This window comes from Natrix helvetica, assembly GCF_964273705.1.
Source record: "Natrix helvetica genome assembly, chromosome: 1".
In the NCBI taxonomy this organism is placed as follows: Eukaryota; Metazoa; Chordata; class Lepidosauria; order Squamata; family Natricidae; genus Natrix; species Natrix helvetica.
The window spans coordinates 211,315,959-211,460,137 of NC_138548.1; the positions used below are offsets into that span (position 1 = coordinate 211,315,959).

The window sequence follows — 144,179 nt, forward strand, 5'->3', positions numbered from 1 at the left end:
GCCGTTTTGCCACTTTTATCGCCACTAAGTAGGATTTAATATGAATTCTTACTAGTGTTCGATCAGATTCGGACCGGCTGGCCCTCTAGCCACTCTCTAGGCATCTTTTCCGGCATTTCATCTCCCGGAGCTCCTCGGTAAACCAGGGAGCCACCCGGGATCGACACCGGTTCAGAGGCCGCAAAGGTACAATGCGATCAAAGGCCCCAGTGGCCACCCTACCCCAGGCTTCCACTAGGGCTTCGGTCGAGTTGTGAGCAAGGGATTCAGGAAAAGTCCCAAGCTCCATCAGGAACCTTTCGGGGTCCATCAGGCGCCTGGGGCGGAACCATCTAGTCAGTTCCACCTCCCTGCGGCGAGGGGTAGCAGTATGGAAGTCAAGCCTGATGAGGAAATGATCAGACCATGACACGGGTTGAATAGAAATATCCCCTAAATCTAGATAATTCATCCACTGCCCAGAGACAAAAATCAGGTTGAGCGTGTGTCCCCCATTATGGGTGGGGTCTTGAATTAACTGAGTTAGGTCCATAGCCGTCATAGAAGCCATGAACTCCCGAGCTGACTCGGATGTCTCGCCAATGGAAGGCAGATTGAAATCCCCCAGGACCATAAACCTGGGGAAATCAACCGCCAATGCAGCTAATACATCTAGCAGCTCCGGCAGGGCCGATGAAACGTAGCAGGGAGACAGGTACGTAACAAAAAGGCCCACCTGAGCTCCAAGGCCCCACTTCACAAAAAGGGACTCACACCCACCTATCTGAGGCACAGTGACCTCCTGAGATCTGAGACTTTCCCTAATAACCACTGCCACCCCCCCGCCCCTGCCCTGGGCTCTTGGCTGGTGAAACGCCCGGAAGCCTGGTGGGCATAGTTCGCTAAGGGGAACACCCCCCTCATGGCCCAACCAGGTCTCCATAATGCACGCCAGGTCCGCTTTACCCTCTTGTATGAGGTCGTAAATGAGGGGAGCCTTATGTACCACGGACCTGGCGTTAAGCGACACCAGCCGGAGACCAGGGTCCTGTAATCCCGAGCACCTGGGGGTGCGAGAAGGGCGATGAGGGTTGGAATGCACGATCGCTCTTAAACAGCAAACCCGCGTCCTCCGAACAAAATTTGGCCCTCGGCCCCCACCATATCTGCCTCTCCCACAAACAGTAGAGATGGTGAACCCCCCAATGGAATGGCTTAATGTCTCCCCTGGAATCCCAACCCTTCCCAGCACTCCCAACCCGCGCCCATTAGTTAGCTCTGGCCTGTGCCCTGGCAGACTCCCCCCCCCCAGCCTCTCTGAGCCATCCGAATCAACCCCCCCCTTAAAATTTGGTTTAAAAACCCCTGTAAAAAAACCCTAAGAAATCTCTTCTTCGCATGCCATCTCTCGAGATCCCAAGATCCATTATTAAGGAAGAGTCTTGATAGGCCAGAAGGCCATCCCTGGGAAAGGGAGAGTTCCCGGAGGGAATAAAGTTCTGTCGCAGTATAACATAGAGGAGAGTGTGGCATCAACCAAACGGGATGACATCATGGGGAGATGGAACGAGGAGATGACATGTCCGGGGGGGGGGGCAGCCAGCAGTGTTCAAGGGGGTAGCAGGAAGCTTATGTCCATCATAAAAATAGTCGGTGTTGAGGTCAATATGTAAGAGTAACGGCCAGCTGTCAAAATCGCAGCAGATGCTAACTTGCGAGGTGGTGAAGCAGCCAGTGATGGTGGCAACGAGGACAGCGGCGGCATCGGCGGCTGCTTCAACTCCGACTCCGACAGCTAAGCTCCACTCATATCCATCGCCAGGGCCGCACTCCGTTGACCCAATCCATAATATCACAAGAGGAGGGGCCAAATGGCCAAATGGCACAGTACGGTGGCCCACGCAACGGTGGTGATACCGGGGGGGCACAACAAAGCCCTCCACTCCAACCGCGCCCACGCCAACTACCGAAGCCATCTTCCGCTGGCGTTAATATCCATGCCAGCTGCCTCAGCCACTCCCCGCTGATCCAATTTATCATGTCCATAAGCAAGGTGGAGGGGGGGGAGCAACCGGGATAATACCACGGCGTAGGGAACGGCAGCTGCAGAGACCCCAGGCCGGGCGTCCCGCCGCCACCGCCGACCACACCCACGTCGGCTGCAGAGACCCCAGGCCGGGCGTCCCGCCGCAGCTGCTGACCACACCCACGCCGGCAGCCGCCGACGCTCTCCATTCTCCTTTCATCGCCAACCGCCCCATTTCACTCACGATGTTCCGGCTACAAGGCAGGACATCGCAGCTCAATGGTATCCCCGAGGTCCCAGGAAGTTCTCATAGCTGGACCTGGAACCAACAATGGGATAGGGTACCCCTGCAAGCCCCAAGAAGGACAATCATCTCCCCGAAGCTCTCCTCAAACGTGACAGGACACCATCTTGGGCACGCGTCTCCATAACTTGTAAGTGATTTGCTAATCCAGAGATTAGCAAGTGTCCTTGTAAGTGACTTGCTAATCCAGAGATAATGTGGTTGGCCTTCATTTGTTACAACATAACACATCATACCTACCTCACAAAGCAGAAAGTGGGAGGGGCCTGAAGTGGTGCTGATCAGGAGCATGATATTTAAAACCATCTTTTGATGTATGAGTAATGTGGCAGCACCTCTTCATCAAGCAGTGTCTCTCCTAGGGACCGATGAGAGGTAAGGTTAGCTTTGGGTAGGGGAATCTACTTCCTGGTCCTTGCCCCACTCCTCCAGCAGAATGCCATTCCGGAAGTTATTCCCCATGAAGAGAAGGGGACGCTTCCATTTCAACTCCAGTGCTCATCACAATAAGATTGTGGCCAGGGGAGAACTGACAATTGACCCTTGGAGTGGTAGGAAATGTTTTACGTTGATTATTATATGGTTTCCTTGGTGATACAACTTCATATCATAAAAGTTTTATTTCTCCACTTTGTTATGAGCACATAAGTATTACATCACCATCGCTAAAGCTGACATTGTGCAGGCACCTCAGAGCTCTTTAGTTAGCCCACCAGCTGGATCTATCAGAAGTAGGACTGTAATGTGTGCCATGTTGTCTCTTTACGAACGAAGCAAACTTGTTAACTAGAGCTGGCGAAGTGGAGCAGGTCTGGCCCTCCATTCTTTACTAAGCAAAACGTAGAAGAAAACATTGCGGGAAAAGGCTCTTACCCTAATCACTGATGTTCTCCCTGGGAATACTCAGAAGCTCCTTGGAAGGCTGATGCTGGATTTAGTATCTGGAGTTGCCTGTTCCAAAGGAGAATCTTTGCCACTGAACAGAATAATAGAATAGAATAGTGAATAGAGTGGAGTGGAATGGAATGGAATGGAATAGAATAGAATGAGTTGGAATGGACCTTGGAGGTCTTCTAATTCAAACCCCTGCTTAGGCAGAAAACCCTATACCAGGGATGTCAAACTCAATTTCACTGAGTGCCACATCAGGGTTGTGTTTGACTTGGGGGGGGGGCAGGGTGGATGTAGCCAGCTCAACATCCCTCGTGTTGGAGGCGCCTGTGGTGGCCCGAGCACTCTGCCAGTGAAAACAAGCTCCCGAGCTCTGTTTTCAGCTACAACCACCTCCTGCAACCCTCTGCCAGCGAAAAAGGAGCTCGGGAGCCCATTTTTGCTGGCAGAGTGCTCAGTCCCCCACAGGTGCTCCGACACAAGTGATGTCAAGCTGGCCACGCCCACTCTGGCCACGCCCACCCCAGCCCCCCAAGGTCAAATGCATGTGGCCCTCCCGAGCTCTGCTTTTGCTGGCAGAGGCACCGTGGGCCGGTCCTTTGCTGTTTCCAGTGTGACCAGATCTAAGCACCCCGCAGACCAGATCTACCCCCCGGGCCTTGAGTTTGGCACCCCTGCCCTATACCATTTCAGGCAAATGATTGTCCAATCTCTTCTTTAAAACTTACAGTGTTGGAGCACCCACAATTTCTGGTAAAATTTTCTTAGTAGTCCTGAGTTGAAACCCCAATTTAGAGGTAGATAGATCATCTTCCTCTACCCTCTTCCTTATTGGATTCAGCTATGGCTGTCTGACCAAGGGACCATCTGAGATTCCTCTTTGGACTTTTGAAAGAGCATGAGCAATTTTGGGGCGGGGCAAGAAAGGCAAGGCTCGATTCGTCAATCCTGAGTGCCTGAGTGGACTTTGCTGCTGCTGAAGAGGATACAGGGCAGTACGCGCAAAAGACACTCCCTGAAGGAGAAGACTCCATTTCCTTTTAGCTTACCAGGCTGTAGAACTGCTTGTGCCGCCCTATTGCTGGGCAGGAATTGGCCCCAGGTGCAGTAGCCTTCCTTCTGGATGACCTCAGCTTGAAGATGGCATGAAGGTGGGAAGGAATGTTCCATTGCTAGATAATGGGAGAGGGGAGCAGACTGTGATGTCTCTTTCCTTGGAAATAAAGGAGATGGAGTACTGATAGTCGCATTAGACTAGGATTGAAGGAGACCACTGTTTAAGCCTGCCTTTAGCCACTGAAAGTTACTGGATGATTGTGAATCAGACATTCTTTCTCAGCCAATAATCTCACAGAAATGAAGAGAGATCTTCAATTTGTTCTTCAATGTTCGGCAAATGAATGATTTTAGACTCCCGGGCACTGAGTGGAATCCATATTTTGAGCCTCCCAGAAGGAAAGACAAATGTGTTAGTTGCTACAATATAATCTGGATTTGGTAATCCAGAGCAAGCATGTTGCTAAGGAAGAGAGCTTCAATTGGATACAACTGAATTTGCTACAGTGCCGCACCAGTCCAAGCCTAATTTCTGGACACCATAACAAAGACAATTCTTGAAAAGTTTCAGGCCTATTCTCACTTGCTCCACAGCAGGTAAGATTAGAATTAATGGGACGAAACTACAATGATGTGTAGATGCAGGCAAGACATTCGGAAGAAGCGTCCTTGAAAATAAGAGTCAATTGGTGGAATAGATTAATGTATGGGGTGAATTTTCCCTTTCTCTGGAGGTTTTTAAACAGTCTAAATCAGGGGTCCCCAAACTTGGCAACTTTGAGACTTGTGGACTCCAATTCCCAGAATTCTCCAGCCAGCATAGCTCAATTCTGGGAGTCCACAAGTCTTAAAGTTGCCAAGTCTGGTCTAGATATTCATCTTTTGGGGAATGACAGTAAATCCCACAATATGCAGGAGGTTGGACTTGACCTTATAGATCCCTTCCAAATCTCTGATTCTATTGTCTCCCAGAATGCATTACTGAAGGGCCAGCTTAACTTTTTTAGGAAAGCTGTTCCAGAGGAAGGAAGCATATTTTCTGGTTCTCACGCTCTTGGCTTTATGTAAATAAGAAGTAAATCTATAAAACCACTCCTTATTTACATAGTAGAGTGGATTTTTTTGGTCGGGAATTGTTTTATATATATACTGTTTATTACTTTTCCTTTTGTTGACTTTCCTTTCCCCAAGTCCAGGTACTGGGCTCCGCCACATCTCTTACAAGGAAGTATTCATTTTAATTTTTTTTGTTTGGTTTACAGTATGAGTAATTTGCCATTTCATCAGATATGAAGCAAAGATCCTAAAAAAATCAATATGACGTTTGGGTGGCAAGATTGCTAAACTTTAACCCCTTAACCAAATTTTGGAGGACATGTTCAAAAGACAAAGTCCATATGGGCCCTTTAAGTCACCGTCTTTCCTGAATTTGGCTGAGGATGTCCCAATTAAATCCATCCCCCATAATCAACCAAAGGGACTATCACTAAACTTTGAAATCTCTGACTTGGCAAAGTGGAACCTTAAAACAATGAACTAATAATTACCATATTTTTCAGAGTATAAGACGCACCTTTTTCCCTCAAAAGAGATGAAAATCTGGGTGCATCTTATACACTGAATACAGCATTTTTGGCCTCCCGAAACCCTGCCCCCTTTGCAAAAATGGCCGTGCATAGCCTTTAGGAGGCTTCCAGAGTGCTTCTGGGAGCTGGGCAGGGCAAAAATGAGATAAAAATGGGCCGGTTTTGCTCACCCCCCCCCCCAGCACTGTATAACTTTTTTTGACAAAAAAATGGGCTTGTTTTCGCGAAAAACAGGCTATTTTGGGGAGGTCTGCAGAGTGCAAAAACTTTTTTTTTTAAACTGCCTCTTCAAAATCTTGGTGCATCTTATACTCCGTTGCGTCTTATACTCTGAAAAATACAGTAGTTATATATTAGTTATATTGTAACTGATTTTTCCCTTGCATGAAGAGCATCATGTGATGCATTTGATTGCTAAGGAACCACTCTCTGCAACTCTCTCTCAACTTTAGCCTGAAAGAAAGCTAATTTATGGAACATTTTTCCATAATCACACCACCTGTGCCTGTGTGTGCGTGCGCGCACACCCACACACCCAGGTCCTTCATGTAAGTCAGCCTGCCAGAAGCTATCCTAACCCCTGGTTGTCATGCCTGGCTAACAGATTGGTCAAAGGGCAAATATTTTGATGGCACTAAATAGCTGGTGAACAGCTATTTCTCATTTACTGTCCTAAAATACAAGAATCACTTAGCAGAATTTACCAATCTGGGTGAAGATTAGTCTAGATGGGTCTAGAAAACAGATCCTCCTGCAGGTCAAGACTGTTTAAAGCTTGGGGGGATATTCCCTGAACATGAAGAGCTGCAAAGCAGGATCCAAGGGCTCACTGTTATGACAGCCCTGGATCGAAGAAAGGGAATAAGGAAGGCGAAAAGGCATAGAGATTTGATTTGTGGGGTGATGCAAATGGTAAAACCGATGAAGACTATTGGATGAGTCATTGGTTCATAAAATAATCATAATGTTGGGTTTGGAGGGAAGGAAGCTCTCCCCAACTCTCGATGTCCCGAAGGTGCTATTTTCAAGAGGCAACTGGATTTCCTTGTTTTTTTTCTTTGAAGTTTTGCTTCTCATCCAAGAAGCTTCTTCAGCTCTTCAAATGTCTTCCAAGAAAAACCAAGAAAGTCCAGTTGCCTCTTGGAAAAAAAAGCACCTCAGGGACAACTGTGACCTGGATGACCGAGAATCTCCATAGACTCTTAAGAATTCTCAAATTCGTGACTGACTGGAGATGAAGTGGGATGGATTCCTCTTTGCACCTCGCTTGGGGAGCTGGTTATTTTATGAACCAGCGACTAATTCAATATTCTTCACCGGTTTTACCATTTGCATCACCCCACAAAACAAATCTATGCCTTTTCACACTCCTTATTCCCTTCCTTTGAGCCTTGCTAGGTGGCTCAGTGGCTAAGGCTGAGCTTGTCAATCAGAAAGGTCAGCGGTTCAAATCCCTAGTATTGGTCTCCTGGGTTGGACTAGATGACCTCCAAGGTCCCTTCCAACTCTGTTACTGTTAAGATCCAGGCCTGTCATAACAGCAAGCCCTTGGATCGTGCTTTGCTCTTTGCCTCAACTCTTAAAGACCTTGGCAGCTCTTCACGTTCAGGGACTATCTCCCCCCTCAAAAAAAAAAAAAGCTTTAAACAGCCTTAACCTGCAGTAGGATCTGTTTTGGGGAGCCCAAAGCGTGGATCGGGGATCCCTCTCGCTCCCTCGGCCCTTCTACCGCCTCCCACCGTCCAGCACAGAAGCAGGCGGAAAACAAACACACCTCCGCTTTCCTCAACCTCTCCCTCCACGTGCTTTCCCCGCCCTAAAGCCTTGCCTTTAGCCTTCTGGTCAGGGAGCCAATCATGGCAGGTCTTGCGGGATTCCAGCCAATGGGCGCACCCGAGGGGAGAGCGTATGCCTTGGAGCCGTTTGTATTGGGCATCCAGGCGCGGCAGCCGGCTAAGCGGCGGCCAGCTTCGCAGGTGAGTGCGTTGGTGGGAGGCGGTGGGGAGGAATTGTCTGCCTCTCCTTCACATATGACCCTGGAGTCGTAGTTGCCTCTTGCCTTTTACCTTCTTGCGGTGAGCGGCGGCGACGTCCCGAAGCAGCGGAGAGAACAGATTTAAGGGAGTTGGAAGGGACCTTGTAAGCTCATCTAGCACACCCCGCCGCCCAAGCAGGAGACCGTGCACCATTTCTGATAGATGGCAGTCCCGTCCCTTTTTGAAAGCTTCCAGTGATGAAACTTCCACAACTTCCGAAGGCAACTTCTGTTCCATTGGTTGATTGCTCTCACAGTCAGGTAATTTATCCTTGAAAATCTCCTTGATCACTTTCCATCCATTATTGCATGACTGACCTTCGGGTGCTTTGGAAAATAGCTTGACCCCTTCTCTCCGTGGCAGCCCCGCCTCAAATAGATCTTTTCTTCTGTCTGCTAATGTGCTTCTTTCAGGTATCTATTTCTGTCTTTTGGCTCCTGCTGTTTCCCCCTTCTCCCTACATTTTCTTCCTCTGTTTTCTCTGTCTTCCCCTTTAAAATGTTTTATTTTTTAATTCAGAAGAGCAAAAAGTGCTTTTCTTTCCTGTTTCACTATTCCTGATATAAATGATGGAGGGAGGGAACTTATCGCAGTACAGGTAGTGCCCAATTTACAACAGTTCATTTAGTGACCAAAGTGATCAGGATCCAGTGCCCAGCTGTGCATGTTTACATCATAATTTTGCCATGGCCAGCTGAGAAGACTTTTAACTATTCTCAGTGATCTTGTAGGAAATGTCTCTTGTGCCCTGAAGATCCATCTGGGTGGATTTACGGTAGGCAGAAAACAGAAATAATGGAATTGGAAGTCTTCTAGTCCAATCCCCTGCTCAGGCAGGAAACCCTATATCACTTCAGACTAGTGGCTGTCCAGTCTCTTCTTAAACAATGATGAAACACCCACAACTTCTGAAGGCAAGCTGTTCCACTGGTTAATTGTTCTCACTGTTAGGAAGTTTCTCCCTAGTTCCAGGTTGCTTCTTCCCTTGATTAGTTTCCACCCATTGCTTCTTGTCCTGCCCTCAGGTGCTTCGGAGAATAGCTTGACTCCCTCTTCTTTGTGGCAGCCCCTGAGATCTTGGAACACTGCTATCATGTCTCCCCTGGTCCTTCTTTTCTCTAGAGTAGCCAAACTCAGTTCCTGCAACCATTCTTCATATGTTTTAGTCTCCAGGGCCTTAATCATCTTCGTTGCTCTTCTCTGCACTTTTTCCAAAGTCTCAACATGTTTTTCATAATGTGATGACCAAAACTGAATGCAGTATCCCAGATGTGGTCTTACTAAGATTTTATAAAGCAGTACTAATACTTCACATGATCTAGACTCTATCCCTCTGTTTATGCAACCAAGGATTGTATTAGCTTTTTTGGCAGCTGCTACATACTGCTGGGTCATATTTAAATGATTGTCCACTAGGACTTCAAGATCCCTCTCACAATTACTACTTTCAATCAGTACTTGTACATTTGGTTTTTCCTGCCTAGGGGTAAAACCTTACTTTTCTCTACAGTAAATTTCATTTTGTTAGATAGGGCCCAGTGTTCAAGTCTGTCAAGATCCATTTGGATCCTGAGCCTGTCATCTGGGATGTTGGCTATTCCTGCCAGTTTAATGTCATCTGCAAATTTGATGAGTTTACCTTCTATTTCCTCATCTAAGTTATGAAGATATTGAAGAGTACTGGACCTAAGATGGCTGAGTACTCTTCAATATCTTAATATTAATCAATATTTAGAATATTGTTTAGAATATTTAATTTAAAATTTTTAAATAATGTTAATAAGAACTTACTATTAAGAATATTAAATTCTTAATATTAATCCATATTAAGAAGTTAATAACTATCAGTTCGCGGAGATACAAATGGATGTGTACGTTCCAAAGTAGTTCTAAGTTGCTTGTCCTGCGCAGGGGAAATGGTGATAATACAGATAGAAAAATACTTAGAACAAATTCCTGAACAGATTGTACATGCAGCTTAGTTTAAAAGAGGAGGGGAAATCATGCACATACGTTCAAATTTTGCCAAGTAAAATACAATTGTGCAAACTTTGCAAAGAAAACATATGTGTGTCTATTTAACCTAACCTGGCTTAGTGGGCATGGTATGGCTTGGTGGGCGTGGCAGGGGAAGGATACTGTAAAATCCAGATCAGCTGAGACTCGGGAGGCAGAGAAGAAAACAGTGCATATACTGCTCCCTCTTCCTATTTCCCCCCACTATAACAACCCTGTGAAGTCATTTATCAGAGAGAGAACACAGCTGGTCCAAAGTTCGCCCTGAGATTTCCTAGTCCAACTTCTCAACCATTAGACCATACAATTAATCCACTGCCTGTTCCAATTAGGATCTTATATCCTGATCTTCCAGCCTAGTTTCAGATGATGCCCTTTGTTCTTTATTTATGTATACTTTGTTCTTTCTTTATTATTCACATGCATGTAGTTGCCCATCTCACATGTATGACTGCGGAGCGGGGTTTACACATAATTAAAGACAACATAAAAACAACAATGACAAACAATACAAAAAGAATAATTTAAAGAACAGGAAAAACAAAAGGAAGGAAACAACAAGGTAGAAAACATATAAATATAATATTAAAACCACCATAAAGGTTAATAAGATTCACAGTTGACATAATCACATTTAACAGTTAACATTCTACTGCTGTGCTGACTATGCCATATTCCCTGGTGTCCTTGACTTTGGCCAAAAACATGCTTTCAGAGTCTTTTGAAAGGCCAGAGTTTATCCGGGGTGGGTTTTCTTCATAGGACTTGCTGAAGACTGGCCCCTTGTTCTAACTAAGACAAAGGACTATTGTCTTGGAGATTCTCCCCCCACCCCCTGAAAATAAGGGTTCCAATGGCGTAAGAACTTTGAGAAAGATTCCCTCGTATCAGAATATGTAGAAGGGTTAGTGTCTCCCTTGAAACAGTTGTTTTGGTAAAACAGACCCAATTGACGAGGGTATAGCTCTCTGCCTCCAGGGCCATCAGCTTTCTGGCAATGAAAACCAGCTCATTCGCTAGGCCGGTGATGGCTAGCGTTTTTTTGTTGTTGTTGTGTGCTGAAAGTGCGCGCAAGTGTGTGACAACACAAAGGTGTGCCCACAGCCATAATGCAATTTATGACACACACACCGCGTGCCCCACCCCACTGTGCATGCATTCAAGACCCTCCTCCCCAGTGCATGTGCACACACCCACCCACACACCACATTTTTGGCCTAGCAGGCCTCCCTGCAGCCCCAAAACAGGTATGCCCCCCATGCCCCCTCTTTCCCACACATCTCCTGCATGCGCCCCGCCCCCACGCATTCCCAGCACAGAAACAAAAATCAGCTGGACGGTGGGAGGCGCACATGCATGCGCGGTGGAACTGAGCTGGGGCGATGGCTTGTGTGCCTGCAGAGAGGACTCTGGATGCCACCTGTGGCACATGTGCCATGGGTTTGCCATTACGGCTCTAGACTAAGAAAGGGCATCAACAGGGGGTTGAGAGGGACTTCAGTCATGGGGGTGAGCAGGCACGGTTTTTGGGCCCAGGAGGAAATGTTAGAACCAACTGTTTGTCCATCCCCTGGATAATATTTTGGGAATCAGCCTTTGATCCCACTTCCAGCCCACATAACTACCTTCCTTTGATATTTGAGATGTAGTTTAGGGGGGCTTCAGAGTAACCAAAATCTCAGATGTAGCTTGTCTGAGCAAACAGTGGGCTGGGCATTTCTGACTGTCTTTGAAAGAGATCAATACAATGCAATACAATTGCAGAGTTGGAAGGGACCTTGATTACATAGTTTCCACCCATTGCTTCTTGTTCTACCCTTGGGTGCTTTGGAAGTAGCTTAACTCTCTTTTCTTTGTGGCAACCCCTGAGATATTGGAACACTGCTATGATGTCCCCCCCCCCCTAGTCCTTCTTTTCATTAAACTAGACATACCCAGTTCCTGCAACCGTTCCTCATATGTTTTAGTCTCCAGTCGCCTAATCATCTTTGTTGCTCTTCTCTGCACAAAGATCAACTTAAGGCTGCCACTTTCCAAAGCAGGAGAAGTAGCAGTTCCTTTCTTGTAAAACCAGGAAGGGTGCTGAACCAAAAGGAAGTGAAGCCGTCACCTCCTCTGGTGTTCGCCCTTGTCGTCTTCCTAAGGCTGAGAGTGATTGGTTCAAGGTTAACCACCTGCCTTAGCATCCAAGGCAGGACTAAACTCATGACCTCCCGGTTTCCAGCCAGTTTCTAGTATGATGGATAGCACTAGTTAGGACTTGCCTTTAATTTGTCCCCACAGTCCTACTTGTGTCGACGCATTAAGAATTAGGCAGTTAACTCTGCAAATCTTCAGCACCAGAGGGATTAAAGAGCAAATATTTTAATCCAATTAGGAAGAAATGGAATTGGATTTTAATTACTACATCTGCCTTCCACCCTGCTAACTATAAAATAGTTTGATGCCATGAGATCTCTCACCCAACCTATTCTCCCTATTACAGGCTTGATTGGTAGAGCAGCAAATAGCACATATATAGTCAGTGATCGATATTGATGCAGAAATAGACAATAGAGATAGAAATAGCAGCCACAGTCACTTCACTGTCAGATTTTTCTATCTAGATTTAAAAAAAAACCAGTTATGCTAAGGCAATTTAAAGGAAATGAAACTTTTTTCAAGCAAAAAGTTTCAGACAATGGTGTGGAAGTGATTGCTGTAGACTTTTTATCCAGCAGACCAAACCAGGTAAGATATCTCTTCTTTGAAAGAGAAAACACATTGATCTGTGTCTTCTTAGATTAGGAAATTGCATCCTCAGACGTATTATTTATGGTTAGCTAGCTGGAGTTGTAATCTCAACACATCCGAAGCGCACCAGGTTGAGGAAAGTTGGGGGATTAAACTGCAGTCTTCTACAGTCTGTAGAACTATAGTCTCTGGTCCAAGATAGATATTTTTTGTTGGCATTTGTTTCTTTCTAAGAGTTTGCCACTGGGGTCCAAGAAGAACCTGGGGATATTCCCAGCCTGTAGAGGTGTTAAAACTGAACAAATGTGATGACCTAATCATAACTTGAAGCTTTCAAGAAGAGACTGGACTGTCATCTGTCAGAAATGGTGTAAGGTCTCCTGCTTGGGCAGGGGGGTGGACTAGATGACCTACAAAGTCCCTTCCAAATCTGTTATTTGTTAAATTTATCATATGGATTTTGGAACAGTCCATACATCTCCACATTAGATGTGTGTGCACTTCCCACTCAATTTGCTTGATGCCATTGGTGATTGGAATAAAATGAAGATAGGATTCCACAGCTGACCTTGGGATGTAACAATAATGTTGGCAGTCAGCAGAGGCTTCTTCAACTTAATTTTGCTTTTTCCCCTCTGCAGGCTATGTGACGCATCCTCACTTGCGGTTTTCATCCCTGGCATGGGTGTATTAGGCTCCAAGACTTCCTTTTTGGCTTTCCTCCTAGGCCTCATTTTTGGCTTTTTTAGCATCTTCTACTTTTTGCAAAGCCTGTCATGGGAGGGATCCCTGCGTCTTGGCCTCCAGATGCCGCATGGCTCCAAGGATCTAGAAAGCGTGTTGGCTAAATCGGGTCTTGTCAATTCTGCACACTTACGCAAAGCAGGTAAGAACAGAAGAGGTCCAGCAGAATCTTTTCCTCATCCTGCTGTCTTCAGCACTGCCATAGCAGTCATAAGGGCTAGGAAATAGAGGTTGAATAGAATAGATAAACAATATAAATAAACAATTCTTTATTGGCCAAGTGTGATTGGACACACAAGGGATTTCTCTCTGGTGCATATGCTCCCAGTGTACATAAAAGAAATGATACATTTGTCACAAATCATAAGGTACAACATGAATGATAGTCGTAGGCTACAAATAAGTAATCAAATCATACTAGGAAACAATCAATATAAATTGTAAGGATACAAGCAACAAAGTTACAGTCCTACAATCATAAGTGGGAGAAGATAGGTGATAGGAACAATGAGAAGATTAATAGTAATAGTAATGCAGATTTAGTAAGTAGTTTGGCGTTGAGGGTTAGGTTGAGGGTTGACAATGTTGTATTTCAGATATGAGGAGGACATCAGGTTGGGAAAGGAAAGTGCATTAAAAAGGAATAAGTATGGATATGTGCCTTTTCACTTAGGCCAATATTAAACTTTTGACTAAATAAATAGTTGAAAATACTTCTAAAGGATCCGATGTGTTTTTGTAGGCTTGATACCTATATTGTAGTGTGCTGTCTGGTGCATTTATTGATGGACAGTTTCAGATTAGTTAGTTGGGGAAGCTTTTTTGTCCTATCACACCAAATTAAATATAGAGTGTGAGTCCCTAGTTTCATCTTATGTGCAACTTTCAATGCTTGATATGGTCCAGTCAAAAGGGGCTACAGTCAAGCAGATTTTGCTGGCTGATGATCTTGATCATGTTAATGATTCATGTCTGGGAACATCATGGAATGCATTATATTTTGCTACTCAGATGCACAGTGTGGTCCCTTGGCTGGAAGGAACAGTTTCACCTTGCAGCCCATGAATGTGATATCTGCAGTAAATGATATAATTGTGTGGACAGTATTGTCGTTGCGACATTTGTGGTCATGGAATCTGACAATTCTGAAGTGGGATTTTGTGGCCTGGGAGCATCTTCAGGAGCATCTGCTGATGTACCCGTTGAACATCTGCAGTCTAAGAATACGTTAAACTTGTACTCAATACAGATAGTCCTCGCCTTGCAACCACAATTGAGCCCAAAATTTTGGTTGCTAAGAGAGACATTCGTTAAGGGATTTTTCCCCATTTTTAGAACCTTTCTTGCCACTTTTCTTGTTAAGTGAATCACTGCAGTCATTAAGTTAGGGACATGGTTGTTATGTGAAGCTGGCTTCCGCATTGTCTTTGCTTGTCAGAAGTTCACAAAAGATGATCATATGACCCAGTGGTGACGTTCAATTTTTTTACTACCGATTCTGTGGGCGTGGCTTGGTGGGCGTGGCTTGGTGGGCGTGGCAGGGGAAGGATACTGCAAAATCTCCATTCCCACCCCACTCTGGGGCCAGCCAGAGGTGGCATTTGCCAGTTCTCCGAACTACCCAAAATTTCCATTACCGGTTCTCCAGAACCTGTCAGAACCTGCTGAATTTCACCTCTGACATGATCCCAGCAATACCGCAACCGTCATAAATATGAACCAGCTGTCAAGCATCTGAATTTTGATTCACATATCCATGGGGATGTTGCAACAAGTGTGGGGAAAAAACCCGTCATGAGTTACTTTTTCTACTGCTGTTGTACCTTTGAACGGTCACTAAATGAGTTGTTGTAAGTCGAGGACTACCTGTACCTAGTATATATAACTCTTAGGTTCTTAAGATGACCAGTGGTTGAAAAAAATGGTAACTCTTTGGTTCCCTCTAACTCAGGTGTGCATAACAGGGTAGCAGATGAGCTCTATGACAAGGTGCGGATTCTGTGCTGGGTGATGACAGGGCCCCAAAACCTGGAGAAGAAAGCCCGCCACGTCAAGGCCTCTTGGGCCCGTCATTGCAACGTGGTCATTTTCATGAGTTCAGAGGAAGACAAAGACTTTCCCGCTGTAGGACTGGGTACCAAGGAAGGCAGGGACCAGCTCTATTGGAAAACCATCAAGGCCTTCCATTATGTGCACACACATCATTTTGAACAGGCCGACTGGTTCCTCAAAGCAGACGACGATACCTTTGTGGTGCTTGAAAACCTCCGGTGGCTGCTCTCCAACTACTCCTCCGACAGGCCCATCTATTTCGGGAAGCGCTTCCGGCCCTTTGCCAAGCAAGGCTATATGAGTGGGGGCGGGGGCTACGTCCTGAGCAAGGAGGCCCTGCGTCGTTTTGTTGCCGGCTTTGCCACCAAGGTCTGCAGCCACACGTCGTCAGTGGAGGACCTGGCCCTGGGCCAGTGCATGGAGAAGATGGGCGTGGAAGCTGGTGACTCCCGGGACACGAGAAAGAGGGAGACCTTCCATCCTTTTGTGCCCGAGCAGCACTTGACAGCGAAGGTCTCAAAAAGCTCTTGGTACTGGGCTTATTCCTATTATCCTGTTGTGGAGGTAGGTGGCACACTAAGATTTCTCCTGCAAGGGTGAAGCAGTTTCCTTTGGGGTTTTCTGTCAAGAAGTTTCTTTAGTGCTGCTCAAGAGGCAGAATGGGACAACTTGCCATGGCCAACCTGCCATGGCCAATTGACCATGTCCAATTCTCCATAGGACAACTCACCATGGGACAGGTCACACTAATACTGAAGAAATAGTGGAATAGAATCATTAAAGAAAGGATGCCCAAGGAGGGACAAAATGAAATATGAATGACAAAAATTAAAAGATTTTGTTAACTATTTTAAATAATTAAATTGTTGAATTGTCCTGTGGCGAGTTGACCGTGTTGAGTTGACTATGGTGGGTTGCCCATGGTGAGTTGGCCATGGTGAGTTGATTATGGTGAGTTGGCCATGGAGGGTAGACCATGATGAATTGACCATGTTGAGTTGGCTATGGCGGGTTGACCATGGTGAGTTGGCTGTGGTGAGTTGACTGGCGAACTAACTATGACAAGTTGTCATAGAACCTGGTCACAGATGCCTGAGGTTGAATCTGGAATCTCTTGGATGTGGATGGCTATGGCAGACCCTTTTGCCTTTCCTCTAGAACTTAGAGGGACCCTAGACGCCTAGAACTCTTATAAGTTGCTGGCCGTAGCTGTACAATACAGACTAGAAACCATGGACATGGAATTGCTACAATCCCCATTTTTCTAACCATAGACTATGCTGCTGAGGCCAATGGGGTTAAATATATAAATATGAATACCATGGGTTCTTCAGCAGCTTCACTGCTTTACCTCTGAGTCAACAATTTCTATGCTTCCGGCTTGGTCATAAGGTTTTCTTGATAACAATAGAAATGCCTCTCCAACTGTTGGGAGTCTATTGTGGATGGGACACGTTTCTGTCTTTGTGTAGAGTTGCCAAATGAAAGAGAAGGTGAGGCTTATGTACTTTTGTACTTGTATAGAAAAATATTTTTTCAGCAGGTACCCTTACCCTACCTACCTTTCCTCCCACAAAGGAGTAGTGCTCTTTTTGTCTTGCATTTGCTCCATTCCCAGCTATTTGCTCCTATTTTTCAAGCCCGAAAATCAGCGGGCCGGCAGTAAGTGCACATGGTGGAGCTAAGCTGGGCAATAGTTTGCGTGCCCGCAGAGAGGGCTCCGTGTGCCAGCTGTGGCATGCATGCCATAGGTTCGCCACCACAGATTTAGGAAATAGAGATTTGGGATAACTACAACCCCAATGCATTGGGTCCCAAAGGTGCTTTTTCAAAAGGCAAATGGAAGCTTCACACAGTCCTCAACCCAGCTTATAGTGGCTATGGATAGGCCTGTAGTCTAGAGACTACTCAGCAGTTAACCTCCTTTTTTTTTTTTTTTGCCTTCCTCAGGGACCTCAGTGCTGCTCTGACCTGGCTGTCTCTTTCCACTATGTGAACCCAGAGTGGATGTACACCCTGGAATACCTCACCTACCATCTGCGTGCCCATGGCTACCGCTATCGCTACCAGCCACTTTTGCCTGAGTATGCCTCTCACCTTCAGCCCCATCCCGCCTTTGGGAAAGACCCTAAGAGGAGCAGCAACGCTACTGAGCAGGACAAGTTGTAAGAACTGAGTGCAAGTTCAGAGCAAACTCATCCAGGCTACAGGTGGTGAGGCCTGTCAATGCCTCAATCCTGCTGGCCCGTGTGGTTTTTACCGTGTTTTAAACTTAAGTGCCTTCTTCCTGGAAAACAGTGAAATGAATATGCCCTGAGCTCAGGTAATTTTCTCATCCCCCTCAAACCTCTATATGCCCACTAGCCAAAAGGAAGGATGTTATCGAAGAAGCCTTTTGTGGTGGTGGTGGTGGTGGTTGTTGTTCCTGAAAGGGCCTGAGAAGTAGGTAGAATTTGGCCAAATATGGTGCTGCTCTTATCCATTCCTTTTTTGCACTTGTTTCCGATGCAAACCAATCAGTCCCATCACCCTGTACATGATGTGCCCTGGGTTTAAAAGCCGAGGGTGTGGCCCAGGGGTGAAATTCAGCAGGTTCTGACAGGTTCTGGAGAACCGGTAGTGGAAATTTTGAGTAGTTCGGAGAACCGGTAAATACCACCTCTGACTGGCCCCGCCCCCATCTATTTTCTGCTCCCCGAGTCCCAGTTGATCGGGAGGAAAAGGGGATTTTGCAGTAACCTTCCCCTCCACGCCCACCAAGCCACGCCAACAGAACCGGTAGTAAAAAAAAAATTGAATTTCACTATTGGTTTGGCCTTTAAAAATGTGCTTTTTAAGCAGTGGGGCGGAATTTTCTGTCCTTGAGTGACAGAAGAAGAAGAAGAAGAAGAAGAAGAAGAAGAAGAAGAAGAAGAAGAAGAAGAAGAAGAAGAAGAAGAAGAAGAAGAAGAAGAAGAAGAAGAAGAAGAAGAAGAAGAAGAAGAAGAAGAAGAAGAAGAAGAAGAAGAAGAAGAAGAAGAAGAAGAAGAAGAAGAAGAAGAAGAAGAAGAAGAAGAAGAAGAAGAAGAAGAAGAAGAAGAAGAAGAAGAAGAAGAAGAAGAAGAAGAAGAAGAAGATGATGCATGGAAGGAACGTCTTGGAAAGTGGGATAGTTTGATGTCTTCCCTCTCCAAACAGGACTGTACTGTGAGCAAAGATTGTACAATAGCCAGTGTTTGGCTATCGGGAACAAGTAAGAATCCTGTCTGGACACTGAGAGACAAGATAGAAATAGGGTATTAAGTCTACCAGGTCACACGAACGCAACAACAGCAGTTTCAGTCCACTGAACGATTCAGCCTATAATTAGACAGTCCGACGACGGGTTTCTTCATGATCCAGGGTGTATTGCAGTGACAAGTGACTGCAGGGGGCATTATTTGTCAAGAATCAAAATTGACTTGAAGGGACAATTTTTTCCTACCTCACTGCTGACTGCCCAACAGCTGACTAGCATGCAGGCAGCAGCCAATCCTGCAGTTAGGTGTGTCTTCAGCCTCCTTATTGCCTGTACTCCCATGCCTGCTATTGAAGATTAACTCCATCCTAACTCTATATGAATTCCCGTCCATGTGAAGTTTCTGCAGTAGAGTTAATCACATGCTATGAGAGTCTGTTTATGCCAGGGGGCGTCAACCTTAAACACTCAAAGAGCCATTTGAACCCATTTCCCACAGAAAAGAAAACTCCGGGAGCCACAAAACCTTCCCGGTGCCTGACTATTTCCTGAGCATCCACAGAACTAGCATATGTAGTTGAATTAAAGGCTCTGTTTTCTTCTGAAACTTTTCTTTTCTTGGATTTATCCATGGTTGGCCTACCAGGGGGAATCGAAAAGCTCAATAAATCATGTGCTGGCGAGTGTCGCACATTGGCGCTGGTGACACATATTTTGCGTGTCAGGGAGCTCAGCAGAGTGATGAAAGAGCCACATGCGGCTCCAGAGCCATGGGTTGCTGACCCAATAACATGAGATAACTGGAGACAGGAGGACCAGCAGACGCCTGGCCTTGTGAGAGTATTACTTATCCCTGATACTGGGCTCAATCTGCAAAAATAACCAAGTGCTTTTCAGTTTTCTAACTGGGAAATATCTGATGCTTCCAAACATCCCCAGTGGCAATTACTGATCTATAATAGTCTGAATTCTATTTTTGATAAATTGATCCGTGTTGTGAAAAATGAGTACATATTTTCAGACGTTCAAAAAGAAGGGAAAGTACATACACTTCCACCTATATCCAAAACAAGGATGTAGCCAAAAAGAATCTTCTGGGAGATGTAACAACTATTGCTTCTCATCCTACTTCCTTCTAGAAAGCAGAGATGACTAAAAGCATTGATCAGCCCTTCCTGTAATGTACTGAAAAGATCCATATGGAGTTATGGAGATTTAGAGATATCCAGCATCCGAGTCGCTTTGTGAAGTCTGAAGTTAGAGCAGGCAGCTGATGAAACTCCCATCCCCCCCACCCCATGAATTCATTCTGATAAATGGAGGTAGTGGACTGTTAATATTTAATAACTGTGAACGTTTCTCAGGGCTTAAGAGATGTTGATAGATTGTCCTACTCCCTTTTTTACGATGTGCTGGATAATGATATATTATTCTATTGTTTTGTATAAGGCTCTGGGGGAGGGGGGGTTGTACTGTATCTGTTACTAATTACAGGTTGGAATTAAAATTAGCCCTTTTTGGATATTGAAATAAATGGAGACGTTGGTCATATGGAACTAAAATTCTGTTTGTTTCAATGGGTCAACACAAGGTTTGACTCTAACCTTTTGAGTGCATTTCCCTAACCTTTTCAAAGCTGGAGAGTGACATATTGAGTTTTAGCAGGTAGGTAAATATAGAAGGAAGCGGTGGCTCAGTGGCTAAGACGCTGAGCTTATCGATCAGAAAGGTCAGCAGTTTGAATCCCCAGTGGCACGTAACAGAGTGAGCTCCCATTACTTGTCCCAGCTTCTGCCAACCTAGCAGTTCAAAAGCATGTAAAAATGCAAGTAGAAAAATAGGGACCCCCTTTGGTGGGAAGGTAACAGCGTTCAATGTGCCTTCGGTATTTAATCGGCCACATGACCACGGAAACGTTTTTTGGATAGAGCTGTCTCTTCGGCTTTGAAACAGAGATGAGCACTGCCCCCCAGAGTCGGGAACGACTAGCACATATGTGCGAGGGGAACCTTTACCTTTAAATATTCATGGTGCCAATTGCATTTCAATGCTAGAAAATTCAACAAACACCTATTTTCTTCTAGTCATATAACAGTGCTCTGTCCGCTTTCACAATCCTTAGTATACATATATTATTCATGTAGAAATGGTGAGTGTATGATTCATCTTATTTTGTTTTTCTTAACAGGGAATTCAGAATTTTATGATTTTTGGGGGGGACGGGGAGGCCAATTAAAGATTATATACAGTAATTGGAAAAAAAGCTTAGTTTATGCTTACAGTTGGCTAGAACTGGTAGCATCACTTTACAAACTAACATCAGCAATGCTTTTAAGAAAATGTTGGTGCTCAACTAAATCTTACCAAACAAGGGAGCTGACAATAGGAGAAAAACTTAGCATTGTCACTTATCGGTGCGAGTGGAAAGGCAGTATTCTTTCTTCCAAAACGCACATCTCCTCTCTGGTATATAAGCAAAGGTGGTATTGTACTAGTTCAGATTGGTTCACCTGAATGGTAGCAGAAATCATGGGTGGCCCTGCCCACTCGCCCTAGCTCTACGGCATTCCATTTAGGCCCCTTTTTTTGCCAAAAGCCCATGTGTGGACGGCGTGCGCGTTCACATATGCGAACCGGTAGAGTAAATACCTTTTATATAAGGCTTAATAATGAGTGTTTTGTTACTTTTGTTTTCTAGTGCAAGTTAGCATGAATACTGGAGATATTTAAGCAGTAACCCTACAGCTAATTTGATTTTACAAAAGGAAGATATAAAGTTGAGGCACCGGTCGATCCAATTCAGACTCATAGACAAAACCAAGAATAATCAGATCAACTTGTTACTTTCCAACGAAGGTTTTTATATCAATTGATGTTAAAAAATACAGACTTGTTTTAACAATAATAGCACCATCTTTAGTATCGTACACAGTAATCTTGCTTTGATACGCACTCGGAATGGAGTGGGGAGAAGATTTGGCTACAACCAGGATTGGGGACATCAGCAACTTGGAGGGAAGGACCCTTCATATATGCTTGTGAGCTTCCTATCACCACCTGACCCAAGAAAAGGCCCTCTAGGAAGACAATAAATAAATAATACCATTATTAGTTGTTCCTTCCTTCCTTCCTTTCTTATGCTGGCTTTGTGATCTACTCAAGCAATGATGGCCACAGAAAATGATAAAGAGTCCAAAAATGTAAGCAAAAAGGTATTGGGGGGGGGGGGGAAGGGAGGAGTTTGGTTCAGCCATTCAGTGCAGAAGTCCTAAAAGTGATTGGGAAGTACTTGGATCGGTAAAAAAATATTGATTTTAGGGTTGTTTCTCCTTTTACAAAAAGCATACGGGGCCAATGTCAACACCAAATTCCTGATCGGCGCCACCAATGTCCATAGGCGCAATGTCAATGATGGGCAGGCGCGAAGTCTTCTGAGATCGGTACTCGATGATTGTCTTTCCCCACTTGCCGGTATGTTTCTGGAATGGTGAAAACAGACACACACACACACACATTACTTGGATGCATTACTTCAAGATCTTTGTACTCCAGTTTCAATGAGGTGCTTGGAAAATAATGCAATACACCTGGAGAGGCATGGTATGCTTAGACTGGCCGTATCTACTTTCAAAATCAGTGGAATTTTATGGCAGCATCAATATTTCAAAAATCCGAGTGGGGAATTATGATGTCCTGTTTTTCTTGCAATGTAGCAGAAAAGAATAGAACAACAGAGTTGGAAGGGACCTTGGAGGTCTTATAGTCCAACCCCCTGCCTAGACAGGAAACCCTACACCACTTCAGACAAATGGTTATCCAACATCTTCTTAAAAACTTCCAGTGTTGGAGCATTCCAACTTCTGGAGGCAGGTTGTTCCACTGATTGATTGTTCTAACTCTCAGGAAATTTCTCTTTAATTCTAAGTTGCTAGTTTTGAAGGGTGATGTCATGCAACCTGCTCATGGATCTGGTGTGGGATTCTAGAAGACTATGGGATTCTAGAAGATCAGAATCTAATGTTCTCTTGAATACTTATATTTTCAGACAGGGTGGGTTGATGGAACACCTATACTCTGTCTGCTCTGATGAATAAAATTATGTTGTGGCAGATTTCAAATACTAGAACAAATCTCTCTGGCTTTATGTACTTTTGACTCTTTTTGGTAATTTAGGCAAGACAAAATATGGTCAACAGAAGACCTCCCTACAGAACTGGATTCCCAAATTGTGTCTTTTCTTCCTTTCAATCTGATATCCTCTAGTACAACTTGCCCAATACAGGTAATCCTCAGCTTACGACCGTAATGGGAGCCTGGTTTCCATTGTAAATCATGACAGGCATAAGTCAAGGCACCCACGTAACTTACTCAATTTTACAACCTTTTTGTGGCAGTCGTTAAGCGAATAACACTGCGGTCATTAACCAAATCAGGGCTTTCCTATGGTTGTTTTTTGCCAGATACCTGCTGAGAAGTCCAGTTTCTGGCAAAAGCCATCATAAATTATGTCACATGACCACAGACCTTTGCAACTGGCTGCAAAGGCAAGGCAGTTGCCAAGCAACCAAGCTGTGATCAAGTGACTGTTGAGGGTGTGCACAGTAATTGGAACCCTCAGGTTGCAACTACCTTTTGGGGTGGTTTCTGTCAAAAACGGTAAGTAGCTAGTCATTAAGCAAGGGCTGTTACCTTATGACTAGCTACTTACTGTTTTTATTTCAAACTAGCTGATAACCTGATGTTGCCCGGGTATTTATTTATAGGGGGAAAATGTCCGGCCCAAATGTAATTTCTAATGTTGGATTTTCCCCGTTACCAGAGGGAGCCCCCTTGTGGAGTACTGTGAAGCCGTTACCATGGCAACTCCACTGTGCTGCACAGTAGAAGCCATTTTAAGGCAGTACAGTAGAAGCCATTTTAAGGCACAACAGGCTTATTCTTAACAGAACACCCCCCAGAGGCGCGTTAGGGGTGTCTCCCCCCCCCAGTATTTTTCTCCAGAGAGTAAGTCATCTGTGTACCAAGTTTGGTTGAAATTGCTCGAGGCATTCCAGAGTTATGCTGGATCACACACCCATTTTTATATATATAGATATTAATCCGTCAGTATAGCCCATAGGAGCAGACCACGCATGCAGTTTCGCCTCTTTGAGATGGAACTTTTTATGTTGGAAGTGTGAACTCAGGGGCACTGATACCTCAGCATACCTGACCACGAGCATGCCATAGATCGTAGACCTAGATTTAAGATTTACACTGTCATTTCCATATGTCTGACACTCTTTATCTAAGAAACGTCTAATCTGAGATCTTCTGACTGCAAGCCTTCTAACTTTCCCCCCTGTACATGTATACAGAGCACACATGTTCTTTCAACTACTCCTGGTGGGCTTGCTAGATGTGAGGCTTTCCCTATCCCTAGGATGAATTTCCTAGGAGGATTAAAACCGTCATTCTGTTTTGGCTATAGAGCTTGCATCACAAAAAAATAAAATAAAAATCCCTACTCAGATACGCTCTCATATATACTCAGAATGATCCAGTTGCAGAAAAATATAACAACTGGCTGGCTACTTGGCTGAATTGGAAATCTCTGCTACTCTCTTTGATCGGCAAGCTAAGCCTGGTACTATCACTATGCTTTATTCCCCTTGAATCAAACAACTGTGCGGTATTTGTATTCACTTTCTTGGTAGTAATTAGCCCAATGTTAAGTAAATAAAATAACGTAATATCATCAAGATCACAGCTCAACAATATTTTAGAACTGTGTAAAACTGGACATTTGCTTTATGTGGCCGATACTGCTGCAATTTCTTCCCACTTTATGCTCTCCCGAATGAGGGTGTTATGCCACCCAATTAGGCAGATGAACCCCAATAAATAATTTAGAATAATGGGGATAAGGAGGGGACCTTGAAGATCTTCTAGTCCAAACCCCTGCTCTGGCAGGAAGCCCTGTACCATTTCAGACACGGCTGCTTTCTTTCTCCTTACGGTACTTCTAACAATACCCCCAATACATCATGAGTGATTCCTTTCTACTTACGGTACATCCATCCTGCAAGGCAGTGTAGGTAAACCTGCTATTGCCCTCGGCTCTCATCTCCACGTCGTTGGATCCCTGAATCAGGAGAGCTTTCTTAAGATTGCCGGATGCGTCATCCATGTAGGCAATGCTGTTCTTGCAGTGGTAGGTAAGATTCTGTGAGCCTTCAGAAGACAAGAGCCGCAGGAAAGTCATCTGGATGTTGGCAGTGTTAGGAGCCAGGCTGTCATCTCCGTAGCTAAACTGGAAAAGGAGAAGGCAAAGCCATTAGGACATAGAAACACATGATGGCCAAAAGAAAAGCATAGTGTCAGCGTTTAACAATAGCACATACTTATATACCGCTTCACAGGGTTTTACAGCCCTCTCTAAGCAGTTTACAGAGTCAGCATCCTTGCCCCCAACAATCGGGGTTCTCATTTTACCGATCTTGGAAGGATGGAAGGCTGAGTCAACCTTGAGCCATTCAGAATTGAACTGCTGGCAGTCGGCAGTCAACCGAATTAGCCTGCAGTACTGTGTTCTAACCACTGCGCCACCACGGATCATGAACATCAGTGTGACAATTGAAGGCAAATTGAAAAGGAAGTTGCTGAAGGTGGGGAGAGAAACCAACACTTGGAGGCAGGCCAATTCTTCCGATGTTCCCCCCTCAGGTGTATCCATTGTCAGTCCTTCACTTCAGGAGCCCCCATCTTAATATACATAGTACCGGGACTATTGTGGTAAAGGTAGAATCTTCTTCAGTCAGGATTGAACTCCAAGCTGTGGGCAAAGTTAGCCTGCAATACTGCATTGTAACTATCGTTAGAATTCCTCATTTTTGGGTGGCAGGAATAAAAAGTGACAAAGAAGCCATTTGGATGGCAGGAACCAAAAATATCCAAACCATCTTTGAGCCTGGCGAGATTCAATCTGCCAAACTGTTAGCAGCCGGTGATCAGAAGAAGTAGCCTGCAATAATGCACTCTAACGACTGCGCCATCGTGGCTCACTCAATTTCAAGTAATTCACTCATAGAAATTAGAACAAACAGGCAGGCAGATTTCTCAAAGGACAGTTTTATTGGATAGATCATATTGGCACAACTGGTGAAAGCCGACTCTAAAACTTCCCATGGCTTTCACCTAATTAAAAGTAAATGTTTCCCCTACCCCAACCCCCAAGTCACTGATCATGCTGTCCAATCCAGGAGCTGGCCGGTTGCTTGGTTACTTCACCCCTCCTCTGGCCAGCCACCTGTGGGAATGTCCTTGGCTTCCCACAGGAAAGTTTTATTGTTTTGGCTACAAACCCCATCTAACTATCCCCCACTTGCCTCAATTGTGTGGCAGCCCTGAAGCGTCCAAGTTTGGCTCAGCCATGATCACTTCAGGGTTGACACATGGAATCAAGGCTATGGGATTCAGGACTCTTCCTTCACACAGTGTTACAGAAAAACTGCAATTACTAAATGAAGTTGTGTTTGCTAACCCAGAAAAGCTGAGAAAGGGAACTGGGATGCTCACAGATCATTGGCCCTCTCTCCAAATCTGTCTAATCAGTGCAAAGGCAGTTATTGATGATGGCTACTCACGTGAAAACCTCCATTGATGCTTTCTCCAAACCAGATGTGCTTTTTCTCCTTGTTCTTGCTTGTCCACCAATTCTTCCTGGGAATACTCTTTGGCTTCGGGTAGACACAGGACTCGCCAGTCTCCATGTTGCAGAAAACTTTTATGGCATCCAAAGTGCAGCCCTGGTTGGGATCAATCCAATAATCACCTGTAAAAGGGAAACAAAGTCACTTACCAGTGTATCGGGGATGAAATCCAGTAGGTTCTGACAGGTCCTGGAGAACCGATAGCGGAAGTTTTGAGTAGTTCGGAGAACCAGTAGCAGAAATTTTGAATAGTTCGGAGAACCAGCTAATGCCACCTCTGGCTGGACCCAAAGTGGGTTGGGAATGGAGATTTTGCAGTATCCTTCCCCTTCCATGCTTACCAAGCCATGCCCACCAAGCCACACCACACCCACCAAACCACGCCCACAGAACTGGTAGTAAAAAAAAATGAATTTCACCACTGAAGTGTATGTTATGTCTCTCTCTGTTTTTACATGCATAGGAATTGCAATAGCACTTAGAGTTATATACCGCTTCACAGTCATAAAAAAATTTCCTGCACTGGTCATTTTCCTATCCAGGGGGTAGCCTCGGGTATCTAACTAATGTAGCAGGTGTCTAATTAATCAGAATGGAATTATAATTATATTATAATGGCAGTAGAATGAAATTTATTAGTAATCAGGACTGTAGAATGTAAAAAGTGAAACAATAAAAGATGAAATATCAACTACTCTAGAAATTATGAAGGCGGCTAAATCTTAAAAGGTTTTTGAAAGGTTTAGCTTGTAAACATATCTCTAAAGTTTACTGACTACATAAGGGAGAAAATAGTATGAGCATCACCACTACCGTATTCAATGATTAAAGATTACATGTTAATATTTTGGACTGTAGTCTCTCATTTTCAGGTTGTGTTACTTGATTTACTCTGATAACAGAATGTGCATCTGACCTTAGGGAAAAAGAACTACATTTTATCATTCAGTACAGTGTGGTTTCCAGTGACATTCTGGGACAAGAATATGCCCAGATTTACAAGCCACAGTTTCTCTAACATCTTCAATGATCCACTGGTCAAATAGCAATAGCACCTAGACTTATATACCACTTTATAGTGCTCTACAGCCCTCTCTAAGCAGTTTACAGAGTCAGCCTATTGCCCCCAACAATCTGGGTCCTCATTTTACCCACCTCAGAAGGATGGAAGGCTGAGTCAACCTTGAGCCAGTTAGGATTGAACTCCAGGGTATGGGCAGAGTAGCCTGCAATACTGCATTCTAACTATCATTAGAATTCCCCATTTTTGTGTGGAAGGAATAAAAAATGCTGAAGAAGCCATTTGGGTGGCAGGAATCAAAAATATCCAAACCACTCTTGCTGTGAGGGACATTTATATATGCATTGAGTGGGAATCATTTGGTTCTCTCTGGGTATAGGTTTTACATCACTGAGCTGACAGAACTCAGGTCCATCCCAAATCAGACAGGGGCATTGCGTCTGGAGACTCACCACTCTTCCAGTCAGGGTGGCATAGTTTCAGGTCACGACAGGTTCGAGCTGGGTTCTTCTTGCTGCCCTCAGGGTTTCGGATGCTTTCAATCTGGTTGTTGAGAGTCTTCAAGGTGGCATCGACCTCAACGTCATGCTGACGCAAATTACTGAACGCCTGATCAGATCGCATGTAGCGCATTGGATCAGGGCCTTTCTCAGTCTGGCCGAGGCCAGCAAAGGCTGACATATCAATCCCAGCTCCAGGTGGGCCAGGAGGGCCAGGGGGGCCAGGGTTGCCAGGAGGACCCTGTCAGAGAAGAGGAAAGGAGGCCATTTTAACAGATTTGCCTTATATACATCTCTATGTCTCATCATCATCATCTCTCTATCAGAATAGAGCTGGAATGGACCTTGGAGGTCTTCTAGTCCAACCGTCTGTTCAAGCAGGAGAGATTTTGGGCTCAATTATGGTCATTAAGTTGAGGACTACCTGTATTTATAGCTTTTTTAAAAAGTTACTTACAGCTGGACCAGTTTCTCCACCACGACCACGAGGGCCAGGAGGGCCAATTGGCCCAGGCATTCCATTAGAGCCATCCTTGCCAGAGGGACCAACAGGGCCTGGGGGACCCTAGGAAAAAGCAAAAATTAAAAAATAAATTTTTTTGTGAATAATGGGCCGTTTTTTGCTCGTTTTTGCCCCCCCTTCCCCAGGAACACTCTACAAGCCTCCTAAGTGCTATTCATGCCCGTTTTTGAAAAAAAAATGGCCCCATTTTCGCAAGGTTTGCAGAGTCCAAAACCTTTTTTTTTCAAATTTGACTCTTCAATGCGTCTTATACTCCGGTGCGTCTTATATTCCGAAAAATACAGTATTTCCTGAGAGCCCACAAAACTAACATATGTAGTTGAATTAAATGTTCTGTTTACTTCTGAAACTTTTCTTGGATTTATCCATGGTTGGCCTACCGGGGGTCGAAAAGCTCAATAAATCATGTGATGATGGGTGTCACATATTGGCGGTTGTGATGCATATTTTAAGTGTCAGGGAGCTGCAGCAGAGGGATGAAAGAGCCACATGCGGCTCCAGAGCCACGGTTGCCATCCCCTGCCCTAAACTAATCAACATTAAGAATTCAGAGACTGAAATTTTATGTTTCGATCAAATTTTGTCACTCTTGGGGAAAAAATATGAAATTCTGCAAATCATAGCATCATCATGCCTGATGAATCAAGAGTCTGTGCAGCAGATTGAATACCCATCAAACGATGGGTGACTTAAGCGTTCATGAAATTAGCTCTTCTGAAGTACCCTGTTGATTGTACTTACCCTGGGACCGGAGGGACCACCGGGACCAGATGCACCTTGATCTCCAGAAGGACCCTAAGGAATAAAGGAAAACAGCTGCATGGTTAAATCTGAATTTTGTGCATTATAGTTTCTCTGTAGAAGAGCCCAAGTGGTCTCTACAACATGGAGCCTTCCTCCTTATGATCTTTTATTCATTGACCTCTGTGCATGAACTAAGATGCCAATGATTCTCTGTGCATCTACCTGTCGAAGGAGAGTCTGAAATGTATTGCAAAGTACAAACTCATCCTATAGTATGGATACCTTGCAACTGTATCTTTTGGAGGAGGCCATTAGTAGGAGACAAAATTGTCAGATAATAACTATCTCCTGGACTGAAGATCCTTTGATCAGTTTTCAAAGATCTTCTGTGTTGTCTGGGAGATAATTTAAATCCCCAGGCCTTAATAAGGGTATACTTAATAATATACAGAATTTCAGTTCACAAGTCTTATTAAGAGTTACTGTATTTATGAAATCTTTGTAGAGAGGAATGCATACAGCATTGATTCGTATGCACTGATTCTTATCCTTGTTACAGCAGAGGGACAGATCAGATCAATCAGAATAGAGCTGGAAGGAACCTTCTAGCCCAACTTCCTGCTCAAGCAGGAGACCGTCTACCATTTCAGACAGGTGGCTATCCAGTCTATTCTTAAACACCTCCAGTGATGAAGCACCCACAACTTCTGTTCCTCTGGTTAATTGTTCTCACTGATAGGTTGCTTCTCTCCTTGATCAGTTTCCATCCATTGTTTCTTATCTTGCCGTCTGGGGCTTTGGAAAGTAAGTTGATCCCCTCCTCTTTATGGCAGCCCCTCAAATACTGGAATCATCATTGCTATCATGTCACCCCTAGTCTTTCTTTTCTCTAGACTGGCTATCCCATAGACAGATGACTATTTCCAATCCATTCCCAAGCCTGGAACGGAGCCTCTGGCGCTGAATCTTATCAAGGATGTGCTGAAATCAAAACTTACAGGGGGCCCAGGGAGACCCTGCAGGCCAGTGAATCCTCGATGACCCTTCAGACCTCGTTCTCCTGCCTCTCCAGCTTCACCCTTGTCGCCACGAGGACCTTGTGCACCCTAGAAGCATAAAACACAAGCCACTTTCAGAAGGGAATCACAAAGCTAGCTTGCTTGCTACAGAATACAGGAGATGGTGGTGGTGTTACTCCCACAATGCTTTATATATTTGCCCAGCAAAAAATGTGAATAATTAACTTTCATTTTGACAGTAGCTCTACCTCAAGCTTGGGAAGTAAGTTTCATCATTCTGGTTGTTATGTTCTGATGTCACAAAGCTCCTGTGTTCCTTGCAAAGGATGTTATGACATCAATCCTTGCCCTAAGATTCCAATCATCTCTTGATAGATACAGCGCTAATTATAGTGATTAAATTTGAAAAACCTTGGAACCTTTTGGGCAGAAACATACAGGTCAGCTTGATATGTAGAAGTCGAAGACTATACTTGTTTGGTCTTTCTTTAGCAGTAAATGCTTATAGCAGAAGCAAGCAGTTAAATGCTTCTCCTGTGTCTCAATATGTCCACAGACATCTCTTTTCAATATTTTTTTTAAAAATGGAAACTAGTATGTCACAATGTAAACAACAACAAAAAGCCTCCAGCATTATTTTCATCTACAAAAAATGCCTCCAGGGCCAAAAGAGAGCCTTGTGAGCATATTTAAGGGGGGAAATGATGGCTGTAGCTATTCGCTTGAAATTGTACTCCCTTTCTGAGGAACAAATAAACAAAAATAAAGGAAAACTGGGCCGGTGGTAGTGAACAACTAGAAAGCATCTTGGGAACTAAAAAAGATGGCAAGGAACTACTCTTCCATTTGGCCATATAGGCAGGGGTGGGCTGCTGGGGGTTCGCAGGGGTTTGGGGGAACCTCTAGCTAAGGTTCTGTGAATTTCAGAGAACCCCCTCCCCCCAAATCCCACTCCTGGCTGGCCACGCCCACCCCACCCTGCTCCTCCCAGGAGCCCCCACGCGGCCCGTTTTGGATGCAGGTAAGTGCAGGGCGCACACGGAAGCTCAGGGAGAGTGGAAAACAGGCCTACTGGAAGTTCGGAGGCCGGAAACAGGCCCATTTCCGGCCTCCATGGGGCCTCTGGAGCCTGGGGAGGCCGTTTTTGCCCTCCTGGAGGCTCGAGGAAAGCCTCCGGAGCCCAGGGAGGGCAAAAACACCCCATGCCCCCCCGTGCAGGAGGCTGACTAGGCTATGCTCACCATGGCCACGCCCACCCAGCAACCGGGCAGAGAACCCCTTGCTAAAATTTTTGAAGCCCACCCCTGCATATAGGCCCTGGCAGGAATTCTATGATTAGACTAAATATGGCATGCTCTCAACTTTTTTTAGTCCATTCTAGCCACAGGCGAGAATGCTTTCTGGCATTCACTGATGGTGACCTCAAGTGATAAATGAGAAAGAAGTCCATTGACTCCCTCTTCTGGGTGAAATAATTAGTAGATCTTTAATGTGTTTTATGGCTATCTGGTAAAAAGTTATTTCAATTTTAGAAACAACGTATTCATTTGTAACATATATCATTTCAAGGAAATGAACATTCGGGGTACAGCTCTGTTTTTGGGGAGATCCCGTGTTGTTTCTCAATTTTATCCCGGAGAAGATGGGATCCACTTCAGGGCTCTGAGAATTCTTTAAATGATTGTTAGGATGACTGTCATTCCATTTAGAAAACAGAGGCAAGGAAAGACTACCCCGTCTCAGAGAAATGTGCAAAGTGCTCCTGTACAAGGAACATGCAGTTATTATACCCAAGAGGCATCTATTCAAATATCACATAAAGAAATACGTGTATATGTCTGTGCTGCACTTGGTCTCTGTTCCTGTAACATATTTTTTTTTATTCAGATGGCAGGGTTCACATTTTTAAGAGCCAGACCTACTTTACCAATTGACTTTGCAAAATATGAAGTGCTCCCCGTGGCATTGAGCCATTGTGCTAATCGCCTAAATGGAAAACGAATTCTCCTGGCTAGATGTAGCAACGGTATAGCTGCAATTTGACTTGATTGCCTTTGGCTCTAGGGGAATTCTACAATGTTCCCAGGAAGTCAGGAGAAGATGGAGCTGGACAAAAGGAAGAAGTACTTACAGGTAAGCCCCTTGCTCCTGCGAGGCCAATAGGGCCAATGGGACCTTGAGGACCCTGGAAAAAACCAAAACAAAACAATGAGATGTTGACCTAGTCTTCTATCAATGAGAAGACCGAAGACTGGAGTTCTCAGAATGGATTTGAAGAGTTGGTTTCATTCTAGCGTCTTCCTTGTTACTAAACACTTAACTGTTTCCCCTCTGTCTCCTTGTTTGCCAGTTGGACCAACAGGACCTGGAGCACCAGGTGAGCCAGGAGCACCATGACTTCCAACAGCACCAGTCTCACCACGTTCACCCTGTTTGGAGAGAGAGGGGTGGGTGGGGAAGAAACAAAGTTGAAATATTTAATACCGCATACATGAAGGATGGAGTAAGAGACAACTACCCAGGAAAAACTGCCTTTTCAGTTGTAACACATCCATATATATAAAAGCCAAATACCACTCACTCATCATGAAATCTCCAGAACCGTATAGCCTACAAACTTGAAATTTGGCACGTATGTTCCTCTTGGCTTCTAGGTGCTCGCTAAGAAATGATTTTTTGAAATGACCATCAGGTCATTAGTAATTGTTATACAGTAATTAACATGCTAAGGAGTTCTACTCCCCCTCCCCACCTGAGCAGAACTCTGTTCCAACTGCCAATTGCCTCACATTCTGTTACCTCAATTCAAATTGGCAGACGTTCCACTTAGGAGCAGTCTGGGGTTCCTTACAGTATTAAATGTCGGTATCTCACACAAATGTCTAAGCTTTCCACCTATGGAACTGCTTCCGGACTCAAGGCAGTGGGAACAATATTCTCTTACTGTATGTGTTTCAATCACTGACCACCACTGAGCCAAGGGATTGAACTGGACTGGACCGGATTTCTCCTGCATTGCCCGATCACATAGTTTCGTTGTGAAGCACTGGTATCTAGCTCGTATTATTATTACTATTCTTTTATTCATTAAACATGAAATATCATCATCATCATCATTAGCTCCAATTCAGGTCTATACCCTAGACAATGCCAGAGGTGAAGAAACCATTTGGGAAACATTTGAGAAGACTAGCCAGCTATGGTTGTTTCAAACTCGTCCCAGTATGGCAAGGACACAGTTATGAAACTCTTCCTCTTTTATGTTATTTATTTATATTTATTATTTGAAGGCCAATTACTCATAAATGACTTTGGATAGTTTATATGGATTACTGTAAAAGCAAAAATGTCACATTAAAACCATCACCTATTCTATCCATGCGACCCTCCCTGTCAGGCACAAAGGACCAAGACCACACATGTTAATTTGCAGTTCAGAAAATTTATTGCTGAAGCCTATATACAAGAATTTAGTTAACTAAAATCCAATATTAAATTGCCGCCAAATAAGGATCAACAAAATTTAAGAGGGGTTGGACTTGAACTGTTTGTGGGAATGTAATGATTCTAAGCTGACGACCTGCTTAACTCCGCCCCTCAGTTCTGTCTGCTCTTCTTCTATACACTCCATTCTAACAGCGGGAAACAGTTTGGGTTGTCTAGTACTGAACTCTATTGTGAAAACTATGCTGCCTTAGGGGACAAAATGGGACATTTAAGAGTCAGAAGATGGCTGACAATATGAATGGCAAAAGAAAGCCATATTAAAGGGGGCGGGGGCGGAATCCTGTCTAAAATTGTACGGATAAATTACTATCTCTTACAACTTCCTAGTCAAAAGCAGAGATGAAACACTAACCAAATAAAATGGGGTGAGTTAAAATAGATGCCTGGAGCTAATCAAGTCCTTCAATACACTTACCTTTGGTCCCGGGGAACCATCTCTGCCTGGAGGACCATCTGAACCAGGATTACCCTGAGAACAAGAAGAGGGTAGTTATTTCTGAGAAAACCAGGAAGCTGCTTGTGCATCAGGGGTCTGGCAATTAATAAGGAGTTGGTAGCAGCAGCTTCTACTAATGTAAAAGTACATATGTTCTGTGATGACCTGATCCTTGAATTGGCCCTTACCACCTACTCATCTTAAACAGAAGGTGTCCTCTATCTTTTGGAGGTCAAACTAGAGCAAACTCTGATTTGGTAAATCCTCAACTGAAATACATTTGTTATATTACTAAAATGCTCCTCAGGGCTTCATGCTTTAGTTACCAAGCTTTAGCCTAAACTAATCAGCAATAGCAAACAAGGCACAGAACCAGAACTCCTTCCCAAACCCAAACCCAAACCCCTCATAATCTTCTAGCTTTCTGCAATCCACTTCCCAAATACACCCTTTTAAAATTTTTGTATAAGCTCTATTCGTAACTGCAGCTTCTACCACCTTTGTCATCTTATTTATCTACTGATGGTGATGGACGAAGGAATAAATTGAAAAGTCCTGTCTATTAGTCCGAACATCTGCTTCTTTGATGCTGTTATTATACCATTTCTAAAACTATTCTATCAGAAAACAAAAATGTTTCCATTGAGGAGATTGTGGATTCTTATTATTTTTATATATAGTGTATATGTATATATACATATAGCAATAAGAGCAATTGCTTTAAATTAGTATCTGGGTGGACCATAAGAGAAGGTATGAACCAAGCCCTTCCCAAAGCCAGCTGTCAGATTGTGCCAACCTCCACAATATTTTGCCATCAGCTTCCTTGTCCTCTACAGTTGTTAATATGAGCATCTGATTCTGCCCTCTTTCAGAGGGGAGATGTAGGCTTTTAATTATTGTTTGATTCTGCATTAAACCCATTCACCAGGAGGAACTTTCAATAAAGGTCAAGACTCAAGGAATAAATATGTTTGAAAACAGGACATATACTCATCAAGAACTTGGGGATGACTATATCAGACACTCCTTGAATTCTGAAATACTGCATTTAGTGTTATGCTGTGGTCACATTATCGGCTGCCATCATGCCTAGTCATTAAATAACTCAGCATAATGGGGAAGGATAACTATTTACTTAAATATATTCTTTTGAGAGGAAGCGTCCATCACAAATTCAGTATGAGAAACCAGAAATGCATCTTTTGTATTCCAGACAAGAAACATACCTGGATTAATTAGACTCACCTCACGGCCAGGTTCACCAGAGGGACCAGTTAAACCAGGTGGACCAACTGGGCCAGGTGGGCCTCTATCTCCTGGACCTCCAGAAGATCCTTGTTTACCAGGTTCACCCTGGGGGAAGAAAACCAATTTTAAGTAGGCAGAAGACTAGTTTTTGACAGTAAACTAGACAAGGCAAAGTGAAAAACCTCAGTCGATTTCCCCTCAAAACTAAGTAGTTGAGCTAAAAATTGTTTGCCCAATTTTACTCCATAATCATGATGATGAGAAACCTAGTTAGTGCAAGGCCGATTTGTGAGTTTTAAAACTTAGATGAACTGGAAATTCCCAGAAAAATCTGGCAGAATTGTGAGAGCAACTGATAATGCTTTTTATTTGAGCAATCTCCAATATCCCAATAAAATACTATTTCCTCACCATTTATTTCATGCAACAAATCACTCCCTCATATAGCCAGTTATTTCTTTTTGTCTTTTCTACACAGTGGGTTAGAACAGTTCACTCTAAGAGATTGAATAGGCAGTGACTTGTGCTGTTTAACAAACCTGAAAAAAATAAAGCCCCTTCTTGATTCTGCTGACAGAATCAAACCAATTAATGGGGAAAAAATCTGATTCCAATCTTCTTTAGGACAGTAATTTTCAGACATGGGATGAGAGATACAGTAATTCATCTCACAGATAAGAATTAGACCTTGCACTTTGTCCTGACATGACAAAACATGGGTTTTGTTTTCATATTCGGTAAACTAAGAAAGTCAGAAGATAGATTTATTACACTTGTATAATTTCTCATTCATAGAATTTCTCTTTTCTTATTCAACATTTTAAAATTCTTCATTCCCAAGAGGTCAAATGCAGAGAATGCAATCGATATAGTTCTCACAGATGCTGTGGTGCCATGTTGAAGGAATACACGCCAGATTATGGAAAATCAACAGAACACTTGATAAATAGCAGCTTAACTACCACTCCATTCATGTTGGAAGCACTACCAAGGTGCTTCTGGAGTGAAAGGATTATAACCAATGACATCACAATTGCCCAGGGGATGGCTGAGGGGGCTCTTTTCGTGTCCTCAGTATCTTCCCACCGAAGTGGTACCTGTTACCATTGCATGCTTTTGAGCTGTTGGAGGGACAAAGTAACGGGAACTTATTCTGTCACGCGGCTTGTTCTCGGGTTTTGAACCACAAAGCTGCCGACTTCTCAATGGTCTTTTGACTCAACATCCATCCATATGAATCACCACGGCCCCTTTAGCTTAACACTCAAAACATTAAAAATTATTATTGATATTTAACCTACTATCGATTTTGTAAAAAGAAAAAAGTGACAAAAAAAGTTGGACATCTTCCAAATTCAGAAGCTGGGCATTTGGCTGAGCATACATTGTACACTTTTTGATGTATATTTTTCAAGGTCGTTAGTATCCAAGGTACTTACAGAAGGCCCAGGCAGACCAGGAAAGCCTCTTTCACCTCGCTGACCAGGAAGACCAACTATTCCTCTCTGTCCTGCCAAACCCTGAGGTCCAGGTGGGCCATCTGCACCCTGACAAAAGGAAAGAAAGACAGAAGGGAATGAATTTGCATCAGAAAGAGCCACGGGCCAAGTCAGTAATTTGCACAAGACCACCAGCTGAATACCTACAGGAGGGCCATCTTCTCCAGATTCTCCCTTCTCGCCTCCAGGTCCAGGAGGTCCTTGCAAACCTGGATCACCAGTACGTCCAACTGGCCCTGCGTCACCACGGGCACCCTTGGGACCATCTTTTCCAGAAGCACCAGGTGGGCCTGGGGAACCAGGGTTACCCTAGAAAGAAAGAAAAAAGCAAATACAATCCTGGGTTGTATAAACAGAGGCAAAGAATCAAGATCACCTGAAGTATTAGTATCGCTAATAGTAAGACCACATGTGCTATACTGCAACCAATTTTGGTCACCACATTACAAAAACGATGTTTAGACTTTGGAAAAAGTGCAGAGAAGAGCAACTAAGATGATCAAAGGCCTGGAGGCCTAAAACATATGGAGAATGGCTGCAGGATTTAGGTTTGGCTAGTCTAAGTTCTAAAATGACCTAGGGGGTGACATGAAAACAGTATTCCACTATTTGAGGGACTGCCACAAAGAAGAGGTTAACTTATTCTTCAAAGCACCAGAAGGCAAGGCAAGAAATAATGAATGGAAACTAATCAAGGAGAGAAGCAATCTGGAATTAAGGAGAAACTTACTAACACTGAGGACAATCAACAGTGGAACAGCTTGCCTCCAGAAATTGTGGCCGCTCCATCACTGGATGTTTTTAAGAAGAAACTAGACAGACACTTATCTGAAATAGTATTGGTTCTCCTGCTTGAGAAGAGGCTGGACTAGAAGACCTCCAAGGTCCCTTCCAGCTCATTCATTCTAAATCATAAGTCATCTTAATTAAAAAATGTACATGAATTGGGGTGGTTTGAGGAATCAAGCAACCACCGCAAAGACTGATATCTTATATAAAAATGAGTGCCTTTCAGAGAAAACACAAATCTATCTTGCGTAGAAAAGGATGAGCAGCTGTTTGTTTATGGGTTATGATGATTTGAGGTAGCTTATATAGACAGTTGGGATTTTTCAAAAGGAAGGAAGGAACAATACTCTCTTCAAATTGTGGAGGATTTCTCTATTTGTCCAAAATCCATTAGAACCCAGCAATAAGGATGGATTCCTGGAAATGCCATTTTCTTGCTGGAAACTCATAGGCATGGCTTTTCTTAGAATCACAAAAGCTATCCAGCTTATAGTTTCTCTTTTATAACTTGACCTTGCATGCTTCTTCCATCCTCCTAATTCAGCAAGTGTTACTTCGGTAAAGAGGGATTGATTTTTTCTTCTCTATGATGGGCTCATCTGAAAGTCAGTGAAAATTGTTTCTGAATTGTATTCTGTAGCTTTCATTGTTGCCATGCAACCAGAACTCGGATGGCTGGAAAGTCTGAGAGAGCCCAACTAGCAGACACATCTTTTGTTAACAGGGGTCAGGAGAGGCAATGGCATTTGGCACTCCTTTTCAGTGCTACAGCTCCCTCTACTGATGTAAAGGCCACAATGTTTTTGTCTCTGAAGAAAAGCCAGGGAAGAAAAACTCATCAGAGTCAATTGGAACTTTGCAGCCAATATATTTAAATATATGAATATATCATTTCTCCTCCTTCAATATTTTGTTTTATTGTATTAATCTGAACCAACCTACGCAATGTGGCAAGCTTTTTTTTTAATGGTTTTCTAATTTTTTCCTTATAGGTAAAGGTTCCCCTTGCACATATGTGCTAGCCCAAGGGTCAGCAACCTGAGGAAAGGGGCGGGTTTTCTGATCAGCTCCACAATTGATAAGGCATTCGGTTAGGACAGGTAGAGGAAAAAGGATGCCACGCTAGGAGGAGACTCTATGGTGGGGAAACTGGACTTCCAGTCGGCTCTAGAATTGAACAGGGGGCTTCTGGTTAGGACCTTTGGGGCTCTTTGAGTGTTTAAGGTTGCTGGCCCCTGTGTTAGTTGATCCTGACTCTAGGGGGTGGTGCTCATCTCTGTTTCAAAGCCAAAGAGCCAGTACTGTGTCCGAAGACATCTCCATGGTCATGTGGCTGGCATGACTAAACACCAAAGGCGCACGGAATGCTGTTATCTTCCCACCAAAGATAGTTCCTATTTTTCTACTTGCATTTTTACCTGCTTTCAAACTCCTAGGTTGGGAGAAGCTGGGACAAGTAATGGGAGCTCACTCCGCTATGCAGTGCTAGGGATTCGAAACACTGAACTGCCAACCTTCTGATTGATGAACTTAGTGCCTTAGCCACTGAGCCACCGCATCCCTTTTATCCTCATAAGCAAGTTAAATTATGTTTTATTTTGTTTCCTGTTGGAACCTTTGAAACCTTGAACTACCATTTCAGTACTTTAAGATGGTTGAAGCTGAGACCTTATACATATCATTCTTCCTACCAGTGGTGGGTTCCTCCCGGATCGCACCGGATCGCGCGCGCTCCCTTTCAGCGCTCCACCTGGCTTGCGCGCTCCCTTTCAGCGCTCCACCTGGCTCTCGCGCTCCCTTCCGGCGCTGAAACCGGAAGTACAGTTTTGCCCGGCCCTGGCGAAGCAACGACGCCTGCCTGCGCTCCACCAGCTCGGCTGGGAACGGAGATGTTTCCTCAGCGGAGCGGAGCGCCTGAAAAGTCTTTTCAGGTGCTCCGCTCCGCTGAGGAAACATCTCCGTTCCCAGCCGAGCTGGTGGAGCGCAGGCAGGCGTCGTTGCTTCGCCAGGGCCGGGCAAAACTGTACTTCCGGTTTCAGCGCCGGAAGGGAGCGCGAGAGCCAGGTGGAGCGCTGAAAGGGAGCGCGCAAGCCAGGTGGAGCGCTGAAAGGGAGCGCGCGCGATCCGGTGCGATCCAGCAGGAACCCACCACTGCTTCCTACCCTGCTGATATTAAAATGGAAAAAAAAACAATGGCAGACAACAAAGAACTCACATTGGGACCAGGTGGTCCAACTCGTCCTGCTGCACCAGGGAATCCGGTGGCGCCCTAGAAAAGAAAGAAGGTATCATAAGCGGAACACCTCAACGGCAGCATTTAATACACTGACGAGCAAGAGGTGAAGAACCTTCCTCTTGATTTTCTCCCCATTTCTCGAGAAATAAGGTTTTAATTTCAGTAATATGCCTCAGAAACTTGGTGGAAAGGGTATCTTGTTGGGATAGAGATGGGAAGATCTCCACACAGTCACAGAGTTCACTGGGTGACTCTGAGCCAATCATATTATCTCAGTCTAACCTATCCCACATGGTTGCTGTTATGAGGACAAAATGAGGGATCATCCTAAACAAGGTTGTCTTAAGTCCTTGGAGGAGTGGCAGGATGCAAGACATTCATATATAAAGGTAAAGGTTCCCCTCGCACACATTTGCTAGGGGGCGGTGCTCATCTCCATTTCAAAGCTGAAGAGCCAGCGCTGTCTGAAGACGTCTCCGTGGTCATGTGGCCGGAATGACTAAATGCCGAAGGGGCACAGAATGGTTATCTTCCCACCAAAGGTGGTTCCTATTTTTCTATTTGCATTTTTACATGCTTTCGAACTGCTAAGTTGGCAGAAGCTGGGACAAGTAACGGGAGCTCACTCTGTTATGCAACACTAGGGATTCAAACCGCTGAACTGCCGACCTCCTAATCAACAAGCTCAGCCTCTTAGCCACTGAGCCACCAAGTCCAATACATTCTTTTTTTTTCTTTTTGAAAGGAAAAATCCCTCTGGATTCTGAAGGTCAGACAGAGGGCAGATATTCTAAGGAAGACCTATATGGAGTTAAAGCCCCACTGGCATTTACTATAAGGAAGAAGGGATGTGCTTCCTTCCAATTTTGGATGAAGGGGACCAGCACTTTCAGGAGGCATAAAGGACAAATTGCTTGTTTGTGTTAATTCCATTAACAGACTAAACGCATTTCCAAGTAGATTTAGGAACCATAATCCCAAAACCCCAACCAATATTTTTCTAATTCGGAAGCAGGTAGATTTTGTTGGCTTGCTGGACATCCTGGGAAGATCATAGGTGGTTTCACACAAAGTTTGCTCTGCTAGGTGGGACTAGTTACAAAATAAGTTTTAATGAGAAGGAAAACTATCCGCATCGACCTTCTACGTTTCTCCTGGAGGGAGAGACATGGCATGGTGTATAGTCTTCTTTGTCCCAAAGGAATGGGAAATGGATGTACTTCCAAAGAAGCACTAGGCTTTGGCTACTAGACATTTTTATTTCCTAACAATGCTAATGGGAATGTATATTTCCAAATACTCTTCGAAATAAATATCATGTTGACAGTTTGCTTTGCAGCATGACTGCTTCCCATTTCACTTCATTTTTAATTAAAAAAAAAAGAACATTTGGAAGTCAGATGAGGCAGAGAACCTTAGGCAATATATGTTGGCACTGCACTGCACATGGGTATTAAATTGAATATTGTTTTGCTCCAATTTGCAGCCCATCAGAACATCCACATTTTCTACAAGGTAAAGGTATAATTTGCTGCTTCCCGAGAAAGAGTGGTTAATAAAAGTATCTCCTATTGATTTCATTTGCATCTTCTAAGGCAGTGGTGGGGAACAGAGCCCTCTCTGTGGGTGCGCGCGCTATTGCTCCAGCTTTTTTTTCCGGTCTCTACTGCGCATGTGCACGCACTTCTCTTTGGCCAGCTGGTCTTTGAGTCCCTGCCGCGCATGCACAGCATGGGGGTGCATGCACCCATGCCTTGCAGTTTGGGGGTGTGCACGCACTTTGGGCACTCAGTGCCTAAAAGGTTCACCAGCACTGTTCTAAGATCAGCCTGGAGATCAGCCAGGACAGTGACTTTATTCTCTTAAGAAAAGTATAATGAAGACATGCACTATGAAATGCTGAGCATGATGCCACTAAAAAAAGCTTTCCCCAATACAGCTCTCTCCAGGGAAAAAAACAAATAATGATTACTCTCATTCTAGCCATCAGAACTATGATGGAATTTATGATTCAACCTGCTGGGAATACAAAGATTTGGTGTGGGGTGGCTGATTTACATTAACTTGTAGTAACCTAAAATTCAAAGGTAGGATTTAAGTTAGACCTTTCATTTGATGGTATATCAGGGTATGATAGTGTTTTGTTTTTTTAATCGCTACATAGGTAGTTTGTGATTGTCTTCTTCTGGGGTGGTTTTTAACAGGCCTATAGCCTCCAAGTATATAATCAAGTCCAACCACGCTCAGTTTTTTTTTAAGATCAGTACAGATTGAGCAGTACTGCCATCTAGCGGGCAACTGTGACATGACATAGGTAAAGCATCTGTTTGAGCTACCATCATTATTGTGTGTGTGTGCACAATAAGGTAAAGAGTCTACAATAGGATGTGGAATCCTTTTTGTCTTGAAGCTGCATTTTCATTCATCTTCAGACATATGTTTTGACATCGGTTAGAATAAAAGTGGGAAGGGTATCCCCCTGAGGTTATTCTTCAGATACCAGCTACAAAGCGAAGCGGAATTAACTATTGACTTGAATTCTCCAATATGCACTTGTTCATCTATATAGCTGATAATTCCCTTTATCCTTACCCACATCATTTTAAACAATGGTGTCACAGCACATCTCATTCACGCTAGTAGTAGGGATGCCATAAAGGAAAGCTGTGAACAATAAACATTAACGCTACGCTTTTGGCCTGCATGGGGAAAAAAGCAATTGATTGACTAAATACTCACTGGGGGTCCTTGTGCACCACGAGCTCCTTTTGGACCTGTCACGCCAGTTGGACCCTAAGGAAAAGCAAAATGAAAACAGGAAATTGGGATGTTTTTCATGCACCTTTCATCACTGGTCTATGTATCATCGTTTTGTTCAGCAGCAGCAGCAGCTACCTTAGCTCTTCCACCCCCTCTGATCAACCTCCCAGCATTCAGAAGCCATGCCTGTGGCACTGTTGAACATACCCTGCTTCCCCAAAGATAAGACTGCCCCAGATAATAAGCCCAATCGGGCTTTGAGATCATGCGCTAAAATAAGCCCTCTCCCAAAATATCTATAAACGAATGAGCAGCCTGTCCCCGCCATTTCCTGGGGGGGCAAGGGGGGAACACTCCCCACCTGTCCCACATGCACCTGCCATCCATGCGGAACAGCCTGGCAGAGGCCGCTCCTGCAAATCCCTAGCTACCATGCCCGTTTCAGTGGCTGCAGCAAAAAGAGAGGCAGGCCCAGTGACGCTAGGGCTGGCAAGTGTGGATCAGCTGATCTGCGGGCTGTGGGCCGAGGTTAAGGGGCCTCCGGCACCTCAAAAATAATAAGACCTCCCCGAAAATAAGGGCAAGCACTTATTCTGGGGGTCAAAAGAAAATAAGATCCTGTCTTATTTTCGGGGAAACGGCAGTACTAATTTCATGGACGATGTGCTACTTTTGGGTTAGCAGCTGGAAAATCCCTGCTTTATAAACTCCGTGTGTGTGTGTGTGTGTGTGTGTGTATGTGTATGTGTGCGCGCATACGCACACGCGCGCACACACACACACACTTTCAATTCAGAAAGTGGTTTCACTGACCTGTGGACCAGGAGCACCAGATGGCCCTTGTGGACCAGGGGACCCAGCATCGCCTTTCTGGCCAGATCCACCTTGCTCGCCTTTAGCACCAGGCTGGCCATCAGCACCCTGCGTTGGGGAGAAAAGTGGGAGAGGCACAATGATTAGACATCGGGGACCATTTCAAAAGACAGAAGTGTGACAGCTTGGAACTGTCGTGCGATACTCACAGGGGGGCCAGCAAACCCAGCGGGGCCGGGGGGTCCGGTTTCTCCACGCTCACCCTGAAACAGAAAGAGCAGTCAAGGTCACACACCTCAAACCGGCCACAATTGGCCAATTTCTGTAGCCGCAGGGACAGGATCTCTCCAGCTGTTCCACCGACATCAGGATCTGTAATAAGGCTGTTGTGACCCAACCGATACGCTTCCTACGGCTCAGACAATGCACAGCAATTGTTTAGGAACACACTGTTTCCTAAGATATTCTCAGGGATCTTGCAAATTATCTTTTCAGAACAGCCTACAGGGTAGCTCTGCAGCACTGTGTGTTCCTTTTTTTTAGACGCTGTTGCTATTCTGCGTTAATACAAGAGTGAGCGGCTTTTCCTTTCTACAACTTGGAGAAATTCATAAGTTATCAGCTAGTCTCTAATGGGCTTTTCTACCGGTAGATGCTAATCAAAACAGCCAGAGCCTTCCAGGTTGATCTCTAAGTAGTACAATAGGGGGGAAAGGGAGCCAATTTTCTCTTCACATGGAAACAATTCCATAAAAGTACATCTACATTTGTTCCTAGGCTACCCGTAGGAGTTCCAAAACTTGCCTACTAGGATTTCTATAAGGATGTGGGCCGTCCTGAATCTCTCCCCCCCCCCATTTACCCCAACAAACTTCACTGGCAGGTTTCACAACGACAGCAAACTTACAGGGGCACCCCGAGTACCAGCAGCTCCACTTGGGCCAGGGGGACCTGATTCACCCTGCAGGGACAGAAAAGAGGTGAAAGTAAGTCCATGGAGTGTTTTTGTTTGCTGAAACAGAATCTCTTCCACCATTGCCAAAGGCAGTAGCTCAGAACACAATATGGGATTAAATGGCTAGTAAGATGAATGGTCCTGAGTTTTCTTAATATGACGAGACGGCGCATAGCAGGTAGTCCTCGACTTACAACAGCTTGTTTAGTGGCCATTGGAGGTTACAACAGCAGTGAGAAAAACTGACTGATGGCTGTTTTTCACTCTTACGACCGTTGCAGCATCCCCATGGTTACGTGATTTACATTTAGATGCTTGACAGCTGGTTCATATTTATGATGGTCGCAATGTCCCGGGGTCACGTGATCCCCTTTTGCGACCTTCTGACAAGCAAAGTCAGTGGGGAAGCTACTTAACAATCGCGGGACTATTTTAACAACTTCAGGGATTCATGAAAGGAATGTGGCAAGGAAAAGAGGTAAAATGGGGCAAAACTCACTTAACGAATTTCTCACTTAACAACATACATTCTGGGCTGAATTGCAGTTGTAAGTTGAGGATGGACCTGTACTGGATAATTACACTTTTTAATATTTTGGTAGTTAGTTTATTTAATGGAGCAACTAAACCATTGGGCATCACAAGGTATTAAGAACAAGAAGATAATCCTTGCTCATGTCATGATTGTATTGAAAACGGTGCAGGTATAGTAGGAGGAAACTGGCTGAGATTTGCATACACTGTGGAGCAGAGGTTGGTTGCTGCCGATTCGGCCCGGATCCGCCGAACCGGTAGTAGTAGTGGCAGAGGCTCCATCCACCTGCCCGGACACTTCTCTGCATGCACAGAAGCATCGCGCGCGTGGGGGAGCAAGCACGGGAGCGTGCCCCAACCGGTGGTAAAAGAATTAGTAACCCACCTCTGCTGTGGAGACCAGCCAAACTAATTAAGGATAGAAGATAAATGGATTCCACTGAGCAGGACAAAAAAAGAGCCAAAGTAAATAGATCATTATCAACGTGTTCTTCTTACTGAAGAGTTTTCATTGCTAGAACTTCTGATTCTCTGGTTTCTTCCTAAACCTCAGGAAGCGAGGAGATTCAGATGTACAAAAAGTCAATAAGTCCATCAATGTAAACATGATGGTGTTATCAGTACAGCTCTAAATTTATGAAATCAAATTGATACTTCATCCCCCATGTTTTTCTCATCTCTCTGGATCTAGGTCATAGCTAATGTGATTTCCAATGTTTACTGTTCCCTGTGTTTACTCTTTACTGTTCCCTGTATACTTCTTGTCATAAAGAATAGCTTTCAAGGCTCCTCAAAGGCAAAGAAATAGCTATTAAGGCACTCTCAAAAGACTTGTGGGTGGTGCAGTAGATAGAATGCAGTATTGCCGGCTAATTGTGCCGACTGTCAGCAGTTCGATTCTCACCGGCCCAGGGTTGACTCCGCCTTCCATCCTTACGAGACCAGTAAAACGAGAACCCAGATTGTTGGGGGCAATAGGCTGACTCTGTAACTGCTTAGAGTGGGCTGTAAAACACTGTGAAGCTGTATGTCAGTCTAAGTGTTATTGCTACTCCACAGTTACACCCCAAATTCTCAGTGCCAGATGAAGGAAACATTACTGTCGAAGCAGAACTATTTAGAGAACTTACATGTGGCCTCTAGCTGTCTACCTGACACAGGACCTAACAAGAGACAGGACCTCTTACCTTCTCTCCACTAGGGCCAGCAGGACCGGTAGGACCAATAGGACCACTCAAGCCCTGACAATGGAGAAAATAAAGAGTTAGATGTGCTGACAGAAAGCAAGATCAAAGGTATCCCAACCTTGTGTTCATATCCTCACCTATTAAATTAAAATAGGTCCAAATCAAACTAGTGACTTCCTTCATCCATTTCCCCCTTTCCCCTTGAATCTGTCCATTTACTTTACAATTCAAAGCCATTCCACACACGCAAGTTGCACAAAACACAATGTTTGAATTAAGTTATACTGAATTTTCTATAGCGCTGTCAGTCTTCTTCTGCCTGATCTAATGGCGCACTAGAAAATAGAATGGTAAGCATTCTTCTTAGCTAGTTATTCCCAGCCTTTTTCTAATTTAATACTGTTAGCATATCAACCGCAGCATGTGGGTTTGGATCTCGGTCTCGGTCCACCATGGTTGCTTCCTGCCTCTGTGTTCTTCCATATTGCGTCATCTAATATGGTTAAGGAATGAACAGAGGCAGTGCAGCTGCAACACCAGCATGGCAGTAAAATACTGAACAAAATTTGGGAACTAAATCCTGTTCATGGCCAACTTTGATTCTCTATCTAGTTCAGCATATCGGAAAACATGAAAATAAAAGGCTTTAATTGGGAGTCCAGGATGTTGTCCATAAAAGCTCCCACCTCCTGCTGCCATTCCTCCATAAAGGAGAAGATGAGATGCTAACTTCACAGATTATATCCTCCTGGAGCAGGGGTTGGCAACCTTAAACACTCAAAGAGCCATTTGGACCAATTTCCCACAGAAAAGAAAACACCGGGAGCCACAAAACCTTCCCGGTGCCTGACTATTTCCTGAGCGGCCACAAAACCAACATATGTACTTGAATTAAATGTTTTGTTTACTTCTGAAACTTTTCTTTTCTTAGATTTATCCATGGTTGGCCTACCAGGGATCGAAAAGCTCAATAAATTGTGTGCTGGTGGGTGTCACACATTGGCGGATGTGATGCATATTTTCAGTGTCAGGGAGCTGCAGCAGAGGGATGAAAGAGCCACATGCGGTTGCCAACCCCTGTCCTGGAGTATTGTCCCAGTTCAATACTTGGGTCAACTGTCGATATTCCTTCATTTGAATTGAACACAGTGGGCAACGGATCCCTTATCCGTTTATCCCACAATACACTTGGGGTTACAGTTTAGCGAGCTAAGCACTTATGACTTAGTTCTAAAGCTTTAAACTTTAACTAAGCCTTTCTTTTTATTGATCCTTTATTGGGGATTTGGGTCTTCCCTCTATTGGAGAAAACAAAGTGCTATCGTCACAGATTGTAACCTCTTGCATAGAGGAAACACAGGACAACTCCGGAGTAAATTATCTAAAGCTGGATGGATGGTAAGGAGGGTTGACTCTGAAAAGAAGACTTGCTCAGTAAGAATATCTCACTCAGTAAGAGAAGCTTCATCACACACACCAACATAAACACCAACACACAGAAACACACATGCACACAAACACCAGTTTTAACAGTATTAGAATATCCTGCAGTTTAATCTATTTTAATTAAGCTCAGTTAGATTAATAGGCATTGTAAAGGTTCTCTGGAGCCTGACACTAATATGCCAATAAGCTACATATTCCCCCGCCCCACCAGCCATCCACTTATTTCATTAAATAAAAATTTTGCTGCCTTAAGAGAAGAGAAATTGATTTTGGCTGTGGACATACTCGGCTGCCATCTTTGCCAGGAGCACCTTCTGGGCCTTTCTCACCAGCATCACCCTGTTAGGAAAATACCAAAGAAACAATGATTGTAAGTAGCCCCTATCAACTTGGAACTCTGATCCCTTAGACTGTGATTTTCTGCTGTTGTCTATTGTTTAATATTATGAAACTTTAAGAAAAATAACATTTATTTAAAAAAACATAGTATTATTTAAAAAACATACAAATTAAAGAGCAATATAACTAACAATAGCAATACTTAAGTATAATGCCACTGTAAATAAAAATCCATAATTAAAAAACCTAACCTTTAAAAAAAATGAAATAGATTAAAAAAAAACATTTCACTAAACTATAGAGGGAATAAAAAAAACTAAAGAGAAAAAAATACAGGAAACTGGGGGGAAATTTTAAAAATAACATTATAAGCAACTAAACAAAACCCAGCAACTCCAACTCTTGAAAATATGTTGCTATGAAATTTTATGAAGGATGGCGACTACTTACCCTGTCTCCCTTTGGTCCAGGAATACCTCCAGCTCCTCTCTCACCAGGCATTCCCTGCAGACCTGGGGGGCCTTGGGCTCCAGGAGGCCCAGCAGGGCCAGCTGCACCCTAGGCAAGAAAAACAATATAGGTCACAACATGGAACTGCACTAGATAATGGTCAGAGGACAGCCTGCTTGTTGCAATGGTTAAAGCAACAAGCTAGAACCTGGGAGTTGTAGTCCTGCCTTAGGCATAAAGCCAGCTAGGTTATTCTGGGCCAGTCTATCTGTCAGGCCTGGAAGCCATCTTTTGCACTGGCCCTTCAGGCCTGCCACATTTAGTGCGGTGGAAAATTGGGAGAGGGGATTGTAGGAAGCTGGGGAGATATATAGTCATAACAACATTCCTTTCTCTGAGAGTCAAGGCCATTCAGCCCTGCACCTGGAGTGGTGTGACTGGGAGGCATCTCCAGTTGGGACGGTGCTTTGATTGGACCATGTGATGGACATGTGGGTGCGAGGACAGGGGCTTGGACTTTCTTTTGGGTGGGAAAAACCTGGAAGCTTTCAGATTCGGGTTTTCCCAGATGTGCCAATATGACATCTCTAATAAAATGGAACTTTGAGGAAGTTCAAGCCTCAGATTCTTATTTCGTTGGGGGTGTTACTTGGAACCCTGACATTATCTTTCTCAGCCTTAGAAGGGAAGCAATGGCAAACTTGCCAAAAAATTGCAAAGAACTGAAGCAGTCTTCTCCAACCTGGTGCTTTCCAGATGTGATGGATTTCAACATCCAATCCACACCGACCAAAGCATTGTGGAACTTGATTAAGCACTTCTAGTGGGTACCAAGCTGGGAAAGGCTCTTCCAGAAGACTCCAATGCCACTTTTTTTTCTTTTGGTTGGCAGCCACTAGGTGGCAAAACTTATCAGCTTCATTACAGAGGAAGAAAATAAGGCAAAGAAGTAGCCTACCTTGGGTCCATCAGTACCAGGGGTTCCGGGAAGCCCTCTAGCACCACCCAAACCTTGGGCACCTGCAGGTCCGCGTTCTCCTGGGAAGCCACGTTCACCCTACAAAGGAGAGATTTTCCTTAGTGCCATTGGGAATCTATACGGATAAGTAGTGAGCCCAGCTGCTGTTTCAGCAGCTCTATTTATGAGTAAGTTCAGGGGCTCAAATTGAACTGTAGGTGACTTACTCTGGGACCAACAAGACCAGGAGCACCAGCTTCTCCAGGAACACCCTGAAACCAAAACAAAAGAGTTAAAAACAGGAGGAGAGGGAAAGAAGCTTTTAACGTACCTTCCTAAAACTTGCACGACTCCCTACTAGCCATTTAGAAATATGGCAAGCTAAAAAAAACCACCCCAAATCCATAGATCCAGGTGAAGAATAATTCAACTCACACATTCACTTTTAATTTGGATGAACATATTTTCAGCTTTTTCATTTTTAAATATTACTTTTAAGGTCATATTGAGGGGGGGGGGAGAAACCTTTACAAGGCAAAGTCATAATGAGAATTATATTCTGGAGAAATTGGGTGCGTTTCTGATCACCCGTGGCCATGGTTGAAAAGTATGATCAATATGATGAGTCTGTCTATTGTTACAAAGAGTTAAGTGGTTCTATGAACACCTGAAAGACAAATATCAGCATTTTGGAGTGATATATTGCTTCCTGCACTGTATACCTACTGAATATCTCAGCAGTGATTCATAATTTCTGTTTAGCAGTAGCGGAGGGTTCCCTTGGCTGCCTTGAAACATCTAATTTATTTTTCATACTGAAAATCTGCTGGTTGAATATAAGCAGCTTTTCAGGGGGTATTTTTATCCCCTGATAAAGTATCAACATTCTGCTTATTTCTTCTGCTGGTGATGTCATTATGAGGATGATGTTTATTTCTCTATTATTTTTACTCTTCCTCCATCACCACACACCACACTAAGCATTATATATCAGTAATGTATCCATAAATCTTAATTTCTGATATAACAATCACAAGCTTTTTCTGATTGCTGCCCGATAAACCCCACAGTGCCTCTACATTCAAACTCAGTTAACATCTTCAAACATAAGTTGGATGGTTATTTAGCAGAGATTTTCTAGTAGACCCTGCATTGAGCAGGTGATTGAACGAAATGCTTTCTACAGTCCATTCCAACATCTATGATATTATCCCTTACAGACACTAATTTATCAGCCTGGGGATATTCAGCATGCAAACACAGAATGCCCAGTGCAAACTAATATACTTCCTGAAGTATATTTTTTTCATCAGAAAAAATGATTTCATAAGAAACTCCTCTCCGTGTCCCTGCACAATTCTGCTATTCTATAGTTTTGCTTAACTGCTAATGAATAATTTATAATCCATCAGGATCAGGAGGGGCCAAGTTGCCATCCCACCCACCAAAAAGTAGTTTTTTCAGAAGAATTCTTTTGTTGCACCCAACCACTATCCTTTCAATGATTAGTGACTATTTAACTAGTGCGTTCTGAAAGATGTACAGTACGTGTATTATCCTCAAGCTCAATGTAAAATTCAATCTACTTCCGCATCTAGAAGCTATTTTGAATCTATAGAAAAGACGTAGTAAAGACTGCATGCCGGACTGGTAAGTATCTATGTTGTGTGTACTAAATGGGGATTCATATTTATTACTTACTTGGTCACCTGGTTTTCCACCTTCACCTGGAGGGCCTGAGGGTCCTGGAAGTCCCTGAAAGCAAGAGGTTATTTTAGTATTAGGAAGTTTCACTTCGTTCTCTTCAAGAAGTAACATCCTGCCTCAGCTAAGTGGATTCAGTGCAGAAAAAGGATTTTTAGATCCAAAGGAACAATAATTAATTTACCATCAAACGTGAAATAAGTCTAGCACTAGATTGGACAATAGTAACCCTCTACCTAGATGATGGGACAACTATAGATACATTCCTATTGTGGCTCTCAAACATCTGCAACAAAACTACATCTGCCTAACTGAGCACCTCTGATTAATACATAACCCCAATTCAGCCCCATTCATTAATTCTCTCTCTTCCAGAGTTTTTTTCCTGTGCAAACCGTGAGGCATATATAAGCCTCTGGGATGTGCCAGGAATCCAACTGGGTCCAGGAAAAGAGGTGCTAGACCGACTAAATAAAAATAGTACTTTCCTTGTTGCTTCCCTAGTACCTGATAAAATTATGTGGCAGGAAGTTATCAACAAATGCAACCCTGAAAACATGTATACATCCTTGAACCAGATAAAATTCAATACGATAGACAGATTTCGTGTGCTTTCAGCAGGAATTAGGTAGTCTTTTCTTTCTGCCTGTATCTATTTTTACTCCCCTGCACAAGCAGATTTACTTGTTAGGAGTGCGGGGTGGTGGTGGGGGGGTGGGGGCAGAGACAGGGACGTACTGTCCTCCAGACAGAGTAACTATAATACTATTTATTCTAGTAAATAGAATAGAATTGCTGTACTTACTTGGAATCCAGATGGTCCAGGGGCACCTTGTTCACCTCTCTCTCCAACAGCCCCCTGCAAATATCATCATCATCATCATCAAAAGCAACAACAACACTGTAAGACTAACAAGAAGTAGGGAGATATAAGTAATGTAATCAAAAATCAGAGATTACCTAAAGATTATTTACAGTTATTAAATGGATTCATACGCTCTTCCATAATGGACCACCCACCATCAATGTATCTATTAAGTTATTGGAAATCCCTCAATTTCAATATAATTACATGTTCTTTGTGTAGCTGTTGTGTTGAGCCCTCAACAGTACAGTGCCAAGTTCTATTACTCATTACTAATAAATTCTACGGTTCTGCTGTGATCATCACCATCTTCTCCCACTGCTTCGTTTCCTCCTTTGCGGCAAAATTCACTTTCTATCCATAAGTTACAGCTCTTCTCATACTTTTCAGCAATGTAGGAAATGAAAGTGTGAGAAAAGAGGGTGATGGTCACAGCGAAACCACAACATTCGCAAACCTGAGTAAGCAATTGACATTCTACTGCTGATAGGTCAACACGTAGTGTGATATAGTGTTTGAACTATGAAGACTGGATTAAAATTCATCTGCTTATTGGAACATCCTGGGCCAGTCTCAGCCTAATTTATTCCACAAGACTTTTGCAAGGAAAGTGAAATATGAAGAAAACCAGATGCGACTCTTTGGGATGTTTACAGGAAAAAATAGATATAAATATAATAAAGAAACAAACGTTACTCATACAGAATACTCTCCTTGCAAATAAAAGAGAATGAACAATAAATATTGTATCCAACTAATTGAATCCAATGAAGGACAGTGAGTTTTGCTTAAATAATCTTCTGCATGATCACTTTCTGATCATAACAAGTCAAAAGGAAATCCCACTAATCCTCATAAAGGCTCAGTCTCCCTAAACCTAGGAAAAGATGATTTTTGCCTCCTTTCAGTAATGTTTGTATCTAGGTGATCTGGAGATGGCATCCTCCAAAAGATAAAAAGAAAGCAAATACTCACAGCAGGCCCTGGTGGTCCAGCTGCTCCTGTCTCACCATCTTTGCCAGGAAGACCCTGAGAGAAACAGGTGCAGACAAAGAGCCTTCATCGATTATGTCAACTCTCCTTCCTTTGCCCCTTAGCTATACGCAGCCAATAATTCTGGCTCTGGGAGGAGGAGGAGGAGGAGGAGGAGGAGGAGGAGGAGGGGGAGGAAAATCACTCTCATTTGGGGGGGGGGTTAGTCCTATTTCTGGAATCTCTCCCTTCTGTTCTTTCAATAATTCTCAAAGAGAAAAATGTTCGATCAGACAAATTTGTCAAGATTTGTCCAAATGGAATGAAAATTTGTAACTTTTGGAAGAAATCTAGGATTGCTTGCTCCTTGCTGAGGGTAGCAGGCACTCCAAAGTGTGCAACTAGCAATTATAAAAGTGTGGCACAAATGCACTTCACCCTTGTACCTGTTGGCATTAGTTGCTCTGTACGTAAGTAAAATGTTCAAGAAAGGAAAGAGACCTGGAGATGTGATGTACCTATATGTTGAGGCTTCTAAAGCATGTGCATAATTATTAAATTTCCCCAATACTGCCACTCTGAACAAACAAAATCGCTTTCCAAATAGTTCAAGGTTCTGCATCCCTTTCCAGACAATTCTAGCAAACTAATGTTTCGTTGTAAGAAATTGGGTTGATGAGCATCCTTGTGAATAGATTTGTGGGAAACTTGAAGAACAAAGAACAGTTTTACTTACAGGGAGAAAAACGCAGCACTGAGTTGTATAATTAGTTTTAATGTGCTTCTGTGCCAGCACTGATTTGTTTGCATAGTTGGTCATGATAATTATTTCCCAAAGTCTCTCATCACTGAATCTCAGTACTTACGATCTCAGCTAATATCTGCCTTATGCAGATGTGGAGTAAGAAGGCAAGAAGAGGATGGTCTCTTTTTTTGAGCGATATGGAGAAACTGAGTTATTTTTTTTTACTACACGGTGAGGCTGTGTTATTTAACTTTTTACAGAAAGTATATAAACAAACAGCAAAAGGCTTTTTAACAGTAGAAGGATGTAGAGTAAACTCACTCGTAATCCAGGAGCACCAGGTAGCCCCTTCTCGCCAGGTTTACCACCTTCACCCTAAATAGAAAGATGAACAAAATAACTTATAAGAACATTTTACTAAAGATAAAAGATCCACTTGAAGACACTCTACGTCTCAAACTCTGTGTCCTCCTATCTTACTCTTTCGCCACTGATATAGTGTGTTATAGGACTACAGTAACTATTTGCCTTCATTTGTGATTGCGGAACCTACTGAGAGAAAAGGAAATGAGAAGAAAACAGGAGACAATTTTTTATTTATAGGACTTAAGCATAGTTGGGAGAAAAAGGGAAAAAATATAAAATTAGGTAAACCATCTGATTATGGTTAAATAATGAGTACTTATTTCTGGTGAGTAGATATCTGGACTGAATAGTGCACTTTTTGGGAAATATCTAATGGGATAAAGGTTCCCATCACAAATATGTGCTAGTCGTTCCCGACTCTAGGGGGCAGTGCTCATCTCCGTTTCAAAACTGAAGAGCCAGCGCTGTCCAAAGACCTCTCTGTGGTCACGTGGCCGGCATGACAAAACACTGAAGGCGCATGGAACGCTTTTACCTTCCCACCAAAAGTCAACCCTATTTTTCTACTTGCATTTTTCGTGCTTTTGAACTGATAGGCTGGCAGAAGCTGGGACAAGTAACGGGAGCTCACTCTGTTACACGGCCCTAGGGATTCAAACCACCAAACTGCCGACCTTTCAACCAACAAGCTCAGTGTCTTAGCCACTGAGCCACTAGAAGTAATGTACGCTATTGTTAATTTTAGAGTAAGAGTTGGTTGTATTTCTTATCTACAGCTGTATCAAAAAGTCAGAAGCTTCTTTTTTTCTCTCCTTTTTCCACACTTTTATCTGGCATTTGGTCTGATTCTTTCTGCTTTCTTTCTTTTTTCTTGCTTGTTTACTTTTTATTCATGTTTTCAAAATGTAACCAAATCGTACTTTTAAAAAAGGACTACAGTAACTACCCAAATTGGGGAGAGCAGAAAAAGTATGGTAAATAAGGGGAAATGTTGCCTACGTTGGAGAACTCAACAGACCTCTCTGTTAGCTGCCCAAATGTCATACCTGCTCTCTATTTGCCTTCAAAACTGCCTGGGCCCTGCTTCTAAGAGTCAAATATAGCTTCACTTACATTAGCACCTTTGGGGCCTGGGAAACCCATGACACCAGGCTGACCACGAGCACCTTGAGGACCAGGTGGGCCAGGCCGTCCATCTTCACCCGGAACACCCTAGAGAGAGGGAGAAAGGTATAGGCATCCATTGCTACAACCGGTAAATGGCAAGCCACTATAGACCTAGTTCAGTAGAAATGCTAACTTGGCCTGGAAAAGAGGCTGTTTGCTTTATTAACCTTTTTTAATAGGTCAGTGTAAAATTGGTCTATAACAGGGATCGGCAATCTTAAACACTCAAGGAGCCACAAAGGTCCTAACCAGAAACCCCCCCTTCAATTCTGGAGCCGACTGGAAATCCGGTTTTCCCCACCATAGAGTCTCCTCCTAGCACGGAATCCTTTTTCCTTTATCTGTCCTAACCGAAAACCATATCAATTGTGGAGCTGACCGGAAAACCCGCCATAGAAACTCTTGCCATAGAGTCTCCTCCTGGCACACCCTGCTTCCCCCCAACCGGAAGCTCCTCTCAAAATTGTGGCTCCTGGTGACAGGGAGCCGCAGCAGAAGGATGAAAAAGCCACATGCGGCTCCGGAGCCACATGCGGCCCCAGAACTACATGTGGTTCCAGAGCTGCAGTTTGCTGACCCCTGGTCTATAATATAATGATATTCATTCACCCTTCTTCATGCTGTTTGTTGTGGGATCAATTATCCTATGAAAGTTTTCAAAGAGTTATTGTGGTCTAGAGCAGGGGTCCCCAACCTGTGAGATGCAGCCCAGTAGTGGGCTGTGAGGGGTTTGCAACTGGGTCAAGGGAACGACAGGTGAGTGCACACGCATGTGCATCCTTACTTGAGCGAGCAGCAGCAAGCACGTTTGCTCCATTTGTGTGAGCAGTAGGCACACATGCGCACCATTCGTGGAAATGGAGCTGTGCACGCACATGCGCACATGCCGGCCACTTGTGCAAACCATCCCCTCCCTCCCACCAGTCCACAAAGCCGGAAACATTGGGGAACTCTGGTCTAGAGGTAAAAGTGTTGGATTAGGATTGTGAAGTTGCAAGTTTTAAGCCACCATTATCTAAGGAATTATACTAGATACATTTTCTTAGCAATTCTTTCTTAGCCCAACCTACCCATAAATTTGCAATTGTGGGGATCAAACAAATATGAGATCCCCTATAAGCTATCCTGAGACCTGGAAGCAAGACAGAATGCACATCTCACTAATAAGAATATTAAGAATAACAACAATGGATTCATCAAGTATAGAAATACATGTTTTCTTGTATACATCCATCCATCCATCCATCCATCCATCCATCCATCCATCCATCCATCCATCCATATGAGTATACATGAAAACGTGTGTGTGTGTGTGTGTGTGTGTGTGTGTGTGTGTGTGTGTGTGTATGCATGCCACAAGAGGAAAAGGAACAGAATTTCACTTACAGATGGGCCAACTTTGCCTTGAGCACCAGCATCCCCAGGGCGACCAGTGAGACCCTAGTAAGAAGAGGTTATAAAAAAAGGAAATTAAGATAGTTTCAGACTTCTTCAAGTGTTGCCAAGAAAATTAATTTACCCAGTGCTTTCATTGTCTCAAGCCTTAGGAACAATAGGTGAAGCAAAATGCCCAAGATAACTGGCTAAAAGATTGCAGAATCTGTTTTTATTTTTATTTTTTTCTTTCTTTCTCTTTCTTTTCTTTCTCTTTCCATTATCTATCTATCATCTATCTATCTATCTATCTATCTATCTATCTATCTATCTATCTATCTATCTATCATCTATCTATCTATCTATCTATCTATCTATCTATCTATCTATCTATCATCTATCTATCTATCTATCTATCTATCTATCTATCTATCTATCATCTATCTATCTATCTATCTATCATCTATCTATCTATCATCTATCTACCTACCTACCTACCTACCTACCTACCTACCTACCTACCTATATCTGCCTGCCTGCCTGTCTACCTACCTATCATATCTGTCTGTCTATCTATTTACTTACCTATCTATCATGTCTGTCGTCTATCTATCTATCTATCTATCTATCTATCTATCTATCTATCTATCTATCTATCTATCTATCTATCTATCTATCTATCCACCCACCCCACTTTCCAAAGCAACTCTTGAAATCTTTGTCTAGTCAAAAGAGTGTAGCATTTTAAGTGACACATCAAAAGAAATCACAAATAAAAATGATCCTGTTACCGCTGTAAATGCAATTGCTACTGTCAAACTGCTCATAACTTTTTCTGTCTGTTTCAAACATTCTAACTCACACCTGGCACTGAAAATCGGGCAGATCTACAAATTTAAACCTGCAGAAGTTTTCTGAGTCAAGTTCGTTCAAAAAGGGACTCTTACGGACACAAAACTTAATCTGGAAGCTCTGAGAATTATGGATGCCACAAAACTGGCTTAGCATATTTGAGCTGCAAAAAATGGAAAATTAAAACAATTTTCTGTATCCACTTGATGCCATCTAGTGGTTACTTATAACTCATATCTAAATTGCTCTACTATAGTAGAAGTACCCTATGTATACGCTTCTCCTCTCCTCTAAATCTAATAATAATAACTTCAGTGGTAGTGAACATAACTGCAATGTCCATCAACTGTAGCATGCAATGAAATAAAGCAAATATGAGGTACTCAGGTTGTATGACATTATTTCATTATGAAGTTGCATCAGGCATAGTATATTTTTAACCAGATACAAAATGCAAAAGAGCTCCACACTGTCTCTTACAGACGATCCTCATTGAACAATAACTATTGAGACTGGCAACCTAGTTGCTAAGTGAAGCAGTTGCTAAGTGAATCTGTAACTATGCTGATGATCTTACTTCGGCTTTTCTTTGCTTTTCAGACCCGCAAAGCTCATAAATGTGAGGACTGGTTGCTAAACGAGGCAGATGCTATAACAAAGACTGTTTGCATAACCCCTTCCTTTAAAAAACAAAAATAGAGACTTAAAGCAAAATGTACCCAATTCTTTAGAAATGCTTTAATCCATCTGTATAAACCCAACCTGAAGCCACAGCAGTGTGAGTGCTTTTGGTTTCTCTACATAAAAAGAATGTTTTCTACTACTCGACATCAGCTGGGTATCAGGTGTATATACTATACTGTATATATACAGCAATACTAAGAAGACAGGTCTTCTCAGTTTAAGTGATATTCTTCCACAGTGATGTAGAAATCACCTACACCAGTGATAGCAAATCTGTGGCATGCGTGCCACAGGTGGCATGTGGAGCCATTTCTGAGGGCACAGGAGGCATTGCCCTCTCAGCTCCAGCGAGCATGCACATGCTGGCCAGCTGATTTTTGGCCTTGATTTTCGATTGTTTTTCACCCTCCGGAGACTTCAGGGAAGCCTCCTGAAGCCTCCGAAGGGCGAAAAATGGCCCAACGCCTAAACCGGAAGTTTAGGAATTTTTCTGGCCTCTGGAGGGCCTGCAGAGGGGTGGCTGTTTTCGCCCTTGCCAGTCTCCAAGAAAACTGTGCACATGCACAGAACTGGGCCCTCCTGCTGCCCCGCACATGTGCAGGGTGCACGGCGCAGGATTAAATTATGGGGTAGACACATGAGCGCACACATGCTTTTGGCACCCAAGGTGAAAAAGGTTTGCCATCACTGACCTAGACTTCTTCACAATTTGGGGGCATCTTCTTTATAAGGTTTATTCAATTCCACATTGATCTTACCCGGGCGCCAGGCAGGCCAGGTTCTCCAGGTCGTCCAGGATCTCCAGGGGCACCTTTGAGTCCCCCAAGGCCAGGGGGGCCACGTTCTCCAGGAGCACCCTATTTAAGGAAGATTTAAGCAAGAAATACATTAGTCAAAGATTTTCTGAAGAATACCAGGAAAATCTGTATTTGGCTCAATAACCTACCATCACTCTGGACACACCTACATTATACAGGTGGTCCTTGAGTTACGACCACAATTGAGCCCAAAATATTTGTTGCTAAAATGAAACATTTTTAAAGTGAGCTTTGCCCCATTTTACGACTTTTCGTGCCAAAGTTGTTAAGAGAATCATTGCATTTGTTAAGTTAGCAACACGGTTGTTATTATTATTATTATTATTAGCGTTTATAAAAATGAACCAGTTGCCAAGCATCTGAATTTTGACCACGTGGCCAAAGGGATGCTGCAACAGTTGTAAGTGTAAAAAACAGCCCTAAGCAGGGATGGGTTGCTACCGGTTCACTTCATGTGCTTGCATAGTTGAGTGTAAATTGTTCTGCGCATGCGCAGAATATGAAAAAATGATTAAAAACCAAGCTGGCAATGGCAGCGGTGACCGAGGAAACGGTTCAGGTGCGTGGCCAGCTTGCCGTCTCTACCGGTTCGGCAACCCAGTCCCAGTTTCCACTACTGGTTGGCCTTAACCGATGTGAAACGGTAGCAACCCACCTCTGGACATAAGTCACTTTTTTCAGTGATGTTGCAACTTTGAATGCTCACTAAATGAACTTTAATATATACAGGACTTCCTGTATATATTAAAGAGGTTTAAAACTCATTTAATTATTCTGACATCCTAAAAAAACCAGAAGGGGTGAGCAGAAGATAAACTAAGTTTGCAATATATCTGCATCCTAATTCTTAATGATTTACCTACATCTGTAGTAAACTAATTGCTCCTAAAGCTAAATTACAAAGGACCGTAGTAACCACAAATGGATTTATTCAGTCATTAAATTTCTCTCCTACCTTCTTCCAGGAGCTCAATTTGGCATTATCTCCTCCAATTTTTTCTCCCAAAGATAACAAAATAGTGAGCTAGGCTGGAAGTGAACAGCCCAAATTTACTCAATGAACTGACCCTAGGGCTGAGCCTGGTCCTAGATTTCTTTGATCCTACTTCAGTAGCTAAGCTACCATACCACACTAGTTCTCCCACAATGATTATGAAAGAATGTAGAACTTTATGAAAGAACTAGAACTTTATGAAAGAACTTAGAACTTTATGAAAGAACTAGAACTTTATGAAACAATATAGGACGATGAAAGAAGGTAATTCTTAGTTTATACTAAATTTGGGGTTTCTTCTTTCTAAATGCATGTTTTCTGCACCCGAATCTAATTGGTAAATTATGGATTTTGGAAGGAAAACTCTATAGGATTGCTCACCCAAACACTATACATCTATGAAATGGATGAGGTGATAAATTTTTCCAAGGAAAAATGTTAATCAATTGATTCTAAGGATATCTTATGACATGTCCAAAATGTGTACACTATGTTTTCTGTGAAAGAATGCACGAGCTAGGAGACTTTTAAAGGAAACGCAGAATGCCATTTTCATACTTCAGATTGCTATTTGTCAATAGTGATAGAAAAAAACAGTCAAAGAACACAAAGAAAAAAAATAGTACCATCTTTCTATTTTTTTTAAAAAAATGTTATTTCAGTGAAAAGGCAGCAACAACACTCACTTTGGGGCCAGCTAATCCATCCTGACCTGGAAAACCACGATTTCCAGGGGAACCCTGAAAGCAAAAAATAATGATGTCAAAGTTAAGGACAGTATCATCATTGTCAAAGATTCGGCAGGAACTCTGGACCACTTCTAGCTCTTTTAGAACAAGGACACACAGCAGAAGCAAGAACCCTCAGTAGGCTACCACCGCTGGTGAGTGCACTAACAATATAACTACTATACACAAGAAATACCTTGTGTGGATCTAAATAATATAACCTGTTCTAAGGGAACAGCCTTGATGGCTCTTAAGACCATTTTACATAGTAGGGCACCTCCATTTCTGCCATTCCCAGATGTACATTTCTGTGATGCCAATTTGGCATCTGCCTTTGGCATAAGAGCCAACTTATTTTCCAACAGAAAAAAGGTTTAAATTGGAAAACTCTGTACTCTTCAGAATGGGAGGCAGGCCATTTCCCCACTGGAAAGACGTTGGGCATTATCATCTTCCCAATTCCTGCATTTTGGCTATCCCAACAGGTGCTATAAAGCAAAGGTTGAATTGGCAACCATATTTCTCCCTTTCAATAGCCCAGGCAAAGCAAATAAGGATGGAAACAATAAAATTCTTCTTTCCAACCACCATGCCCTTAGATTTCTAGAAGAGAGAGAGTATATGGAAGTATACATTTGTGGGTAAGGGGGATTTTTTTTCTATTGCATTATGGCCACTTAGAGCAAGGTACATTAACTATGAATGTAACAAGTAACAGCAACAAAGGGTGGTATACTCTGCCCAAATACGATTTTCACTTTATATCTTCTGTGCCATAATGATCCAAACATTTTTGCACTTAAACATGAGTTCACTCTACAGGGGTATTGCATTACAATCTTTTAAAAGATCAAGAGGCAGCTATTTTGGGGTCTAGAATTCAATGGCCTCAAAAATTATGTGTCACTAACGTGACATTATCTTGTATTATCTACTGGGTGGGATACCTTTTATTTGAACAGCTTCAATCAAAACGGCCAACTGTTAAGACACTACTTTAGGCAACGTCCCACCTTAGTTTAATTAATCCTTTGCTTGGAATTTACAGCACTTGTTGGAGAGTCCTTGCTCCAGTTGGGAGAAGGGCTCAAGCAGGGAATAAGCTTAGATTTGCTACATAAACAAAAGAGGGACAGATCTGAACCCCTGAATGCCTTTGACCCTTATTTGGTCTTTCTCAGGCACAAGCTACTAGTCTGGGATGATTCCTGTGAAATAGGCATAGAACAATAAAGTAGCTAGTTTAAAATCTACAATATGGGTCTGGTTGTTTGCACGTGACACCACATTGCTTAGGGCAGGGATGTCAATCTCGATTTCATTGAGGGCCGCATCAGGATTGTGTTTGGGGCAGGGATGTCAATCTCGATTTCATTGAGGGCCGCACCAGGATTGTGTTTGGGGCAGGGATGTCAATCTCGATTTCATTGAGAGCCGCATCAGGATTGTGTTTGGCCTCGGAGGGGGGCACTACGGGGCATGGACAGGGTGGGCATGGCCAACTTGATGTCACTCATCGAGGGCTCCATTTTCAGCTGCAATGGACTCCTGCAGCTCTCTGCCAGCGAAAACAGAGCTTGGGGAGGCTGTGTGTGGCCTGCACAGGCTCTACTTTTGACTGTGATTGGCTCCTGCAGCCCTCTGCTAGTGAAAACTGAGCTCGAGAAGGCCATGCACGGCCTGCCTGGGCTTCGTTTTTGGCTGTAATGGCCTCTTGCAGCCCTCTGCCAGCAAAAAATGGAGATTGGGGAGGCCACGTGTGACTCACTTGAGCTCCATTTTCGCTGGCAGAGGCACCATGGGCCGGTCCTTCACTGTTTCCAGGGCGGGCCTGCAGGCTAGATCTAAGCATCCCGTGGGCCAGATGTGGCTTGCGAGCCTTGAGTTTGACATCCTTGGTCTAGAGACCATTCCACATAGAGGACTACTCCCTGCAAATGATATCACTTACCCTCTCTCCGGGTGGTCCAATTGGTCCTGCAGCTCCTGGTTCACCACGACCTCCTCTCTTCCCTTCTTCACCGGCTGGCCCAGGGGCTCCTTGTGGTCCCCCAGGGCCCTGGGGATGAGAAACAGTAAAGAGGCCTTGTTACATCTTTCATATTCCTTTATCTTTTATCCAATAATGTCAAAAACCTATCAACAGTCACTGTATTTTTAGAAAAACATTTTGAACATTGCCCAGAATTTAGGTGATCCAATTTCTGTAGCAAGGTAACTAGGCAGAGAGGCAATTTCTGGGAGTTTTCATTTTTATCTTTACTATTTCAAGTGCCATTTTCATTGGTACCAGGTGGATTAAATTTTTTAAAAAATTGTTATGGATGGGCAGGACAAGAGTTGGTCCCCTGTTGCCCTAGTCCTGGGCTAAAATCTTTGCTTGAGTGAAAAACTTTAGTTAAGACATTCAGATAGTACTCAAAAGTTATGCTGCATAAAATTGCCAATAATTGTAATTTTGTTTCAAAGCCCCAATAATAGTTGATGGCCATCATCAGATACCTTCTGATATTGTGTTTGAAAGAGAAGTTATGAGACGGGTATAAATTACTCAGCCTTCTTACCCCTAAATATCAAAGCTAAGGGATGAGTGATCTCTCCCCCTCTCTCTCTCTCTCTCTCTCTCTCTCTCTCTCTCTCTCTCTCTCTCTCTCTCTCTCTCCCTCTAGCAAAAAGGCAGCTTACATTAGAATGAGCAAATGGAAAGAGCTACTTTATTTTCATAAAACTTGTAGCTCTGAGTTTCTCTAGTTATCTGATGGGGATAAATATTTATGGAAGCATAAATTCTATGAGCCATTCATCTTACACTCTATTCATCTAAATAAAACTTGCATCATAGCTTTATCAAATTCTAGTGATTTGTTTTCTAGAAACTGGTACCTTTGAAAATTCTCATCCTATTTTAACATTTATCACTGTTCAGATGGCAGTATACACATGGAACACAGTGTTAACACTGATGTTTTTAAATTAGAAGGCACACTTTTAATATAAACAAAAATTAAGTTCCATCCTTTGGATGTTGCTAGGTAAAAAAGCAATGCTATCTAAAATTAACGAAGGACATAAAAATATGGTTCAGTATAATCTGGAAAATCCAGACAATCTCTTAAATTGCAGGAATACCAAAACTGCATTTTATCTATGAAGGCTGATGAACTACATAATAAAATTTTTATAAAAATGGCACTAAAGAACTTCACAGAGCAAGCCCATCCTGCAATGGGCCATTTATAACCATCTAAAAATAATGTATAAATTGGTGAATGAATCATTGTTGACCAAGGCACAGCTTCAGCATCAAGAATAAAAAGCAGAGTTCAGTGCACTAAAATTACCATGGTTTTCCCCATGCATCCCAAAAGAGATTTTGTAACCAAAAGAAAAAGCTAGGCTTTAGTTCTGTTTTTAAAAAATGTCAGAAAGAGTGACAAAGGAAAAGGAAAGCTTTGCAGGCCAAAGTACAGTCCCATTAATAGAGCTCCATGATGTCATAATTCAAGTTATTTTGGTATATTCCCATGCCAGTGACATGGGATGGGGAAATGCTATCTCAAGGCAATAAGTGTTACTACACACACACACACACACACACAGTGTGTGTGTATCCTTTAATTATTTTTATAATCAGCTCAAGGTGGTGATTATATCTAGTACTCCATCTTCCTTCTATTTTCCTCACAACAACTCTGAGGGGTGAGTTGGCCTGAGAGTGAGTGACTGGCCTAAAATCACCCAGGGAGCTTTCATAGCTAAGAGGGAACTAGAACTCACAGTCTCGTGCTTTCTAGCTCTGTTGCCTTAACTACCGTATTTTCCAATGTATAAGGCGACTGGGTGTATAAGACGACCTCCTACGTTTACTGTTAAAATATAGGGTTCGGGCTATACTCGCTGTATAAGACGACCCCCAATTTTGGGAATGATTTTTATAGGCTAAAAAGTCATCTTATACGCTGGAAAATATGGTATTAGCCCTGTGCTCTCAGAGAGAGGGAGTTTGGGCTCACCTAGTCTACTCACATTGTGACCTGATTAAGAAACAAAGTGCAGAAATGCTAGACTTGCAGGATTTAAGGGTTTCCAAACAGCTGAGAGGTTGTTTTGTTTTGTTTTGGGAGGGGCGAGAAGATTTTCTATTCAATTATTTGTACTTTTTAAACAATGTGCTTCTTCTTCCACAGTTTCACCTCAGAATACCTCTGAGATTTTATTAAAAAACAAAGGAGATGTGTTCTGACGCATACGTAGAAATACGTGATGCATTAGAGAAAAAAATGCAAGCAATTTTCTTTTACGTTTGCTGAGGGATGAAAAGGATGCTTTTTAAAGCAACTGATTGGGTGACACCTTAAGAGTCTGCGGGCCAGTTGAAAAGATAGGAAATAAGTACATAGTGGCAGCCTGTCACTTCTCTTAGCCCAAGTATTGGTCAAAGGACTCCTACTCTGTTTGTTTATGTGAGAACTCTAGATTTCCAAAGGTGCACCTGTGATTGGGCTGAAAGCAATTTAATTCTGAACGTATTTTCAAATATCCAGACATCCTAGATCGATCCTGTGTTAAAACTGTATAGGTAATCTTTGTTTAATGATCACAATTGGGACTGGCAACCTGGTCATTAGGTGAAGAGGTCACTAAGTGAAACCTCAACTGTGCTTTGCTTTACAGACCTACAAAAGTTGTAAGTGCAAGCACTGGTCACAAAGTTATTTTTTCATCACTGTCATAACTATGAAGAGACAGAGGACTACCTGATTAAGAAGACTGGAAACCTTATTAAGAAGATTGGAAGAAAGACTATTCATCTGGAAAGATTCAGATACACAGGAGCCCCCGATAATCACTGCCAACTATAGGGGGCAGTGCTCATCTCTGTTTCAAGGCCATTGAGCCAGCACTGTCCAAAGACTTTTCCGCAGTCCTGTGGCCAGCATTACGACATGGAGCGCTGTTATCTCCCCACCGAAGTGGTAGCTATTTATCTACTTGCATTTATATGCTTTCGAGTTGCTAGTTTGGCAGGAGATGGAGCGAGGACAGGAGCTTACATCGTCGCAGCTCAGGTCTCAAATCTGGGCTGTTGGCTTTCCAGCCGATAAGCCCAGTGTCTTAACCACTGAGCCACCATGCCACCCTCAGATACACAGAAAGGACATATATTGAAACCAGTCAGTCAGCAAATGGGAAAGGAAGAAGGGGAAGCCTTCGGGAGAGGGTGCGGCTAAGAAATAAATATTTATTATTATTATTATTATTATTATTATTATTATTATTATTATTATTATTATTATTATTATTATTATTATTATTATTATTATTATTAAGCGCATGAAACTTCCTTGTATGACTCAGATGCATAGCCAATATTGTTAGTGCTTTCCTAGAACAGGGGTCAACAACCCGCGGCTTTGGAGCCGCTTGAGGCTCTTTCATCCCTCTGCTGCAACTCCCTGTCGCCGGTCGGCTTGACAATTGATAGGACTTTCGGTTAGGACAGGTAGAGGAAAAAGGATGTTGCGCTAGGAGGAGACTCTATGGTGGGGGAACTGGACTTCCGTCGGCTCCGGAATTGAACAGGGGGCTTCCGTTTAGGACCTTTGTGGCTCTTTGAGTGTTTAAGGTTGCCGACCCCTGTCCTAGAACAAGGTTCTTTTTCAGCTCTGCTACCAAACAAACTTCTTATATGCCTTAAGCACAGAATTCTACAAGGGTTCCAAATGGGGGTCTTTATAAGCAGCCTCAGACCTTTCTAACTGGACATTAAACTGAGTATATAAAACAACTGAATCTGGGACCTTGTGTGTGCAGCACATCTCTCCTATCAAAGTTTTAGATTCCTATCGGCATCCAGCTTGTGGTTTTAAAGGAACAAATTATTCTTTTCATTCAGGCACTTATTTTATGGCTATCAGACCCAGGCTTTGAAAATCTGGATGACCGGTAGATGATAGCAAACATCTTGCTACCTCTTTGCTCCCATAGTGGCCATTTAGATTTCTGTAGCGCAGTTCCAGCAGCCCAAAGTTTTTTAGTAATAAAAAGGCATAAACTGGTTCCAATCTTCTTATTCGGCATACATTAGGCCTGAGTGGAGAAAATGGATTGCAGTCACCTACCTGCTGCTGGCATCTGTCCTATTTTATGCTAAATATAACATTTTTGTTGTCCAGATGAAAAATCTAACAACTATAAGTCTAAGCTACACAGTTAACTCCAGATTTTATAGACAATTTCAATTGTACATTTGGTCCTAATTGAGCTTATTTGATTTAATAGTGGTGTAGGGTTTCCTGCTTAAGCAAGGGGTTGGACTAAAGACCTCCAAGGTCTCTTCCAACTCTGTTATTCTGTTCTGTTCTGATTTTCTCTACATAAGGACTGTGAAAACAAAGACATCCTTATATAAAAATCTAGCAAGCTCAGAGAAAATATAGATATTAATTTTTATGAACATCAGGCTACCTGTTCATGAAATAACAGAAAAAATAGGGAAGAAAAGTATTGAACACTTCTCAAACTTTTGGATTTGAAAAATAATAATAATAATGCAATTACAGTTGCAAGTGCATGATCAGGGAAGAAAATAAATTTTTCCCAAGTACTATTTGGAGCCTGAATATTCAATGACTTATGATATGCCTTCTCTGAACATACCGGTATTAAAGGAGTCTTGTAATTATCAGAAGAGTTGGAGTAATATCGGCATGTTAAACAATGACATTAACACACACACACACCCTCCTCTCCATGGTTGCCCTTCAAATGGGCTGGGATTACAACTCTCAAAATTCCCTAGCCAGATCAGAGGATTCCTGTAGAAACAAAACTTTAACAAGGAATGTAAAAAGAGAGCATACATTCAAGTCTAGCGTAAAATGACATACACATGATCAATTACTTACAGGTTCACCCTTGGGGCCTTGTTCACCTTTGAAGCCTGCAATTCCGGGCTCTCCCTACAGAGATAGAAAGAAAAAATCTTAAGAGAATAGAACAACATCTGTATCACTTTAGGCTACCTACTGATCAAACCAGCAAAACCTTTAAAGCAGTATCAGATGCAGGGGACGCTTTAACAATAAAGAATATGCTGACTCCTTAGATGAAAAGGCAGGAACCGGAGGCAAAGAGGCAAGGAAACATTAGAGTGTGGAAGAAAAGCTGGAATTTTCTACTCTAGAAGGAGCAGACTTTGGGCAGAGAATCGGAATTCCTATAGAGAACTGTGAGGAACAGAATCTTCCTTCAGCAACAATGGGGAGAATTCTCCCGAAAAGACCCCTTTATGTCCATAAAAAAAAACTCTGCACATTTTTCACAGGCATTATCTGCTGACAGGAAGTTTTCAAATGGTTTGTTCCAAAGATGGGTAAGTGGACCAGTGGTGGGATTCAGCCAGTTCGCACCTATTCGGGAGAACCAGTTGTTAACTTTCTAAGCAGTTCGGAGAACCGGTGGTTGGAAGAAATCTCATTTACTTTTTTCCCACTTTACAGGGCTAATCCTGTAAGGAAGGCAGGAAGGAAACATTCTGGTGTTGCTTCTAGCCTAATCTTTATTGCCCTGATTACAGAAACTGCCTCTGTACTTAAGCATTGTTACATTGTAACAGCTAAGGCAAAGCACCCGTTAACCTGTGACATTAATTGGCCACTCCGACATGGTCACATGACCAGCGAGCCACACTTACCCAGCTGGTCATTAAGGCAGAGAACCAGTTATTAAATTATTTGAATACCACCACCAAGAGTCTACTTTGAATTTGGACTTCCTTATCTTCTCCTACATTTTTTTTTAATAGGGAAGTTTTCAAAAAGATATTGCTATGGCTAAAGACTCTGGCAAAGCTCACATGGTCACCCAGAAAGTCTTGTTCATGGTGGAGGACAGGTCTAAAATAGTGCTGTGAGTACTTTTTTAAAAAAAAAATCAGAAGTGCTTCAGAACTTGAATGAATGGGAATTTAACATCTATTGGCAATTTTTTTTAATGGAGCCCAGCTTTTCCCAGATTTCTATGCAACTCTGAAAAAAGGCATACGGCTACTTTACAGTCACATTAATGTGAGGGTTTGTCAAAACAGCAGCAGCTTTTTCTTGGGCTCATGTGGAAGGCTGAAAAGTCTTCGATGAAGAGCAGAAGGTTGCTGTGCTTGCATGTCTTCTGAATCCATTTCAAACCATGGTTTTGTAACAGCCATGTTCAGTTCAGCCTCCAACTCACTTAATAATAATAATAATAATAATAATAATAATAATAATAATAATAATAATAATAATAATAATAATAATAATAATAATAATAATAATAAAATAGGCTTCATTTCCCCTATTTAGATATGATACACTCCAGTAATTATTTTTTAATAATACTTTTTATGAATTTTCCAGGGTATACCTGTAATCTTTTACAGCTTCTTTTTTAAAATATTTTTTTACTTTTTAATTTTCAAAACAAAAACAACACACCCTTCTTTACATACTGGAGAAAGTGTATCAGTTGGTTACAAAAGGCTTTCGTGCATCTCTTCCACAGTCATCAAACATAATTCATATTAACTCAAGTATTTTAACTCAGATATTTATACATGTTACCATCATCGTACCTCCATTTTCATTTGACTATAATTGTTTAAACGTCCTTCATCATAAAATATACCAAGATTTAATACATAACCACATACTGGCATTTCATTTACTATTTCTAAAATCCTCCAATAACACTGAATCCTTATGTCCTATTCTAGCTAAACATCCATAATATTTAATAACAAATTTTTCTAATCCTCCTTTCCAAATCACTGTTTACAATTTACATCCAGTTTCCTTATGATGTACCCATACATATATATATGTTGTTATTATTATCCCTCCTTTATTTGACTATATCCTGTATCACAACATTTCCCCCTAATAATCAAGACTTAACTGTATCTAACTTAGTTCTTTTTTATTAACCTTTATATATAATCCAAAAGGATTTCTAATCTTCCTTTCATGGGTACCATTCAATATTCATATCCAATTATTACTTATCATAACACTACACATTGTATACATTATTATCATTATCAATTATTTATTTAACTATATCTATTGTCACTAAATTTCACTAAGTTTAACTAGTTTTAAATTATACTCTTCCATCTATCAACCTGTTTCTTTCCAGTAGCAAAACAGTCTCTTATCTTCTGCCATTTGTGGTGTCAGTCGCCTAATCATCTCCTTAATCAAATTTGTATGAACTCCTCTTAGCAACTCCTTGCTTATAAAATCTCTCATGTAATTTCAATGCCCTTCTTCTGTTTTCTTAATCAGCTTATCTTTGATTGTCGGTAGTGTTATCAATGATGTTGTTAATAAATTTTTTCTCTTTAAATCCATAAATTCTTTTGTTTTTTCTTCTTCTGTGTCTTGCCATGTGGGGTAGATTTCCCCTGCATTTAATTCCTCTTTCAGTATTCTACTCTTTCCATTTTCAGAGACAAATCAATCACCATAAATATCAGCAAATTTAATTTCTTTATAGTCATTTTCCTCTTCCATTTTTAGGATTCTAACCACTACTTTTTCCACTTGATAAACATCTCCAACTTCTTCATCATATTTTATTGTTAGATGCTCTAAGTCTTCCAACTTCTTCTCTATCCTCTCAAATGTGTTTGATAATTTCTGTATTTCTAAGAATATCTTTTGCAGACTTTCTGCTGTTGAAATTGTGCCATTATCTCCAGCTAACAAACACTGCTGCTCTAGCTTGGAAGCTTTTAACAAGATTAAGCATAGATTCACAATAAAGTTTTATCTTCACTTTTCTCTGGTTAAAGATATACTTCAAAGGGACCTCTGTATGCTTTTCTTCTTATTACTCTCTATAAAAAAGCAGTGAGACCTTGGAGTGCCAAGCCAGGATAATCAGTGAGAAAAGTAAAAGTGTTTTGTTTCCAATACACAAACCTCCAGCCTCCGAGTAGCAGTGCTATTGTTGCAATTTTGTTTCTTTTTGTATCTTTTTTGCATTTCAAGTTTAAAAAAAGCAGATTCTTGAATGAGTTAGAAGAACACCCACAGTAATGAAAGAGGAGAATTTTAGTCCATAGGTTACAAAGAATAATAAAAGAAAAAAATAGAAGAAGAAAACTTAATCCATTCGTTTTAAAAGGCTTGCATAAATTCCATCCATGAACATAACCCACTGTTATCTTATCTTACCCATTCCAAACTTAATTCCGCCACTTATTTCTTCTGTTCTCCAATTTAAATTAATTTAAAGTTTTTTATAGGCAGTCTCTTTTAAAACTAAAAATTCCTCACCAGCTGGAAACACTTTCTCTTTCCGTATCCTTCCATTTTGGAGCCGCCCCGACTTCATCAGCCTAATGGCTGGATTTTTTGTCGCCGGTTTGAAGAACTTCTCTTGCATCAATCAGGGACTTTGCGATGTCCCTGAGATCAGCAAGACGTATTCTTCCTGTTCACTGTCTCTGCGGGATGGGTTAGGTCCGATTGGACAACCCAGCGGCAAAAGTATCAGCTGTGGTCTCGGAGCATCGAGACTGCACGCCGGTATCGTCGCAACATTGGCTCCTCCTCATCCTTTTACAGCTTCTTAAATCCATCATGATGTTGGATATTGCATAAACGTCATGATTCTTCAGTAAAGAGGCCATTTTAGATATAAGCTGCATGTCTAGATCATCAATAATTTCACCTTGGATAATTCTTTAGGAACATGTGGGTTTTCATTCAGGTCTCCAAAGCTTATCGTTTTTTATTAGTTTATAAAAGCATAGTCCTGTATTTCTTATCACTTCTAATTGACTAGCAATGCCATCCCAAGAGAGTTAACTCGGAAGGAAGGAAGTCTTTGAGCTCAAGAAGGCTTCCTCTTTAGTATGTTTGTTTAGGATTGAATTTTCTAGCTGTCCTCTTTCCAAAATGTAAATCACACACAGTGAGAATTAATTACATTTTCTGCAGTCTCCTTGTGTTCTTTTAGCAATACTTCATATTGTCCCACATTTTTTGGCACTGCAATGCTAGATCACTGAAGCAAAGCAATCTTCTGCTCTCTATCTGATGGCCGCATGCTCAGCCCAAGTGAAAAATCCCTCTGCTCCCCCAAATTCTCCATTAATTGCAGAGATACAGAGGATTAAAGGAAATTTCTCTCTCTCTCTCCTTTGCTAAGGATAGTAAAAAATATCAATCATAATGCCTTGCCAGGTTTTAGAGAAACTGAAATATATTTCTCACCACTTTCAAATGCCTCTGAAACAATCAAATATGGAAAAATTGCACTCCCTTCTTTTAAGTCCACATATAGAACTTTATGGAAATAATAGACTAGTGGCAACCATTATAATAGTTACTGTAGGCAGGCAAACCTGATGAAAAAGTGGGCATTGTTCTTTAACCATCCATGGCCAAATCCCAGTTAAGATCAGCATGAGAAGAAGCCATCCAGAAACAGGCTCAGAATGAAGCACCGGTGATATAAATCATCCAGAATGAAGGCACCCCAGAACAGATGCAAGAGGCAGGATCCTGAGCCATCAATCTGGAGCACCAGGCACGTCACAGTTTCACAGTGTATCTGTTTCTTACCGCCTGACCTTTGGGACCCAAAGGTCCTGTTGCACCTTGTGGCCCAGGTGGCCCACGTGGGCCAGGGAAACCAGGAGCACCAGCAATGCCAGGACCTCCCTGTTAATGGAATCAAGAAACCCAGAGTTAGCAATGAGAAATGCAGGTGGACTGAGACACAGCAGGCTATTCAGAAAGATCATGGTTGATGTTCAGAATTTCAATAGGCAGCTTCGACCAGAGATTCCCTGAACGCTCCTCAAGTCTTCCAAAGTCTCCAATTAGCTCTGCCTTTATATCCATCTAACTTGCTACTTACAGCTGATCCTTTGGCACCAGGGATTCCATCACTTCCAGGGTTGCCCTAAAAGCAAGAAGAAATCGGTGAGCAAAACACCTTTTAAAAAAATCATTGCCATTTCACAGATTTTTAAGAAAATAGTTCACTTAACTTTACTGAATTGCAAGCTGTTATTGGTAAACTACTATTTCTCTTTAATCAAAGTTATAAAAGGTCATTATAAAATGTAAAATGTAGTAATATGTTAAACACAATAATTACTCCTAAAATGCAATTTAATTGAAACCCACAAAATTATCTTATACATGTCTTCTGATTAGAATATATTTGATTAATATTGTAGGACAGCAATGGCTCTTACACGAATGAATTATAAACAGGTGGCTTAAACCACAAAATCAGACACAACCATATTTTTTCCCTTCCCTGGTTATTCACAGACATGCTGTTAAATGAAGGACATTGTATCAAATAAGGGTTTTTCCCCCCACCATAACTAATAGTTTGATAAAGGTGAAGAAACCCAAAACAGCAATGGATAGAAAAGTTCTTGTCTCGAAATATGTCAAAGTAATTTGGAGTAAACAATATCAAATGGACAGTTATTTAATTTGCAATTACAGTTTAACTTGTTATAAAACAGAATTTATTTCCAAAGTACCTAAAACCTCGGTCCCTACAAAGATTCAAGAAGTTTCTAATATGAAGAGAGTGGACTTGTCATTTCTTATCTTGAATTCTTCAACATTCTTGCCAATACTTTGATTTGTATCTCATTAAGATACAAACAAATGGGAGTTTCTCTTCTCATTTGTAGGTATGTTTTATTTTCTTATAATCAGATCAACGTGGGCAAGTGAAGACGATAATGTGCAAATTTGTACATAACTGTGGTTTTTGTACAAACATCTGTAGGTAACTGTTAGCAGAAACTAGAATGGATGAAATACATTGCACAGTCTCTCCATACAACATTTGACTTTGATGGACCAGATTAAAAAAAAAAATCAAGGCACCATTCCAGCATTGAAATGTTGTGCACACTGCTAGTGGTTTATTTATTTTTATTTTTTTAATTTATAAACCGCACCCTTTCCTAAACAGGACTCGGGGCGGTGTACAGTCATATTAAAACAGTATGAATACAGAATATAGATATACTTAAATATATAAATAGGTTTATGAATTTAGGATGCAGAATCGTAAGCCAAATGATAGGACAAGTTTCTAGATACATACAGTAAACCTGAGATTTAGCAGACTAATAGAAGCAAAGAAGGGTCTGTTAAAACAGAATGTTTGTTAAATCCAAAAGAAAATTTAGATGTCTACATTGTATACATCTTGTGTAAACTTAAAATGGGAATAGGATTTTTTGCATATGTATTTTGCACATTTTATAAATTTTGCACAAATGTAAAATGGCAGGTGAGACTTTACAAATGTCTAAAGCTATAGAGTACATGGACAGATTTTTTCATGTTCGAACCAAAGACCACGAAACTAAGGTCCTTGAAAACTGGGAGCATTTGCCAATTATAAACCAGGGTAATTTCTCCCGCAAACAATGTCTGAGTCTATATGCATGCTCATTCATGTATTAACAGCAGCAAGAACAGCCATTATTCCCAATCATCAGCTGATGCCTAATCAAGCAGAAAGCAAGAAAAAATGTCCTCCCTGCTTACATAGAAAATGGCCAAGGATTGTATGCATTGGTTGAAGATTGCCTATGTGTGAACTAAATCATAGTCATGTCATCTAAAGATTCTGGATCTTGAACATGTTTTTAGAAACCAGAGTACTTACTGGAGGTCCTGCAGGTCCCGGAGAACCAGGGGATCCAGATTCACCTCGAGAGCCTTGGGCACCCTCAGGGCCACGAGCACCAGTGGGACCAGCTTCACCCTGAATGGATATAAAGAAAGGAACATGAGTTACTACCACGCAGCAAAGATATCCGTAAAGAGAAGGATGCAAAAAGGGCAGACCATGGAATTCATATAACCCACCACCCTTCCTATTTTGCCACTCAGAACTTCTCAGTATGGTTACAGAGGCAACCATTTTAGGTTCTTATCACTGAGTGGTTGAGAGGAGTTTAAGGGGCAGAATGATTGACTTAAGGGTCCTATGGATATTCTTAGTCATCCAGGTTGTCTCAATCCAAGAACCAATGAAACGTTTTGGATGAGAAGAGAAAGATCTTCAAGGAAAAACAAAGAAAGTCCAGTTGTTTTTTGAAACAGCACCTTTGGGACTGTCTTCTTGTATATGTTTAAGGCACTTCTTAAAGCACCTAAAAACTCCCTCCTATAGGCGATGGCCTCACCCACCATTAGAGTATAATCCTCCATGTGGCCTGCATAGTCCAATAGAATTGATAGGCCCTGGAACTGATGGAAGTTACACACTTCCTGCAGCTGGACAATCAAAGGCTTTCCTGGGTCACACTACTAAGAAGAATTTAAATATCATCCGGGGGGGGGGCTACTAGATTCTTTGTGACGTGTAAGAATAATCCGGCTGTATCTTATAAGAAGAGCTTGGTGACTGCAACTTTGGGCCAATAGCTTTCCTTTCTATTTTCCCCTATTTTCAGATCTTACATAATTGTCTTATGTTGGTTGCATTGTTCTTTAAAAGAGACCAAACTTGGATCTCACATTTCTTCTGTAAAATGGTATAAAGCTATGATGAATAAAGTGGTCTAATGCTGGGACACAAATTTAGATAAGCTGATTATTTGACCATAGCAGTACAAGAAAATCTCATGGAAGTGGCAGACAGTCTCCTGTCCAAAGATCTTAAAACCTTGGGAAAATTCTTCACTGACTGGAGACTCACACTAGCGCCAAGGAAACGGTAACGACAAGCTTCCACCTTAACAACAAACTAGCATATGAAACCCTGGAGATCTATTGAAACAACAATTTACTCCCCTATAATCCCCATCCTAAATACCTTGGAGTAATAATGGACTGGACTCTCTCTGGTCTAGAGAATATGGTGGCAAAAAATCAATACAAGAACACCACACTCCAGAAATTATGTGCAACTAAATGGGGCACTTCAGGTGCCAGGTCATCAGCACTAGGGTTGGACTACTCTACAGAATATTGTGCCTCTGTATGGCTTAACAGCTGCCACACTCATAAATTAGACATCAGACTCAACGACACCATGAGGATTATAAGTGGATGTATCAAAATCACCCCAACTTGCTGGCTTCCTGTTCTGAGCCATATAACACTGCCAGCTTTCCGTAGACAAGATGCAAGAATGAGAGAATAAAGAAAAATTATGAACCGTTCACTCCTACTGGTGTAAGCCAACCTTCCTCATTTATTAGTAAAAGGTAAAGGTTCATCTTGCACATACAGTATGTGCTAGCCCTTCCCGAATCTAGGGGGCGGTGCTCATTTCCGTTTCAAAGGCCGAAGAGCCAGCGCTGTCCGAAGACGTCTCCATGGTCATGTGGTCGGCATGACTAAACGCTAAAGGCGCACGGAATGCTGTTACCTTCCCACCAAAGGTGGTTCCTATGCTTCTACTTGCATTTTTACATGCTTTTGAACTGCTAGGCTGGCAGAAGCTGGGACAAGTAACGGGAGCTCACTCTGTTACGTGACGCTAGGGATTCGAACCACCAAACTGCCGACCTTTCTGATCGACAAGCTCAGTGTCTTAGCCACTGTGTCCCTAGGAGGACTCAAATCCTGGAAACCTCCACATTGCTCAGCATCTGCTAAACAACTTTAACCTTGGTTCCCAATGGAAAGCCAAATGGGTCACTGAATGCCCAGACATAGACATATTAATGACCCCACAAAAAAGGTGCCAGGCTTTGAACTGCCATGTTAGCAATGGGCAATCTGGAATAGGATTTGCACCTCACACGGTGTCTGCTGGGACTCTCTGTATGAATGGGGCATAGTATCCTCCCCTCAGTGTGACTGTGGGGGTTCCATGTCAAACTGTAGATCACATTGTGATCAGCTGTAAGATGAGGGCATATATGGTCCAATATCTGATTTTTAAAAAATATAAATATATAAAATATAAACAATGCTGCGCTTCAATGGCTAGATGGCTTAGCCTTAGACATTAATATTTCAATATAGATCTTTTTGACATTTATATTTTATTGTGCTTTACTCATTTAAGTGAAATGTTCATATATATTGCTAGGCCGTGTATAATATGCCATATGCTAAATAAATAAGCTATGATGCTCCCAATGTGAAATTTCTTTATTTAAACTAAAATAAACCAAGCACTTATAAGAGACTACCATGGATTCTGGGCAAGGATCTCTGGTATTTTGACCAAGGAAAGGAATTCTAAAACATGCCTCAAATGAGAGGCAGGTTGGGGAGAGGGCAAGAGACCCTGGTTTTTTTGTGTGAGTAATGTGGACAATTAAAATCTTATTCCTTAAATTGCAAGACCTCAAATAAAAACAGGGCATGTTTTTTTGGGTTTATCCACTTCTTTCGCACCATCCTTGTTGAATTAGATCAATTAATAAAAAGCTCTGGAGAATCTGAAAGCTTGCACATTCACAGGTTATTTCGTACCAAACTTTCAGGCTTTTCCATCCTTGCTCTTCCCCCAACTCCCAAAGAAAACACCATTCCTAAAATGCAAAATGCTAATATTCCTCTCCCCTCTCTCTCACCCCATCTTATTATTATTATCTCCGATATTCCCTTGAGAAGGATTCTTTTCTTCATCTTTTGCAACAAGGGCACTTTGTTAACGAAGAAGAGCCATTGTTAGTTCTTGTGGGGTACTGCACAAGGGGCCTCCTTTCCTACCACCTCTACCTCCCCTCACACATATACACATGGCCTCTTCACTGTCTAGTAACCCTAGAAACCAGTCCACTAGCAGATTAGCACACTCAAATCAGAAACCACGTGGTTTTGGGAATTCCCAAGGGAAGGCCATTCTCTCCGGCTGTGTCTCTGTTTTCCCTCGCCCTAATGAGCTTTACAATAAGGAAATCTGTGAAGCTGAGCCAAGGCCCATAACATTATGATAGGTCTCCTGGGGGTGTGGGGGTGGGGGAGTTGATCCTCTGATTGCCTTGCCCCTTTAGCAAAATTCAGATTTCTGTTCAAGCTTAAAGCAAAAGGCAGCCTGGGCCAAATACTCAGGAATATTTGAAAGGAATATGAAATATGAACGAATGAAGATACTGTTGAAAAAGAATCGCATAACAGAACCAATAGTACACTGAAAGCAGAGTCTTCTTCAGCTTTTAAAAGAGTTGATTACATCTGAACCAGTGGTGGATTCCGGATCCCATTGCAACCGTACCGGCTGCAACGGGGCCCGGCATCCTCCACATGAACACACGTAGCATGCGCACACACACGCAGCGCACGCATGCCCTCCAGGGATGCCTCCGCGATGCTCCAGCTGCTTGGTGGAGCATCGCGCAGGCGCTGTACATGCTGCGCACGTTCACGGAAGCACCGAAGAGTTTAAAGACAGGTAAGGACCTCGGGCGGGACGGTGGGCACTTCGGAGCATCATACCGGAACGGTACCTGGTGCTCCGGGCGGGAACCGGTATGCCTGTACCAGGAAGTATCGCCTGCAACCCACCACTGATCTGAACACAGAAGTGTCTAAGCAGGGGTGAGATTCTATCGGTTCGGGTGAATCGGTAGCTCCGATGATCAGCTGGAGGTGAACCAGTTTGCTCTGACAATCAGGTGGGCCCACCCATTCGCCCCTGCGTTTACTGACCTATATTTTCTCAGCCGATTCACACAGCAGAGCGGCTTGCCACACCTCAGCTGTGTTACTCCCCAGCAGTAACGCAGCAGGTAAGTTTCCTTAAAACTGTGCACGCGAGTGAAGCACGTGATCACTGAACCAGTTTTTAAACTGGCAAGATCCCACCACATGTGAGATAGTGCTAAATTCACAGTCAGCAATGTCTACATCTGTTCTCAAACTGATGGTGAATGAATGTGTGAGTGGGAAGACTTGTGGCAAGAGCAAAATTTAGCAGAAAATGGAGGTGAGATTTTTTTTCACCAGCGTATTTTTCAGTCTCAACTATTATTTCATTTGATAATCATTGCAATATAAATATTTCAACAAACTTCCCAGATGAGGAAGTAAAGGGGAGAATTTCCCTTGATTTAAAACGTTATCTTTAAAACGTGGTCTTAAAAAACATTTTTAAACATATTCAATAATGGCCTTAATTCTGTTAAGGATATTCGCCCTACAAACAAAATCATCATTACTAAAAAAAAATAAGTCTAAATTGGTTTATCTGTCACCAACTCAAAGGTCTTCACATCATCCAATACAGGATATCCACAAGCCTTATATTATCCACTATTTCAAGACATTTTCTAAAAGTCTTGAAAAATCCCCCAACCTGCTTTCTCCTTGTACTGTTTTCTTAGCTAGACTCATTGCTTTTCCATTACACTGCAGCAAATTATCCACCCACAGAAACAGATAAAACAGAACAAGACAGGACAAGATGGAATCACAATATTCTTCAGTATAATCCATATTCCTTAAAATTCTCCGGCTGTCTGCCCACCAAAGAAGTAATCCTCAAAATCAAAAACGGGTCCTGGGAGATCTATTAATATAAATCTAGTCTATACAGGAGACTTACGACCACAACTGAGCCCAAAATTTCTGTTGTTAAATGAGACATTTGTTATGTGAGTTTAGACCCCTTTTATGACCTTTCTTGCTACGGTTGTTAAGTGAATCACTGCAGCTGATAATTTAGTAACCCGGTTGTTAAGTGAATCTAGCTTTCCCTTTGACTGTGCTTGTCAGAAGTGGCAAAAGGGGATCACATGATTTTGGGACACAGCTACGGTTATAAATATGAACCAATTGCCAAGCATCTGAATTTTGATCACATGATCACAGGGATGCTTCAAAGGTGGTAACAGTGAAAAACTGTTATAAGTCACTTTTTTTTAGTGTTGTTGTAACTTTGAACGGTCACTAAACGAACTGTGGTAAGTCAAGGACTACCTGTACTTTCTTCCTTTAAAAAAAAAATTCAGGGAGATTAAATCTTTTTTCTTTTCGTTGTTCGAGTTAGCAGAGTGGCATTTAGAATGCTGGGAAGTGGATGCAATTTATGCTACACAATTGCAGAGACAGTACTTTGGCTTTGAAGTATGACTTGCCTTTGCCCCTGGAGCTCCTGGAAACCCTGGTCCACCAGAAGGGCCAACAGGTCCCTGAAAAAGGAAACAAAACAAGTGGCTTTAGTGAGCTTGACAAAAAGCAGAACCGAGTTCTTTTAAACATTTAGCATTTTGATGCTCATTTAAGCAGTTTTGTGCTCCCCCCACCTCCGGACAGCATCTATTACACCCAAGTTTTCCTTGTTTGAACCTTTCTATGTCTTAACTATTATTTCATTTGATAATCATTGCAATATAAATATTTCAACAAACTTTTCATTATAGTTTGTCACACAGTCAGCCAAATGTTCAGATCGGATTTGGCATTTTTATCCAACTATCGAGTCCTTCCCAAGAAGCTGGGATAGGCAGATGTTGATATTGGATGGCATTAAAGATATTGCTGCAGGATATGAGCAGTTCTGACTAAAGCTGCCTTTTGCAATTGACTGATGGTGGTTTTGTAATTGTGATGGGGTTCAAGTGCTGCTTCATTTGTGTTGGGATCGTACCCAAGACACCAATTACTATCATTGCTGCCATTATGAAAACACCATTTTTTTTCATCTTTTAAATACCACCTGGTTTTTTTCTACCCTTTTTGCAAAGCTTTCATCTTAATTCTGAAACAAAGCAAAGGTATTTGTTATCAAATTGCAGTCTTTGGTATAGAGCAGTGATGACGAACCTTTTCAACACAGAGTACCCATACCGGAACGGACGTGTATATGCATGCATATGTGCATGCCGGAGCACCGAAAATGTGAAGATTGGCTGGCTGGCATGCACCTGCCAGTTTTTTTGGCCATTTTTGGAACTGTGACCTAGCTACTTGCGGGATGACCTAGCTACTTGCGGGATCGTATCCTGCCCCATACATCCCTGCGACCAATTCGCTCGCACAGAGAGGGACTCCTCCAGGTGCCGTCCACCAGACAATGTCGGGGGGCGGCGTCTAGGAGTAGAGCCTTCTCTGTTGCGGGCCCAGCCCTGTGGAATGACCTTCCCCCGGATATTAGGACCACCTCTGACCTCCGTGCCTTCCGGATAAAGCTCAAGACCCACCTATTTCAAGTAGCTGGCCTGGCTCAACTATAGTTCGTTCATACTGCTCCTGACGGGTTTTTTAATTTTTGTGACTTTTGGAATTTTATTAGGGGATTTTAAATTGTGTTTTAACTGTCTTTATTCATCTTCCTACCTCCTCCATGTACACGTATTCGTTTATTCTGTGTGTGTATTGTCCATATTGTTTTTATGTGTTTTATTGTACGCCGCCCCGAGTCCTTCGGGAGAGGGTGCGGCTAAGAAATAAATTTTATTTATTTATTTATTTATTTATTTGTTTTCAGACTGTTTTTCGGGCTGTTTTCAGGCCATTTTTCAGGCTGTTTTTCAGGCTGTTTTTCAGGCCATTTTCAGGCTGTTCGGGCCGTTTCCCAGCGCTTTCAAAAAGCAGCTGGCGATGGCGCATGTGCCCAGAGAGGGCTCTGCATGCCACCTCTGGCACGCATGCCATAGGTTAGCCATCACAGGTATAAAGGATTGGTTTTACAATATAACGTTGTTGCTTTTCATGACATCACTGGTATAACCAAGGAGAGGATTTTATTTTTTTAAAAAAAGTTAGATCATATTATTATACTTAACGATAAATGTAACAATCATTTTTCAGAAGGGGCAAAATTATAAAACAATTACTTACTGGTGGACCAGCTGGACCAGGGAGACCATCATTACCACGAGCACCCTGTGTGAACAAAATACTGACTCAGAAAAATATACCTCGTCAGACAACAGTATTGTTATATTTGGAGTTTTGCTACCAAATGGATTTAGAATTCCGAGCAAGTCTTTAGCTATTTAATAGCTGCCCTACTCCCTTGTTCTCCATCAGTATACTAACGTCTTTTCTGGACAGTCGGAGGCATGCCAGGAAGCCAAGGAGGAGAAAAAGGAAGAAGAAATATGTTAAATGAGTAGAAATCTGCTCATATACTGCTCTAACTCATGAGGCAAAATGGAATATATGAGAATGTACATGCTCATGAAAATACAAGCAATGAAAAGATCTTTGAGGCTCGCTTCTACAACTTTCCAGTTTGGGAGGCATGCAACAGCTGGAATAAAAGGGTCTAAATTAGCTTTCTTTAAATTTCAAGTTAGATATGCTACAGTTCTATATAACTCTTCTAGAAAAAAATCTGTTTTTTAATCATCTATGTCTTTTGGTTCACAAGAGAAAAAGGAAGATCATACTAGTCTTGAAAAAATCATGGCAAACAACAACAACATCCTTCAATTTTAGGACATCTGAGTCATATCTAAGGCCATTCTTTGAACAATGGGTTTTAGAAAGGATTGTACTTTTCTACAGGGCTGTAGTTCAAATCTCACACAATCCCAGAGCCTGAGCAGGGCCTCTTGTAGGAGTCCTTCTCAGCAGCTAATGGGTTGACATTCCTGCCCTCCTGTAACTAAAGACTAATTGCTTGGCCTAGTTGCTCCTGTCTCAGGCAACGGGCCAGGAAAGCAAATGGAAAGGTGAGGCCAAAGGGTCACGTGACTCTCATCAGCACAATCCAAAACCCTCAAGGGGATGCCATCAAAGGACTTAAAGCAAAACAAAAAACATGCCTCCTTCACATGCCTCCCTTCAATTATAGTAAAAAACTAAGTTTGTGCAAACATAACTCCTTAAAGAATAAACCACTCAGATAACTCAGAAGAGCTTTTGATAAGACCGTTCAAAGAGCAAATCCATAGGATCGCTCAATTGCAAACCACACAGCTTATTGAATTATTTGCTTAGGCCAAGTTAAAACCCCTTTTAAACATCCCAACTGTATACTCTGAATAAAATTATTTGCTTTCTCCTTCAAAAGTTTATATTCCCCTATTTTGAAGTGGAACTATTTTAAAAATGTGTTTGTTGTTGCTTTAACAATTACTATTAAAAATCTTTTTTTTCCCACCACAAGTGTAAACTGTCTTTGTATTTGGTAAGCGGTAAGAAACCTACAAAAACTATAGTGATGACAAAATAGTCCCCAGGAAATTACCTTCCTGTTGCCAAGACTCATGTAGTGGCAAAACCAAGGAAACAAGAATGACATAGATTTTAGGAAACTATATTTAATACTATACTGGGGTAAAAACAGGGTAGGTTTTCAACAATCACTTTCCACCCTCAAATGTATTGCAGTCAGTCAGTAAAAACAAAATCTCTTAATTCCCACCACCACCACCACACACACACACCTGTCAAATTAGGACTCGCCTATTCTGAGATGAACCATGTATCTTGTCCCTCACTTTCTCTCAATCTCTTACATCTCTTCAATATGATGGATTTAAATTTAGTCATAGGAAATGGTAAATCCTACTTTTTCTTACTACTGCAAATCTTGATTTACTACTATTGAGTAACTTGATTACTTCAGCTCCTTAATTTCTTTGACATTTCAAATCTGTGCAAATAAACAGTCTGGAACCTAAGCCAAAAACAATCCTGCTGAGTTTTATAATGACCATTAGAGAAATTTTACCATATGGTAAAAAAAAAAGCCAAAAGAGATTTCAGGCAATGTTTAGTACAGTGGCAAATGAGGGATCACATCTTTTTGAGATGTGAAATGAACCAAGGGGAGAATTTATTTTGACTTATAGCTCTGTAAAAATATCTGCACCTGAAAGTTCAGCTTTGTTTTGCATTGTACTTACAGTACACTGCAGATTTTACCCACTGACATTACACAAATCACCATTTCTCAGACTAATTGGCTATGCAAAGTTTTTGAGAAAATCAAACGGAATGGACCATGTATGTCATCTTATGCTCCTTGGAGAAAGGACAGGGCAGGAACAAAATAAGCAAATATATGGAATAGGTCTGTTCCAATAACCTTTTACAGAGAAATCCTTCCTATTGTCCAATCAGTGGGTTAATCTTATGACTATATTATTTGTATTCCTTTGAGTCAGTGTTGACTTCTGTCGACTGCCTGAACAGGTTCCTGCAGTGTTCTTGGTACGGTTTTGGGGAAGCAGTTTGCCCTTGTCTCCTTCCTAGGACTGAAAGTGGCTGGCCCAAGATCACTCAGCTGGTTTTTGTGCCTAAGGTGGAACTAGAACTCATGGTCTTCCAGTTTCTAACCTGAAGACTTAACCACCACTCAAAAGGGCTCTCTACTAATTCTATAAGATCTGAGATTAAGCATCTCAGGTACATCCAAATTTACATCTACATTAAGATGCTATTTCATTCTCCTGCCTTCCAGAAGTTGCTTCTAGAGCCATTAACCTAGAAGCTTTACTTCAAAAGGCAACCCACGCTACATGTTGCTTCCATAATCTTGTTGTATATGATAGTTAAGGAAAGGCAGGTAGAAAGAAGAAAGGAAGGAAGACCTCATTACATTGGCTTTTCTTTTATTGCAGCCTTCCTCAGTCTGGGCAATTTCCAATTTCTCTCTAAACAGCCCAATCATTTCTGAGAATTTAGGTCTGCACAACTAGCAGGTGCCCAAGACAGGTTTAGCACAAAATTTAATCCTATATTTGAGGTCCAGAACACAAGATAATTAAAACTGTTTTCCACACAAATGCTTCCCTTTAATTAACACTGCTGTTGTACAGCTTCACTATTCATGGCACAGTAAATGCTACCATCCTTATCCTAAGGGTATATTAAAAAGTATGTGTGGTTTGCGTGCACAGCCCTCATAGTACTGCATTAATTTCCCTTCATCTTTTACATTAGGAGGATGCACCGCTACTCCAGGAGATTGAATTGGCCACAGTGAATTAGATGGAGATTGCAAAGAGGGCAAGGATTTTCTGCTGAAGGCATAGATTATGCCAGTGGTGGGTTTCTACGGTTTGCACCGGTTCAGGTGAACTGGTAGTGGGAATTAGGCCTGGGTCGCAGAACTGGCAACGGCCCAGGCTGGCCTCGCCCCTGAACCAGTTTCCTGGTCTCTGCTGCCATTGCCGGCATGTTTTTTAGTAGTTTTTCATGTTTTTCGCGCTTGCGCAGAATAATTTACAGTGAACTGCGCGCACACACACAAAGCAAACCAGTACCAACACCGGCAGGAACCCACCCCTGGTTTATGCATTCTGTAGATGTAAAAAGCACTCAAGCAACATGTCCAGAAGGCAAGATCTGCAACGTTCAAACTATGCTGATACTTACAGCAGCACCAGATGGGCCAGGACGTCCTCTTTCACCTGGAAGGCCACGGGGACCCTAAGGAATAATAGAAGCAAAAGTTTAAAAGGTATTACAGCCCTACAGTCCTTTAAGAGAGCTGTCTTCTGAAAACTAATATCCTGTGTGTTTTATCTTCTAGTGCGACCAAATTCGCACTGGCCACAGTAGATGTGCAGATGCCCTCTATACCATCATTGAATTGCAACTGTAGGGCCAAACTATTCAACATGTAATGACAGAGTGTCAAAAAGGAGTCTATAATAGAGACTTTGCTGATTTCCTGGCTGTGACAAATGAAGAGAAAAATTGTATCTGTAATCTAGACATATTTATTTTAGATCTTACATTTCATATTTTGTATTTTTATCTTTTGTTTTTATTGAAATGTGATGTGAATGTGTCATGCGATAAATAATAATAATTCACCTGTGAAATGCCTGCTAGGATATACAAGCAAGAGATGCAGAGAGAGAGAGATCTGAATACTGTAGTAGTCTACTGTTTGTGTGTATGCATTTTCCATGATTGATACTGTGCACAAGCTGCACATACATGCTGTGACTAAGGAAGCATGGGTAGGAAATTACTTTACATAAGAATTCTACCTGCGTCATCTAGAATCTATGGAACTCAAAATGTAAAGGCAGTCTGTTTGTATTAACCTATGGGGATGCAAAGAAGGGATATGTAGATGGACAAAGTATGCTCTATATGGATAATCAGATATGGACAATGGCCAACCTACAATGTTGGTGATAACGATTAAAAATAACGGAACAATGGATCCTCACCATAGGACCAGGAGAACCATTCTCCCCAGAAGATCCAGCTTCACCCTAGAGAAAAAAAGGAACAATGGTAACTAAACTATTACTGTTTGTTTGTTTGTTTGTTTTGTTTGTTTGTTTTGTTTGTTTGTTTTGTTTGTTTTATTGGATTTATATGCCGCCCTTCTCCCAAAGGACTCAGGGCAGCGTACTACATTAAAAAACACACATCCCGAAAAGTTAAAAAGAAATTAAATACATATCCCAAAAAACAAACCCAATTTATAGGACAATACATTTAAAAAATGAGATAAAAATTAACAGGCCATGCCGGCTTGCTGGAAAAGCCAACTTTTTATTATTAGAAATTTGTGTCATTTATTAATAATAATAATAATAGTAATAGTAATAATAATAATAATAATAATAATAATAATAATAATAATAATAATAATAATAATAATAATAATAATAATAATAGTAATAATATATTTATTTATTTCTTAGCCGCACCCTCTCCCGAAGGACTCGGGGCGGCGTACAATGAAACATATGAAATAAATATGTGGACAAAACAAACATATAACAGAGACATATACTGAGACACACACAAATTAGACATTTGTGTCATTAAACAGAAAATACAAAACAGATTGGGACATCATAGTTGGCCTCAGTTGCAAAATCATTACTACCTTTCACATCAAGGGAACACTAGAGGGAAATTCAAAAACATGGAAAACACATCAATAGCTAACTGATGGCTGGACATTTCAACACATCTTCATTAGAGGATGCCCTATATAGTTATTAGATTCTGTAAGAGGTGAATCAGTTTCAGCTTGGTACCAAAAGCTTGGTACCAAGTTAGCCATGTTAACACTTAATCACTGTTCAGGGAGTACAGGTAGTTCTCTTTAGTGATCATAATTGGGGCCTGCAATTCAGCCATTAAGCAAAACAGTTGCTAAGTGAAACCAAGACTGCGCTTACTTTACTTCAGCTTTCCTTTACTTTACAGACTTGAAATCATAAATGTGAACATTGGTTTCAAAGTTACTTTTTCATCACAGTCATAACTGTGAATGCTCGCTAATCAGGCAGTTGCTAAACAAGGACTACTTGTGGTGAATTATCCTGCTGCAAAAGAACTCCAGTTTTCTAGAACTGAGAGTTATTGAGGTGGAACGTGTTCTGGATTCCCTGGATTTCAAAGGAGCAAAATTTAGACAGCAAAAAAGACCGGCTGGTAGGTAGAGATCAAGATAGCTCTTCTCTTAAAGTTCTCAGAATATATTTTTAACGATGCAAATAGCTTCTTTTAGTTGAGAAAGATTTCTGTAGGTCAACTGTTCAAAAGTATTAACCAGTGGTAGCTTGCCTTCAGAAGTTGTGGGTGCTTCATCACTGGAGGTGTCTAAGAAGAGGCTGAACAGCCACCTGTCTGAAATGGTAAGGTTTCTTGCTTGAGCAGTGGGTTGGATTAGAAGACCTCTAAGGTCCCTTCCAGCTCTATTCTGAATGATTGATTGATTGATTGATTGATTGATTATTGTCTATCACAGTATAAAGTAGGACCTAGGTGTCCTGGGAATCCTCATACATACTCCTTCACAATGCAAGTTTCTTAATATACAATTCCAATTGTTTTTAAGATAGGATGGCTAGAGATATCATAATGCAATGGGTAGTAAGTGTCACCACAGAGATTAGCAAAAGGAACACCAATTGGTGGCCATAAAATAATAAAACTATAAGTACACACTGTATCAATATGACATAATTAATATAATCATGATTTAACTATTTTCAAATAACAGTTTTTGCTGGTTTGTTTAAAAAGTGAAAACAAATGTAAAATTTCTTTTAAAAATATTTTCATTGTTTAATGTCTGACTTGGCATCTTTGCTGAACTGATTTCTGTATCAGTAGAAATCAGCATCCTTTTAACAGGGAGTGTTTCTCCCTTCTACAATAACCGTAACTGCTGCTCCTTTTCATGTAACTTTCTTGAGGGGGAAAAAATCTAGACTAGCAAAGTGGCAGCTGAGATTCTTTTTCTATCAAATGAATTTCAATCTAGGAATGGTTAATTTTTCTTTTCCTGACTGCAACCATTGGATTCAACGTAATCGAAGTTTTCCTTTAAAAAAAGTAGGAATTGATCAGTTATAATTTAATATTTGGGAGTGGGTGGGAAATGAATAAAAGACACAAATAAATGTAAGCTTAACAATATGCTAAAAGAATAGCAAGGTTTTCACCAATCAGTTGTTAGGATGGGAGTTCTCGGTCCTACCTTAGCACCTGGAGCACCAGCTTCTCCTTTAGAGCCATCTAAACCAGGATATCCCTAGAAGAGAGAGTGGGAGAACTGTAGGGATCAATTCTGAATTAAATTAAAAATTTAAAATCTCATCTGCAAAATACAAACTTACTCTGTGACCTTTGACACCAGGAAGACCTGGGGTGCCAGGGAAACCTCGAGCACCCTAAATTTAAATGAGAAATTAATTGGTTAAAAAAATAGACACACGTTTTCTAAAACACACATGCAACAATTCCTACATTACTGCTAACTTTGTAACAGATTAAAAACTACAATATCTGCAAAAGTTAAAGGAAAAACTGGGTTTCTAATTCAATAGTCTTTTACATAGAACTAGATCAGTCGGGCGCACAGATGTTTATCACAATAAAAGAAAACAGTCGGACAAAAAATGGCCTTTATAACCCTTTGTTTCCTTCTCGATCTGATTATCTTCATCATTAAAGGGAAGGTGAGAATATTTTGCTTGCTGCCTGTTATTTACTTCCTCCTTTCGGTATCCCGATTTAATTTCAGTCCTTTCACTTCGGGATATACAGAATTACAGTGCTGCAGTAAAGGTACCGAAAAAGCAGGGTGTTAGTACTACCCACTTAGCATCATGGAGGTTGCAATTTTCAGTCTGTCACCAGGAAGAGAAAAGAAAGACCTTTTGGCCCCAAACACTATAATTTTATACTGTGCCTCTTGTAACCTGCAAAAATCGGAGGATTGTGGTTTTTGAATCTAGCTACGTATCTATACTGATACAGAGGACACAGCCATACCTGAGGTCCAGGTAATCCACGCTCTCCTGATTTGCCTGGTTTGCCTGCTTCACCCTGAAAAAAAGATAAAATGGAGACGCAATTTTATTTAGGAAGGATCTCATTTACATAAAATATGTCACCAAACAAGTGGATAAGACTCATCAAAATTCTGCTCGGCTGGGCCTGATCTATGATAAAATCCAGCATTTTATTGTCAAAACATTGCAAGCACAAAAAGATATCTTTATTTTTAAAAGTACAGGATGTGTTTTTTCTTTCACAAACAGAAATACAGAAGAATCAGACAACCCCTGGCTTTTCTTCCTTTTTCTCATGAGCCCCAAAATTAGTTACCATTTTTAAATGAAAAAGAACTAAATTTAGACCCTCATTACTTCAATTCTCCCTTTGCATATGCTTAACAGTTCATTCCTTTAAAATATATGTTCAGAAGCAGATTAACGCCATGGAATTGTCTATTTTAGGGTTAGGCAATTGGGACATTCTAAACGTCAATTCCATAGTATGAATGTACCTGTGTACTCACTTCCATTGTACTCACTTTTGTTGCCAGCAATTTAGACATTAATGGCCATGAGTTGCATTATTTTGAGGGAACAGCACATTTACACTGTTATACAAGCTGTATACTCACTACTTTAAATTGTAGCCAAGTGTCATTTCTTCAGTGTTATCACATGAAAAGCTATACTTAAATATTTACAAAATGTGAAGGGGTGTACTCACTTCTGTCATATACTGTATGCAGACATGAAATGCTCTAATCTTCGTTACCAGATCGAAACTGGGAGCGCACGTGCATGCTCGCTTCGCTCACACGTGGTGCTTCTGCGCATGCGCAGAATCTTCTGCACATGCGCAGAGCATCCACGATGACGTCTGGGCAGGTGGGCAGCCTCCTGCCACCGCCACTACTGGTTCGCCTGAACTGGGGCGAACTGGCAGAATACCACCTTTGACTGTATGTACTGTACATATGACTGACAAACAGAATCTGGAACAAAATAGTGCTATGTGGGATATTCCTGGTAAGTGGGTGGGCAATCATGTCCCTTTCTATTTCATCCTTCTCTGGTTTTTAGCTTTCTGGGGTGTTTTTTCTGCTTCTTCTCAACAGCTGATCAGCCAGTAAACATTCTCAGTTAATGAACGGTTGGAGGAAGTGGGTATGTTTAGTCTAACAAAGAGAAGGACAAGGAGTGGCATGATAGCAGTCTTCCAATATTTGAAAGGCTGTGACAGAGAAGAAGAGGCCAACCTATTCTCCAAAGTACCTGAAGGCAGGACAAAAGTTAATGTATAGAAAGAGATCTTGCCTAGAAAGAAGGGGAAAATTCCTGACAGTGAGAACTATTAATCAGTGGAATGACTTGCTTCCAGAACTTGTGGGTGCTCCACGGGGCGTTATTGACTTACCTTCCCTACCGGTTTGCAAATGGGAGCATGTGCTCGCTTCATTGGCACATGCCACCTCCGTGCATGCGCTCAGCCTTCCGCACATGCGCTTTTGGTGAAAAAAGGGCCTAAATGGGATGCCATAGAGCCGGGGCGGGTGGGCGGGGCCACCTGCGATTTTCACTACTGGTTCAGGCGAACTGATCAGAACTGGTAGAATACCACCTCAGGTGCTCCAATAATGGAGGTTTTTAAGACGAGATTGGACAGCCATTTGTCCAGAATAGTATAGGTCTCCTGTTTGGGCAGGGGGTTGGACCAGAAGACCTCCAAGGTCCCTTCCAGTTCTGTCATTTTGCATTTCTGTTGTGGGTTGTGATGCAACAATTCATTCTTTCTTTTAAATGGTATACATCTGTACACCTTGGCGTCTACAAACACCTTCCTCTTCAGCATAATTATATTAGAATCCACATCTCCCTTCTGAGAACAAATGATTTATTGGTGTAGGGTAATTGATATAAACATCAAGATATAATATTTAAATAAACATTTTAACATAACGCTTCTAGGAACCCCCTCCTTCACTTAAGCTGATTCATCTATGCTGATCTTACTATTGGGAAGTTTAAGAAAATAATACTCACATCATCTCCTGGTTTTCCGGGTAATCCAGGTGGCCCACGGGGACCCATTGCACCCTAGAAGATAAAGGAAAAATATAACTGAGAAGAATGAAATATGAAATAAGGGGTGGTAATGACACAGCCTAAACTTGGTATGGCATTGAGCAACAAATGAGATAGCGGGACACATAGGCTGGTTCCTTGACTCATCATAAACTGGGTTCAAATTCTGCCTCAGCTGAGGACTTCCCAAATCATGTTATTTCTTCCTATATCTGATTCAGGGATTTAGCAATAGCAATAGCACTTAGACTTATATACCGCTTCATAGTGCTTAACAGCCATTTCTAAGTGATTTACAGAGTCAGCATATTGCCTCCAATAAGCTGGGTCCTCATTTTACCCACCTCAGAAGGATGGAAGGCTGAGTCAACCTTGAGCCTGGTGAGATTCGATCTGCCAAACTACTGGCAGCCAGTGATCAGCAGAAGTAGCCTGCACTACTGCATTCTAATCACTGCGCCACCGTGGCTCATTTAAGCACCAATTTCCTTGAAAACAGCTTTTTCAATACCAAGCGAAAAGATATCTACCATGTGTATTAACAAGGAATCATCTACGATCCCCGGCAATACAACTGCCTAATAAGGGGGATACTATAGAGGAGTCTTTGTGTAGAAAAGGAAAAATATTATTTGCTGTAACACAGGACCTGGGATTATTCATTTAAAGCAAACAGTGGGAGATTCAAGACAGATAAAGATTAATATGTAGACAACGCATAGCTCAGGAGTTGTTATGAGCACAAATTAACTTTAAAAGGGGAATAGCCAAATTCATGGAAGACAAAGCAGCATTTTCAATTAATGCATGGCAGATATAAAGATTTGATGTTGTAGAGGTGCACCGACAGATTAAGGAAGATCAGCCATATTCCTGAATCCACTAGTGAATGGTTCTTCGGTTATACCACCAACACTCTCAAACATCAACATCTGCCTATACCAGATGCTTGGGAAGGACTCAACAGATAGATAAAAATGCCAAATCCAGTTTAAACACTTGGCTGACTGTGCAATCAATCGTAATAATAAATAAGGATCATTTTAGGAACAGGATTACAGCTTTTATGCTTCTCATAACCTTTCTTAGTTCTGCTTTGAATTGATATTTCCTTCAGTTAGTTATCGGTGGGGGGGGGGTTTAGTGAGCAAATGTAATCACATATTAAGGCAACTAGTATAAATAGGCATAGTATAAAGTATAAATACAGTACAGTATATGTAATACTTATATAGTTACAAGTAAAGTCCAAACTTCAATAAAAAATCCTTTGAAGATTGTTCACACATAAAGCATCTCTAATTTCTCGGCAATGAAATAGTAGCTATAAAGATTAAAGATTAAGAACCAGCAAATCAGATATGTTCCTGAAAAAGCTATCTGAAGCAAACAAATAAAAATTGAAACTATGTTTCTAAAATCAATAAGGCAAAGGTATGGGTCTCTGAAGCTTTCTTTGAAGTCCCAGAGCTCTTTCTGATTGACAGCTTGCAACAAAAATGCTACATGGGACTTCCATTCTCAGAAGCAGAGCCATATCAAACTTCACCATATCCTGAAATTGTTTTCATATGCAAAACGAAACTATAAATTGCCCTTAGTTACTTGCAGGATTTTATATTCTTCCTAAAGAAATGGGAACACATTTATAATTTTTCAAGCATTTCCATCTCAGTAGCTATTCATGTAGATTTCCATCAACATCCTGCATGAACCTTCAAAATCATCTTATTCACAGAGGCAACTGACAATGACAAAGTAACTTCCCAGTGTGCCAGTGTATTTATACCAGATTTAAACCATAAATCCTCATCTACTATTCCTAGTTTCTTCTCTATTGATATCTTCCTCACCCTGATCCAAAGAAAAAAGACTCCTTAACTACTTCTACCTGGACCAACAATTTCTGTCCTACCATTAATCTGAGCCTGGATCAGTCCATGCGGGACATTTACTTTGTGTTCACATATATAACTTTGTTGCTTGTATCTTTATGATTTATATTGTTTTATTTAGTTTTTCCTAGTATAGTTTATGTTGATTGCCTATTTAGTATCCTATTACTATCACTGTGTTATATCTTGACTTATGATGTATTTTTATTATGATTATGATCATGATGTATCACTTACAGCTTTTATGTACACTGAGAGTTTATGCACCAAAGACAAATTCCTTGTGTCACCAATCATACTTGGCCAATAAAGAATTCTATTCTATTCTGTTCTGTAATAGATACACAGGCCCACTAATCTTTATACATAAGCTTCCTGCTGCTAATTTGAATATATGTGACCATGGGCAGCAAACCATAGATCTCAAGAATTGTTACCTGTTGGATTTGTTCAAGCCTTCTTTAAAAAGAATACACACAATCACAAACTAGGAAAGTGATTTTTAAAAAGCCAGATGAGATAAGGCAATGACTAAGACTCTTCCACGTTGCTGTTGCTTCCCATCCCTGATCCCTCAAAGTGATCTGTAGATAACTTGAAAATTGTCTGAATTCTGCCAATTTAGAAATGTTGAGAATATGGAAAGAAAATAGTTGCTCCTACCCAAACAGCTGCAGGTTTAACAACCATAATTATAAAAAAAAATAGAAATCCATTCATCCCCTCTTTAAAGGAAAGAAAGAAGAACCTAACAGACTGAAGGTCTTTGAAGGCAGTTGGAATGCTCAAGTCTTGTCATTTTCATCCTATTTGTTTTGGGCAAGATATGAGATCAAGGAAATTGTTCAGCCAACTTTCTCCTCACAGGATATTCTGCTCTAGCTGAAGGTCAAGAGCTCAATGGAAGTGGTGGCAAGAGTTCACTCCAACGTGGGAATGGCCTCTCCTCAGTACCAAGCATTTCCATCTGGAAACTGGCCTTAGAATGGTTTCTTTTGTACAGTCTAGTTGAAACCAGTCACAAATTGGCTCCCTTGCCAAAGACATGGGATTGCCTAGATGTCAAGCTAATCTAAGAGGGTTGCAAATACATTGTGTGGAAATTCCAACAACTTTCATATAACCTGTATATCATACTGTCATGACCCCTCCCCCATAGCGCAATAGTTAAGTTGATACAGCAGTAGATGCCTATTTTAATTACTAGGGCAATAATAAAAGTATAATTGTTTAAAATATGCTGCCCAGTAAATAATATCCAGGTATAAAAATATAATAAAATACTGTATATGAAATAAAACTTTAAGTTAAAAAAAATCAAAAACCTCAAAGCATTCATGGAAGGACAATTTATACAACAGAGTAATAAACTGAATAAAAAAGAGACAAAAATATACAATAATTCTAAATATAAAGAGAAAAGAGAATAAACTAATGAGATCTCTGGAGAGAGTAAAAAATCCCACAGCAAATTAAACTCCTACAGTGTCATCTTTCTATGTTAATTGTGTGTGTGTGAGAGAGGGAAATAAAATGGAATGTTGTTACACAAAGGAATTTTGACTCAGCAAAATTCCTGAGAAAAGAAAAGGGGAAAAATATTACAGAAAGAGAAAATTGCGGTGCTCAATAATGTAAGCATTGAAAGAAAATTTCATCAGTACAGTATTATACAATACTATCTAAGAGAAGAAATTTCATTTGCAAGGACAAATGAATACTTTAAGAAACAAGATTTACCAAGTCAACAAATACCTGAAGATGAACAATGAAGGGACCAATAAAATAAGGGAAATTTGGAATGCTATTTTAAAAAATCAAACAAAATAAAATATTTGGATCATAGGCTTCTTATTAAAATTATTTTGAAGATGACCTTTTATTACCTTTGAAAAAAAATGATGAACTCTGTTTTTGATACTAAAAAGACACTGGGTAGTTGGACAGGAATATATATAGCACTGATTCCTAAAGAAGGATGGGATTTGACATTGCCCCCCCAAAATATAGGCTAATATCATTACTGAATGATCATTATGAGATATTCATAATTTTAGCTAAAAGACTGAAAAATGTTCTATGTTATCTATGAAGATCAATATGGCAATTAGAAGATAACATTAACAATGTTGTTAATGTATTAGATACTTGGAGCAATGCAATGAAAAACAAACTGCCTCCATATTTCTTGATGCAGAATAAGCTTTTTATAATTTCAACTGGAATTTTCTGTTTAAAATTTTGGAAGATACTGATTTCAGAGAGAACTTTATTACAGTACATGACTGAAATACCGTAGCTGTATAAATTACAAACCCACAAATAATTATGAATGAGGAATTGATAATGACTTGTGAAATACAAAAAGGTAGAGATGCCCATTTTGAATACAGCTATAAGACAAGATGAGAGTGTTGCTGGAGTTAAGTTTAAAAAGATTATAAACTAAGGGCATTCACCAATGATTTGGTTTTAATTTTGGAAATTCCTATAGAAGGGTTATACATATTAATGGGAAAATTAAGAGAATTTGGTACATTGGTTTATAAACTAAGGGCATTCACCAATGATTTGGTTTTAATTTTGGAAATTCCTATAGAAGGGTTATACATATTAATGGGAAAATTAAGAGAATTTGGTACATTGGTTGGATTTAAAAATACCATAAGGAAAAAACAAAGATGTTGAGAGAAAATATGAAATCCAAAAATAATTGTCTGTGAAAACAGGTTTTCAGATTGAGAAAAATAAAATATCTGGGTATCATTATAACTAACCAGATTTGTATGTTATTTGAAAATAATTTCTTTTAAAGTATGAAATGAAATTAAGAAAGATTTAAGAAGATGAGGGAAATGACAATTGTCCTTGTAAGAATTTTTATCGTAAAAATGAATGTGTTGTCTAGAATGTTGTTCTTGTTTCAGACAAGAACAAGAATTAAGAATTGATGCATCATTTAAATAGGGACAAAAAGACATATCCAGATTTATATGGCAGGGGGGAAAGCAAGGATTAAATGAGAGAGTTTCCAAGATAGAAAGAGAAGGACTGGGATTACCTGATTTTAAACTGTATTTTGCTGCCTGTTGTTTGTTTTAGATGCAGGAATAGCTTTTGTTAAGAAACAAAAGATTTTTAAATGTGGCAGATCATTGTCTGAAGCTTGGGTGGCATGATTAGTTATAATATGACAAAGTTAAAGTACAAGTAGATTTTAAAAAATTGTGAACGCCATACTACGGATATAGAACAGGTACAAACCCAGATTATACCCAAAATATTTGTGTTGGCCTCAACTCAAGAAACATGGTTCTTTCTCTCTAACCAAAGATAAATGATTAACATATAAAGAGGGTCAGATAGTTTTAGTTTTAATGGTTCCCATACGCACAATTCAGAGAGGTTTAATATAAAGTTACTAGGAATAGAATGTGATAAATCTGAAAATAAATTCTGTACAAATGATGAACACACAATGGCTAAAATGTATAAACTTTTCTTAAGATTTGGAAATACAGGAAGAATAATTTAAGGAATGTACAATGGACTAAGAATGCTGGTTATAATATTCAAATAGATCAATGTGAAGAATGTGATTTAAAAGTCCCAAGGCTCATAATATCTGGCTGATTGGGCTAAGGTCCTGTATATCTGTAATAAGCATCTGCTATTTGAATAGCATATACATCCCCAAACCCCCTATAATAGAATTGTTGGCTTCATAGAACTAAAGTGAGGCAAAGTAACAAACTAGGAAGTTGGGATGGTTATCCCCAATTCTCTCACCCTATGCTCTGTTATTGTTCCCATTTCTCTCTTTTGATCCCAGGATTAAAATTAGTGCAATTGGAGACGATTGCTCTGAGGGAAAGGATTGAGGGGAAATATACACAGGAGAAAAACTGTTAAACACAGACCATTTCTTCCTAAAAGTGTACTTTGTGTTACTATTAAGGTAATAAAGGGTTTTACTGAGCTGAGTTTAAAAAGGGCAGACTCCTTTTCTTCCCTTCGCTTGATGGATCCATATTTATATCGGTTGCAACATCCCAGGTCATGTGATTACCTCTTGTGACAAGTAAATTCAATGGAGAAGCCAAATTCATTTAACAATCATGGTATTAACTTTAACAACTGCAGTGATACACTTAACAACTTTAGCAAGGGAGGTTGTAAAATGGGGCAAAACTCAACTAACAACTGTTTCGCTTGGCAACAGAAGTTTTGGACTCAATTGTGGTCTTAGGTCAAGGGCTATCTGTGCCACACATCATCATATCCAACCAGAGATACCTTTTTTTTCTCCTAAACAAGATCCCCAACTTTCTCAATGTGCTCTATGTAACACTGCACAGCGCTTTTATCTTTCCTGACCCTCACACCTTTTAAGAATTCTTATACTGGGTATTTCAATCAGTTCTCCTGCTGGCTGAAAGTTCAAGGGAAATCTCTGCAGGCACACATGGAAGGTGAAATATATGTCAGTTTTTTGTGCTGAAAATGTCATGCCTTTGGTTAAGACAACACTGCTTCCTGGATACTCACCCCAGAACCAGGTTCTCCGGGTTCTCCAGGGCTGCCTTGAAATCCTTGAGGGCCCTGAAAAATGGTGATAGAAGCACCATCAGTGATCATCCCAAGATAGAACAATCTTTCTGTTTTTCTACGGTATTGTTTTCAGGTCATCATTGCAAGGTCATCTAAGGAAATTATCAAATTCTATACTCACTGGAGATCCTGATGGTCCTGGAGGACCCCGTGGTCCCATTGGTCCCTATGTAACAATAAAAAAGGGGAAAAACAATCATATCAATACAATACAATACAATACAATACAATAGTAGAGTTGGAAGGGACCTTGGAGGTCTTCTAGTCCAACCCCCTGCCTAGGCAGGAAACCCTATACCGTTTCAGACAAATGGCTATCCAACATCTTCTTAAAGACTTCCAGTGTTGGGGCATTCACAACTTCTGGAGGCAAGCTGTTCCACTGATTAATTGTTCTAACTGTCAGGAAATTTCTCCTCAATATCAATATTGTTATGTTTTATAATTGAAGCCCAAGAGAAGAGTTGAGCCTGATTGAGAGTGGGTCTAATCTCATGGCTACAGCTATAATGTTGCTTCCTTTAATTCTCTCTTTCTCCCTCTGTATTCATGCAGAACTATTTTTTATTTAGGGAAGGCATGCTGAGGCAAAAAGAAGCACGCGCACAAAACACACACACACGGTTTCTCTTGGAAACAGTCCATGTTGACTAAGACTGAATTTCATTTACAGCTTGCCAAGAAATGCTGGATAGCAGAAATTTCCTGCTGACGTTTTGTGGATCCTGAAGAACAGTAGCTGCTATCTGTCTTTGCACAACTTCAGCCTTTGGTCCAAGGGAAACACTGAGGGAATTCCCGAAACAACCCTCTCCATTACTTCTCTATCTATAATCATCTGTTTCAAAGATTTTGGCACCTGTCCTTAAGCAGCTTTGGCAAATAATAATAATAATACAAAGGCCTACAGCTATTTTCTAAAACCCACTTCCACATTACAACAATCTGCTCACGTTCTTGAGTAATCTGATAATGCAAACTAAGAAAATCTTTTTTTAAATGACCAGGGCACTTTTGTCTGAAGGCTCCCAAGGCAGAAAATGGAAGGCCTGAAGAGGTTTTCACAAGAACTGAGGAGAGATTCTGAGATCTCCACTCTCTTTGCAATGGCTCCAATTGATCCTATGTCCATGCAATTCTTTCAAAGCAATATAGTATATCATCCTGAAAACGAACCATTTTTTGTTGGGACTAGGGGGTATTTGGAAAATTGGTATTGCTATAACTTTGATGGAATCACTTCAAAACCTCAGATTTTACCCTGATCCTGTGCTAGTTGACTAGTTATTAAATTAGGAGTATAACTCTTTTGAGTAACGTGGTCTTTAGACTTTTAAAAAATGCTTGCTAATTTGTAGGATCCTTTTGATTTAAAGAAATGAATGGAAAGGAGGTATAATCTTATTTCCAATCAAGAGATTCAAAGCCGTTCTTGATTTATTAGATTGCACCATGAAAGTTAATCAAACATTTCTTAATGGCTAATACAATCTAGATAAAGTATGTGACACAGACATTTGTCTGCCATTTCTTATTTTCAAAAGAAAAACAAGCAGTGTTGTAAAGCAAACTGACTGAGAAGATGGAGGAATCGTATATGTATAAACAATAACCTAATTCCTCAAATTAAGGCCATCTGAAGAATATCTTGTAAACTTTTAAGGTTAAAGCTCAAACCACAATATGATTTATATTTCTTTTTGATAGCATAAAATTAATTTAATACACTTTGCTTGGAATCTTTATTGACAAATTGAGTAAAAATTGCACAACCTCATTAATTACCCATATTTATAATTTTTCTGAAAAGTTTTGCTTAAAACAAAATAAAAGTATAAGATTAAATAATAATAAAACAAGCATAAAGTACTCTTGATATCTTCTTAAAAGGAAATTAATATACATATCTGCTTTGTATATCTACATACACTATCATTGTGAAAATTAAAATAATTAAATAATTTGAAATATAAAATGACCAACACAGCCATTGCTGATACTGTTATGGCCAACCAATTTTCCTGATCTTTTTTTAAGTTTGTCAAAATGCATAATTTCTAATATAAAAATAGGCGTTTAGTATGCCAAGTTGCTCAAAGTATAACTACTCTACAGAGTTGAATAGGCTGTTATATTCTGCATCCCCTAGCAAATGCTTCACACTGTCAAGAGAATGGCAAATTAAAATATTTGTTAAGGTTCCAACTTTTGTAAGAGAACCATCATCCCATAACAATCAATATTTACATGAATCATAAAAATGAGAAGTGGAAAAACACTCCTGACTCATCAAGGAGCCTATTTCTTTCAGGTGAATATCCAAGAATCTGGGTCTATTTTTGGACTCTCAAAATCCTGTATCCACATAATTCCAAAACAGCAATTAAGGCGGTTGTTTAGGTGAGCAGGTCTAAAATTAACTATGAAACTCAAAAGTTGCAGCCACATTTTAGGGTAGATAAAGCTTGATTAGATTCCCAGCACTTCCCCTCCCCCAACCCCCAAAATAAGAAATATTTAGCTCTTAAGGAACCTCAGATTGAAAAAAAAATGTTTGGGCAACATTAGGCCCAATCAATTTATGAGAAAGTACCTCCCATCCCTTTCATTATTATTGACCAGTGAAATCACAGGCTCAAGTGACACTACTAAGCCCAGTGGGAAGCGCACCATCTGTTTTCTGCAGAAAGGTCATCATTTTGAAAATCAAATTTTTGAAAATCAAATTGAAATCAATGTAGATCACCTTATTAAAGTAGCGATTGCTTCTCACCTAGAAAGTTTATTTTTGTTTGTTCCATTTTTGCATACGTTAGCCAATAACGTATTTCTCACAAAAATATACATTAAAATATTTTTGAATTGTTTTATATAAAATGTGAGCTTTGGATCAAATGCATTTTCATATGCAAAACTGTTGTGAAATCTAGGTCAAATTAGGTAGCTACAGCTTACCAAACCTGCTTAGCCCATCATCATGACTCAACTCTCAGGCTCACTAAAATCAACTCTTTAGATCTCAGGTGTCAAACTAACCGTGTCACGGTGCCGTTACATGATGTATCGTGACGTTTCCCTCTTTGCGAAGCAGGGATGGGTGTGGCCTATGCGTGAAACATCCAGCCCACGGGCTACCAGTTTCACACCCCTGTGACTAGATTCTTTGGAGGATATTAGGCCAAGACCCATAAGTTGATATATAAGATTAAGGCAAAGGTTACCCTTCCACATATCTGCTAGTTGTTCCTGATTCTAAGGGGCAGTGCTCATCTCTGTTTCAAAGCCAAAGAGCCAGCACTGTCCGAAGATGTCTCCATGTTCATGTGGCCGGCATGACTAAATGCCGAAGGTGCATGGAATGCTGTTATCTTCCAACTAAAGGTGGTTCCTATTTTTCTACTTGCATTTCTACATGCTTTCGAACTGCTAAGTTGGCAGAAGCTGGGACAAGTAACGGGAGCTCACTCCATTACGAAGTGCTAGGGATTTGAACTGCCGATCTTTCTGATCGACAAGCTCAGTGTCTTAGCCACTGAGCCACCGCGTCCCTATAAAACCAGTAGAGTAGTGCAAATATACAAGGAATGTACACTCTCCCAATCCTTACCATAGGTCCTTGCATCACTCCCATCTGAGCACCCCCACCGCCTGCTTTCTCATCATATGCATTAGCCATCTGAGCAGCAAAGTTCTGCAAAAGACAAAAGGAACATAGTTTCAGTGAGATGCAAAATATGACGTGATTAAATGGAGAATATTTGTACCATATGAAATATAAGAAGGTCTTTTAAAAGCACAGACCTTTCTTTTATATCTGATGGGCAATGTTTGCCATCTTACAGAGAGGGGGTGGAAATTGGGTAAGCTTGCTCTCTTTTACCATTTTTCTCTCTCCCTGCAACTCATGCAGATATTTTATCAGGTATTTCTGGAAAGAATTTCAGGTAGAGGGGAAAAAAGGGGGCATTTCATTTAGCAATGGATTATTCTTCTACAAAAGTGTTTAAGATTTATTGGATATGAATGGAAACTCTGTAGTGACAGAAATAAAAGTAATACTACCCAACTTTTCAAGAGTTATTTATAAATAAAAGATATTTTAACTACTCTTGAAGTCATGGTGTTTGTAATGTAAAGTAAATCAATAAATCTCAAGTTATAAAAAGGCACTTAGAATAATTTAAGTGTAACTTAAATATGGATTTTGCTAAGTATATTTTCAAAGAAAAATCTGTCACCATTTAGGGGTGCGCAGAAAAGCAACCCTAAATTTCACATCAAGATGAATAGTTTTTAACCTAAGAACTACTCATATCCTATACTAGTGTTAGTTAATCTTTTCGGTACCAAGTGCCGGAAACCAGAAGAGCAGCTGCCAGATGCGCATGCACACGCCGGGAAGATGATCTTCCAGTTTCCGGTGCGCACATGTGCACCAGCCAGCTGGTCTTCGCGTGCAGATTGTGCCAGAAACTGGAAGACTAGGTTGCCGGTGCGTATGCGCACATCGGAAACTAGAAGATCATCCTATACAAAAGCATAGCTTGGAAACAATTACAGCGGGTGTTTTGTGTTCTTTTCAATGCATCTTTTGTGGTGAATTGTTAGTGTTTGCTGATAAGTGGAAGTTACTTGTGAAAGTATATTAATTTGAACTACAAGAATATGACCTTGTGAATGTATCCTATGAGTGGTGTAATAAAGTAGATCCAAAGTTGAAATCGTTACTGCAACTACAAAGTGAGAACATGGTACATATTCTACAGAAATACTATTAAGCATTTCTATCACTGGTCATATTTTTGCATTGCAAATAAAAATCCATGATTCACAGCAAAAGAAATTAAAACATGTGAGTGATTTTAATAAATGATTTTATAGAAACACCCAGGGTGGAAATGTTTTTGTCCCTAGCCATCACTCACCTGATCATTCTAAAACCTCCCCCGAAATTAAAAACAATTAGATCTTTCTACGTTTTCTTATTCAAGGATTAGACATTACTTTTTTAAATATTTCCCTGTAAAGGAGCTAGAGGATAATTAGTAGATTAAACAGAGATGTTTTGTAATTTCTCTGTTAAAGTAAGCAAAGTCAACAGATCCCACAGTTACGAGAGGCCATTTGTACTATCAGTTGGACCTTAGTAACACAACGAAACACAGAGGCAATTATGTCTACTGAAATCAATTAGTTAGTAGGGCATATCTAATTCACTGCTGGGCTATTGGTCCAAACTATACTGACAAAGGCATTTGGTCTTCTTCTTTAAGGGAATTCTTCCCACTTCAGTCAGCCTGCTGAGGAAGCCCATCGAACACTCTAGTATTACAAAGGATTCTGGGTCATGGGGCACAGCCTGAATTTACAAAGAACAATGGTCCACCCTGTTGTGACCCTCTGTTGACCCGGCAAAAATTAAGAATGCATTCTTCCATTAAAACCAATGCTTCTTTGTCGCGGCCTGCAGAAAAATAAACTTAGTAATGCTGAACTAGCTATGCTGCGAGGAATTTTGTTCATATTATTATAGATTATGATGATGCTTTTTTCTTCCCCCCTTCAAGCAATGCAGGGAGCTTTTCAACACAAGGGAACGTTATTCTTTCATGCAGAGTCTCACAGAGCAAAGCAACAGGAGTGGGTCAAAGGCCTTGTTAGTTGATTAAAAAATAATCACGAGTGTTACTTGCTGTTTTGGGTATTTGAATGTGCAACACATTACACATGTTATTCTGAAGTAAGACTTCTCCATTAGGAATTCTCGAGAGGCAACCCAGTGAAGGAGGTATTTACATGACTTGTGTAACGCTCATATGCAGAAGCTGTGAGATTAAAACTTTCCCTAAAGTCAAGAATACTCACTCCCATAAGGCCAGGGGGGCCTGGAGGTCCTGGAGGTCCAGGGGGCCCTGGATTGCCAGGTGTACCAGGTTCACCATCTTTGCCACGTGGTCCTGGGACACCCTATGGATGGATGGATGGAAGGAAGAAAGATATTTCATGAATATCAAACTCTCCACTCTTATGTCCAGTTAACATTTCACTTATACATCATTTTTAAAAACCTCAATTTCTAATGCAGTTAATCTCATAATTTTTAAAACAGTATTTTATAACTCAAAACTATGCAAAAGAAAGTTCCACTGCATTAAAGGTTGTTTATTGTTTATAACTACATTAAATTTCAGTGTGTCAATCCTATGCCTATATTATTAGGAATTTTGCCCAGTATACTAATTTTAATTAGCATGGGATAGGATACCATGCCATTAGATTGTGCCTCTTAATTCTTAATAATATTGGGAAACATTTTGATCTTAAGATTTAAAATGCCTTTCATACACTTTACAAAAAAACCTCTAAAATATACAGCAACTGGCTCAAATTCAGCCAGTTAAGTTTCATAGAGGAATAAAATTATGAGCACACACTTTCCCATTTCATTACTTTACAATTGAATTCTAACATACACTATTTGGCTTAAAAAGTATTGAAACTGTATATTATTATCTAACTAAATGCAAAGGCTACAAAAGAAAAATACTTCCAGAAGCTTGGTCCTCACCTTACCAGTCAAAATATTTGATGGCTAAATTGTCATGTCTCTCTCACACAAATATACCAATAGATTTTGTGAGGAGAAAGAAAGCATTGGGAATGGAAGGATATAAGTGGAAAATGGCATTGTCCAAATACTGTACTAGCCATACAAGTCTACTAATTTGGAAGTTTTGTTCTATTGCAGAATAGTCATAGGTAATTATTTCCAGTGATAAGTTTTGGAGAGCAAGGAACATCCCAATACCAGGCTCCCTGCAATCCCTAAGGTAGCTTATTCTGTGCCCCCAAAACTAGACTGTTTGCACTAAAGAATGTTATTGCACTGTGAGCACTGAAGTAGAATTCAATTGTCAGTTCAACTTGGATGCTGAATGCAGTGATGTATGTATGGGAGAGGCTCAGATACATACAGCCAAATGCCTTGGGCTGGTTCAGTAAATTCAACAATTTTTCAGGTAAGGGAGGTGTCTAGAAGTTCATTGGTCAGGGTATTAATCCTGCCTCTTACTTACTAAATCATGTCTTAAGTGATCTTCTTCCACACTTCTTGTGATGATTATGATTTTAATACAAACAGTAATATCTAATGTTGGTGGACCTGCTTTGAGGGTTTGATGAGTTACTTCTGCAAAAAATTGCTAATTTGACATAGACAATGGTATTCTACAACTACAGCACTAGACCCCTTGAATTGGATGCAAACTCTACTTTGCTTAGAATTTACTCGGAGGTAAGTATAAATAGACTTGCAGCCTGTTTAGTTCATTAAACACTGCACAGGCATAGTTGGTTTTACCTTTTCTCCTTTATCTCCACGTTCTCCCCTTGGTCCTTGTTCACCTGAAGGTCCCTGCAGAAGATAATGAGAGCACTCACAACCCATTTTTAAAAGACCTCTTTTTCAATACATGTAAACAAGATAGCAGAAGACGCCACTACCTGTGGTCCAGTAGGGCCTCTTGGTCCTACAACCTAGACCAAAAGAGAAAACAAGAAAAAGAAGAAAACATACAGAAAATCAGTTCAGTCAAAGGTATACTTTGTACAGCTAGGTTTTAAGAAAAAATAGAAAGGGATGCATTAAACTTGAAACTTACATCCTTGATATCACCAGGTTCTCCCTTTTGACCCTGCCAGATACAAAATATGTAAAATTAGGGGATGGGTGGGAACCAAACCAAACATACCAAGCCAGTCAATTCCCACATCTTGAACTCTAAATCTACCATTTTTAACTTTCCAACATTACAGCAATAGATAGCCTGTAGGAACTGTAGGTGTTAAAGAGTATCCAACCTCCAATTTTGCAACCACGGTATGCATAATTTTACCTAAAACATGAACAGACTTAGTAAAGTCACTAAAATATTCATTTGGTTGGAGCAAAGCAATTATATCATCAATTTCAGTAGGAAGCTGTCAGATTGCCGTTCACATTCATAGCCAGATTCTGTCATAATTCATGATAACTATCTACTGCATCATTTGGTTCTGAAGAGCTGTCTTCTCCCTCAGGCTGAAGTCAAACCCCAATGAACGTGTAGCCACAACAGTGCTTTTTATAGCATCTCATACTGCAGAAATTCGCTTTTGGGGGACCTGGTGATAAGTAATACTTATTCACTTTTTTAAAAAAGCAGATCGACAAAGGTTATGAATGACATATTTTAAATTAATAAAGCTGCTAACTGAACAGCAACCAATGATGCAAGTCCTTGTTGTGTCTCTAACATAGTTGGCAAACCTTGGAGTGCTAACAGACAATGGTGGTTATTAATAGTGTTCAGTTGTCTTACCTTGGGACCAGGTTGCCCTGTTAAGAATGAAGGAGAGAAAGAGAGGGAAGAAGAAAACATCAGAACTATTTTGAAAATAGAACTATATATAAAAAATTGAGTTTCACAAATGTCCTCAGTCTGTTCATTCATGAAGCATGTGATAACACAGAGACAAACATAGGATAACCTGTAACTAGATCAAGGAAACAGACAGGAGAGCTTTATTATTTCAGTGTTTGCCCTCTTTCAAATCACTGCTCGGTGGGAGATGCTGATGTCCCAGGAATATAACAGTCATAGGATTTTTTTTTACACTGGGAATGTAAGGGCTGATGCAAAGTAACAAAACAAGCGAGTGTAGAGAGAATAATAGTGTTCTGAATAATTCATTGCAAGCCATGCTAAAGCAGGCTAGCTAACTTTAATTCCACTTTGCCCACAGGAACTGCAGTTCAGTTTTATCAAAGCAATGTTGTCTATTTAAAAACTGTGTCCATTTAGGACTTTCTTCCACATACATTTGCATAGGATGGAAGGAGAGAACTGAGAATCCCACTGATTGGAGGAAGTTGGATTCCCAAAATGTGACTTGTTTACAAGCAACTTCCCAATGAAATATTTTAAAAAATGAGTGAAACTCATCACCCCTAAACATGGTTAAATCAATCAAATAAGCAAACGTTAGGTTTGAGGGTGATGTGTAGGCTATTAAAAAAAAACACAGATGCATGAGGCAAAACACAGAGGTTAAAAGCCAAACCAGCTTAATTGCAAACAAAAAACAAAACAAAAAACCAATGCACAGAAAAAACAGGGTTAGCTTTTGCAGCTCTCAACCCTTTTACTCCTCCTGGCAGTCTTCCTGTTACTTTGCTTCTGATGCTTCCCTTTTAATTAGAGGAGCCTCAGACAGCCAGAAGAGGGGAAAGGGTTAAAAAAAAGGCCACTTCTAGTTACAATTCCTCATCTACTGTTAAGACTTTTTAAAAAACTGCTATTTTTGAAACTGAAAAAGTGGTTGTTTTCCTGACATTGCTGTGGAAAACAGGACCCCAAGGCAGCACAGAGGTGAGGGAGGGAAGCCTTATAAATCATCTCCCAAACTTGAGGTATGAAAGTTAGGTCATTCTTTTAAAGTTCACACAAGGGGAAAGGTTGACCTCTTGATGCTTGAGGCCTTTCCCCCACCCCTCAATTAATGAACCAGGAATTCTTTACTGGGCTTTAAGGCTCCAGAGAGATATAACATATGGGAGGAGCCAGAGTTATCTGCTAGGCAGGTGTGTGTGTGTGTGTGTGTGTGTGTGTCTGTTGAGTGCAAAAAGTAAAAAATGGCAGCCGTGATCATCCAATCAAAACTAATATCTTGACTTTTTTTTAGCTTACCCTCGTAGATTTCTCAAGGCTGAACCATACACGTTTTTTGCTGTGACCAAAAACACATTTCACCAAAAGGACAACTGCTATCTACTTCTCCTGCTTTGTTGATGTGATCAGTAACTCCAAAATTACTTGAGCATTTTACATCCTTCCAAACACTAGCCTTCAATAGGAATGCTGATCAAAGAGGGAAAGTTGAAAGGCACTTGTGTTCCTCATACTTGGCCCTTATAATTTTTTTTACATAACTTTGATTGGCATACTAAGTGAAAGCTGATAAAGCATAAGGCAATAGGTACTGTTTAGAAAATGTGTGCCAAATACACATTGGCATTAATAGGATGTGCCGATTAGCTGCTTACATACTCCTTTAAGTTTATTGAACATGGGTACACTAATAAAATACTGTATTTTAATAAAGCACTATATAGCATCAGCATCACTCTTTTTAATGGTAGCCACAAGCTGTGATTTATGCACATCATTAAATTTAGATATTAAGAATGAAATTCCTCGTCCTTCAAAAACCCCATGGAAAAGTTTTTGCCATCTGATACCTGATATCAATACCTGATTAGTCTTTTATAGGACTATAAAAAAACCTTTCCATTATCTAGGTCACCCTATAAATTCTGACACAGAAATCACAGTTCAACGGTGTGTAGTGGAAGACATATTTAGCATTAGGAAGCTTCTTCCCACTTCCTCAATGTTTTAAAGCAACAGTAAATGCAAAGGAAAAAGTTGGTGCCATAGTTGTTAAAAACCTTCTACTTGCTGAGGAAAATTTTTGAAATTACTAGAATGTGTCTAAAATGCCTGCACTGTTAATAAATGTATTGGCTGTCTTAGACAAGTTAATAGTTGATCAACAATGCTGCCCATCTTCTTCTGTCATACATTCATGGTTCAATTAATTAATCTCTTCTACGTCATAAACACAGATTGAGGAATTGTGAGAAGTAGCCTTTTGCAGCAATTGCCTTTCATGGATGCGAAAACATCTGAGTCACATCCATGGCTCTTATTCATCTTTCTTGTTTGGTTCTATCATCTCTCAAGTAATTTATTTATATGAAATAGAAATAAATAAATTACAACCACTGGCGGTGGGCTGATCAGTAGAACATATAGGGCAACATTCTCCGAAGGGTATCTCATGCCTGGGACAGTCTCTCATTTCTTCGCAGAGAATATCGTCGCAGAGGACAGTGCCAGTGTCACAAACACAGATCTGGCACGGTTCAGGTTTCCACACATCTTTATCACTATATCTCTGCCCATCCTGTACACAGCTGCCTGCCTCCTCTGTGCCAGAAGGAAAGGGAAAGGAGAAAGCAGGTTAAGAGACAAATGCAGCAGAAACCAAGAGCGAAAGAAATAGCAGCATTTGTGCCAGTGATACAACATTGACCTCCATTATTCCCAACCAGCCCCCTCCAAGAACATCTCATCAACTTCCCACAGGTTACGAGGGCATTTTGCTATTCACAAATAGAGGATAAAGGCCTTTGGTTAGCTGCTCCCAACCCCATCCCTACTTCCACATAAGTAGTACCCATAAATTTATCTCAGGGTTCCTCACAACAATGATGATAACATTCATGGCCAATCATCTGTCCAGCAATGTGCAGGAAAATCAATTGAAACCATCTATGATAGGCAGCTCTCCAGACTTTTTTTTAAAAAAACCCAGAGATGGAGAATCCAGAACACTCAGGTAAACTGTTCCACTGATACAAAAATTTTACTTTCAGGAAATATTTAAAACAAATCTAAGTAGCAGCATTTTGTTTATTTATAGGCTATTATTTCTGGTTCTAGTTTCTGTAGCTGTGGAGAGCAGTTTTGATCACTTCCCTTTAGTTTCCCTTTATGTACCTGAACAATGGTTATCGTGTCTGTCCTCAGTTTCCGTTTCTCCAGACTGAACATCCCAAGTTGCTTCGGCATATCTTCTTAAGAAGTGTCTTACAAATACTTGTATAATCATTTTTTGTCTTCCTCTGAAAACCCCTTCTGGGATTGCATTACTCAAAATCCTAGATAGTACCCCAGTAGTGCTGAATAAATAGAGTATCTTTTAGGATTCCTTCCTACCAGCTCTGTGGACTCAAGACACTTAGCATGTCACATTTTTCATTTATCCTCACCATCAGCTATCCGAGGTGTGCTAGGAGGCTATAGCCACCCATGAGGCAAGACAATGCTTATTTGTGAAGTAATGGCTTGGGTAATAGCTACCTGCAAGGTAAGAGCCAGGATAATAATTACTTGCAAATTAATAACTAGGGTACCAGTAGTAGGTATTTGTGAGATAAAGGCTAGAGCATTAGTTACCTCAGCTGCAGGATAATGCCTACTTGACCTAACAGAATGTATTACCCAGCGATTATAGTTATAGGGTAATTAGGGTAATGGATTCCTGTAAGATATTGCTAGAGTATTAGTTACTTCCAGGGTAACTGCTAAAGTAGCAATTGCTTGCCCAAGAGTATTCCTGCATTGTCTTTATTACTTCCTGCCACATCAAACGTATTTTGCTTGCTATAAATTACCTCTTGGGTACAGTGATACCAACTTCATAAAAAATACTCGGCAAGCCTAAAACCTAATCACAGATGTATAAGTTATGTTTATTCTCAGTCTTAGTTCAGCTATAGTAGTTGCCCCCCTTTCTCTCTACTGCTGATCTAGAGTTCCCTCAGTCCTCACTCAGCAGACCTTGCCGTTTAACAAACTATCACTTATAATCAAGCATAGTCTCATTTCATGGTGGTTTGAAGAGCCACTTGGCTGAACTGATAGCATTTCTGGTGGAAGAGGTTTAGGACTTAGAACAGCTATATTGGGCCACATAATTAATTCACTTTGCAATCCCTAACACCAATTCGTGGCTATAATGGGGGAAGGGAGGATATTAGAGGCCACCCAATTTGCTCCAGCTCCTTTCAACCTGGATCTAAGAAACAGTAGTGACCTGAATTAATTCTTGATAACTCTAAGGAAGAGTAAAATGTGTTTTTTTTAATTTAAAATGTGTGTGTGTGGGGGGTTATTAGGCAACAGAAGACCAAACTAATGTCGGATTGGTGAAGGATATGGCAGATGGAGAGTGGTGGAAGAGTTCAAACCAGAAGGCAGAGAAAGACTTTGGTACTGTAATTTAAACTTCAGATTAACTCTCATTCACTCTCTCTCTGAAACCCCCGCTCCTTAGGTTAGTGAAATAAAAATTGTACTTCATAGGGAAGAGATCAGAAAAAGTATATTAAAAATGCACCTCATTTGCACTTGCATCTCTTCCCTCCCCCTCCTCTCCTTTTCTTTAACTTCTTAGCAAAGGCCTGATAGCAGCAATGATCTGACAGGGGGGCTATTGTGCACAAGTCAGCAGAGCCAGTTGGAGCCCAAGGGACCCTCCACTCATGAATGGACCTTTTCTCAAATGCACACAGAGAGCAATTCACATTGCTCCGGTAGGGACTACTTTAAATAAACATGGGCAGCCTTTCAGCATCTGGAAGCTATTGCTACTCAAGGCAAATAAACCTGCATAAAGCAAGGATTCAGCTTACACCCTAACCTTGGAGTACACTTGAGGGGGGGGGGGCGATCAGTGTGTAAAAGGGAAAAAATGAGACTCTCCAAATAAGCACCTGGATTAAAAACTTTCCCCTTCATGAGAATATGAAAATATGCTTTTAAAAACCAAAAAGAAAATTAAATGGTATTTGCCAATGAACACTTTGCTTCTCCTGCATGTTTCTGAATCTCTAAGCCACAGTGCTTTAATCATGGTAAAAGATGTGAGAAAAGATGCTAAGCTTAGAAAGACTACATTTAACGCTCTGCACCCCAGCTGATTAATAAGAGAAAAAGCACCTGATTGTGATCGGGAATTACAAATCATCTCCCAAGATTCAGTGTGTTTCCAAGCTACTTTCAGCGTGCAGTTGCCCTGCTTAGTTCACTGAAAGCTTGTGCCTCTTAATAAAGTGTGTTAGTCAGAAAAAGTGCAACTCCTGACTCCTGGTATTTGTTTGTTTTTTGATCACCACAAACTAACACAGTTCTCCTGCTCTTTTCCACTGGTAGTCCTCCAGTGTTTTCCCAGTTTGTTATGGTTGTTAGAAGCAGAGAGTAGACTAACTCCTCAATACCTTTTGATCAGTAGGGCTAGCAACCTATGTCAGGTCCCTTTCTTGAACCACCCCAGGAAAAGCTGAAAGTTGGCTCTTTCTCTTACCAACTCAAAAGACTCAACTGCAGAGATTATAGCATATTAATAGTAAAAAAAGAATTAGACTCTTTCTCTGGAATTTTGCACCGGGAGAAAGCAAGGCCCAAGATCAGGAGCAAAAAAAGGAAATTCCACCAGCTTCCATGATTATGATCCCTGCAATTGATTTAATATCTGGAGGAAAGGATGGAATTCAAACAGAAGAAAACCTGCCCAAAATATAGGAAGGGAGGAATTGTTTCTACCTACTCAATTTTCACTCTTGAATAAAATACTGCAAACAACAAAGGCTTTCTCTGAATGAGCGGCAGAAAAAGGGAGAACTTGGCTCTAAATTTTGTAATGATTGAGAGGGTAAGTTGATGAAAGCTTTGGAGAGAAGAAGGGGGGATGGGGATGGTTATACACAATTCCCTAATACACAGGAAGGATTCCCATGCCTCTAAGTATGTGGGGGGAGGTGAAGAGTGAGAGTAGAATAAATGGACTGATGTGCCTCTGGAATGTTTTGTACCCCTCAGGTGGCCTCTTTTGAGTTGAGGAAATTTTTCCTCCTGTTCCTTCAGCTACCAAAAAAAAAAAAAACCTGTTAGCTATCAAATTCCCCATCTGCACCTTACTCCACATCCCTAACTGAACTAGGGGAGAGACACTAGATCTTATGGATAAATATCTTTCTTTGTGATTCCCCCCCCCCCAAAATCTTCCTGGTATGTTCTCTTTTGTCTTGACCCCCCCTCAATGAGCCCCTATACAAATCATTCAGTTAACCCTTTCATTCCACCAACAAGGGATTGGAGGGGTCATTTTATGCTCTCTGAGTTGAGAATATGATTTTTTACCATACTGTTTTCTGGAGATCTTTAGATGAAGGCACATAATGCTTTAAACACACATAATAATAATAATTTTAAAAAACTTATCCCCAGCTCACCCTACTTGTTTGGAAGGCGCAGAGAAGAAACGGTACAGCACTTGAATTAGATTGTGCTAAATGTGGCTCTTGTTTTTGAGTAACCAAGCATTACAAAGAACAGATTGGGATTTCAGACTAATTAGGAGGATGGAACAGCATCTCTCTGCGCAGGAAAGAATTTGAGGAGCCGAAAGAAGAGAAACCAAGTGCAAGAACGAGATGGAGGGAGATTAATTCAAAGGAGGAAGTTTAATTGTACAAATCCACAAGTGAATAAAAAAAAAGTTTGCTTGTTCTCCTGATTTCCCCCCCCCCTAATTTATTATTCCTCATCAACTTGCTTTCCCCCCTGCTTTCTGGACAAGAGAAAGAAAGGTGTAACTTACGTGTATCCTCTTTCTGACAATTGACAACTTCTAATAAAATTACTTGAGTAGCTGCCAGGAGCACCAGAGTCCTTGAATCCAGAAAGCTGAACATGTCTAAATGTTAGACATGCAGGAACTTCGTGTGGATGAGAAAGGAGGAGGAGGTGATAGTAAGTGGTGGTAGTTTCCGCAGTGGCTACCGAGCCTTCATGCAGTCGATCCTCCGCGGTCTTTAAAAAAAACAAAAAACAGCAAGAGAATCCAAAGTAGCAAAAGGCCCAGCAGAAACCCTTAGCCGAGGGCTCTGGGCTGAAGCACCGCGGCTGATGCTCCCCTCTGCCTTCTAGCAGCCCGTGTATATGCCCAGGTCTCAGTCCTCCCCTGGCCCCCAGCTGAGCTGTAATCTGAGCTTTCAGCCTTGTCCCCAAGTTAGAGACCCCTCCTCTTGATCGATCTCCTCAAGTCCAACTCCTGCAGCCAAAACGGGTGGCAACCAGACGAGAGGGAGGGGTCTGTGGCCCTCTTCCCTCTCCAGCCCCGCTCCATACAGGCACACTCGTACCATCTCCTCCACCCCCACCCCCCTACAGCTTCGGCGGCTGGCAGACCTCATATGCGAATCTCCATCATCAGCCCCGTCCATCTCTCGCTCTCCTCTCCAAGGAGCAACTTCGGAGAACAGCGCGCGGAGCTCTTGAGCTGGGAATCTGGCTGGGAGCGCAGCAGCTCAATTGGACTCCCGGGGTCGGCGTAACTTCCATTTCTCCAGAGTCTCCCACTTTTTTGCATCCGATTTTTCTACAAATCGGGAAGTGAGACTGATTACTTTACTTTATCCGGATTCTTAAAGCAAGCTTGCCTACACGATACGCGCGCAGCATCAACCAGGTCCGGGGGGAAAGCGCTTTGCCCTCCCCACCTGTTGCCTTCTTTTCCCGAGAACCCGTCCGCAGCATCCCCTTTTCTTCCCCCTCTCAAGATGCTTCAACCTCACTGTTTCCCTTGCGTACTAAATATACCCCGCTACTTTTAAGGCGTGTGTCCCGTTTAAATCCTCAGCTCACGAATCGTTTTTCCCAGCTTGGCCCAAGAAATATCTCCTGTATTTTCCCGCCGTTGTTGTTTTTCTAGGGCCATTCTCTCCGCCGCTTAATGTGCAGTAATTGCAGGCTACTTCTGCTGACTGCCGGGTGCCTGAAATTTAGCAGTTCGAATTTCACCAGGCTCAAGCTTGACTCAGCCTCCCATCCTTCCGAGGTGGGCAAAATGAGGACCCAGATTGTTGGGGGCAATAGGTTGACTCTGTAAACCGCTTAGAGAGAGCTGTAAAGAGCACTGTGAAGCAGTATATACGTCTAAATGCTATTAATGACGCTGATTAATTCAACTCTGAATTAACGCTGGGGAAAATGGCTTGGGAAGGTGGTCTGAGTTTTGACTACCTCACCCCCACCCCCATGGCTGAGATGATCGAGTGGCGTTTCCTGAACTGAGTGGGCGCAAACGACCAAATAGGCAGAATAACCTCCCTCCCCCTCATTTCATTCAATTTCTCCCTTCCTGACCCCTTTTCCCTCTCGGAGGAGGGTATGAGAAACATACTGGCTAATGAGAGCGATCCCCTCCCCCCCTCGTCCCCGCCGCACACGACGATACTCGCTGTCCCAGCCCTGCCCGATCCCTCTTCCCATTATTGCATCGCCATTTCCAGGGAGAGAAAAGACGATCAAACGTAAATGACCCCGTAAGTGCCCAAGATCTCTCTTGGGAGGAAAAGGTGGCTGTGAAGGCCGGGCGTGAGCCTTACTCAACAGTTAAGAAGTCCCATTAAATGTAGCAAGGTTTATATTTGAGGAACTAAGTTTAGGAGGCAGCCCAGAAGCTCTTTGATGGAGAGCCGCCTTCTCCAGCGTTAAGTGCTTCTCCCATGTCCCGGCCAAGGAGACCCATTCCCAGTTTCGGACATAATACCCAGAGAACGATCTACAGTAGAAAAAAAAAAAAAAAGAGCGCAGGCAGGCAGAAGGCGGAGCTGCCGGCTCCGGCGGGACAGAACGCGTCCACCTACGCGCGCAGCTTAGCTGGCCTGACTCTGGTTTTGCGGTGCACGTGGCTCGAAGCTTGGCGCCCAGAGGGAGGCCAAGTGGCAGAGAGTTTGTGCGGCGTTTTGTCAAGCGCTGGGTTTTTTTTGGGGGGGGCAGATGATTGCGGGGGAGGAGGGGGGAGTTCCCAAGTGGAGGAAATTTCCGAAGAGGGAGGAAATAGGACCTCAACAGGACTGACAAACCAACGGAGAACCTAGTGCATTTTTGCCAGCTATCTGGGAGACCAACTAGTTGCCAGCAAGGTTTTGTGTCTTTGAGCTTCTTCGGAATAAGCATAGGTCATTCCAATGCATAGGTTATGATGAATAGTTATTCCGAAGTTCCGGTAGGCTTCATGCTAAGTCCAAAATAGACAAGCTTTCTGCCTCAGTTCTGAAAACGGTGAAATAACCTACCTAGTTGCAATGTAATTTCGCTCAGCTGCGTTGTGCTTAGTGTCGTTTTTTACCAGTTAAAATAGTTCATTCCCCCCACTCCCCTAAAAAGGATACAATAAGCCTGGAAGGATAGCTTTACTCCGTATTTTGTGCCTATGTAGGGAATTGGGTGAAATCCAGCTGGTTCTCACAGGTTCTGGAGAACCCGTAGCAAATGTTGAGTAGTTTGGAGAAATGGCAGATACCACCTCTGACTGGCCCCAGAGTGGAGTGGGAATGGATATTTTGCAGTTTCCTTCCCCTGCCACACCCACCAAGCCATGCCCACAGGACCGGTTAAAAATGTTTGAATTTCACCACTGGAGGGAATGTAGTTCAGAAGTAAAAAGCCTGCAAAAAAGGTAACTGTCAAATCCAGACATCTCCAAATGTCAACTACAGTGGCAGATTAAGGCTCACTGGTGCCCTAAGCACTGACAAATCTTGGTGCCCCCCTCCTTTGTACATACTGTACAACTTCATTGGGTTTTTCTTTCTCAACTTTGTGGTTCCCCCTTGGGCCTGGAGCCCTAAGCAGGTGCTTAGTCTGCTTAATGGTTAATATACCACTGGTCCACAATGCAGCAGTGAGCACAGTAATGGGTTTGCCCATGTAGCACCTTAGTTAGGGAGCTGCACTGGCTTCCAGTTTAATTCTGGGTGCAATACAAGGTGCTATTCAGCACTTTTAAAGCCCTAAATGGCACAGGACCAGGTTATCTGCAGGACATCTACCCATCCTACCAGATCAGATAGGGTGGGGAAACCCTTAGATATTGCTATCTATGTTGGGCAGACCTACACCCTTCTAGCCTTCTGTAAAATTTTAACACCTAGCTTTTCCCCCAAGCACTGGGATAAGATTGGATAGTTCCACATTAGAAATTTGACTTGACGCCAGGTCTTTGTTGTTTTTAATGTTTTAATCTGTTGAGCTTTATAGTTTTGTATGCTTTTCTATTCGTTTTAACGTTTGATTGGTGGCTGCCCAGAGTTACTTAGAAGATGGACAGCTATATAAATACTTTATAAGTAAATAAATAAATGATTTAATTATACTTGTTGGGGTTAGACCCAGTTAAATCTAAGCAATTACAAAATTGGCACCCATCAATTCAGGGTTTATGTGTGTGTATAGGTAAGGAGAGATGAATAAATAGAAAAAGAATGAGAAAATAAATCAGGATACATTTATCTCCTTAGTTAAATCTCCTGTATTAGAGATCAACATAAAAGGAAACATCTTTGGTTCTAAAGAATAACTTGAAGTTTTTTTCCTTGCAGAATAATTGATTAAAGTTATAGGAAAGCATATTACAATGTTCTTTAAAAAAGATTCTTAAGCCTATGAATATTTTAATAATGGAATAAATTGCTCATTGGAAGTAGTGAGCATGCTTTCATGGATGTGTTCAAGCAAAGCTGTGCTGCCATTTGTCTGGGATGCTTTAATTTAAATTCCTAGACTCAGAGAGTTGGAGTTTGTGGTCTAAATGGTCTGGTTCGAATGGCATAGAATTGTATGTAATAAGTATCTTTGAGTGGCATAAATTGGAAGGAAATGCACAATATATTATATTTCCTTAAAAGTAAATCACAGATGCTTGGCAGGCATTCATTCTCCAGATAGAAGGGATATCAGTACGTGTAACTGTTGACTATTGCCTAAAATTGGTTAGGCCAGTTTCTCTATTAATTAACCCTGAGCTCCGAAATATAGTAACTTGTTCAGTTAGTGTTCAAATATTAGGATACATTTCTGTTTTTCTACTTACTTATTTCCCACATTTATTATTTTTAGAAATACCTGAAGGCAGTGAACGTATCTAACACATCTACCTCCTATTTTCCCCACAACAACAACAACAACCCTGTGAGGTGAATTGGCCTGAGGAGAATGACTGGCCCAAGGTCACCCAGGTGACTTTCATGGCTAAAGTGGGATTAGTCTCCTGCTTTCCAGCCAGGTGCCCTTAACCAATAGACCAAACTGGTTTAAACACCATACAGAATTTTAAGGCAAATTCTCCAATTCCTGCTTGATACATCAATCTCCTAGTTTTGTGACTCGATCTTTTTTCAAACCAGATACAAAACGGCTGTATGTACTCTCCAAAGCATCCTTGGGAAGCGTTGCATTTTTTAATAGAACAGCAGTTAAACAAACAACATTCAATCCTCACACTGCCCTCACCAGATGCTTTTTGGCCAATAACTGAAATATTTCTTTGCAAAGAAGCAGCTGCCTTTGGAACTGATCTTATGTGAATGGGAAAGTGGAGATTACATTTTTCTTCCCTGCCGTTTCCTCTCCAAGCAGAATCCGGGCTCCAGAGTGCATAATCAACACAAAATTATGGGATTTATGAATTAATGCTCCAAAGCAGAATTCTACTAATTCAAAGGCATTGTTCCCGAATCTTAAGATCAGTTAAATTTGCAATACATCAATACATGACTCTTTGTAGCTTGGAGTTAATTTATTATTATTTTATTTATTTCATATCCCATCTTTATTATTTTTACAAATAATTCAAGATGGTGAACCAACACCCCTTCTTCCGCCTTCCCCCCCCCCCCACAACAACAACCCTGTGTTGCACTGAGAGAGCGTGCGACTGCCCTACAGTCACCCAGTTGGACAAAGTGCTTCTAGAGACAACAAAATGAAAAAGGCTGAGAAACAAGTTGCAAATGCAAATCTATCGGAGAAGACAAAACTTTTGAAGAAGTTATGTCAACTTCTTCATTTACACAAAGTAGCTTAAATGCATATCAAATTTGATTAATAAACATTTTTTTAAAAAAATATAACGTTTATGCAACAATTGTCTTATATTTATTGTTTTTTGGAATGTTGTATGGTGTCATTTTCCATGAGATGGGAAGTCATATAAATTTGATTAATACTATTCTTGTTCATAATAATTATTAGAGTTTGCAAACACAAAGATAAAAGACAAATACAAACTAAGGAAAGTATAAAAAAATAAAGAGAAAAAAAGAAGTACAAAGAAATATAAAAAATTAAAAGAAATAAACATATAAAAGATTACTCCAGACAAGTATAAACTTCAGTAACTTGACACCTCCTCTAATACTCCAAAAACTTTCAATGATCTCATGATTGTTGCCACAAGACAAAAAACACTATTGTAATTTTGATGCTCATTAATGCACTAGGGATTTCTTTGAAGAAGGTTCCTAACTTTTCTACGCTCATGAAAAGCTACAGTGTGTGCTTGTAGCAAAGATGGCCACAGCGTGGTATGAACCTTCCCCAAAATAACTCACACTCTCGGTTGTAAAAAGAGCCAGTGAGCTTTGCCCTTTTTTGGCCGTGAATGCTAAAAATGTGCCCCATCAATTAACCAAAGGCAGAGATCCCTCATCTTTTACCTCAAAAATGGATGAATTCTGCTCACGCCACTGAATTTAAACAGGGAAGCTATTCCACGGAGGATTGGAAATAACTCAGAGTGCTCACTGAATGCGACAGTAGATTTTGATAATACGTGTGTGTGTGTGTGTGGTTTGTGAATTCTATTTTTATCTCTTCAACCTGTCATTAAGACAAACCCACTTTAAATACCTTCTGTTTTCTTGCAGTAAGGTGACAGATCCATGTTTTGCAACCAACTAACAACTTTTTCATCAATTGCATGCTCACTGCCTGATCTTTGCTGCAAGAAAGAAGCTGAAATAAAATGTGTTTACACCCTGGATTCTGAGTTTAAATTCCTCATCCAGTTAGGATACCTTGACTTCAATTTTATTTGTTCAGAGTCAATTGCTTTAGAATTTTTATTTACAAAGGGAAATCTTGGAAGAACCATTAAAAATTCCAAAACCCTTAGGTATGAGACTTTTCTTAACCTGGGATGAAATTTTGTACCTTTTTTTAATTGCCCTCTATGTAGTTTCCTCTGCCAATTCTATTTTGCATGCTATGAAAATCTTCCATCTACTCATTTCTGAAGATTTAATTACTGACAGTTATAAGAACAAAAGATAAAAAATATTCCTAAACCAACATTGGTAGCCTTGCTAGAACCTACAAAGACTGCCTATACTTACTCATGCCCTACCATGTTGTTTCTATCAGCCCTGAAAGCAGCACTTTGTACACTAAGAAGCAGCATTTCGCTGCAATTTTTAGTAGCCTCTTCAGATCTCTGAGACACAATCAGCGATCGTCCAAACTGGCAAAGAAACAGATGCAAACAAAAATCTATAAGAAACTCAGTTTAGCCATTATACTATGGTTTTACTTAACAGCAGTCAGAGTGCAAAGTAGATGATTGGGCTCACTATTTCTTGGTCTGGGACAAGTCTGTTAAAAGCAGAAGGCAAACATTTTATAGAATAGTCTGCAACAATCCTACCCAGCCTGACAGCAAAATCTAGTTCAGTGGTGTCAAACTCGTGGCCCACGAGCTAGATGCGTCATGTGCTGGCCACATCCACACCCGGTTTAGCAAAAGGGAAAAAAGACATGATATGTGACACCATAATGAAACGAGTTTGACATCCCTGATCTAGTTGGCCTTGACTAATCTAGAAGATTAAGCAGAGTCAAATGGGAAACAGGGCTATTGACTAGAGTAGAAAGTTATGCTCAGGTGTGTCAACAACATTGCATGCATTCAACCACATCACTAGAATCTGGTGTAAGGTATCTTTACTCAAAACACCCTTGATTTTTGCAGATAAGCTTGACCTTTTTAGACCTCAAATAACCCAAGTGAGAATTGGGAATATCTAGGATGCTAAGTGGGGAATAATGCCTTTAATAGAGGTTAAAGGTCAACAATTTTGGCCTCTGCCTCATTATAAGCTTACATTGATTTGGGGGGTGGGATCTGTATCCTTTGGGCTGTCCCTGGTGTCTTGCAGCTAAATGTTTTGCAGCTTAAAGATCCAGAAGAAAACAACCTAAATACCAAGGTTATCTTAGCTATATTATGAGATGTGAAAGATCTGGATCACACATGAAATTTCAATTAAATTGATTTATTACTAAGAATGCCTACACACAAGAATCTACTCCATTCTAGGTTAGCACTGCCTTGGCATTAACTCTTGTTTAATGCAGAGATAGTGCTAACCCAAAATTCAGTAGCATTCAAGAGGGGTTAGACTTGGTTCATTTATGGCTATGTAGAGACTCTAGTCTGATTTTTCTTGAATCCACTCCACGTTCTGCCACACACATATATAAGCATCAGTATGTAAGTAAGACTAATTGTGAGGAAACATACATGATGGTGTTACACAAAGCATTCCAGTTTTTACTGCTTCCTACCTTCTCTTGTCATCTGAACAATAATGGAATGAAACAGGCACAAGTAGGACTGTCAATTTTGAATTACACAAATCCAGATATCCATTAGAGGTGAGGTCAGAAAACTTAACTCTTCATTATCATATAGCAATAGTGCTCCTAGCCCAACCTTTCTTAGCCTCTTATTGTTTAGACTGGCTGGAGACAAGTTAGTTATTTAATTGGGGCCATGGAGGCACATTAAGATAGCTTTCTAAACTCTTGATAGTCTTTTAATAGTTCCAGTACATTGCCACAGAAAATAAATGAAAGCAAAAGGAAAAGCTTTTATTTTGTAATTCTTTCATTCCGCCCAAATTTGCTCTGAAGAGACACAATTCAGATTGTTGGTGCCCATGTGGGTATCATGTTGTAAATGAAACAAGTGGAGTGAAATATTAAAAATGCCTAAATTCAGAAGTTTCCCATTTGCAGTCTATAAGTGGTTGAAATTGGTTGTGTAATCTTTTACAAGCAACAATCTACCAGTGCTGAGAGAGCATATTAGAGTTCACATCTGAACCACAAGTGATTCTCCATCATGTTTAGTGCTTGTTACTATGTTCTGTGTTGATTTTAACTCAGCTGATTTGATTTCAGAATACTGCTTTTTAGTAAGCAAAGTTTAATTGAATTGAACTTGGTTTCCTGTTCAAATGACGTGTTTCAGATTTCAGCATGAATATCAAAAAAGAAATACATGTGCAATTTGTATAAGTTATGTGGAACGCTAGGACATTTAAACCAGACATTACTGACAATCTAAACTGGAAAGAATTAAAATAGGGTGCGCATACAAAAATAATTTACAAATCCATTCATTGTCACAGATCAAGACCTCTCTTTACAGATTTAAAGATCATTTTGCATTCTTCAACATTTATCTTATCTATAAAGTTAGATTCTAGATTCACAGCCTGTAGGGTAAGAACCTTAAGAGGATAAATGCTTGAGCTTACATTGGCAGACCAAGCTTGGGAGCCCTGTGATTCACTGATAAATAGACTACAGGTAGTCCTTGACTTACAACAGTTCATTTAGTGACTGTTCAAAGTAAAAAATGTGAGTTATGGCCGTTTTTCACACTTACCTCCCTTGCAGAATCCCCATCTTCATGTGATCAAAATTCTGACACAGACTTATATTTGTGACCATTGCTGTTTCCCAAGGTCATGTGATCATCTTTTGCAACCTTCTGACAAGCAAAGTCAATGGGGAAGCCTGATTCACTTAACGACTATGATACTAACTTAACAACTGCAGTGATTCATTTAACAACTATGGCAAGAAAGGTTGTAACATGGGGCAAAATTCACTTAGCAACAAAAGTGTTGGGCTCAATTTATTTATTTATTTATTTATTACATTTATAAACCGCTCCCTCTCCCCGAAGGGACTCGGGGCGGTGTACAACACACAGCTAAAAACCACATCCAAAATACAATATCGGATACCCATAAAACAAAACAATATAAAACCGTTCTAAAACAAAAATTAAAAGCAATCTAAAACATCTATCCCCAGGGATTAAAATACCGGGCAGAAGTGTTGGAAATTAAAACAACGGTTAGGCCAGGCCGGCTAAATGGAACAGGTGGGTCTTTAATTTCTCGCGGAAGGAGCGGAGATCGGTAGTTGTTCTAATATCGGGGGGGAGGTCATTCCATAGGGTCGGGCCCATCACAGAGAAGGACCTACTCCTGGGCACCGCCCGCTGGCATTGTCTGGTGGACGGCACCCGGAGGAGCCCCTCTCTGTGAGAACGAATTGGTCGCAGGGATGTATGGGGTAGGATGCGCTCCCGCAGATAACTAGGTCCTGTGCCATGGAACGCTTTGAAGATCATAGTCAGCACCTTGAAACGCACCCGAAAAACCACAGGTAGCCAGTGCAGCCCGCGCAGGAGAGGTGTTACATGGGAGTACCTAGTACATCCCATAATTGCCCGCGCGGCCGCATTCTGGACCAGCTGCAGTCTTCGGGTGCATCTCAAGGGAAGCCCCATGTAGAGAGCATTGCAATAGTTCAGACGGGACGTCACCGTCGCATGAGTGACTGTGCGAAGGGCGTCCCAATCCAATAGGGGACGCAATTGGCGCACCAGGCGAACCTGGTGGAACGCCCCCCTAGCCACGGCTGTCACATGGTCATCCATCGACAGCCAGGCATCCAGGAGGACGCCCAAATTGCGTGCCCACTCCACGGGGGCCAGTTGTTCGCCGCCAATGGCCAGTGATGGAACCCACTGGTTGAATCGGGGTGCCGGTAACCACAGCCACTCCGTCTTGGAGGGGTTGAGTTTGAGTCTGTTGCTTCCCATCCAGACCCGTACGGCCTCCAGGCACCGAGACATCACTTCGACGGCCTCGTTGGGGTGGTTCGGGGTGGAGATGTACAGCTGAGTATCATCAGCGTACAGATGGTACTCGACCCCAAAACCATGAATGATCTCACCCAGCAGCTTCATATACATGTTGAACAGGAGAGGCGAGAGGACCAACCCCTGTGGCACCCCACAAGTGAGCGGCCTCAGGGTCGACCTCTGCTCCCCTGCCAGCACACATTGCGTCCGGTCGGAGAGGTAGGAGGAGAACCACCGCAAAACGGTGCCCCTCACCCCCAGCCCCTCCAGCCGGCGCAGTAGGATACCATGGTCGATGGTATCAAAAGCCGCTGAGAGGTCTAATAGGACCAGGATGGAGGAGCAACCCCCATCCCTGGCCCTCCAGAGATCATCCACCAACACGACCAAGGCCGTCTCCGTGCTGTGCCCGGGCCGGAAACCGGACTGGCGCGGGTCTAGATAGTCAATTTCCTCCAGGTGGCGTGGGAGCTGTTGTGCCACTACACTCTCTACAACTTTCGCAAGAAAGGGAAGGTTGGAGACGGGACAATAATTAGCTAACTCAGTTGGATCCAGAGAAGGCTTCTTGAGTAAGGGCCTCACCACCGCTTCTTTCAAGACGGCCGGCAAGGACCCCTCACTCAATGAAGCGTTCACTAGCTCCTGGAGCCAGCCTCGTGTAACCTCCCAGGCTGCCAGTATAAGCCAGGAGGGACACGGGTCCAGTAAACATGTAGTGGCTCGCAGTCGCCCACGCAACCTGTCCATATCATCGGCGGCAACAGAGTCAAACTCCTCCCAGAATGGTCCCTCAAGACTCGGCTCTGACGTCCCCTCTAGACTACTGAGGGGGACCCATCCACTCCGGATTTGAGCGATTTTGTCCTGCAGATATTCCCCAAATTCCTCTGCTCTACCCTGCAGAGGGGCTTCCCGCGGCCTCTGTGAAAGGAGGGAGCGGGTCACCCGAAACAGGGCGGCAGGGCGGTTATCTGCGGACACAATAAGAGTGGCACAGTATCGATGTTTGGCCACTCTTAATGCCACAAGGTAAGTCCGTAAATAGGCTCTTACCTGTGTTTGGTCCGATTCGGAGCGTGAAGATCTCCATCTGCTTTCTAGGTGTCTCTTGTGGCGTTTCATCACCCTTAGCTCCTCAGTAAACCAAGGGGCCAGGGTGGCTCGCTGCTGCAAGAGAGGCCGCAAAGGCGCAACCCGGTCCAAGGCCCCGGCCGCCGCACTATTCCATGCGGCCACCAGGTCCTCCATCCGGGAGCGGGTCAGGGCTACAGGAAGTGGCCCAAGCTCCGTCTGGAACCTATCCGGTTCCATCAGGCGCCTGTGGCGGAACCATCTAGGACATTCTGGTTCCGCCTCCCCGCGGTGGGGGTAGCGCCAGGGAAGTCGAGCCGGAGAAGTGAGTGATCTGACCATGACAGGGGCGTAATGACTAATTCCACTATTCCCAGATCACTCATCCACTGGCCAGAGACAAAAATAAGGTCCAAAGTGTGGCCACCCTCGTGTGTGGGGCCCTGAATTATTTGGGTCAGGTCCATGGCTGTCATGGAAGCCATGAACTCCCGAGCTACCTCGGATGATTCACCTATCGACGGCAGGTTGAAATCCCCCATAACCAATAGTTTGGGGGTCTCAACCGCCATCTCTGCGATCATCTCAAGGAGCTCGGGCAGGGCCGCTGATGCATAGTGAGGAGCCAAGTATACAATCAGCAAGCCCAACTGTTTCCCTGGGCCCCACCTCACGCACAGAGACTCACACCCGGATATCTGTGGCACAGTGAACTCCCTCAGCTCCAGTCCCTCCCTTATAATCACCGCTACCCCACCACCCCTACTCAGGGCCCGCGGCTGATGGAATGCACAGTAGCCTGGTGGGCACATTTCCACAAGGGGTAGACCCCCCTCGTGGCCCAACCAGGTCTCCGTTATCCCTGCGAGGTCCGGCACCCCCTCCGAGATCAAATCATTAATGAGGGGGGCCTTATTGACAACGGACCTCGCGTTGCGCAACATCAGCCTCAGGCCCTGGCTCTGTAGACCCTGGCCACCTAGAGTGCGGGGGTTGGGACAAATGAATTGCGGTCATAAGTTGAGGACTGGCATATTGGGACTTTTCCCCTTTTCGCTAAACTGGGCATGGGTGTGGCCAGCGCATGCAGCCCATGGGCCGCAGGTTTAACAGCCCTGATCTACATGTTATTATTATTATTATTATTATTAGCACTTATATACCGCCCCCTCTCCCGAAAGGGACTCGGGGCGGTGTACAGTCCGTATTAAAAAACACCAAATAAAATACATGTATGCATAGGAGGAGGATAAAATAGACCAAAACTGTACAGCTAATAAATAAACAATATAAAATTTAAAATATCATACAATTTATACACTATCCCTCTAAAAGCCAGTAAAAAGTATATGCCAGGGGGGGTAAACGTTGTAAATTATGCCAAACCAGCCAGTCGGAACAGGTGTGTCTTCAGTTTCTGTCGGAAGGAGCGGAGGTCAGTAGTGGTTCTAATGTCGGGGGGGAGGTCATTCCAGAGGGTTGGGCCCATCACAGAGAAGGATCTACTCCTAGGTGTCGCCCGCTGGCATTGCCTAGCGGACGGCACCAGGAGAAGGCCCTCCCTGTGTGAGCGGATAGGTCGCAGGGACGTGTGTGGTAGGATGCGATCCTGCAGATAACTAGGTCCTCCGCCATGGAGCGCTTTAAAGATGGTGATCAATACCTTGAAACGCACCCGAAAGGCTACAGGTAGCCAGTGCAGCTCGCGCAGGAGAGGTGTTACGTGGGAGTAACGGGTACTTCCCATAATAACCCGCGCGGCTGCGTTCTGAACTAGCTGCAGTCTCCGGACGCATCCCAAGGGAAGCCCCATGTAGAGGGCGTTGCAGTAGTCCAGGCGAGACGTCACCAGCGCATGAGTGACCGTGCGCAAGGCACTCCGGTCCAGTAGGGGGCGCAATTGGCGCACCAGGCGAACCTGGTGGAATGCCCCCCTTGCCACGGCTGCCACATGGTCCTCCATTGACAGCCGGGCATCAAGGAGGACACCCAAATTGCGCGCCCGCTCCACAGGGGACAACTGTTCGCCCCCTATGGCCAGCGATGGAGTCAGCTGGCTGAACCGTGGTGCCGGCAACCACAGCCACTCGGTCTTGGAGGGGTTGAGTTTGAGTCTGTTGTCCCCCATCCAGACCCCGACGGCCTCCAAACACCGGGACATCACTTCGACAGCCTCGTTGGGGTGGTTTGGGGTTGAAATATACAGCTGAGTATCATCAGCGTAGAGATGGTACTCAACCCCAAAACCACGGATGATCTCACCCAGCGGCTTCACATATGCGTTGAACAGGAGAGGCGAGAGGACCGACCCCTGTGGCACCCCACAAGTGAGTGGCCTCAGGGACGACCTCTGTCCCCCTGTCAACACACATTGCTTCCGGTCGGAGAGGTAGGAGCCGAACCACCGCAAAACGGTGCCTCCGACTCCCATCCCCTCCAACCGGCGCAATAGGATACCATGGTCGATGGTATCAAAAGCCGCCGAGAGGTCTAATAGGACCAGGATAGAGGAGCAACCCCTATCTCTGGCCCTCCAGAGATCATCGACCAACGCGACCAAGGCTGTCTCGGTGCTGTGCCCGGGTCGGAAGCCGGACTGGCGTGGGTCTAGATAATCGGATTCGTCTAGGTGTCGCGGGAGCTGCTGCGCCACCACATTCTCAACAACCTTCGCCACGAAGGGGAGGTTGGAGACTGGACGATAGTTAGCTAGCTCCATTGGGTCGAGCGAAGGCCTCTTGAGCAAGGGTCTCACCACCGCCTCTTTCAAGTCGGTTGGTAAGTATCCCTCACCCAGTGATGCGCTCACCAGGCCCAGGAGCCAGCCTCGTGTCACCTCCCAGGCTGCCAGTACCAGCCAGGAGGGGCACGGGTCCGTTAAACAAGTGGTGGGTCGCAGCCGTCCACGTAACCTGTCCAAATCCTCGGGGGCAACAGAGTCAAACTCCTCCCAGAGTGGTCTCTCAAGACTCGCTGTTGGCGGCTCGTCTGGTCCACTGACGGAGGTCCACCCGCTCCGGATCTGATCGATTTTGTCTTGCAGATATTCTCCAAACTCCTCTGCTCTTCCCTGCAAGGGCGCCTCCCGCGTCTCCTGCAACAGGAGAGAGCGGGTCACCCTAAACAGGGCGGCAGGGCGGTTATCCGCAGACGCAATGAGAGCGGCACAATGCCTACGTTTGGCCGCTTTCAATGCCACAAGGTAAGTCCGTAAAAAGGCTCTTACCTGTGTTCGGTCAGATTCGGAGCGTGAGGACCTCCACCTGCTCTCTAGACGTCTCCTATGGCGCTTCATCACCCTGAGCTCCTCGGTATACCAAGGGGCCCGGGTGGCTCGCTGCCGCAGGAGAGGTCGCAGAGGCGCGACCCGGTCTAAGGCCCCCGCCGTCGCCCTATTCCAGGCGTCGACTAGGTCCTCCGACCGAGCGCGGGTTAGGGCTACAGGTAACGGCCCAAGCTCCGCCTGGAACCTATCCGGTTCCATCAAGTGCTTGGGGCGGTACCAGCTTGAACATACTGGTTCCGCCTCCTCGCGGTGGAGGGTAGCGCCAGGGAAGTCGAGCTGGAGATATGAGTGATCTGACCATGACAGGGGCATAATCTCTAAATCCCCTATTCCCAGATCACTCGTCCACTGTTCAGATACAAAGATAAGGTCCAGTGTGTGGCCGCCTTCATGTGTGGGGCCCTGAATTAGTTGGGTCAGGCCCATGGCTGTCATGGAAGCCATGAACTCCCGAGCCACCTCAGACGCTGCTCCCGTCGACGGCAGGTTGAAATCCCCCATAACCAAGAGTCTGGGAATCTCAACCGCCGTCTCCGAGACCAGCTCGAGGAGCTCGGGCAGGGCCGCTGACGTATAGCGAGGAGCCAAGTATACAATCAGCAGACCCCACTGCCTCCCTGGGCCCCATTTCATACCCAGCGACTCACACCCGGGTATCTGAGGAACAGTGAACTCCCTCGGCTCCATGTTGTAGATGGGGCTTCCGCTTGATGACCATGTTGCTCTAAAAAGGCACTAAGACAAACCAGGCCAATTTTCCCTCTTATTATCATTTGTCAGCTCAGGCTGTTACTTTAATTTCTACCTCCCTGGCCAACATATTATAGCTTCAACACAGGAATTTTTGGCCCAGGTGCACAGGGTTGAGTTATGCCAGAAGAAATATCTGCTCATCACCAATAATTAAAAGCCCAGAGTTAGGAAAAGATGTGGAAGAATATCACATCTGACACAGAGGCCCAGGTGCACACCTGTTGGATTTTTCACAGCCTCCTACTTCCCCACCCCCCACTGACAGGAGACTGCAAGATTCAACCTGCTTGATTTAAGGTATGACTGTCAACCAAGTAAATACATTTTAGTTGATGCCTCTATCATTTAACTGATCAATTGACTGAGTGTCAGTACAGGTAGTCCTCAACTTAAGACAGTTTATTTAGGGAGGTTCAAAGTTACAACAAGTGACATAACCATTTTTCACATTTACGACCTTTGTAGTAGCCCATGATCATGAGATTAAAATTCAGATGCTTGGCACCTGGTTCAACCTTATGACCATTGCTTTGTCCCAGGGTCATGGAATCACCTTTTGCAACTTTCTGAAAAGCAAAGGCAATGGGGAAAAGTGATTCCCTTAACAACCGTGTTACTAACTTATCAGCTGCAGTGATTTGCTTAACAACTGTGGCAAGAAATGTTGTAAAATGCGGCAAAACTCAGTTAACAAATGTCTCACTTAACAACAGAAACGTTGGGCTCAATTGTGGTTATAAGTTGAGGAGTACCTGTATTAGCAAACTCTTTGCTACCCAGTTTTGAGATATAGAAGACAATATCAAGGGAAAATAGGAATTACATTTACCTTTGAGTAGAATTTTTTTTCTTTTTCACTGTGGAACATCTCCCACTTATTTTATGACCTTCCATGGGTACAGGGAGAAACAAAAGAAGAAAAATATTAGTGCCTAAACAGCTATATGCTCTTTAAAATTATTTAGATTACTATTGTTAAATTACAGTATGATTTTTTTAAAAGTACTGATTTGGTTTTTAGGAATATATTTATTGCTTTAAAATGATTGAATTACTTGTATTCAGTTATTGGGCTATTTATAATGGTTAAGGAAAACGGACAGGATATTTTTAATTTTGAATAATTGATGTGCTATTGATAATAGCCAGATTCAGTAAAATCTTTTGTGTATTCACGTATGGGCAGGCATATATTCAACCATCCCTTTAATAGAATACACAACTCAAAGTATACTTTACACATCACGGTAATAGTAGACATGCATAAATTTTCATATATATATAATATTAATAGTTTCTAGGTGACTGGTTCATTTGAATGAGAACAGTGATCCTATCCTTGGTTCAAATATTACAATGTGGCTCATTGTCCAAATAGTTTGCTAGCAATTTTACAATGCTTGACTGCTCCCAGAAAAAGTACTCCCTCATTGTGGCTTTTGGTAGAGAAGGGAATAAAATGGAATGAACAGTGTTAACTTGGTAGTTAAATAGGGCAATGTGGTTCTGAATGCCAATCTTTGCAGAAGGAAAAAAGTCTGCATTGCCTTAACTGGACATTGATGAAGATAGAATGTTGCACCACATTTTTGGCTATATTACAACATAAGGTAACATATAGAGAAATTGTATGTGTGCACACATGTCTGTAAGTTATCCTGATGTTGTAATATTCATTTTAAGTCATTAAAAAGTATTTCCATTATATATATATATATATATATATATATATATATATATATATATATATATATATATATATATATATATATATATATATATATATATATATATATATATATATATATATATATATATATATATATATATGGAAAAGGAATAATATTAGATAACAACATAACTTTTTTTCTGAAAGGGATTTTCCCCATTAAATGATCATCAACCATCTGTCTTGTTTCCTCCTAAAATTTAATGCTATTGGTCTCTGTCACTTGACAGAGGGAGACAAAACTTTATTCAGAATCTTATAGTTTGAAAATTCCAAAATGATTCTCTCTGTGTATGTGTGTTTATGTCTCTTTCTCTGTCTTTCTCTCTGTGTGTCTCTCTTTGTTTGTGTGTCTGTGTTTATTCATTCATTCATTCCCTTGCTTATTTGGAAATGGGGAGGTAGTGGGGGGGTGGGAATCTGGCTTGCTTCCCAAAACGAATAGTTCATGGCATTATATGAAATCTTTTCACATCATCAAATGCCTTTACATCAAAGCCTTGTGTAGGCCCTGCAGATAATTGAAATTGATGTGAAATTGCCACATCTAAAGTACAATCTCTGTCAAAGGAGTAGCCGTTTTTTGCCATAATAATAATAGCAGCAGAAAGGGGCCTTGAGGCGTAGTTCATTAAATCTAATAATTTATGACTTAATTTCCACCCCCCTCTCATACTGAAGATGCAGGATGACATCCTTCAGATATAACAGAGCCCTCTAGTGGCTGATTTCCCCATACATTAAAATATTTTAGGGGGTAATAAATAAGATGGAGCGCGCGAATCTGAAGGAGAAAAAAAAATCACCATAGGGATGCTCATATACTGTTAACTCCTCTCTACAGCTCCTTAAACAAATGCTATGTTTGCAACAATAATGAGGACAAACTTGGTATTTTCTCAGGGATGGTTGAGGGATGTGGAGAATGCTTGGACTCATCAGTAGGAAAACTGTAATCTGTGATCAACTGATGGACGCTCACTTAAAGACCATTTGAAATTGCGCTGAAAATTGCTGAAAAATTGACCTACAGCCAGTGCTTGCACTTATAACCACTGCAGCATCCCACAATCAAAATTATTTATGACCGTTGTAGCATGCTGGGGTCACATGATTACCATTTGCAATCTTCCCAGGGGAGCTGCCGACGAGCAAAATCAATGGGGAAGCCAGATTTGCTTAACCACCACCTGACTACCTGTAGAGAAGTTCCCTGAAGATGGTGCTCCAGCACAAGTCTGAAAGTTCAAAAGAATGAACCTCTGGTCCCGATGACCAACCCAGATTGGATCTTGCAACTACCTGTAGTGACCTATGGTATAGCTTTCTAGAGATATTCAACCCAATTGTTATGCCAAAAGAACAGTAATGAGAAAAAGCTTTACATCACTTAGAAAAATAGAAAATAGAATAACAGAGTTGGAAGGGAGCTTGGAGGTCTTCTAGTCCAACCTCCTGCTCAGGCAGGAAACCCTATACCGTTTCAGACAAACGACTGTCCAACATCTTCTTAAAAACTTCCAATGTTGGCGCATTCACAACTGGAAATAAGCTGTTCCACTGATTAATCGTTCTAACTGTCAGGAAATTTCTCCTCCGTTCTAGGTTGCTTCTCTCCTTGATTAGTTTCCACCCATTGCTTTTTGTCCTACCCTCAGGTGCTTTGGAGAATAGCCTGACTCTTCTTTAGGGCAACTCCTGAAATATTGGAACACTGCTATCATGTGTCCCCTAGTCCTTCTTTTCATCAGACTAGACATACCCAGTTCCTGCAACCGTTCTTTGTATGTTTAGCCTTCAGTCCCCCAGTCCTCCTGGATATTAGCAGAATAAATACCTTATTTTGTCAATATTTTCATTTCCATATTGATAAAAGATTTCATTTCATTTATATGTTTTAGCTTCCAGTCCCCTAAATATTTCAACAATAACTTGGTGATGCACTGAAGATGCTTTTCTTGCCTCGTGAATTCGCTTGTGGTGTGGATTTAATTTTGCCTGGTGGGTTTGTCTTGTTTGGGAAACTTTCAAGTGCCCTGTGGATTCATTGGTCATTGCTCTGTGGACTAGCATTGGTCTGCTTTTGACTGGACTTAATTGGGACAGGTCTGGGGTTTGGGTTAAAGGAAATGCTGGGGAATATTAATAAACCCACTAACTCACCATTACATGTGTGTGAGTGAGTGGGACAGCCCATGTGTGTATACACAAACACAGATAAATACACAGACAGGGTGTGTTTGTGTGTGTGTTGATGAGACCAGAGATGGAAACCCAGAGCTGAAAGCTATCAATGGAACCTTTCCAGAATGAAATTTGACCTCTCTTTCCTTTCATCCCCTGTCTGGTCCAGGCCTGAGAGAGATAGTAGGCTTCTGTTGAGTTCACCTTCATATAAGGATCAGGAAGCAGACGTCTAGCTGACTGACTGCTTTGAGTGTTCTGGCAAGGTGCCACCATTTTTGATAATGTTGCTTTGGAGAAGTGTGTAAAGCAGGCTCAAAACTGAACCAAGGAGAAAAGTCTCAAAAATACTGATAAATTGTTTGCTGGATTCCAATAAAATCAGACTTGGAATTCTTAGTGTTTCAAAGGAAGAGGAGATCAAGCTGATATTTGGAATGAACAGGAGGTGTTTTCTATATTTGTGTTATTATTTAAGAATAAAGTTGCCAAGAAAGTGGAAGAATTAGAAACTATTAAGAACTATTCACAGGGTGGACCAAGAGAAGTTAGCAATTGTACCTTTGCGTTCCTGATTCTTTCAAGTAGCAGTTTCATTGTGACTAAAATGTGCAGCTACCTAGACACACTGATTCTGCTGACTATAACCCACAGGGACCTTTTTAAACAGGTCTCAAAGCAAGGTATTGTGAGATGGCCATAATCAGTACGATGAGATACTGGGTCTAAGATTCAATCATATCAGATGATCCTTCCTTAGCTTGATGAGTTTTTATCTTAGTGCAGGGCACGGGTGCAATTCAGCAGGTTCTGACCAGAACCGTTAGCGGAAATTTTGAGTAGTTCGGAGAACTGACAAATACTACCTCTGGCTGGCCCCAGAGTGTGGTGGGAATGGAGACTTTGCAATATCCTTCCCCAAGGAGTGGGGAGGGAATGGGGATTTTGCAGTGTCCTTCCCCTTCACGCCAACCAAGCCACGCCCACAGAACTGATAGCAAAAAAAATTGAATTTTACCACTGGTGCAGTGGTGTCAAACATTGAGGGTTGTGTTTAATCTTGGGGGCCTGGGTGGGCGTGGCCTTGGTGGGCATGGCAAGATCAAGATCGCTCGTGTCGGGCCTGTAGTGACCTGAGCACTCCGCCAGCAAAAACAGGCTCCCAAGCTCTATTTTCACCTGCGACAGACTCCTGCAACCCTCTGCCAGTGAAAATGGAGCTTGGGATGGCTGCCTATGGCCCTTGAAGCCTCCATTTTCATTGGCAGAGGCACCGCGGGCCAGTCCTTCATTGTTTTCAGGGCAGCCCGTGGGCCAGATCTAAGTACTCTGCAGGCCAGATCATGCTCCCGGGCCTTGAGTTTGATGCCCCTTTCTTAGTGATTCAAAGGAAGAGCCATGATGAGTTTTCATGGGGCATTCCTACTCCTGATGCAATAACACTGGAGGTGTAAAAGAACCTACCAGTAGCTGAGTGTTAGAGTTACTTATAATTTTTCTCCTGTGTTCAAGGTTCTGCTAGTTAATTTTGCTGAACAGATAGATCCTGCCTAGACAGTGTGTTTTAATTATGGGGGTTGGTACTCAATCTTACATGAAGAACCCCACAGCAAGGGAAATTAGCCACCAAGAGCTGTTAGTAAAAATTATGCCCTAACTCTAAGTTTCCCTAAACCAGCATTCCCCAACCTTTCTGGGTTGGCGGCCCATCCCCGGGGGAAGGCGGGAAAAGGCTAATGGTTTTATGCAAGAGCCAGTCACGCACAGCTTCATTTGTGTGAATGCCCATCGCTCACAAGGGTGACAGGCTGCAAGCGCCGGCACCCACCGCTTGTGCAAGGGGGACTGGGTGTACCGGTGCCTGCTGCTTGTGTGAACTGGGCTGTGCACGTGTATGCTGGTCCACCACTCACACAGCCCAGTTGCAAATAGGCCACGGTCCAGTAGTGGGCCGCAGTCCTTAGGTTGGGAACCCCTCTGCCCTAAACTTCAAAAATGTGAGAAAGAAAAATGTTCTGGCCTATGCATTACTGGACAGCATTTCCCCCATATATTGAATTAATTTTCCTTAAATCTTAATTTAGGCAGGTGATTAATATTTAAAAGTTATAAATAATACACCAAACTAAACCTCCTCTTCTACTCTCTTCCCTATGTAGCTGGATCACTTGTGGTATCTGAACCCACTTATGCTTGTAGAGGACTGGGATAAATATTTAGCATTTTATGGATGAATGCTGAAAAACATAACACGGATGTACCAAGAAATATATAGCTCTGTACCCACAATTCTTCTGCCACCAGTTGAAGCAGCAAAGTATTTTCATCCTTCCTTTCTTCTATACAGGTAGTCCTTGAATTACAACAATTTATTAAGCAACTGTTCAAAGTCACAAAGCACTGAAAAAGTGACTTACGTTTTTTCCTCTCACACTTACAATAGGTTGCAGCCTTTCCACAGTCATGTGATCAAAATTTGGGTGCTCGACAACTGGCATGTATTTATGCCAGTTATGGTATCTCAGGGTCATGGGATAACTCAGGTGGTCCTTGGTGCTCTCTGAGCTGGGTTATCTTGCAAACATTTAATTAGCCAAACTAGGTAACATCATCCATTCTAGAAATCATGTGATAACTGTTTGTGACTTTCTCAGTCAGCTTTCAACAAGCAAAGTCAATGGGGAAGCAGGTTTCAGAATGGGACAGCTGGATGATTCACAAAACAACTGCAGTTATTCGTTTAATAGCCATCACAAAAAAAGTGTATAAAATTGAATGCGGCTCTCTTAATAACCATCTTGCTTAGCAATGGAAAATCTGGTCCCATTCCTTTTTATTGTTCTGATTTACTTTTACCTTTCTCTCTCTTTTAAAGCATAGCAATTAAAATATTGAAGGGGGCAAGAGACGATGGATGGATGATCCTTTTTGTTATTGTTCTGATTTGCTTTTCCTTCTCTCTCTCTCTCTCTCTCTCTCTCTATACTTTATAATAATAAAAGTAATAACAAGATATAACATGGAATAATTGAATAATGATGGAGTATAATCTAATATAAATGTGTATTATTATTAGAAATACATGACTGAATGTAATAATAATGAGTAATTTTATTAGTTTTATTTGTATTAGAAGGTATGACACCCAGGTGCCACACTGTTCACACATTGATTTTTTATTTATTTAAATAAATAAAAAATCAAAAAATTTGGGGGGGGGGGAATCTTGTCACATTTATGGTTGTAAGTTGAGGACTTCTTTATTGAAAATATTGGATTTCTACTGGAGAGTCAGGCATGTCAGTGCCTATTCTCCATTGCCTGTTTTTCATACAAGTACACAGATCTTTGTTTAAAGCCTCCACAATGTCTTGCCCTTCTCCTATTCCCCACCCAAGGGCGGGGGGGGGGGAATTCTACAAATAATATTTGATTGAAAGGTGGATCAACCAAGGAGTTTCAGGTGGCAATTAAACTTTTCATCAAGTGCAAAACTGTCTCCTCTCCCCTGCTGTCTTTTTGAGCAATGCAAGTCAAAAATGACTTTGCAAACTAACCTCAGACTTTCCCAAAAATATTTCCTCTGGTCTAATGGGCAGGCATGAGAAATGTCTAGCAGAAAGGACGGTTGTCAGAGAAAGCAAGGATTTAAGGAAAGCATCTCAAAGGACCAGAGCATTCCACAGCTTCTGCAAATAACCTTTCTGAGCTACTAGTTTTTCCAAGAAATCTCCTTCCAATACGTTTTCAGTAGCAGCATGGAATGTGCTTTGGGATGAACAATGTGTCCTCACTTCTGAGCAAGAAGCATGAAATGAGGCAATGAAAATGAGAAATATCCTTTGGCATTTCTCCTGAAACATACCTCCTTTTCTGGGTCTTATTGCTGAAAACCAAAAATTCAATTTCCTAGTAGCTTGTTGCTCCATTACTGCAACCCAGAATTGATGTGTTTGTTTAGGTTGAGCCGTTCTTCATAAATACATCAGCTTATTGACAACATCATGCATGTCAAATAGCTCCGAAAACATTTAATTAAAACATTAATATTTTATATTACATATTGAGCATTTAAATGGGGGGAAATGCAATGTCCGTTTTAGGAAGCCTTTGGAACTATGTTAAATTAGAAATGGATGGAATATTTTTTGGAGTCTAATAATAATAATAATAATAATAATAATAATAAATATTTATTTCTTAGCCGCACCCTCTCCCGAAGGACTCGGGGCGGCGTACAACGAAACATATGAAATAAATATGTGGACAAAACAAACATATAACAGAGACATATACCGAGACATGCACAAGGAGGAGGTCGGCTGACAAATAAAACAATTAAAATACAGTATTTAAAAACCCCTAGATAATTAAATATAATTAAAATACCCAATAAAAACCCGTCAGGAGCGATATGGTTAAATCAAAGTTAAGCCAGGCCAGCTGCTTGGAATAGGTGGGTCTTAAGCTTAATACGAAAGGAGCGGAGGTCAGAGGTATTCCTAATATCCGGAGGGAGGTCATTCCACAGGGCTGGGCCCGCCACAGAGAAGGCTCTACTCCTAGGCGCCGCCCCCCGACACTGTCTAGTGGACGGCACCTGGAGGAGGCCCTCTCTGTGCGAGCGGATTGGTCGCAGGGATGTATGGTCTAGTTTGTTACGACTGATTTACAATATATGGGCAACTTCTTATGGTAGCCTTCTCCAACCTGGTGACATTTAAATAATGTATGTTCAGCTAAGAGGGGTATTGACTGTTCAGTAAAAAATAAAAGGGCACCAGAAGGAGGCAGACAGTTCTGTGTAATGATAGCCATCACATGTATTGGGAAGGAAATGCATAGAGGCTTAAGCTACTTATATTGTATCAATCACACCACACACACACTTTACGGTCTGTTTTTGTTGCTCCCCTCTGGGAGGAGGTTTCGAAGTATTTCTAGCAGGACTACCGGATTCTGTAACAGCTTTGTTCCCTTTGCCATCCGCCTGGTAAACTCACAAGATTCGTTTTTCTCGCCATGTACATCCTATATAGCTGAACTAGACTGTGTTGTTTCTATGTGTCATATAATATATGTGGGCACCATTATATGCATAATTTTGGTATTTATTTATTTTGTCATGTTTATGTAGTATATATTGGAGGGTGGGGAGACCCTTTGAGAGCTGTATGCAACAAAATTTCATTTTAATGTATGCCGATTAGTGTACATTTAAAGTGACAATAAAGTTATTTAGTCTAAGTCTAATCATAACCCTGAAAATGAAAGTTTAAAAATTAAGTAAGATGCCTATAGCAATGCAGGATGATAAAATCCAGCTCTGGCCTAGACCAATGTTTCTCAATTTTGGCAACTTTAAGATATGTGGACTTCAACTCGATGCAATGGAGACAATGTGCGCACTTCAATTCTCCATTTTCATTAGTCTCACAGTGGTTTAAGGGTGGGGAAATTAGCTTAAAATATGAAAAAAGTGGGTTTGTATTTGGAATTCTCACCTCTATTTAATTTGCCAAGAAGTAGCCTTGGAAATGAGTGAGATCCAGACTGATTCAGGGCAATAGAGATTGGGCAGATGAAATCTAACATCGAACATTTTCAACATAAAACTCACACAAGCTGCTATTTGCCTGATAGGGAAAGTGCTTTATTTGCATGGCACTTTTTACCCATGTTAACATAACGATGGTTTTCTCAATCAATTTTTCTGAAATCATAAACTTACCTCAGAGGTTAGGTTTACCTGGCTAATCTGTGGTTCAGTGGGCCATGCAAACAGCCAGTTTCTTTTTCATAAAAATTAAGTAGTAGCTTGAGACGCAACATTGTCAAAGGACCCGGGGTGGGATAGGAGTGGGGTTTATTCCCTTTGCCAAAGTCTGTGGTCAAGGCACAAAGATTTATTCTATATGTGTGCATGTTTGGTGGGTGTAGTGGTTAAGGTACCAGGCTAGAAAGTGGGAGACTGTGAGTTCTAATCTCCTCTTAGCCGTGAAGGCCAGCTGAGTGACTTTGGACCAGTTACTCTTTCGTAGCCCAACCCACTTCACAGGGTGTTTTTTTTAATCGATTTTTTAAAATTTTTAAATAAACACAAACAAACAAGACACAACAAACACCATAAAAACATATTCCATCACAAATTATAAAAAGTGTGTCAATTGGTTACAGAGAACTTTCGTGCATCCCTTCCACAGTCACCACCTATAATCCATATCAAATTATATATTTTACATCAAATATATTTATATATATTACTATCATCATACCTCATCCTTCATATGACTATAGTTGTTTTAGCATCCCTTTATAACAAATATTCCAAAATTCAAAACAAAACCACATAATGGCATTCCATTGTCTACTTTCAATATCATCCAACAACATTCTATCTTTGTGAAACGTTCTAAATAAAAATTAATTATGTTTGATAACAAAGTTTCTAAACCTCCTTTCTTAATCACTGTTTACAATTTATATCCAATTTCAATATTATAGGCTTTCATACATAACTAAATTTCAAAACTTCCTTTCATGGTAAATTTAAAAATGTATGCCAAATTTTCTCTTGTCGAACCAATACTTATGTATACATTATATCATTATCAATTATCTATCTAGCTATATCCATTATCATTTCATTTTTAACAATGCTCTAATTTTAACTATTTAGCTAGTATTTTGTTAATAGTTTTCATATCTCAACCTGTGTCTTTCCAGTAGTAGTACAGTCTTATTTCTTTTGCCTTATGTGGGATTAATCTGGTTATTTTCTTAATCAACCTTTTGTGATTTCTCTTCGCACCTTGTTGCTTGTTGCATGTCTTATAAATTCTCGAAACCCTCCATCAGCTTCTTTAATCAGCTTATCTTTGGTTATCAGTAGTGCTTTTGTCAAAGTTTCTCTCCTTAAATACATCAATTCTTCTCTTTTTTCTCTTCTATACCTTGAAATCTGGGGTAGAGCTCCTTTCCATCTCTCTTCCCTTTCCATGTTCCATTCTTTCCATTTCCAACCACACTCAGATCCCTGTCAATATTGACAGTTATTTTGCCTCTTTTTTCATTTTTCCCTTGGGTTTTTGAGACTCTAACCTCCACTTTTTCCATTTGTTGGCTATCTTCAATTTCATCAAATTTTGCTATATTACCATCAATATTTTTAAATTTCTTCTCAATTCTTTCTGATGTTTCTAATAATTTTTGAATTTCAAACATAATCTGTTGTAATGTTATGGTTTCTTCTTGGTATTGTGTCATTATCAATTTTATAAACACTGCCGCTCTAGTTGGAAAACAAAGCTTTGTTTTTCACTTCTCTCCCACTGCCAAAGAGACATCCAAAGGGCACCTGCATAAACAACCCATCTTATCTCTTTGCAAGCTAAAACCTTTGACGTGCAAGGTCAATATGATCAAAGAAAAGAGAGAGAAAAATATTTCCAAAACTCAGCCTCCAACCTCCAAGTGGCAGTATAACTTCTTTTCCCTCTGATGTTACTGTTCTCTTTATATTCCTTTTATATCCTCTTTATATTCCAAGCTTAAAAGAAACAAGGTTCTTAAATGGAACAAAAGAAAAATAAAAAACCCCATCCAAGCCAGTATTGTGAAAATAAAAAAAAGATTTAATCCATAGGTTTAAAAAAAGTAGTAGAAGAAAAGCCAATACTTTCACTTTAAAAAGTAGGAAGTGTTTGCAAAACGTACATCCATAAAAGACAATTTTTAAAAAAAGGATAACACACTGTCCAAAATAGCTTTAATTCGCCGCTTATTTGTCAATTGCATTGATGGATGACCAATAGAAAGAGTTCATGTCATCAGAAAGAGGTGAATCATTCTCTCTCCCTTCCTTTCCCTTCCCGGTGGGATTCACTTACCTTCCCTACCAGTTTGCAAATGTGAGCGCATGCACCGCGTCTCCACATGTGCACCGCCTTCTGCGCATGCGCAATTATTGCACATTTTGTTGCAGTGTATGGGCGGAGCCTCCTGCAGCCACCGTTACCAGTTCACCCGAACCAGAGAGAACTGGCTGAATACCATCTCTCTCCCCTCCCCCAGTGTCCCAGTGAGGAAACACCCAAACACTGTTCTCATTTTTCTCTCCCATCTAGGTTTATTAGGAGGGATCACTGTTGAGACCGCAATACATCACATACTCTGTGATATCCATGTAGCCTCTCAAGTTTCTCCTTGGAAGTAGTTGAGGTAAGGTTTAGGGTTTAGCCCCAGTGCTACTGAACAGTCACCACCTGTCTAGTTTACCTTGAACAAGGGCCCTCTGGAGGTTAAGGCACAGGATTCTGCATTACAGACTATATGAATGAAAAATCCAGGAGAGGCTGTAAATGTATTTCTTCCACCCAAAGAAAAAGAACTGTTTGGATTATGAATACCACACCAATTTTAGGATGTACTCCAGAAAATCTGTGGCCTGAATTTAAGGGGGAGGGGAGGAGGGAAGGAAGGAAGGAAGAAAAAGTTATCCATCAAGATGAACCAATACTGTGTAGAGATAAACTAGAGTCACAAAAGTATACAGTAAAATTAATAGAACAGGTTAGCATTTCTTGTTGTTGTAGCTGTTATTATGTCTTTACCATAGTACAGACTTTAAGGAAATACTATACAAGATGGTAAAAACCATTCTGGAAATCTTAGTCAACATTAATGTCCAACTTCATTCTGCTTCTCTCTGCCTGGTGCCTCAGATTTCACGTGGCATTATCAATGCACTGTTAAATACAACTATCACAATAATAATGATTTCAAATGTTTTTAACACCACAATCATCACCCTGGCAATCAATGATACTGAATACAACCTTCTGTACCAAAGGTGCTTTTTCAAAAGGCAACTGGACTCTCTTGGTTTTTTTTCTCTTGAAAATGTTTCACTTCTCATCCAAGAAGCCTCTTCAGTTCTCTGAAGAATTGAACTCTGAAACTGGGGGGGAAAACCCCAAGAAAGTTCAATTGTCTTTTGAAAACCACCTTTGGGACAACCATGATCTGGATGATTGAGAATCTCCATACACACAACCTTCTGTATTTTTGGTATAGTTGCAAAAAACTGCAGAAGAGGCTTGGCTGAAGGATCATTTAAGAGAGGTCCAATGGAGGATTCAGGCAGTTTGCACCACTTTGGGAAAACCGGTTGTTAACTTTCTGAGCAGTTTGGTGAACTAGTTGTTGGAAGAAATAATTAGGGCAGAGAGCCGGTTGTTAAATTATTTGAATCCCACCACTGGAGAGGTCCCTCTCTGTGCTAAAGAACAAAGTTGAAGATATGTGATTGCTATGAACTAGAATAGCCCTTTCACAAGTTGAGCTAATGAAATGATTTTGCAAGCTCTGCAAAAGGGCATTAAAATGACATTTTCATAGCATGGCACTAATGTGATATTTTGTTCACCTAGGAAAGAATGGTTCAGTTCACTGTGTGCAGCGTCATTTTCCAGCTTTAGATGTGTCATTTCTCCCTATACATCCATCGTTTGGAAGCAAGCCAGGGGCTTTGCTTTCTGAAGTGACTCTTTATTCTCAAAACCTGCCTGGTTCTGAAAGACCCTTCAGAAAAAGGTTGCATTCCTTTCAGAGCAACAAAACGAAATATTTCTCCGTTCCTTAGGCTGTGGTGTATGTATGCCTCTATGTGTTCATTTACAGTGCGAGTGTGTTTGTGGGGGTGTCTTTTCCAGCGCTTCTGTGTTCTCCCACGTTCCCCACACACTATTTGCAGTTTTTTTTATTCCTTGCACTATTTCTGAAATTATACAAATATAAGAAACTGTTGGACATAAATAAATTAAAATTGAATCAAAGTCAAAATGTGTGCAAGAAGAAAGAAGCCAATTTGTGCTTCAAGAAAATTCGCAAATGTGAGACCATTGCCATTATAGATAGTCCTTGACTTAAAACCGCAATTGAGCCATAATTTATTTTGCTAAGTGAGAAATTTGTTGTGAGATTTGCCCTGTTTTATGAGTTTTCTTGTCACATTTGTTAACCGAATCACTGCATTTGTTAAGTTACTAACCCAGTTGTCAAGTGAATCTGGCTTTCCCATTGACTTTGCTTGTTAGAAGGTTACAAAAAGAGATCACATGAAACCGGGATACTGCAACCATCATAAACGTGAGTCAGTTGACAAGCACCCAAAAATAAATCGCGTGACCATTGGATGTTGCAAGGGTCATAAATGTAAAAAATGTAAAAAAGCATCTTTTTCAGTGCTGTTGTAATTTCAAACGATCACTAAAAGAACTGTTGTAAGTTGAGGACTACCTGTATTTAAAGCACAGGAATCTTATTTCCCCCCCCCCCCTAAGATTACCAAAAATACCTTACTCAATACAAAGCAAGTGTAATAGCAGATGTTTCATCTGTCTTGAAGTGGTTGGGGATATAGATAGAATGTAGCCAAGGAGAAATCTATCTGTCTGTGCCTCACTTGATAAGATCTACTGCCTTGAAACCTTTTGGCCCTCTCTGAGTCAGCTACTATTTTGAGATCTTCTGATTTTTACTGACAGATTTCAATAGATTGCTGACCAATGCAAATCTTTTCTCAGGGCTCATCCATACATCCTGTTTGTTACAGGGTAATGACATCCTACTGTTATGGAGGTCATGAATGTGAACCATTGTCCTCTCTGCACTCCTAGTAGAAAACCCTCCTGGTGTTTAGGCACTTCAGCACCTAAAGAAAAGGCGGGTGGGCAGCTTCACTGGCACTGCCACGTTCATTTCTTTGGCTAGGACCTCCAAGATGAAGCCATGGACAGTTTCACTGTGGGGCTGCTGGCAGAAGTTGCTCCACCTTTCACAATGAGAAAAGTGAGAAGGAAAGGATAGAACAGATCCTTACTCCTCCCTACTTCTCTTTCCATGAGTGATGGAAGGCATGTTGGTGGGAGGGGAGAAGAATTGATGGAGAACAGCTCCTTTGGTGCCAGTCCTCTGATCCCACAGATCATCTGCTGCCAGCCAAGATCCCCAAGGGCCCCATCTTTCTCCTCACTACTCCAATCCCAATGCAGACAGAACCTTGTCCCACTTAGTTACAGACACAATGGGAGGGTTAGGAATGTAGTCAGATCTTCTTTAGGCTAGCAATGTTTTCTGCCAGTTCCTACCATGAATAATAGAAATTTAGTGTTGCCGTATGGAAAAGGCTCTTAGGCTCTTATCAACACAATCCTAGGAACGCTGATACACGAAGTAGATTCTGTTATATTCAACAGGTTGCACTCTGTGTAAAGATATTGCAACCTGCAAAGTTACGGAAACCAAAGAATAGGTGACATAACTGATTTATCTTTCTTTTCCCCTAGAAAACTGATAACCATCTTCTTTCTCTTGCACTTACAGTGAAAAGCTAAGCTTATGAAAAGAATAGAATAGAATAGAATAACAGAGTTGGAAGGGACCTTGGAGGTCTTCTAATCCAACCCCCTGCTTAGGCAGCAAATCCTACACCACTTCACACAAATGGTTATCTAATCTCTTCTTAAAAACTTCCAGAGTTGGGTGAGGAGGAGCCAACATCGCGATGATACGGATGTGCGGTCTCGATGCTCCGATACTTTTGCCGCTGGGTGGTCCAATCGGACCTAAACCATCCCGCAGAGATAGTGAACAGGAAGAATACGTCTTGCTGATCTCAGGGACATTGCAAAGTCCCTGATCGATCCAAGAGAAGTTCTTCAAGCTGGTGACAAAAAATCCAGCCATTAGGCTGATGAAGTCAGGGCGGCTCCAAAACGGAAGGATACGGAAAGAGAAAGTGTTTCCAGCTGGTGAGGAATTTTTACCGTTTTAAAAGAGACTGCCTATAAAAAACTTAAAGTTAATTTAAATTTGAGAACAGAAGAAATAAGCGGCGGAATTAAGCTTTGAATGGTTTTGGACAGTGGGTTATCTTACTTTTTAAATGCTATGTTCATGGATGGAATTTATGCAAGCCTTTTGAAACGAATGGATTAAGTTTTCTTCTTCTATTTTTTCTTTTATTATTATTCTTTGTAACCTATGGACTAAAATTCTCCTTCATTACTGGGGGTGTTTTTTCCCCTTTTCTTCTCTAACTCATTCAAAAATTTGACTTTTTTTAACTTGGAATATAAAAAAGATACAAAAAGAAACAAAGAAAATTGTAACAACAGAGGGAAAGAAGAACACTGCTACTCGGAGGCTGGAGGTTTGTATATTGGAAACAAAACACTCTTACTTTCCTCACTGATTATTCTGGCTTGGCACTTCAAGGTCTCACTGTTTGTTTATAGAGAGTGATAAGAAGAAAAGCATACAGATGTTCCTTTGAAGTATATCTTTAACCCGAGAAAAGTGAAAATAAGACCTTATTGT

At 41.5% G+C, this 144,179-nt stretch overlaps 2 protein-coding genes across 5 annotated transcripts; one reads left to right on the forward strand and one right to left on the reverse strand.

Moving 5' to 3' along the window:
• The first annotated feature begins 7,853 nt into the window (after window positions 1-7,853).
• LOC309384183 (glycoprotein-N-acetylgalactosamine 3-beta-galactosyltransferase 1-A-like) lies at window positions 7,854-19,167 on the forward strand. Of its 3 annotated transcripts, XR_014173974.1 has the most exons (5): window positions 7,854-8,138; window positions 13,269-13,513; window positions 15,323-15,987; window positions 17,374-18,288; window positions 18,521-19,167. XR_014173974.1 is itself a non-coding variant. In XM_081937397.1 (4 exons), exons 2-4 carry the CDS (start codon window positions 13,309-13,311, stop codon window positions 17,590-17,592), a joined length of 1,089 nt encoding a protein of 362 aa, XP_081793523.1. In that variant the 5' UTR covers window positions 7,854-8,138; window positions 13,269-13,308; the 3' UTR covers window positions 17,593-18,290. The 3 variants fall into 3 exon arrangements, 2 of the variants coding, with proteins under 2 accessions (XP_081793523.1, XP_081793524.1); XM_081937397.1 differs by lacking the exon at window positions 18,521-19,167 and having other exon boundaries at window positions 17,374-18,290; XM_081937398.1 differs by lacking the exons at window positions 7,854-8,138; window positions 18,521-19,167 and adding an exon at window positions 12,548-12,624 and having other exon boundaries at window positions 17,374-18,290.
• Window positions 19,168-21,477: 2,310 nt separating this feature from the next.
• On the reverse strand, window positions 21,478-112,912 carry COL2A1 (collagen type II alpha 1 chain). 2 transcript variants are annotated; one of them, XM_081936532.1, is made up of 54 exons: window positions 108,921-109,386; window positions 108,141-108,347; window positions 105,678-105,694; window positions 104,979-105,011; window positions 104,821-104,853; window positions 104,678-104,731; window positions 103,183-103,284; window positions 100,925-101,008; window positions 97,439-97,483; window positions 97,255-97,308; window positions 90,770-90,823; window positions 88,725-88,778; window positions 88,067-88,120; window positions 87,928-87,981; window positions 85,652-85,696; window positions 84,843-84,896; window positions 81,351-81,395; window positions 79,646-79,699; window positions 74,269-74,367; window positions 72,478-72,522; window positions 72,180-72,278; window positions 67,476-67,529; window positions 62,519-62,626; window positions 60,526-60,579; window positions 58,786-58,884; window positions 56,504-56,557; window positions 55,064-55,162; window positions 53,906-53,959; window positions 52,843-52,896; window positions 51,808-51,861; window positions 51,000-51,053; window positions 49,526-49,570; window positions 49,299-49,397; window positions 48,341-48,448; window positions 47,837-47,890; window positions 46,106-46,159; window positions 44,337-44,390; window positions 43,639-43,692; window positions 43,430-43,537; window positions 42,596-42,649; window positions 39,836-39,889; window positions 36,979-37,140; window positions 36,772-36,879; window positions 35,330-35,437; window positions 34,061-34,114; window positions 32,460-32,567; window positions 32,270-32,323; window positions 30,118-30,225; window positions 29,117-29,170; window positions 28,310-28,417; window positions 27,805-28,093; window positions 26,266-26,453; window positions 24,690-24,932; window positions 21,478-22,119 (listed from the first exon to the last, which is right to left on the reverse strand). In XM_081936532.1, exons 1-54 carry the CDS (start codon window positions 109,030-109,032, stop codon window positions 21,973-21,975), a joined length of 4,497 nt encoding a protein of 1,498 aa, XP_081792658.1. In that variant the 5' UTR covers window positions 109,033-109,386; the 3' UTR covers window positions 21,478-21,972. The 2 variants fall into 2 exon arrangements, with proteins under 2 accessions (XP_081792658.1, XP_081792659.1); XM_081936533.1 differs by lacking the exons at window positions 108,141-108,347; window positions 108,921-109,386 and adding an exon at window positions 112,585-112,912.
• Between the last annotated feature and the right edge of the window lie 31,267 nt (window positions 112,913-144,179).

Excerpts from the sequence above, each read along its gene's own strand:
- LOC309384183 (XM_081937397.1), top strand. The coding sequence starts at position 13,309 with ATGGGTGTATTAGGCTCCAAGACTTCCTTTTTGGCTTTCCTCCTAGGC. Across the intron at positions 13,514-15,322 it reads TGCACACTTACGCAAAGCAG|GTGTGCATAACAGGGTAGCA; the intron begins GTAAGAACAGAA and ends CCTCTAACTCAG. Across the intron at positions 15,988-17,373 it reads CCTATTATCCTGTTGTGGAG|GGACCTCAGTGCTGCTCTGA; the intron begins GTAGGTGGCACA and ends TGCCTTCCTCAG.
- COL2A1 (XM_081936532.1), bottom strand. The coding sequence starts at position 109,032 with ATGATTATACAAGTATTTGTAAGACACTTCTTAAGAAGATATGCCGAA. Across the intron at positions 90,824-97,254 it reads CCGGAGAACCTGGTTCTGGG|GGTGCAATGGGTCCCCGTGG; the intron begins GTGAGTATCCAG and ends TTTATCTTCTAG. Across the intron at positions 81,396-84,842 it reads CTGGCCCATCTGGTGCTGCT|GGTGCTCGTGGTAATGATGG; the intron begins GTAAGTATCAGC and ends TTGTTCACACAG.